We start from the raw sequence: 121,896 nt of genomic DNA, 5'->3' as shown, positions 1-121,896 counted from the left end.
TCACCAGGCGGCCCGGCTGCAAGTACATCTTCCCTTCGGCCTCCTAGGCCTGAGATGTGGCCCTCCGTGGCGTTCTCCCTGTGAGGGAGACACTGAAGCAGATCTGCGGCTGGCCCCGCCCCCTAGGCATGCGTTCTTGCGCTGGGGCTGCTTATTTAAAAGGGCCAGCGCGGGAAACGGTGGACAGCTCCTTGCTGACGTCAGACGCTGCCGGGTTATTTAAACCTGGCAGCTGCACCAATACATATGCAAAAACATATTTTGGTTTTGTCTGCATGTTTCTGTTTCCAATTTGTAGTCCCTTATTTCTATATTAGGTAAGGGTCGGTCTCTGTTTTGACTGAGTGTGACTGAGGTGCAGTATTTTTGCTAGTTTGTAGTTTCTCCTTAGGAATTTGTAGTAGTCCAGTGTGTTTTGTTACCCCAGTAGGGGGCATATTAATGTTCTAGGACCTTGTTTAGTAATTGCATTGCTACTTTTTCTTAAAGTTGCTGCTGTGTGCTTTTTGAGTCCTGAGAGTCAGTGCTGTGACTATATGGCATGGTTCTAGATGTCTTTTTTTTTTTTTTTGCAGCATTTTGTTACTATACAAAATGTTTATCAGTGGAGGGATATTTTTTGTTGAGGTGACACTAGAAATTGAATATTTTTTTCATGTTAGTTACAATGTGAATTGTCCTAGCTCTGCACCTGTTCTGATGATTGTTATTTTATTGTAGGTATGATGAATTCTGGCTTTCTGCAAAGAGGATTCATGAAAGAATACATTGATTTTTGTTTTACTACATGATTGTTTTCTTCGCTTTTTACATGATATACCTGTGCATTTAGAAAACCGCACTAAATATAAATTAATACAGATTAATAAGGAATTTTTAAGGCTGGTAAGTTGCTGAAATAAATTGAGGTAAAAAAATTTAAAGTTTCATGCATGATGCATTATTGCTGTTGCAAACTATTTAGAAAGCCATTCTAAGGTGCAGTATATGGTATTATCAATCACTAAGAATACAACTACCAGGTCTCAAGCCTGCATACCTACAGCCTGCTTGTGTTAACCTTGTACTCGCCCGAAAAATCAGTTCTGGCTACACTACTGCCTGTGCTGCTGCTGATGATGGTGGGGGAGGAAGCAGTGTGCAGCCTTGGGAAAAGTAGTTCTTTGGCTGCTGGTAGGTTGAGTTCTGCTGGTGGCCTGTAGCCTCTCTCCTTCTTCAGCCATGGGTGGGGTGGACTGTGCTGGCAGTCCCACTGTCTCTCCTGTTGCCGGCCACCTCAGGTGTGCCTCTCACTGCAAATGCACCCTAAGCACAACTGCTTGCACCAGGTCTTTATGAAAACCTACATAGGCTGGGGACAGTGCCAAATTTAAGAGTTTTGTGCTCAAAGGCAGGGTTGAAGAATGAAGGGTGGGAGATTCTGGAGATTGGAAAGGTAGGGGGCAGTCTGTTCTCTCCCCCCCCCCAAAGACCACATTTTTTAGTCCTAGCGTGCTATAACAGCACCCTTTTGCTGTAGATTACTGGTGCAGGTTCTTCTTTGGCACAAGTGTATTCCTTTTTGGCCTGGGTATTTGGTGTCTTCAACAATTTGGTGCCCTAGGCAATTGCCTATTCCTAAATCCAGCGTGGGGTAGGGTGAGGTTTTGGCAGTATTCCCCCCTGTTAACGGTGTGTATCACTACCCCTACAGTTTGGGGTGGATCCCTGTCATGTAAGATGCAACCTCAATCCCCTTTTTTTTAAAATAATCTATTTTAACATTCACAAAAGTTTATCTTTGAAGGGCACTGGTGCACTTTGCTAACTTGATCCTATTGTTCTTTGAAACAAATTATCATTCACTCTCCCAAAGCCTTATATAAGAGCACGACAATTTTAAAGGTGTGTTGGAATCCTGTTTCGATGACAGGTGCAACAATCCCTTAACATTGGTTTAGAAAGAAAACAGGAAGCACATGCTCTCTCGACGCAGGGAGGGTTGGCATGCGGTGGTAGCTGCCTGCACGTTACAGGAGCCTTTAATTATCCAGTACGCAAACGGATGCCAAGACCGCAGGATGCACATGTAGTGCAGCCATGGTCTATGTCCCAGAAGGAACGGGCAAGACTCGCTGCGTGGAAGACACGCCCCTCGCTCTTCCCTCCGCCTATCAGAACGTGTTAACCCTCCCTCGCCCTTCCAGTGAGCGCGAGGGAGGTGGTCCCGGCCCTGGCTGAGGGACTGGAAGCCTGGGCGCGTTGACACCCTCCTGCCAGCCTGGGGCGATGGAGCCGCCCCTAGCGCGCCTGCAGAGGGCTGGCCCCCCGCATCCAAGCCAGTGTTTCCGAGAAGGCGGGTCCGCCTGGAGGGGCGGGCCTTGAAGAAAGCCCTTTCCCGGCCGCCGGGCGGCTGCGGCTGTAGGAATTTTGAGGCGTGAGGTGAATGGTGCGTCGCATAAGCAGCCGTTATACAGCGCCGCAGCAGCAGCACTAGCGGCAGAGGACAAACAAGAGGGAAATGATAAAGGCCGACAGCTTGGCCCGGTAAACGAGTCTCTTGCCTTCGAGTTCTGTGCGCGCGCGCGCTCTCTTGTTCGCTCGCGACGGCCTCTCCTGTTCCATCCGGCCGCTGCCAGGATGATGAATTCGCTGCTCTTCGGGGAGATGGCGCGCGCCTTCACGCTGCCGCCGGGCCCCGGCGCGAGCTCCGCCGCGGGCGCCGGCTCGGCCGTCACCCTGGCGCTGCGCAACGACCTGGGCTCCAACATTAACCTGCTGAAGACGCTGAACGTGCGCTTCCGCTGCTTCCTGGCCAAGGTGCACGAGCTGGAGCGCCGCAACCGGCTGCTGGAGAAGCAGCTGCAGCAGCAGTACTCGCAGCAGAACCGCCGCAGCCGCTTCAAGACCTATTACCGCGAGCAGGCGGTGCAGACCGACCTGGAGCCGCCGGCCCCCGGCGCCAACGCCAACCAGCCTTACAACAGGATGCCCGGCACCATCTGGAGCTACACCCACGTGCGGCGCACGGGGGATGGCCTGGAGACCATGCAGGGCCCCGGAGTGACCTGGACCCATCCGGACGGGGTCGGGGTGCAGATCGACACCATCACCCCGGAGATCCGCGCGCTGTACAACGTGCTGGCCAAAGTGAAGCGGGAGCGAGACGAGTACAAGAAGAAGTGAGTGTCGCCGGCGCCCGTGCCCCTTTCTTTCCTCCTCTTCACGTTTTATTTATTTATTTATTTGGGGGGTGGATGCTCAAAAGTGGTGCAGAGCTATACTGCTGAAACATCCTTAAGATCTATAATGAGCGTATTTTGCTGACTTCATCTGTACGACTGTGTTAATGTACCTTGGTTCAGGGGTAGAGAGCGAATTCACATATATATGTGTGTGTGTAAGGAGAGATGCTGTATGGAGACTATAAAACTTGGTAGTATGAAGAAGACAAGGATCTGAATGTTGAATTAAATGTTGGACTGTAAGCAAAGAACAATATGACAAAGCCTGGAATAGCCTGCTGGTAAGTTGATGGAGACAACACTTAGAACAGAATCTGGATATGCTTGCTTCTGGTATCAAAGGCAGTGACAGGAACAGTAAATTTAGTGACTCAACTGAGCATAGGGGATACTCTGTTGTTGCCAACAGGCTACATCTCCCCAGAAACTGGCAGGCTGATTGATAGTGGCTAGGTTCTAGCAAGGTCATGAAAACCTAGGAAGCTGCTGGTTCATTCAGCAGGCTTCCTAGTTTTGGTAGCTGCTTGGATTATTTCAGGGCTTGCAGGAAAGATGGTGGAAGAGGTGCATGGGGTTGATGAGTGTTTGGTTGTAGGAACTTGTATATTTATCTGCCTGGAATGGTAAAGACCTAGAAATACAACAGAAAGTGACATGGATAAGAAGCAATATTCATGAGGTTAAATGTCTATGGGTGGCATTGTGGAATTGGGCAGACTGGATGGAGCAGTAGGTCGTTTTCTGTTGTCATCAATATTGTCAGTATGCAAATACTGTAGTTGTGCTTGTTGACTATCCATCTTCTACTCTTCAACAGCCTGTCCCCAGTGATGCTACTCTCCTTTTTTTTTTTCCTTTTCCTGTAACCCTCTTACTTCATCTACCAGCCTGCTCAGGCCACCTGCCTCTACTAGTACTGAATTCCCTAACAATAATGCTTGGTGATATTTTATTTATTTTAAAACATTTGTATTCTGCACACTACATTCTTGCATGAGGTGGCTTACAAAGTTTAAACATTCATAATAAAATATCAAAAAACAATTTGACAAGGAGCATGTAAAAGACAAATTGTAAAAAAAAAAATAAAAATACACTAAGCAGGTGCAGGCCCTCCATGATGACCTCATGGACCAATAGAGGTGCACAGATCCTTATCTATGCACTGTGCTGAAAGGATGTGGCTTTTTGTAGAAATATTCATTTTATGGAATGATGTATTGTCCAAGAGCAAATGCAAATGCCAACTGAACTTGTAAACGAGTGTGCAGTATTTTTGATTATTCTTAATTTTGGTCCAGTATAAGATATTGCCAACAAAAAAAACCTAACTTTCTCTAAGAATTTACTAGAATTATATACTTTTAGGGTTACAGAAAAACATTCAGGTCTTAGGTGTTTCTGTACACTGGTTGATGATGATTCTTCTCAACTAGTAAAAAGCCTTTGAGATTCACAGAAACACAATTGTGTGGATTTCTTGATGTATTCTCAGTATGTGTACATTTAGTATTAAGTATTTGTCCTTTACATATACATTTCATCACTTTTTTGTTTTGACTTGATTCTCAGTGTTACTACCCTTAACAGAAGGCTTGGGGTATCCTGCATAGAGCAGCAGTTACAACCATAAGCAGCTTGCCGGGCAGAGTGTATGGACCATTTGGTCATTACTATGTTGTTATGTTTTGTTTTGTTTTTTTACAGATAGTCTAGAGAATTAATGACTAAAGAGACCATTTTATGCATGAATGAAAAGCTATGATCTGAATATGCATAAAAAGGTCTCTTTAGTCATTAATTCTCTAGACTATCTGTAAAAAAACAAAACAAAACATAACAACATAGTAATGACCAAATGGTCCATACACTCTGCCCGGCAAGCTGCTTATGGTTGTAACTGCTGCGCTATGCAGGATACCCCAAGCCTTCTGTTAAGGGTAGTAACACTGAGAATCAAGTCAAAACAAAAAAGTGATGAAATTTATATGTAAAGGTCAAATACTAAATGTAGACATACTGAGAATACATCAAGAATACATCAGTTGTGTTTCTGTGAATCTTGGTTATAAAGTATTTGCTGTCACATATACTAATGTGTATGTACATATACACTAGCAGACCATGCAAAATGTTTGTGGAGGGCCCAGTATTCATGTCCCGAGCCCAACATTACTGGTGCCAAAGTGTCCTATGCATCCTGTGCTGCTGTCTCCCTCTCCTGACCTGTGCGGGCCAATGGAATTATCTTAACCATTTGCTCCATCAAGTGGTCTCTGTCCTATGTTAATGGAATCCATCTTAGTGAGGTGAGCTAATGTGTGCATATGCACCCTGCTTGTCACTAACATACTCCACTGTACTGGTTTAAATACATTTTATTTGTTTTTTTAAGAGAAATATAATTTCAGCCCTAAATATGATTAGATTTAAATATTTTGAGACAGCATGGCAACAGGAAGGAAACTGAGTAGACTAGATAGACTTTTCCAGTCTTTGCTGTAATATACTGTTAAATGGTGTTTTCTTGGGTGGGGAAAAATGAAGACCAGTAATATGCCTTGTGCATCAAATAATTTTCCAGTTTTATGTATATGAAAACCTGCTTGGTATGTATAGTTGTGCGACTCATAAAGCTCTTTATTAATTAGTGCATCCCTTGTATGCAGTGACCTGCACTTTACATTTTATTTTGATTTCGCTGCCAAGGGAAACTATTTAAAAAAAACAAACAACCCCCCCCCCCCCCAAAAAAAACATTCTAACTAAAACGCGAGGCATAAAATTAAGCTTTTTTTCCTTTTTGAATTGCTCAGCTTTCATACGTGTTAAGAGGCTTATTATGTCCCTTATTTAAATTCCTGTGCGGGCAGAGAGCATTAAAAATAGCATTAATATTGCAGTATACTTCAACATGAATTATGTTTGCCAGTTTTAATTTGATTGAAAATATTTCTTCCTTCAGACAAAATGTAAAAGGCTTAATGCATTGGACTTGACTTACTCAGAGAATACTGCTCAATACCTGTCTGTCTGTAAATAGTATATGGTCGGATAATTTTTATGTTGTATAATTTTTTTCTGCCAAGAATGTATGCAGCAGTCTTTTATTATGATATTCCAATGTGGATGTGAGCCCGCAAAAGTGTTTTTTCTCCAGAAACAACACAATTCAATATTCAAATGGCTTCAAAAGTTTTGACTTTCCCACCTCCCTCAGTGGTTAAATTTTAGCCAGGTAAAAATCACAGGCCTAAAATTAGCCTGTCTTGTTGAATATTGTCTTCAGTTTTAAAAATATTAACACGGGGAGGCTTGAGAGCTACAGCAGAAATCTCCCCCTCCTTTCTGCCCACCTTGCTAATGTTAGAGAAAAACCTTTTGCCCCAGTTCTTCCTCTCTCCCCTTAATCCCTGTGTAAGTAATAGACCCTGTGGCTCTGGGGCCTCTCCCCACTCACCTGAAATTCCCCAAAATTCCCAAGGCTGGGAGTTGGATGAGACTTACCGTGCATCCAACATTGCTTTGATAGCAACAGTGGTAGTGCAAGCTTCTAGGGTTCCTGTCAGAGAAAAATCTGATGCTGGGAGCACAATAAAGGGCCTGGCGTCAGTCTGTATATATGTCTGGGCAGAGTGGGGTCAAGGACAGATAATTTTTGTTTTAACATTTGTGGGGTGATTGTGTAGGGGTGTGGTCAGAGTAGTACCCTATGTATTCATATATCTTTTGGCTGAAAAGGAAGAGGGGTTGCTACTGGGAACAGTTGGGGACTCTTCCACGTTACTTACATTAAGTAATATTGAGTAAGCGGGTGAGCAGCAGGAACCCAAATAACTTTAACCGGATATTCAGCAGAACTTAGCTGGGTAACTTTGCTGTTCACCAGCTTACTCTGAAATAGGATCTGTCAGTTATTAAAACTCTGTACTTCTAAAAGAAGAAATAGCTTTCCTTCATGTTTTTGCATATGTGGACAGTCGTTTCAGTCTTTACAGTCTGTCATCTGTGGGAAGAAATTACTGTATCTATCTGTAGGCTTCTTTTGTAAGTAATGTGCATGTCTGAATTGTGGTTTTGGGGTTTGATAAAGTATTTCAGATTTTAAAAGTAGTTGTTCAGCAAGTTGCTGGATGCTTACTGGTATTTGAATCAGTTAATTTCAAAGCCTTTTTTTTCGCAGATTGAGGTTTGAGAGAGAGATACTTTATCGCACAGTAATTCACATCAACAGGAAATCTTAGAGATTCTTTTTAAGTGACACTTGGACATTTACTTCATTTCATTCTGTGATGCATTTAGTTTTAAAAAAAAATTTTTTTGCTGGAAAGGCACACAGTTCACTGATTCCCAAACTACATATTTAAGCATCACTCGTATAAGTAAAGCTTGGATGTAGCTAATGAAAAATCCTCCACTGTGAAGAAGCACATAGATTAAAAAAGAAGAGCTACTTGTTTTTTTTATTTTTTTCCTTAGATTGTCTGATTACATTGCATTCAACCAATACTTTCATTCCAACTTCTCAGTCCATAATTAGCAGCATTATGTCAGAAATGTGCAGCATACGAGTTATTTTAGTGGTGTATTGATTGTACTTATTGTGTTCTGACCCGGGGGTGGGAGGAGATTCTCACAGTTGTGCACACTTTCTTCAGAGCTGAGGCATTTCCTTTCATTGCAGCTCTGACCACAAGAAGCAGTGCTGTACCAAAACATCTGAGATGTCTCTCTCTGTCAATAAGCAGGCTGAATTAGCCACTGCATGTGGGTGACTTCATCCGGTGGCACCAAATGGACTTCTCTCTCCTAGCTAGTTGATCTTTGAGCTCTACTAAGCATGTGTGGGAGTTCCTGTGCATGAGCCACTTCCGTCCTGTTTTTGTCCAAGCACAGCATGATGTGTACTCAGCATCTCCAGATATTTTATTTTCACAATCCTTTTAACATTTTATTTTTTTCATTATTCTCTTCAGTTTTCCTACTTCTAGTTGCCTTGCTGCACTGCAGCACCATGGAACATTTTTGTGTGATTTAAAAAAAAAAAAAATCTTTTGACTTCTCAAAATGGCCTGCAACAAAATCCATGGTGAGCGGGTTCAGAACTTCATCTATGGTAAAATGATTCTGAAAAATCACATTGTTGCCTGAGTCTGGACCATGCAAACGTTCTACCTGTGGACCAATGCCTCATCTTCTCAAATCTCCAGGGTGCACCACATAGATGAACTGTGTAATTCTTTCAGAAGCCACAGTAGATCCTCCTCCTGCAGTGCAGTGTTGCCTGTCTAGCCAGGACATGAGTTGAGCAGGAGCTCCTCAGAGATCCCCACATCAGTCCAGATCAAAGGCGTGGGATGATACAATTCGCCTTGCATCAAAGGAGAAAGTGACATAATTTACTGGCGTCAGAACCTGGGTGCAAAAATTATCAGCTCTTGATGCTTTGAGGCACTCAATCTGCCATTTTAAAGGCCCATCAGTGCTCAGTGCAAAAGAAGTGTGGTTACCCATTTGAAGCTGATTATTTTGATGCAACTGTGATGCATGCATTGGCAAAACATCTTCTCAATGCACCATTGAAGCACTGAGCCCCAAACCAGAATCATCAAGCTGTAAGCAAGCCACTCTAGGGCAGTTGCTGAAGGGATCTTCTTACCTCGTCCCTCTCCTATTGCCACAGTCCTCATTCCTATAGCAGAGGGCTTTTGATTAGAAATTCCAGTTTCAGAATGCATCATACTGTTGCCTTCTAAAAAAATAAATAAAAGAAACCACCTATTGCCTTGCAGGAACCTATCCTTGTCCCTGAAGAGGATGTTCCACTGCCACCAGGTCAGAGGACATATCAGTTGCTCGACCAGATTGCAGATTTAATGAAAAATTTCTTTACCATTTTATCTAAAGAGACAGAAGGAATAATCCAGCTGCTGCTCGCCAGTTTTGCTGCAGTGATACCTTGGACCAGAGCCCTAATATCGCCCATTGGGGTGAACACTTCATCTGAAACTTTGATACAGGGCTCTTCCTCTTTCCAGTCAATGGCAGCAGAGTTGGGTCACTTGGAAGTGGTTGACCGGAGGGGAAAAGCTCCGAGGGAACCGGAGGAACCCTTCTCACTCTGTTCACTTTTATTGTCATTGGGGTCCTGGGTTCAAAAGAAGAGTCTACAGATATACCTTCTAACCCATTTCCAGATACGTCTGACCATATATTGCCCCGGGACACGTGTCGTATTCAAAGTTTGTGGAAAAGATGGGGACTACGCTTAGTGTCAAACACCCCCACTTGTAAGCCTTTGGGCCCCTCCATATATTGGACATCCCATCAGATTCAACAGCTCTCCTAATCCACAAAATTCTAAACTGGTTGCAGATGAAAAAGGTGGCTATGCCTATATCTGACTAGGCTATGGCTAGGAAGCTGGCTCTCCAATACAGTCCAAAAATCCTCCGGGATTCGGTGTTGTGCTGCATCAGTCAGTCGTCATTGAGTCCGACCTGAAAATCTGCTAGACAATTTTGGCAAGAGTCTTTCAAAGCTCCATGTTTATTGCCCATTTCACTATGCACCAGTTCTATATGGTGCAATATCCTCATGACTGTGCAACAAATCTGTAGGCTTTTTAACTACTTTTGGAAGGAGGGTTTTATTACCCACACCCGCTTTTAAAGGCAGAAGACTTCATTTGCCACCTTCTCTATTCTAAGAATTTTTTTACTCCATTTCACGCAGCGCCTCTAGCTTCAGTTAAAGCTCGGAGTGTGGCGTGGCACAGGGCACTAGTTTCTCAGATAATGTCCATGATGATTCACAAGACTGACCTGGTCTGTGACACAAATTAAGAACATAAGAATATGATAATTTGCCATGCTGTGTCAGACTGAAGGTCCATCAAGCCTGGTGTCCTGTTTCCAACAATGACCAATCCAGGTCACAAATACCAGGCAAGATCCCTTGCTACTAATGTGTAGTGATAAGTAATGGCTATTCCTTAAGCCTACTTGGTTAATAAGTTTGTGGACTTCTCCTTCTGGAACTTGTCCAAAGCTTTTTTAAACCTGACTATGCCAACTGCCTTAACTATATCCTTTGGCAATGAATTCCAGAGCTTAATTGTGCATAGAGTGAGAGGTTTTTGTACGATTTGTTTTGAATGTGCTACTTACTAACTTCATGACGTGTCTCCTAGTCTTTGTATTTTTTTTTTTGAAAGCATAAATAACTGATTGACATTTACCTGCTCTGTTCCACTCATGATTATAAACTTCTATCATATCCTCCCTCAGCAATCTCTTCTCCAAGCTGAACAGCCCTAATCTCTTTAGCCTTTCCTCATAAAGGAACCATTCCTTTCCCTTTATCATTTGTCTCCCTTCTCTGTACCTTTTCTGATGTAACTATATCTTCTTTTTTTAATTTTTTTGAGGTGCAACATCCAGAACTGCACATAGTACTGTAGGAGCGATGCAGAGGCATTATAACATTTGCCATTCCATTCTCCCTTCCTTTCGTAATAATTCTAAACATTGATTTTTTGACAGTCTCCACCCATTGAATCGAAGATGTTATCCAGGCCTTTCTCCTGGGTGGTAACTCCTAAAATAGAACCTAACATCATGGATTACGTTTCCCCATGTGCATCACTTTGCACTTGTCTTCTTTACATTTAATCTGCTATTTAAATGCCCAGTCCTCCAGTCTCGCAAGGTCCTCCTGCAATTTTTCACAATCTGCTTGCGATTTAACAACTTGGAATAATTTTGTGTTTGGAAATTTGATCACCTCATTTGTATCCAGATCTTTTATAAATATTTTAAAAAGCACTGGTCCCAGTACAGATCCTTGAGGATCCTTGAGATCTTCTCCACTGAGAAAACTGACCATGTAGTCTTAGCCTGTTTGTTTTCTTTTAACCAGTTTTCAATCCACAATAGGACATCGCCTCCTATCCCACAACTTTTTTAATTTTCTCAGGAGTCTCTCATGGGACACTTTATCAAACACCTTCTGAAAATCCAAATACCGTATTTTTCGCTCCATAAGACGCACCTGACCATAAGACGTCTAGGATTCAGAGCGGGAAAATAAAAAAAGAAAAACAATTGTGTGCTAAACCGGCTCTGTTCCCCGGGCGTCTGTGCATCTTATGGAGCAAATTAGGGTAGGGCATAAAATGTTTTTATTTTTGTTCCCATTCCCCATTCCAACCCTTTAAATTTAATTAACTACAACCCCTACCATTCTGCCCCCCCCCCCCAGGACTTGCCAAAAGTCCCTGGTGTTCCAGCAGGGGTCTGGAGCCATCTCCTGCACTTGGGCTGTCGGCTGCCAGTATTCAAAATGGCGCCGATAGCCTTTGCCCTTACTATGTCACAGGGGCTACCGGCGCCATCTTGTGCTTCTACCATGTGACAGGGGCCAACCAATGGCACCAGTAGCCCCTGTGACATAGTAAGGGCAAAGGCTATCGGCGCCATTTTGAATAGCATCTGACGGCCCAAGTGCAGGCAAGTCTTGAGGGGGGGGGTGGTCAGGAGGGTGGGGGTTGTAGTTAAATTTAAAGGGTTACAATGGGGACAAAAAAAAAACATTGGTTGTAGTTAGTTTTTTGTTTTTTTAATATTCGCTCCATAAGACGCACAGACATTTCCCCTGCACTTTTGGGGAAAAAAGTGCGTCTTATGGAGCAAAAAATACGGTACATTACATCCACTGGCTTACCATTATCCACAAGATTATTAACCCCTTCAAAAAATGTTGCAGATCGGTGAGGTAAGATTTCCCTTGTGTAAATACACGCTAGCTGGGTCCCATAAACCATGTCTTTCTATATGTTCTGTGATTTTGTTCTTTAGAATAGTTTCCACAAATTGAGAGAATCTAGTGTGCTAACCCTCTCAAATGGTCCCTGAGCACTACTTTCACTTACAAATGGTCATACTATCATAGGCATCAATTCCAGACTTTTCAGCAGAATTTCCTACTGCCTCTTCTGGCCTAATGTCAGCAACCCAGTCAGACCCAGGCAGTTTGAGCACCATTAGCTTAAGACTACACAGTAGGCCCAGCATAAACCGTTCCAGTAGAGAACAAGATCCAACTCTTGGAAGCATGGCGTCAGGTAACAAAGGACCTTTAGGACCTCCGAATTGTGGAGTTGAATGCTGTTTGTGTTTCTCAAAGCTACCATCCCTTCCATGCTGCTCGAATCTTGATCCGCATCCATCTCACTTGATGCACCTTCACTAGGAAGTGCAATCACTTCTTCACCAGTGAATAATAGAACCAGTCCTTGCATCCTGGCATGGACAGGGTTTCTACTCCCAGTATTTCCTCATTCCCACTCATTCAGAATTTCTACCAAAGATTCTCTGCTTTCCATATCAATCAATCCATCGTGTTATCTGCCTTTTTTGTGACACCACATGGCCACGAAGAAGGAAGAGACCTTCATACCTTAAATTATAAATAGCCTTTCTCTAGCATGAGAAAAGAACTCAACTGGATCGCCAGGCTTTGTAATTATTCATCGTATATGAATTTAACAGAGTTGGAATTAGTCGCTAAAACATACATTGTCTACCTGGATAGTGGAATGCATTTCGGCTCTCCTACACTTTACCAGGCTTGCAGATCACAGACTCTGCTGAAGCTCATCAAGTTAGAGATATAGCTTCTGCTGTTGCTCATCTTAGAAAAATGCCCCTCGAAGATATTTGCAAAGCCGTATCTTGGTCTCATTACTATCTGGACAACCTTTCAAGCACTGACAGTAAATTTGGACAAGCAGTTTTGCATAACCTGTTCTTGCAGTAGTCTACTCTCCACAATGGGGTCTGGGTTGCTTGTTCAGTAATCACTTAGCTGCACCCCTCACCTTTAGGACTCCTTACATGTAATGGCTATTAAGTTTGCTCACCATAAATAATTTCCATAAATAGCAGGATGAATTAGTTATGGAATATCTGTCTGCCTCTCAGGAATGGTCAACTCCGGTTCTCAAGAACCACAAACAGGCCAGATTTTCATTATATTGACAATGAATATGGGAGATTTGCATGCACTGCCTCCATTGTTTGCAAATCTGTTGCATGCATATTCATTGAGGATATCTTAAAAATATGGTGTATTTGTGGCTTATGAGGACTGGAATTGACTACTCCTGAAGAGGCTCATGAGGCAACACTTGCATGAGAACTCCTCGCACATGCTGAGTAGAGCTCAAAGTGCTATTAGGAGAGACTATCTGGTGCTGCCAGATAACGCCACCTGCATATAAGGCTTACTCATCCTGCTCTCTATGGAAAACACTGTTTATGGTGAGCAAACTTGCTTTATCCACCTTGGAAGAAATTGTTTACATTTTTTTTTGAGTGGTTTTATTTTCTTTTTAGTTCTGATTTGGGATTGAGGCTGCCTTGCTAAATTCTGGGGTCTTTTCTTTTGTATTATATTGAATTGGATAAGAACATAAATGTCATGCTGGGTGAGATCAATGCCCTGAGCCAGCATCCTGTCTCCAGCAGCGTCAGTCTGGATTGCCTGAAAGTACCCAGCAGATCCAAATGGGGAGATCAGTTTTCTGTTGCTATCTCTAACTGGCTAATAATCGTTAATAGGCTTGTTCTCCAGACTCTTGTTCAAGCCATTTTTAGACTTTGATATGTTTCTAGGTTTAGCCATATTCTCTGACAAATTCCACGGTTTATGTTGAACGGAAAAAAAAAAACAATTTAAGAACACGTTTTCATGGAGTGTCCCCCTAATTCTAATAGTATTGGAAAGATTAAGTAACCATTTCCTATTTATTTGTGATTTTATAAGTTTTTTGGTCATTTCTTTCTCGAGCTCTAACTTGTTTAACCTTTCTTCCTAAGGGAGCCATTTTATCCCCTTTATCATTTTTAATGCGCTTTTCTTATATTTCTTCTGTCATATTTTTGAGATATGGTGAGCAGTACAGCACATATTACACAAGGTGTAGTTGCACTTTGGATTGATTCTGAAGCATTATGATATTTCCAGTTTTTTTTTCTATTCCTTTCCTAATGCCTAACATATTGTTTGCTTTTTTTTGGCTGCAGGAACACACTGGCTGAGGATTTCTATGTATTATTCATAATGATTCCAAGATCCTTTTCCTGAATGGTAATTCCTAATATGAAACTCAGCATTGCATATGTATGATTAAGATTATTTTCATCTGCCGTTATATCCCCAGCTCCCTAATCTTACAGGATACTGCAGCAGTTTCTCATAGTCAGCTTGTTTTAAATATTTGAATAACTGTCATCCTGTAAATTTGATGACCTTGCCCATTGCTCTTTTGTCTAGTTCATTAATGGGATACGTTAAATTATAGTGGTCTCAGTGAGGTACTCACTGTTCACCGTTCTCCATTGGGGAAATCTGACCATTTAGTACTGCTTTGTTTCTTATCTTCTAATCAATTAGCAATCTACAGTAAACCGCAGCTTTCTATTCCATGACTTGTTAATTTCCCGAGGAGCCTCTCATGAATGACTTTAGCACACGCCTACCGAAAATCCAGATACACTAGATCGATAGTCTTGCCCTTATCCACATGTTTATGTATACCTTTAAATAATTCTAACAGATTAGAAAGGCATGATGCCCCTTTGCTAAATCCACATTAGCTCGACCTCATTAAACCACATCTGTCTGTGTTCTGGAGTTCTGTCCTTAACAATAGCTTCCATCATTTTGCCTGGCACGGACATCAGGCTCATTAGTTTGTACTCTTCTAGGTCTCTCCTGGAACCCTTTTTTTTTAAAAAATGGCATTACACTTGCCATCCTTCAGCGGTGTTTCCTGTAAGCTGTTGATACATGTGCGTGCAAGAAAAGGAACATATGGTGCTTCAAAGAACATTGCACACACATTTGTTCACTGTGTTGCACATGAAAACGTTTGGGCACGTAGCCCACAAAAAATGAGGTAACATTGCCCTCCAATCCCCGAGTACAGTGGCAGACTCTAAGGGTAGGTTACATGTAACCATCAGCAGGTCTGTAGTTTCATATTTAAGGTCTTTCAGAAGTCTGGGATAAATATTTGGGTTCTGGTATCTTGCTACTATTTAACTTGTCAGTTTGGTCTAGGGGAAAACCTTTAAAGGTAAATTTTAAAAGCCCGGCGAATGCTTTAATTAGGGGATGCACAAATAAGTCGAGCTAGTGTTCCCGGATATGCGCCTGAGTGCTGCGGTGCGCTCATCTCAGAACTATTCAAAAAGGGGCGTGGTCTGAGCAGGACCAAGAGATGTGTGCGTCAGTACTCACACGCCCCGGTGCGTGCAGAGGTCCCTTCTACCGGGTAACTTTACTACTTCTATGTGTCATTGTAAGTTATAAAAGAAAAAGATCAAGCCATTTTGGAGGGGTTTAAAGGGTCTGGGGTAACTGGGGGGGACGTACAGGCTATCAAGTGAGGGGGTCCGGAGCTTGCCCACTTAAAATTTGGTGCACGTTTGTGCATTGCCAAGCTATATTATAACACACGTGCAAATTATGAAATAGCTGTGTCCCTGGGTGCGGGCTGATGCCTGTGTGCAAATGTGTGCCCATGCTCCGGTTTGAAAGTTTCCATCCTTGTAAATAACCTCATTAGATTGAAAGCTACTTGGGGGGGGGGGAATGAAATACCTACAGTACCTAAATGTAGTCCACTTTGAAGTGCCTGGAACAGCAGAATATATTCAAATAATAAAATACTTTTACTTTCGTTCATTTTATCTTAGTCTGTTTTAAGTGTCCTTTTGACCATACCTTATGCTGCACCATGTGATCCCGAGCGACCGCTTTTCCCAAAGATCCAGTTTAAAAGCTGCTCTGTCTTTTTTTTTTTTTTTTTTGTAATTTCCGTTATTCGTGACGGCCGTGGGGCTCCATTCTGGTTAAGGCTGAGATCATTGTATTGGAATAGGCTTGCTCCTTCTCAGCTTCTAACAAATTTGAAGCCCTCCTTCCTGCACCACCGTCTCCTCCACATGTTGCGATGCTGGAGTGCAACCTGTTTCTGGGGGTCTGTTGTAACTATTTTCAAGTTCACGGCAGCTCTAAAGAATGCCCCTCTTAATCTCTGGATGCTCCTGGGAGTAGATCACCTCTTTATAACCAACATTCGTGAGCTATTTTCTGTTTCCTTTAGTTTATTAGCTACTTTCTGCTGTTTACCTTTTTGTTCTCTGAATTTTCACCATGAGGAGAGCAGAAGATGACGACGAGACTTGAAAATCTCCCCTGTGATAAGAGGCTGTGCACTTTATGGCTATTCAGCTTGAAAGAGATGGCTGAGAAGGGGACATGATAGACGTTGATAAAATTGAGTGGGATAGAATGGATAAATAGGGGGCAGTTTTTTTCCCCTTTCAAAAATACTAAAACCAGGGGACGTTCTATGAAGCTAACAGACAGATTTAAAGCAAATCGCAGAAAGTACTGTTTCACTCTGTGCGCAATCAAGCTGTGGAGTCTGTTGCCAGAGGATGTGATCAAAGCAAGTAACATAAGGTTTAAAAGAAGTTTGCAGAAGTTCCACGAGGAAAAGTCCATCAAACATTATTAGCCAGGTAGAATAAAGAAAGCTATTGCTATCCATGGGAGTGAGTAACAGATCTGCTTTATGGGACCTGTCAGGTACCTGCAACCCAGACTGGTCACTGTCTGAGACAGATGGACCTTGGTCTGACACATGTTCTAGGGGACCACCTTGTTGGCTAGGTGTAAGCACAAGGAAGATCAGTACACATGGAAGAAATAGTAGATTATTCTAAGAATTAAGTCAGACCTGTGAATTGTCTCTTGTTACATGTCACCCCTGATGTGTGCTGTGAGGACTCTCGTTACTTTATGTTCAAGACCAATTTATAAATTGTTCTTACCTGAAAATGTGCAAGTTCATACGAACTTGTTATAGTTTCGGTTTAGATAAAATTGTAACAATGTGCATAAACTATACATGAACGGTATACCCTGTACTGGTATCAAATCTTTCCCCCTGCCCAAAGAATTTTCTTTTCCCAGAATTACACAAAATAATGTGGAATAGTTTAGGTAGAGAAAGTAGTAACATTTGTTAGTGTTAGGAAAATGTTGCAGTAATATTATGATAAAAGTTCAATGTATGCCGTTATAACTCCCATTCTAATATTATGAAATCTTTTCTAGGTCTCCTAAAATGTCATGTCAGACACACACAGACACAAATATACTGATCCATAAGGGAAACAGCGCTACAAAAAATTGTTGTAAAAACAAAACTTTATTGAATAAATATTTAGAATCGTGTATGACTGAGACTGTAGTATTAACAGTATATATTTTTTATACAAAATTTGAATTTAATACATACAATCAAAACTTCTTAGAAACATTAAAAAAAATTTGAAAATACAAAAATACACAAAACGTTTATATAAAATATGCATACATACTGCACTCATACTCCAACAATATTGGAATTAATATATGTTCATTGAACAAGTTAACTGAAGCTCTAAGAAAGCCAAGTAAACTTGATTACATTTCGGTGGTTTTAATCATAAAACCCAATGTTGAAATTCAAACTTGAAGAACCCTGACAGGGATCTTCATTTCACTTGAAAGGCTTCCTCAAGGGGAATTTTAACATGGACCAATATAAACAAATCAGTAGAACTTGGAAAAATATTATGTGTGGAAAAACGACACTGACTTGAAATTCCTTGAAGCTATGAATGGTGAGAGTCTTTCTTCCAATGATGTGCAATATATGTGCTTGTTCTGAAAAGAAATCTTCATCTGCCAAAAGCAGCTTCAATATGTATGACTCAAAGACAAATAGATCTTAATATCTACCCGAACAACACTAAGTTTGATGTGACAAGAGCTCAGCTAATAGTTGTCTCAGCTTGTATATAGTCATCCCGCCATTTTAGCAAATCCTTCTCAGTATGTCAGTTTCTTATGTTCTTATGACTTCCTGGAATGTGAGGGCGAGAGTGAATTCTGGCAGTTTTCACGTGCTTCCTCCAGTGTTTGTTGGTAGGCAGAATTAAGCAAGCGGACACATTGATTCCTGCAGTAGTTTGAGGAATCCAGCCCTTTTCAAACAAGGTTTCGTTAAAATATTCCAGTTGCTAATTTGGGGTCCTGTCTAGTAAGCATTTTCTCCATAAAACGCAAAATGGGGGGGAAAAATTAGTACATCAAGGCCCTACCTAAAGAAACTGTTTCTCCTTCTTAAATTGCCCTTATTCATTTTGACAAGTTATTCACACTGCTTTATGTGTAGTGTAAGATCATTCTTGGAAAGTGATAACCCATGGTGTTTGGGAATTATTCAATATGACTGGGAACATTTCAAGGAATTGTTAATAAAAAAAAAAATGTAAATTATAACACCCCCCCCCAAAAAAAACCAAAAAAAACAAATCCATATTCTGGATCTGTGTTAATGTGAAACAAACATAAGAGGAGGGTAGGGTAGTGATTCTTAGACTTATTGATCCCACAGTGAATTGGGATCTCAGCAGTGAATGTGCATGAAATAAACTTGCATACACTGAATCTCTAATATAAAATTTTGCTGTGGGGTGGTCAGTAGGACAGGTTTGAGAGGTGCTGAATTAGGGCCCTCTGTCACTTCCGCATCCTGCTGGTTAAGCAGACGGTTCAGTTCCGAGAGCCTAGCATCCTTGCTTTAAAAACGGTGCTTCATCCATGCATGGATTCTGGTGAGTTTGGCGTATTTCCTGCCCTGCTGCAACAAGAACCTTTTTTTTTTAATTTATCGGAAAAACTCCACAAAGGATATATTTCAAAAGTGTGTGAAATTCTAAGGTTCCAAAGTGATATGTTGTGATTTAGGATAAGAAAGTATGGAATCTTCAGTAGTGAGAAAAAGTATTTATATACCACATGCATAAATGTGTTGTATGGGGATGACTTCCACACACTTCTAGGGACAGATTCTCTGTGGCCATTGTAGAGCTGTTCATAAATAAACTCTCCAGTTGTATTGGAAGACGATAGTTATATGGAGGTCCAAGATGATGTTTCCTTGTGTGCCTAGTTTGCGCTTTCTGTGCTTGCCTTGCTGGATTACAACTGCAGTGAAACACTTGCACGCTTCTTTTAAAATGCACCAGGAACCTTTTTTCTTTTTATTTCCATGAATTTGTAACAGTGTTCAGCTCAGATGAAATGTTCGTCATACGTCTTTTCCCATTCATAAGGGATTGTCTAAGTTTCCCTTTACTGTGCTGTGTGGCTTTTCCTGTTTTGAAGCCTTTTGTCCAACTAAGCTTGGATTGAAAAGACTGACTCAGTCCTTGCTGATGTTGTAATTGTCTATGCTTCTAAAGAAAAAGGAATGAGATCACTGTCTCAGCTACTACTTCTCCTCCATAAAATCTGTGTGCCAAAAATACATGGATCACAGGCCCCTACTGTCTGTGCCTCTCCTGGCTCAACAGTAAAGAAGCCTGTCTGTTAGAGAACACAACTACAATCCAGCAAAAGCTTGCCCTTTGATAATTATACAGTAGTGACTACAGTACTTTTGGGGCCCATTTCTTTAAAGTCTTTCAAAGTAAATTTACATTTTATTATAGATTTGGCATAGTCCAATTGACTTGCTTATATTACTCTGTTGGGAAGGTATCCTGAGAGCAGAAACTGAAGTCATGACTGTAATGAGTCATTACTGTTCTATCATGAATTCATAAAGACTAATATTTGGAAATAAAGCCTTTATTTTGTGTTTGAAATTTATATATGGGGACAATTTTCAGACTGTCTACATTGAGACAAAATATCTGCAGACTTTTATACTTCTTGGTGCAAGTAATTTTTTTTTCATGAAAATTGTATACGTACAGTTGAAAATGACCTAAACATTCCTTCAGGGTATGCTGCCCCTAAATACAACTAAAAATATATATAGTGGAACTTGCATAATTTTAGCTGCATTGAAGGAGGGCAATTTATCCATATAAATGGCTTTGGAAACTACCCTCATAGAAGATGAGTTATAAACATTTTCTTAGAGCACAAGTATAATCAGAGTATATCGCTATTACAAAGAAAATCTGTTAGATCTAAGAAAATAAGACCCCCAAACGCATTCCCATCATCAGTCTAAAAGTTAAATGTAAAAAGACACTATACCCTATAGAGAAAACCCTATAAATAGAATCCCATACAGTTTGCAGACAGTCACAAAATGCCTATCGTAAAGCAATGGAGGATAGCGACTATTTCTTCATGTGTAAGAATCCATAGCAGCCTGGCCTGTTCTGTTGAGATGGTTCAGTATTAGCACTCAAGAAAGTGAGGATCCTAGACGTCAGGAAAACTAACTTTCTCAAAGTGTGAGAGTATGTCAGAGTCATTAGGTGGATAAGAAAATCCAGGGGAAATAGAAGGGCAGTGGGCAAAACTGAAAAGATATAAGGGCAGCAAATCTTTTTTGTGAGGAAAGTAAATAAAGTGTTATATTTTTCTAAAGTTGCTGGAAAGGTTAGCATTCATAAACTACACGAGATCACCAAAGGATAGGAGACAATATATGGAAAAATTAAGAAGCTGGGATTGTAATCAGGAATGCAAAAATTCAAATAGAAGAAAAAATAGCAAATACTGTAAAATGGGCAGGAACAACTTTTTTTTGTTGTTTTTTAAAGATAAATTAGTGATAGAAGTGCATAAGTGGCATTGTGAGATTCAGAGGTGAAGGGGAGGAGCATGTAGAGGCTGAGGAGGAAAAAACAATTACTTAAATATTTCTGTTCCATGGCCTGGAGCAGGAGCGCTTAAAACAAACACAAATAAGATTGTGAGGTAAACCTCAATCAATTTTCAGAACAGTTTGTTAAAGAGGAGTTAACTAAACTTAAAGTAGATAAGGCGATGGAGCCGGATAGGATACATCAGAGGGTACTAAGGGAACTTATAGATGTTCTGGCAGCTCAGCTGGCTGACCTTTTCAGTGCTTTTTTTAGAGTCTGGGGTAGTCCCGGATGACTGGAAAAGGGTGGATGTGGTTTCTGTGCATAAAAGTGGGAAGTAAGGAGGAGGCTGGGAATTACAGGCCAGTTAGTCTGACCTCTGTGCTGAGCAAAGTTATGGAATTGCTGCTAAAACAGAGGTTAGTGCAATTTTTGGATTGCAAGATTTGAGGCAGCACTGGTTTACCAGAGGTAAATCTTGTCAGACAAATCTGATCAATTTCTTTCATTGGATGATGGTTGTAGTGCATTTGGAGTTCAGCAAGGCCTTTGACAGTGTTCCACACAGAAGACTTATAAATAAATCGGGCGCCCTTGGTATGGATCCGAGAGTGACTGGCTGAGTGGGAGGCGACAAAAGGTAATGTTAAATGTTTTCTCTGAGGAGGGGGGTGTTCCTAGTGGTGTGCTTTAGGGGAATGATCCTTAGACCAGTTCTTTTCAACATTTTTGTGATATAACAGATGGATTGCTGGGAAAGGTTTGTCTTTTTGCCAATGATACCAAAATCTGAAACAGGGCGGACAGCCAGGAAGGTGTGGAAAACATGAGGCATCTAGTGAAGCTCTAGGAATGGTCTAAAGTCTGGAAGCTAAGATTTAATGCTAAAAAAAAATGCAGAGAATACAAAAACCCTAGAGAAAGGTACAGTATTGGAGGTGACATTCTTTTAAGTACAAAGGAAGAGCGGGATCTGGGGGTAATTGTATCTGATGATTTTAAGATGGCCAAATAAGTGGATAAAGCAACTGTAAAATCCAGAAAGATGCTTGGCTGCATAAGAAGAGGAATGGTTAGCAGATAAAGGGAGGTGATATTGCCCCTGTATAGGTCCCTGGTGAGACTGTGCATTGAATGCAGTGTGCAATTTTGGAGATCGCACCTTCAAAAAGATCTAAACAGGATGGAGTCGGTCCAGAGGGCGGCTACTATAAAATGGTCAGGGGTCTTGGTTCTAAAGCATATGGGGATAGAGTTAAAGATCTAAACATGTATACCTTAGCTTAGAGGAAAGTTAAGATAGGGGGAGCTATGATAGAGACACTCAAATATCCCAAAGGTTTCCATGCCCAGGAGTTGATCCTTTTTCAGTGGAAAGGAGGCTCTAGAATGAGGAGTCATGCGATGAGGCTGAAATCGGGGTAGACTCAGGAAATATTTCTTTACAGAGAGGGTGGAGGATGCATGTAACAGTCTCCCAGTAGAAGTGATGAAGTCAAAGTCAGTATCTGAATTCAAGAAAGCCTGGGACAATTACAGCAGGTTTCTAAGGAAGTGATAATTATAATGCTAAATTAATTGGATAGCTGGGCAGACTGGATGGGGCCGTAAGTTCTTTTTCTGCCATCATTTTTCTGTGTTTCTGGGGGGGGGCGGGGGCAAGGTAGTGAGAAACATTTTCCTCTGCTCCCGTAAATTTTTTTTCATGATGAAACCTTAACATTTTCAGTTATATTTGTACATATCTTCTGAAATATTAAAATTAATGTTGTGAGAGAATAGTCTTGCATTACAGAGTGCTGACCAGCTTGTGACACTCAAGGACCAGAGTTACCTACCCCCGATTTAAACCTTGGCACATCACTTCAAAATGCTTGCCTACCCCCGCTCTAGCAGGTACTGTTCCAGTGTTAATCACCAAGTTTTAATTATCTAAAGAGCTACCATAGTGCGGCTGTTGCTCAATCATCTGGCTGCCAGCCCCGTAGCACTGCTGGGACAGTACCTTGAACCTGCCAGCATCAACCCAGCTGATTTCGTGACATTGTGAGAAGGGTAACTGCATCTTAAACTACTATCTCTGTATTGTCTGTATGTTGACAGCTTTGTGAAACCCCAGAAAACTATATGCTAGCTAGCAGAATACGTCACCTCTGTTACACTTGCAGAACCTCACCAAATACATAATAAAGTGACCATAAAAAAGTAACATGCAGACAAAGGCTGAACTGGAAACTGCAACAAGCCAATACATCTGTGTAAAAAACAGAAACATCACCATGCCTCAGAATATATTAAACAACAAAATTAAGAAATATAAAACATTCATCAAAGTAAAATATTTCAAAACAGCTGATGAATAGAATAGCATCTGATAATTAGAAGCTCACCAATTTTTACAAATTTTCCAACATATATATAAATTCAAAACAGCAGCCACATCAAATAACGCTCAGAACTTAAGGAAAAAAAATCTGCTCTCCATACCTGGGAGCTTTTGGTTTCCAGTCACCCTGAGATTGTCATAACTTAGTTGTGGTGGGGAAGGGTACACACACTTTTTCCTCTCTCACATGCACACACTCTCCAACATACACACACGCTCTCCCAATCATGCAGTCGCGCACACATGTAATCACATGCATTCTTGCTGCCATGCATGCAATCACACACACGTGCTCTTCCCGTACACATAATCATGCGCACGTACTCTCTCCCACTTGCAGTCACACGCACATGCTTTCTCCCCCCATGTGCAGTCGCATACTCTCCCAGAAATGCAGTCACTCACACATGCTCTGTCCTCACATTGTCATGCACCCATGCTCTTTCTGTCTTGGATGCAGTCACACACATGCGGTCATACACACGTGTTCTCTACCTGCAGGCAGACTGGTATGGTGGCAGTAATTGGCTGTTGGCTGAACTGGTCACATGTTAGTGCAGGTTGGACTTTAGATTGAGATGCCAAGGGACCCTCCCTTTCCTCCCTCCCCCATGGCAATCTCCAGTTCATTTGCTCCCCCCATGTCCTCCTTTCCACAGTGATCCCCAGTTCATACACTCCCTTTTCTCCCTCCCTGCCCCCATATGAACATAAGAAATTGCCATGCTGGGTCAGACCAAGCCCAGCATCCTAGCTTCATTTATTCCTCTCACTTCCCCCTTCCCCACAGTGATCTCCAGTTTCTCTCCCTTCCTGCCTACATCTATTTTGATCCCCGGTCCATTTCCTCCTCCTCCTTCCCCCTGCATCCATGGTAATGTCTAGTTCATTTTCTCCCTCTTTCTATGCCCCCCACCCCCTTCCACAGAGGTCTCCAGTTTAACGCCTTCCTCCCCTCTCCTGTGACGATCCACCCCCCCTCCAATGGAGATATCCAGTTCATTAACTGCGCCAGCAAATTCCAGTTTAACATCCTCCCACCATGGTGATCGCTGGTTGATTAATTCACCACCTCTCTGGTCCAAATCTCCTCAACTGTGCCCTATCCTTAAAACAGGAGGAGGATAATATCAGCCTTGCAGCACCTGGGATGCTTCCTCTTCCTCCCCGGCAGGAGACCCTGTGTTGTGGTTTTAAACAGCACAAAAGGTGTGGAGAAAATGCAAAACACACCAAATGATATAAAAAATGTGTTGCAAGTAATTTAATGGTCTGAGTCATATAGTGACCAAAAAAACGTGATTATAATGTCAAAAATTTTATCAGTAAGAATTGTAAGTAAATCAAAACAAAATCTCTGGCCTCTTACAATTGTGGTTTTAAGCATGCCATTCAGGCCCAGCTAGAGGAAGAGGAAGGAAGCGCCTGAGGAGCTGTAAGGCTGCCGTCCTCCTCCTGTTTTGGGATAGTCGTGGAATTAAGGGACCCTGAGGGGAGCAGAGGGGAGAGAATTTTGCTGTCCCACCACTACCAGTATTTTTCCGTGAAGGAAAAGGGATTGTGGGCAAAAATAATTCTTATGTTGTGTAGGTCCCGGATCTGTGTTGCTTCACTGCAATTGTTTCTTCAGCCCAGCTACAGCATGCCAGTAAAAACGACCCCTGTGCTAGATGTTTAAGTACAGGAACTTACCGTTTATGCTTATGTACCCAGGATGGTAGCAAACAAACCAAAACTGACTTGGGTAAGGCACAGTGTCCTAAAAATAGTCAAAACGTTTTCTACAGCTGGAATATAACCTTAGCAGTGTAGACTAGAACTGGGCAGACTGGATGGACCAAATGGGCTTTTTCTTCCATCATCAACTGTTATGTAATTGCTTGATTGAAAATACTATTTTACTGAGGGTGGTAAATACATGGATTAATCTACCAACATACTGTGACAGAATTCAGTCTTGCTTGGGGCAGATGCAGAGGATATCTATGGGAACAGGGTTGGGAGATTGCAGTATTGTAAACAGCCAACCTGTTCAAATAGTGTACCTGCTATAGATTTTTATATCATCTGCAAACAAGCCTGTTATAGTTGTGGCATTGCTTGGTATTTGATCTGACTGACCAATCTGACTGATCAATAACTGAACATTTTCATGTTGAAGTAATACCAGTTGGTGTATTGTGGCTGCTGAAATATTAGCGTTTGTATTCAATTAGTGGGTCCTGATCATCCACACTGGTTTCTCTTATATCTTTACTTTGAATATGAAATTATAACTAGTTTGAGGAAATTACTCATTTTCCCCCTCCCTCTCCCCATATGGAAAACTATGTCAGTATTGTTTGGGTATGTTTATTTTGTTTCCCTAAAACCTTTTCCTTTGTGCTGGACTGGACTAACTAATGGTTTAGAAAGATCAAAGCAACCCTGGGAGCTTTCATTGGAAGGTATTTAGTTATATCTGTATGGCATGCTGTACTTTCTCAGAAAGTCAGCATTTTTCTTCAGGATTCTGCTTGTTTCTGCCATTTGCAGTGCTTCAAAAATGAAGTATGTAGTAGCCAGCAAGTTGTTCTAGTTGCCAGCTATATTAGGGTGCCAAATGTCATTTAATCTGCAGGGTAAGGCACTAGTCAGCAATTACACATACAATTTTTAAACAAAAACTGTAAAAATATGTAATAACACAATTTTTATGCATTTAAATATTTTCATTTTAAGTTTTTGGTTCAAACTGATTTATAATAGTAAAAAGCATTTTATCCATGTTCATTGCCTGCCTGAAAATTGCCCTAACATGGCTAAAAGTTTTTTCATTGTTCCACATAGAGGTAGAGCTTTAAAAAGTACGCACGCGCGTACTTTTGTTCGCACAACTGACGCAAACAAAAGTACGCCGGATTTTATAAGATATGTGCATAGCCGCGCATATCTTATAAAATCCGGGGTCGGTGTGCGCAAGGCTGCGCCTGGCAGTCTACGCACGCCGAGCCGCGCAGCCTGCCTCCGTTCCCTCCGCATCCCCCCCCCCTACCTTTGCTGTACAAGTTACTCCTGCTTGAGGCAGGCGTAACTTGCGCACGACGCCTCGGCATCCCCCGGCACAGGCCGCAGTGCCGGGGGACTCGGGACCGCACCCCCGGACCCGCCCCGGACACACCCCCAGCCAGCCGACACGCCCCCCCTCCCTCCCCTTTTACGAAGCCCCGGGACTTACGCGCGTCCTGGGTCTTTGCGCGCGCCGGCGCAGAACTTTTAAGATCTACCCCATTGTGTACTTTTTTTTTAGCTGCATTGAAAGGAAGTGTGCTTGGGAGCATATTTTAGGTAAAAGAGGAGAAGTTTGCATGTAAATTATATGCAAAAATTTGAAAATGCACTTTCTAGCAAAGTGGTACCTGCAGAAAAGCAGGTGTAAGAGACCATACTTTGCATCTGCTATAATTTTCAAAGGAAAAGCATTTTAATTTTTTTATTTACAAAATTTCTATACCACAACCTTAGCACTCTAGTGTTTGCAGTGGTTTATATCATTTTATGTAATTTTTCTTAGAGAACATAATAGCGTAACACATTTAAAAATAATGTACAGTTAAAACTTTAAGAATATTTTTATATGAAATGTTCAGACTCTTTCTAAAATATTTATAATCCAACGGAAGCTTATTCCATAAAATAGGAGTAAATTGTGAAAAAAGCATGGTTTGAAATAACTTTTAGTTGATTCTTTTGCACCTGCAATCTTTAACTGTTGATAAGATGAACAAAGATTCCGGGCCGGACGGTATTTACACTAAATCTAGCAAATATGGAGGACACTTGCCGATGTACCAACATCAACATTTTAAATTGGACCAGAAACCAATGCAGATGCTTCAGTACCAGAATGATGTGGGCTGCAGGTAACACTTGGGGAGGCTCACATAAAGCCCATTGCAATAGTCTAGGCATGATAACACAAACGTCTGAATTACTGTTCTAAAATCACTCTTGTTCAATATGTAGCTCAATCTGATTTTCCTTAATTTGAAAAATCCTTTCCAGTTTGTACTTGTAAGGGAAATTCTGAATGTAACAGACTCTTAAATCATGGACAGAATCTGATGCCTTCACGCTATCCCTACCTACCTGCAATGACAGTTGCGTTATTTTTATTCCTCATGCGGATATTTCTTTTTTTACATTTACTACCAGATTATTCTGATCCATCCGCATAATTTTATTAATAGCCTTCTTATATCTCGCATAGCTTCATCCACATCTCCGGAGATCGCAAACAGATGAAATATTGTTCGTAGTCTGTAAATAGCGAACACAATGGAAGCAGATACGTTTTAAAAAGTGTAGCTGGCAGACATGGCTACTGGGGATCGCCCCACCGAAATGGTTTCCTGTCGGACAAATCTTGATCTTTTCTTACTGGAAAGAGAACCATTTGCTTTAAGAGTTAATGGAAAGCCTGAAGTAAAAATGAGATGCGGTCTTTGTTTCCCAGCTGTGGACGGTTTGAAAATGTCTCCCTAAAACTATGCTTTATGCATATCTCTTTAGCATATTCATTAAAGATATCCTGAAAACTGCCCACCCATGATTTAACGAATCTTTGGGCCTAATGTACATTTCTGTATATCTTAACCTGGAAAAGGAGGTAAAAGGTATCTATACCCACATCCTTAAGTTGTTTTTTCTCTTTTGTGAGGTCTTAAGGATTATAGCAGTTTAACAAAAGAGCTTACATAGAGAGAAATATCAGATACTGAAGAATTGTGCAGTGCTCAGGTATTGCAGAGATTGCACAGAGCAGGTCGAGAGCTTTGAACGGGGTTTTGGCAAACAGTGGAAGAGCATAGAAAAGTCTCTGCTTAATAAAACTGATGGCCTTACTGTTTTAAGGGAAGATGGAAGACATTCACTGCCTACTTCATCTCTTGAATTTCTGTAATTCGATTTTTTTAAAATTTATTATAACTGACTCTGGCTCTTCCTTGCGTTTGCTTTATCCTCAGTTGCTCAAAGGAAGAGGAAGGCCTAGAACAAAAAAAAACCCAGCATCTCTTCAAACACATTAGTAATCCAGTCAGGCATCTTTTGCCAAGAGCTTGCTGTTGACTCAGGAGGTAGGTAGTTAAGACAAAAGCGTCTTTTAGTTCCCAGTCCTTCAGTTGTTTGAAGCTGTGTTTGCCTTCTAGACGAGGGCCTCTGTTGGGGATGCTATCGGGAATCCAAATGGAATTGCCAGTCCAGAGCCATTGACTGTTAAATACCATTTGATATTTAGTGCAGAAAACTCCTCAGTACTCAATAGCACTTTAAAATAACATTACTGTCAAAACAATTATATTTAGATAATGCAGTCCAACAGAACTAAATCAGTACCTCCATTTGATTTTAAGTTTCTCAAGATGAAATAAATGTTCAGTGTTTTAAAAATCTCCTCCTACCATTGGCATCCTAAATAAATCTTTGTGCTGCTGCTCATTTTCATTAGTACTGCTTTCTTGTCTAGATTATTTCCGTACCATAAACAACTAAAGTTTAACTTCTTGAGAAAAGATCATAAGTGACTGAGTAAGTGATTGCAGATAAAGACCAAAATAGTCCATCGGGTCAGCACATATGGAACCAGAGGCCCACTCTTCCCCATGTCCCTTATCCAGACAGTTGTGACGCTTCATTTTAGGATTGTAACTGCTGTTCTGTGCGGGTTACCATAATTCTTTTTTGTGGCATCGTAAACATAGTAACATAGTAATAATGATAGCAGAAAAAGATCAAATGGTCTATCCAGTCTGCCCAGCAAGTTTCTTATGGTAGTAACTGCTGCTTCATGCGGGTTACTCCTCGTATTTCTATAAAGGGTAGTAACTGCCTGTCCGTGCAGGTTACCCCCAAGTCTTATGTTAAAGGTAAGACATGTTTAACATTCATAGTATGTTGCTTCAAATATTATCTAGTTTTATACATTAGTTCATATATTCTCTAGTTTTAACCCCTCCCACAGTTACCTTGTAATCCGCAGGCCCGTTCTTATAAACCTATGTTTTCTAATTGGTTTTCGGAGTGAAGGCCTGCGCCACCTCCCACATTTATGAATGTAAACCGTTGGTCTTTTATGTAAACTGTTATACCTGTAAACCGGAGTGAAGGCCATCGCTAAACTTCGGTATATAAAAACATACAAGCAAAAAAAAATATTCATATTCAGAACCAAGCAGCTGTGAAATAGATAACAAAATTACTGGTAGCAACGTTTTTTATGGGGGTGAGCCGCCTTGATAATTCAGACAATGCTGCATGAACATGCTTTGCTTTTGGGCTTGACTGTAGAAGCAGTCCTGCACTTTTTCCCTAATGTCTGCATATCAGGACGAAGAAAAAAAGAGACCCTCCTATTTGCAATTTATGTTAAGGTAAAAAGCACCATATCTCAAAATAGTACAGAGAGATGGCAAATCACAATACATAGTGCATCTTTTTATAGAAAATTGTGTAAAATCATTTCATTGGGAGAATAGCAAGGAACTAGAAATAAGACTATCAAAGGGAAGACTAGTCTAAAATAGTCTAATTTATATTTTGAGAATATAGAAGGTACAGCTTTTAAATATAATCCCAAATAGGTTAAAACATTTAAATTGTCTAGCTGTGCCACTGTTGTGGGTCAGGCTAGCTGTTAAAACACACTATTTGATTGTGAAACATAGCATTTATGCAAGTTTAGTTTGACTTATCACAATTCATTGAAACATGAATGCGATTAGCATAAAAATATAAACTACAACTAATGTAGTGTAATCAAAACATTCATAAAACAATAGCAAGAATAATTAAACAGTGAATAAACCACAAAACAAAGTAACAAATGCAATTACTTGGAAATTCATAATCAGAGAGGTCATAGATTGAAAACTGGTTAAAAGACAACAGGATTAAAATGGTTAGTTTTATCAGTGGAAAAAGATACAGTGGAGTGCTTCAGGATCTGTACTTGAACCGGTGCTTTTTAACATATGTATATAAATAATCTGGAAAGGAATACCATGAGTGAGGTGATCAAATTTGCAGATGACACACAGTTATTCAGAGAAGTTAAATCACAAGCGGATAGTGATAAATTGCAGGAGGACCTTGTGAGACTGGAAGATAGGGTGTCCAGATGACAAATAAAATGTAATGTGGACAAGTGCAAGGTGATGCATATAGGGAAAAATAACCCATGATGTTAGGTTCCATATTAGGAGATACCACCCAGGAAAAAGAACTAGGCATCATAGTGAACAATTCATTAAAATTGGCTCAGTGTACTGTGTTGGTCAAAAAAAGCAAACAATGTTAGGAATTATTAGGAAGGGAATGGTGAATAAAACGGAGAATGTCTTAATGCCTCTGTACCACTCCATGGTGAAACTGTACCTTGATTACTGTGTGCAGTTCTGGTCGCTGCATTTAAACAAAAAAAAAAGTATAGTACTGGAGAAGGTACAGAGAAGGGCGACCAAAATGATAAATGGGATGGAAAGGCTAAAGAGGATAGGGTTGTTCAGCTTGGAGAAGATGGCTGAGGAGGGATATGATAGAAGTCTATAAAATCATGAAAGGACTTGAATGGATAAATATGAATCTGTTATTTATTCTTTAAGATAATACAAGGATTAGGGAGCACTTCATGAAGTTAGCAAGTAGCACATTTAAAACAAATCAGAGAAATTCTTTCACTCAGAGGATGTGGTTAAGGCAGTTAGTGCTGCTGGATTTTAAAAAGGTTTGGATAAGTTCCTGGAGAAGAAGTCCATAAATTACAATTAAGTAGACTTAAGGAATAGCCAGTTAATTACTGGCTTTTAGTAGCATGGGATCTATTTAATGATTGGGTACTTGGCAGTTATGGAAACAGGGTGCTGGTCTGATCCAGTAAGGCAGCATCTTATGGTCAATATTAACAGAGATCATAGTTAAATAATTATTTGAAAATCAATATGAGAAACCAATAAAATACTCTTAACACCCCCTGCTAAGACTGATAGAAAATATAAAAAAGATTGGCATATAACAGAATTGTAGGGATGCACAAGCTAAGATACAATTAATTCATAATAGTCCTCATCCTGATGAGTGATGAAAGTCAGTAAAATCAATGTAGAATAAGATCATAAAATATATAAGCTAAAATCAAACATCCTCCCCCCCCCCCCCCCCAACCACAGTGGTGCATGATAAAAGCATAAATAGGAATCTGCCAGCGATCAGCAAAAATCATAAAATGCATGTATTAAGGTCCAAAATAAACATAAATATTCACAACCCCCTATGCTGCCAAAAAGAAATGCAAAATCAAGGGCTCCACCCCCCCCCCCCCCATGCTAGCAAACAATAAGACGGAAACTTTCAAACCTGCGCGTGGGCGTCCATGTGCGCGGCAATTTTATAACATGCGCTACCTGCGTGAAGGAGATTATATCTGTGTGTGCGCCAGTGCCGAATCAAACGCGTAAGTGGGGGGATTTTACAACCTGCGCACGGCGACGCGAGCGAACTTCCTAACCTGCCTCCCTTTTCCTCACTTGCCCTAACCCCTACCCTGCTGCCTACCTAAGTCTTTTTTTTTTTTTTCTTTCTTTTAATGGTTCTGTCCCGGCCTGCCCCTTTCTTCTGCGCGTAAGGGCAGATACGCACGTGGCTTCAGGCGTTTTAAAATCCCCGCGGCGCGCACGCATCCCATCCACACGCGTATCTGCCTGTTTTGGCGCACATAGGTCTTTTAAAATTCCTCCTTAAGAGCATAAATAAGGATCAGCATAAAACAAGAGGCATAAAAATGCATCTGTGAAGATCCAGAAATAAAATATGCTCCCCCTCCTTTGCATACCGTTGAAAGAGAAAGAAAACAGATTTTTAAATTCACCAGTGTTGTAAATACCAGATCAGAGGCTCTTGATCTTGAGACATAGGAAGGGCAGATGTTGTGCAGTTGTGCCTTCTCTTTTTTTTGTAACTATACAAAGTGTGTGAAATCTGGGTGGCAGTTATAACTTCAGTTATGAAATGTTTGGTATTGGAAGTACTGTTTGCATAGGTTTGATAATATTGTGCCTTTTACCATAAAACAAACTGAAAACATGGTGTCTCTTATTCCTGGTTTTTTTTCCTTTTTATAAAGTTATTTTGTCTAGCTGTAGGATCAACCTGCTTGCATTCTCTCCGATGGTGCCAAGGTATCTCCCATCCTGATACAGGGCCATTTTTTTTTTCTGCAGCCTGAAAGTTGCAGTGTTCATCAGTGTTACCACAACTTTCATATGCTGCCTTTGTTCTTCATACCCTCCCAGATTCAACTGCCTCTGCTCCTCAGTGGCCCTTCCTATCTTCAGTCTACACCTCCCCGCCAGCTCCGCTCCATAGAAGACATACTAAAATGTTGCTGCTGAATTATTCCTCTGAATTGGCCTTGGCTGCCCAGTGCATGCGTACCCTGGTCCCCTTTTTCCTGTAGGGGATTTTCCCCCAATAGAACCAAAGCATGTGTGTGTGTGTGTGTCTGTGTCTGAAATCTCACATCATTGAATTTGTTTTTGCTCAGTTAAAGGAAACGCAAAGAAAAAAAAAGGCAGTTAACAGGAAAAACAGGAAATTACTCCAAATGCATATTTCCTGGCTAGACACCAGTAAATAAAAAATAAAATCCTTATTTTTTTTTAAAAAGGAAGATTTTCAGGTAAGCCAACAAGGTACTTAAATCTTGAAATTTTTTTGTAATTGTACTTCCTGTTTTAGTTGGATCCAGACTTTGAACGTGCATATGTGTCATTCTTCAAATGCCACTATAAGGGTTGAATCATTAATGGTGATGTATTGTCATTCATTACATATTTGTGTGACTATAAATAAGCTTAAATATTTACACCAATACCATTTGTAATGGTTTCTCATTGCTGTAATAATTCTATCTAAGAAATACACAGAACGCAGAGGATAGACTTTTTTTTTTTTATTCCAAGCTCTGCAACCCTTGGACAGTTCTGTGTGGAGTTCCTCAGGCTTCACCACTCTTCTCATAACTTTTCAGTGTCTTTATTCAGCTGCTTGGAGCAATTAGTTATAATCTTGACCTGAAGACATATATATGCAGACATTTGGATCCTGCTGCCTGTTGGAATCTCACTTGATATTCATACATTTGGGAAAATGTTTCCTATGGCAAAGAATGGCTGATGCAAAAAAAAAATTGAAACTCAACCTTGGCAAAAGGCTGCTGCTGTAAATAAGCAACTCTGCCATGCTCACATTTGTCAGAAATTGACCTGTGGATGGATCCCTTTGGTCCCTGCCAACAAGTTAAACTTTTTAAACCATTTTCTTGCTTTATGAAATACCAAAAGTTCTTTCTTTGTGTTTGTCTTTGTGTATCGTCAAAAAATCGTAAATCGGGGGAGGGTGGGAAAACCGGCACACCAAAACAGCCCTAAAACCCACCCTGACCCTTTAAAACAAATCCCCCACCCTCCCGACCCCCCCCCCCCAAAATGTTTTAAATTACCTGGGGTCCAGTGGGGGGGGGGGGGGTCCCGGCGCAATCTCCCGCTCTCGGGCCAGGGCTGCATTAATAGAAATGGCGCCGGTGGCCCTTTGCCCTTACCATGTGACAGGGCAAAGGTAGCGCCGGCTCCATTTTGGTTCCTGGCACCCAACGTCACGAGTGCAGGAGATCGCTCCCGGACCCCCAGGGACTTTTGGCCAGCTTGCGGGGGCCTCCTGACCCCCCACAAGACTTGCCAAAAGTCCAGCGGGGGTCCGGGAGCGACCTCCTGCATGCGGGCCGTATTGCCAATATTCAAAATGGCGCCGGCGCTACCTTTGCCCTCACTATTTCATACGGGCGACGATTATTGCTTGCAGAACTGTTCTGTAATCATGAAAGTGAAAGAGTGGTTTTATTCTTTTTAGGACATGTAGTTTATGAAAACAGTCCTTAGTTGTTTGGTTAATAAATGATTTTAGGTTTAGCCAATTATCAATAATAACTCCGAAGTCTCTTGCTTGGGAAATGTGAAGGTTGGCTGGTGGATTCGTAGTGACATTACTGTTTTCCGGGGATATGAGAAGGAGTTCGCTTTTTGAAGAATTTAGTATTAAGTTTAAGCTGGTGAGGAGGCAGTTGATTTTAAACACCTCTATCATATACCCCCTCAGCCGTCTCTTCTCCAAGCTGAAAAGTCCTAACCTCTTTAGCCTTTCCTCATAGGGGAGCTATTCCATTCCCCTTATCATTTTGGTTGCCCTTCTCTGTACCTTCTCCATCGCAATTATATCTTTTTTGAGATGCGGTGACCAGAATTGTACACAGTACTCAAGGTGCGGTCTCACCATGGAGTGATACAGAGGCATTATGACGTTTTCCATTTTATTCACCATTCCCTTTCTAATAATTCCCAACATTCTGTTTGCTTTTTTGACTGCTGCAGCACACTGAACCGCAATTTCAATGTGTTATCCACTATGACGCCTAGATCTCTTTCTTGGGTGGTAACACCTAATATGGAACCTAACATTGTGTAACTATAGCATGGGTTATTTTTCCCTTTATGCATCACCTTGCACTTATCCACATTAAATTTCATCTGCCATTTGGATGCCCAATTTTCCAGACTCACAAGGTCTTCCTGCAGTTCATTACAATCTGCTTGTGATTTAACTACTCTGAACAATTTTGTATCATCTGCAAATTTGATTACCTCACTCGTCGTATTTCTTTCCAGATCATTCATAAATATATTGAAAAGTAAGGGTCCCAATACAGATCCCTGAGGCACTCCACTGCCCCACTCCCTTCCACTGAGAAAATTGTCCATTTAATCCTACTCTTTGTCGATCTGGTGACCTGCAAGGTGATCTCTTTGTTGCAGGAGCTTGGCTGGGTAGTGAACCTAGCCAAGAACAGTCTTCAGCCTTCTCAGTCATTGGAGTACCTGGGTGTTTGGTTTGACACGAGGCAGGGCAACGTTTTCCTGCCAGAAGCTCGGATTCAAAAGATGTCGCAGGTGCGCCTTTTGGTGAACACTATAAGCCCGACAGTGTGGTCCTATCTTCAGGTACTCTGTTTGATGGTACCCTGGAAGTGGTACCGTGAGCAAGAGTGCATGTGCATCCTCTACAGTGCTCCCTGCTGTCTAGCTGGAACACAGTCGCAGGACTATTTGGTTTGTCTCCACTTGCCGATGGAAATCTGCTCTCACCTACAGTGGTGGTTACAGAAGGGATTATCTGAGAAAGGGAGTTTTCCTGACGTCGCCAGCCTGGTTGATACGACAGATGCGAGTCTCCAGGGTTGGGGAGCCCACTGTCAGGAACTAACGGCACAAGGGCGTGGGAACACAGACGAATATCTGTGGAACATCAGTCGCCAGGAAATCCAAGTGGTCTGGTTGGTGTGCTTGCAGTTCAGTGACAGACTGCAGGGTCAAGCAATCCGAATAATGTCTGACAATACAGTGACAGTGGCTTACATCAGTTGGCAGGGAGGAACCAAGAGCCCACAAGAGTCGCTAGAAATAAACCAACTTATGGAATGGTTAGAAGGGCATTTCCAGGGGATCTTGGCCTCTCGCATTGCAGGAAAAGACAATGCAAGAGCAGACTTTCTCAGCCAGGAGAGTCTGGACCCTGGAAAATTGGTGTTGTCAGACGAAGCGTTTCAGTTGATAATGGATCGCTGGTGCCTTCCGTCCCTAGACCTGTTGGTGACTTCTTGCAGTGTGAAGGTTCCTCACTTTTTCAGTTGTAGGAGAGATTTGAAGTCTTTGGGTATCGATGCTCTCGTATACGTGTGGCTGGAAGACAAGCTGCTGTATGTCTTTCCCCTATGTTCCCTGTTGGGCACAATAGTTTGGATCGAAGGCCACAGTGGGGATGGTGCTCCTGGTGGTACCAGATTGGCCCAAAGACCATGGTATGCGTATCTGTGAAGACTCATGGTAGAGTCTCCCCTTCGTCTTCCACTGCACAAGAATCTGTTGCAGTAGGAGCCTATCCTTCACGAAGATCCGACTCAATTTTGTCTTACGATATGGCCCTTGAAAGGGCTAACTTGTTGAAGCATGGTTATTCTTCTGCAGTGATTGCCGCCTTGCTACGAACTCTAAAGTTCTCCACTTCCTTAACCTATGTGTGGGTTTGGCGAGTGTTTGAGGTTCAGTGTGAGGATCAAGTAATTAGGATCCTGCTCGTTTTGGATTTTTTGCAGGATGGGTTAAATAAGGGGTTGGCCCTTAATTCCTTGAAGATGCAGGTTGTGGCTGATGTCTGTTTCAGAGGCCAGGTCAATTGTAAATCCTGATGTGGCCTGTTTCTTGAAAGGAGTAGTAAATCTTCATCCTCCCTTGCGGTTACCGGTTCCCTTGTGGAGTCTTAATCTGATGTTGGATTTCTTGGCGGGTCCTGTGTTTCGACTGCTGCACAGCCTTTCCTTGTGACTATTGACCTTGAAAACAGTGTTTCTGGTGGTGATATGTTGTGTGCACTGAATTTCCGAGCTGCAGGCCGTTTCTCCAGGAGCGATAAAGCTGCATACTCTTCCCTATTTCTTGCCTAAAGTAGTCTCAGATTTTCACTTGAATCAGTCCATTTCCTTGCTGTCATTGGCTAAGGGAAAAGATGTGGCAGAGTATCACTTGTTGCGACCTTTGGATGTCAAGAGACATGTTGTGCAGTATCTGGAGGTTTCTAAACCTTTCCAAAAAACACATCGCTTGTTATCCTTCATGGTGGAACGAAGCAGGGCGAACCAGGTTCGCGGGCTACAATAGCTTGTGGAAGGTAGTCACGGCTGCATATGTGAAGGCTGAAAAGCTGTTGCCTGCTCAATGTAGGCCTCATTCCACTAGGGTTCAGGCAGTGTCATGAGTGGAGGTTAGATTGTCTCCTCTCTACATTTGTCAGACTGTGTCGTAGTCCTCCTTATACACTTTTTTTCTAGGTAGTATCATCTGGATGTGCAGGCCCGGGAGGATACAACCTTTGCACATGCGGTGTTGACTGGGACCACAGGCAGCCTCCCACCCCAGTCAGGAGTAGCTTTAGTACATCCCACTTGACTTGAGTCCATCTGTCTACATGCTAGCAAAAGAGAAATTACTACTTACCTGATAATTTGTTTTCCTTGGTGTACACAGATGGACTCAGCTTCCCGCCTTTGGCTGCTGCATGGTTTTAATGGTTCTCCTGTGGGGCTATGTGTTCCAGGGGTTGACTGGTAAGTGTTCATCCAGTCCCTAGATGGGAGTACATACATTCATTACCTGAGTTCAGTGTTTCCTGTTGATTGAGTACAGTAATGGTTGATTGTTTTTAATCAAGTTTTTGCTAGTCTGTTCACAGTTGCTTTTGAAGAGAATACTGGCGGGCTAATGTCGCTGCAGGAGTATATATACTGTGATGTCAGCTTGCTCCATCTCCATCTGCTGGCAGAGGTGTATAATCCACGGGTTCATAGTTCATCAGGTAAGTAGTAATTTCTCCTTTTTTTCATGAAGGTGACTAATATGTGGTAATGCCAATAAGGTATTGCACTATTGATGTATTGTGGGCACTGGATGACTCGAGGGAATTGTTATAGAACATTTCGCCAGTAGGTCACCATTTCAAATACAACTTAGGTTGATAGGGCCTTACAAGGTGATCTATTTTAAATAAGTCATTAAGTGCTATAACCAGGTCGGGTTCCTATGAATCTGAATTGTGCTACACACATTGTTACTGATTCGTGCCAAGGGCATAAAAGGGGAGATTGATTATGGATATATGAGGAGTGATTCAAATCTAAGATCTTCAGCTTGGAAGAGACTGAGGAAATGTTAATAAGGCTGTAAAAGAGGTATAAAAAATGTGACACAATTGAATACAACTATCAATCATTGTCTCATAATAGAAGAACTAGGGGCCATCCAATGAAACGTACTAGGTTGCAGGTTTAAAACCGGGCATACATTACATCCAAAAGCAGTTAATTTGTGGAACACACTTTCCCAGGACGTGGTGGAGGTAAAAAGTAAGTAGACAGATGGAAGCTAGATCAGTAACAGGCTATTTAACATTACTGTCGGGGTTGTCAGTCTTGTCCGTGCAGCCGTAAGCCGTGACTGTTAGGAAACAGAAAGGTGTAACATGGTTAGTGCCACGAGTACCTTACTTGAAATATACTTGTTCTCTAAGAATACGTCACCAAACCCACAGTACTGGATAGTCTTTGACATTCAGATTTACATATTTCTTGGTGCCCCTTCTTTTAGGACTACTTCCTAAACTACCTTTTTTTTTTTACTCTAAATTCACACTTTTAAAAATCATACACAGTATGTTCCTTGTTGCTGTGACTCTGCCTCCTGTTTAATCCGGCCCTCCACCCCCCAAAGAGCACCTTCACTAAATGTACTATTGCATGTTAAAGGTTGATATTTTCTCTCTAAGTAGCTTGTTACTGGCTTATCTAGAAGTTTCCTTATTTGGTTTTGAATATTTGGTTTTGCTCGTGTTTGACAAGGACACGTGCACTTGGAGTCATTTCCTATTTTCAATGTGCTGTGCTGTCTTGGTTTCTTTGTGTTTCCTGTTGGGTAAAAGTGATGTTACAAAGTAAACAAAAACCAAATTATTCTAACAACAAAAATCAATATTATTATAGAATGGTGCAGGTATCTCAAAAGAATTTTACAAAACAAAAGTTACAGGTGCCTCATAAATACTCAATGCACTGCATCACTTGGACCTGTTAGGGAAATGATTTGTAGTTTTCAGGAATAATAACCTAATCATTTTAATACCGAATGGTCCTTTTTTTTTTTCATTTTATAATTTGCCACAGTGAATTACTTACCAAAACATTTTTTGTAGCTAAACCTCCAATTTAAAAAAATGTAAATCAATATACCATAAAAAAAAAATCTTGTATGTTTATAAACGTAAAAAATAATTATATTATATTTTTCTTAACTTCCAGTACAGTCCTATAAAGCAAAAACTCAAGGTGTATATCCAAATTTTAGTTTCACTTTCTGAAAAATATAAGCAATCACCTTTTGCAATCTTTCTTGTATCTCCATCATAAAACTGACCTGCGGATTCCAACATAGCTGGCAACAAAGGAACAAAATGAATTGAGCCTTTTTGGACCATCCTGAAAAGAATCACATGCTCTGAGCCAGTCGCAAATAACCACAAAATTATGGAGTAAAAAGATTTAATTCACAAAACCAAAATCATACGTCCTTAGTAGGCCAATGGGAATAGCATCTTCAATCCTAAAGTAGTCATTCAAAAACACACATGCAAGAGTTCCCTAGAGCAGTGTTTGGGGTGACAATCTCGGGGGCACCCCTAGCAGGTCAAGTTTTCAGGAAATCCCCAGTGAACATGCTTGAGAGAGATTATCATACAGCAGAGGCAGCGCTTACAAATCTCTCATGCATATTCACTGTGGATATCCTGAAAACTGGACCTGCTAGGTGCGCCCCAGGACTGGGGTGAGAAGTACTGTCCTAGAGCATTGTCTGTTGGCTTCTTTTTGGGGAAGCTACCTGCAGGAAGAAGAGACGGTTTGTAAGAGAAGCAGCAGGATCTGACTCGAGGAAAAGATGTGCACTTTGTGAGGATGCCTGCCTGCATGGTTATGTAGGGTTGCGAGGAAGAAAAAGCTTACCACATGCCATTTTTGCTTTCTAGCCTTGTTTCTTCACTCTCCCCAGCATTCGCTGCCACCTTCCCCCCCACCTGTCTTTTTTTGTGCAGTGTGGAGTCCTGTCCTTGGAGCACAGAAGAGCTGCTGCTGCATTGCTTGTAGCCCCTCGTATCCCTGCAGTACCCGTGGAGGCGGTGAGGGAAGGAGAGGGCACTGGCACTGGCCTTTGTTGCCTCTGATCTTGGCTGCTGCAGTCCAGCTCCCTGTCCACATGTATGATCTTTAATATGCAGCCAATAATTACAGAGAGACAGTCCAAAACTGGCTTTTATGTTGCTGGTTTTGAACTTGTCAGCAGTCAGCCTGACCAGAAAAATGTGAGTTGGCAACCCTAGTGCCCTGTCTCATTTCCTCAGTGGCAGGAGAATAGGGGGAAAGAAGCATGGGCTTGAGGACGAGCAACTAGAATTGGGTAGGTGGCGCAAAGAGCCCCATGAAGGTGTCTCTGATGGCTGGGTCTCGGGTGGAGCAGAGGTGTGGGACTGAGTAGATAGCAGTAGCAACTTGGTGTTTAGAAGAAGAGGCCCGGAACAGCATCAGAGATGCACGAGGAGTGATGTAATGAACTTTTTTTTTTTTTTAATTCAAAAGATTTATAGCTCTTGCCTGCCTTCATTTGGGGATGATATCCTTTGACTGGCAGAGAAAAGGCGAGATTTCTTCCAAGCATATTGATTCTGAAGCTTAAATGGCTTTTTTTTTTTTTACTGGGCAGCTTTTTTTTTTATTTGCATCTTCTGCTATGATACACTCCCTGGCTGGTGGAATAGCATGTCTGACATAAACAACTATGCTGATACTAAGGTGAGGAGCACAATATGTAAAATCGGTAGCCAGTACATCCCCTTGAAGTTGTTTGTGCATATTTAAACTTTAAATGCGTTGGAGAGATAACTAAATGGAGTCTAAGGATCTGCCCAGCAATGCTATGTTTTAATTTACTAATACTGAAGATTTAAAATCATCCGAGGTAAAATAAAAATCTGAAAACAATTAAAGGGAGTTTAATGATTATTTTAGCTGTTTTATGAGGATCCTTAGTTGTGAAGGTAAAGTCAGAGATGAGCTAGGTGCTATGGCCTTTTACCAGGAAATAAATTGTGCAGGTTAGATGTCTTGTTTCATATCTGCTATCATATCCTGTAATTTCAAACCTATTTGTTAATTCTCTTTTCTCTCTAAAGATTGGTTTCATCCCTTAGATCATACGGTTTAATTTAAATATTTGTATGGATAAGGAGTCACCCTACCTAATGAACAAAAAACCAGTTAAGTGTTTTAACTAGATTTGGGTTGGGTTGCTTTTCTTATGTGCATTAACAGATCTGAGCTTGTTTTCTGTGTATATTAGAGCAAATGGAATTTCTGAAAATCATTCTGACAGCTCTGTGCAGGCCTAATCTGCTGTATAGCAGAGAAAACAAGCGTTCTATAAAGACAAAGAGAACGAGAAAAACAGATGAGGAATAAAGGCACACCAAAGTCAGAAGCTGTTATCTTAAACTAACAATGCATTGTAATGGTAAAACCAAACCGCCTAAATGTTCCCAATAATCAAGCTTAACATTCACACTTAGTTTATAATTATGAATTGTTACCGTACAATGATGGCACTTAACCAAGTTGTAATCTATACCACCCGTATGTTCATTGTTGTGCCCTTATGTAACCCGTTGTGATGGTTAGCCAACTTAACGACGGTACAGAAAAGTTTTTAAATAAATAAATAAAATATGCAAATGATGCAGAACTTTTAATAATTTGCATTCTAAACCATAGGCCTATCAAGTTTTCCAGGCTACTAAGTTCTGGCTATGCCAGTTTTATTATACAAAGCTAGTCTGAAGTACCAGGCACCATTAAAAGGGAGAATGCTATTGGTACAAGCTACTTTTATGTTATGGGAACCAGTAGCCTGTTCCAGATAAGCTAAAATGATTAATTTGATTGCTTTGGTTTTTTTCATATTTTATCTAAAGTTGGTTTTAAAGTCTGTCTTTATTTTATTTTTTTTTAATTTATATTTTATTAAATTTCTTAAACATTTTACAATGAATAAAGAAAAAGTCTGTCTTTTTAGGTGCATTAAATATTCAGCTTTGAAGAAAGGAGGAAAAGCTTTCTCTTAATGGATGTGCATCCACCCCACTTCCTGCTTTTCTTATATGTCCCTGATGTAATAGTGTGCTAGGCTGTGCATACAAGTGCATAGTTCTGCATATTTTTTTGTGAGTAGAATTGTACTTCAATGTAGCAAAGAGTTTTACGCATAAAATGTGAACACAGTCCTGAGTAAAAATCTGTGCGCAGTTTAGAATTTTCATGCAAGTCCCATGTTAAGTTATTGGCTATTACTTCCCAATGTAGAGAGCTGCATAGGCTTTACTCATGTTTTCTTATTGTTGGAAATTTAACTCTAGATCAGAGGTGGAGTTATTCTGAGACTGAACCTAAAGCTTCTGGTGTTGGCAACTTGTACTCTGCATTTATGCTTGGAAAACATGTTTTGTGTTCACAACTTAATAATAATGTACCTAACTCAAGTTGTGTGTTCACAACTTATAGATTTAACATGAGTTAGAAGTACACCTTTTCAGGCCGATGCAATGTAATGTGCTTGGCCGAACCCACAGCTTGATGCGTATTTTGCGTCCAAAACCCCTCATGCAATAAGGGGATTAGTGCATCTGAAATGCGCATCCAGACCAGTGCGTAGCTAACAGCCCTCATCAGGTAAATTCATGCTGGTGAGGCTATTAGCTATTACCCCCAATCCAAAAAATCGCCACGGCACCCGTTTTAATGCTGCAAATTTAACGCCTGCTCAGGAACAGGCGTTAAAGTATGCAGCACTCGAGCTGACAAAATACTGCTTTCTGTGATTCCTCCTATTATTATCCTAGCGATACTAAATAGGGGGAACCACAGAAAGCAACATCCACAAGGTCTGACCCAATTGAAACCTCTGCTGGCAGTGAGTGAAGGAACGAATACTTTAATATTAATATTGAGCACTTGATATTAAATTATTCACTCCTTTACTTCCTGCCAATTGGTTCATTCACTGTCCTATGTCTGTGAAAAGACCAATCCCCTTTCAGAAGGCTGTCCTGAAAGGGGATTGGCCCTTTCACTGACAGATGTCCTTGAATAGGACCAATCAGGAACAGTCTTGCTGGTGGTGGGGAGGGAACTCTGGCTAGGCTATTCTGGACACACAGCCACTTCTCCTGAGCACCTGATGCAGAGCAATAGGGACTCACAAATTACCCATTGCGCATCCCTTTTAGTGTGGTTGCTCGTTTGCCTATTGCATCAAGCACCCAGTACAAGTGGATTTGTACGCATTCAAAAAACGTGCGCCCAGTTTGGACGCACGTTTTCCATACGCTGATATTACATTGGCCTGATTATGCTCCTAGCTCATGCTCCGTATACATAATTTTTATATGCAGAAATCATGATTTTTGCTTCTAAATCGTTTTCTGCACAGTAACACTGATCTATTAATCATTTGAGAAGCCCTGTGCACGCTAAAACTGGAAGATAGGCTCACAAGTCGGGCCAGCGCACGCTGAATGATTTTTTTTATAAGCTGTCCATGTACGTACGTATCTCCCAGTAGACGCACATGTCAAAGTTTAGAAAAAGGGGACAGGGCATGGGCGGGTCTGGGCATGTCAAAGGAAGACCAAGAGAGATGCTTGTAAATACTTTATGCACACAAGCACGCACTGGGCTTCCATGTTGCATAACTTTACTTCTCCTATGGAAGGCATGTAAGTAATACAATTAATTAAAAAAAACAACCCAACAAAACTAGGCATGTCAGCAGGGTTTTAGGGGTCGGTGCTAATGGGAAAAGAGAAATTATTTAACTACTGGGGTCAAGAAGTCCTATCCCTTACCTGGGTGAACTGGAAAATGGCCAATTGCATTGGCGGGTGTGGCTTTTAAAATCTCCCCACTTATGCAGTAGAAGTGGCTTTTGCATGTATATGCGCGGATCCACTTAATTGCACACATGTGCATGCGCTCAGCCCTTTTTATACCTTGCGCGCGTATACATGGGGTTGTCGTAAAATGACTGTGTCCCTGGGTGCAAGCCGGAAAACGCATGTACATGTGCGCTGACATGGCTATTTAAGTTACCATCCCTGCGCATAAAATATACTTTCAGATCATGCTTTGTGCGCACACAATGCTTTCTGTGCATAAATTATATTTTATGCATACAAAGTGTGTCTGCACACATTTTTTGGGTTAGTGCACTTTTTAACTCCCGATGTTAGTTTGCTGCATCCAGAGTTAAATTATTTTTTAGCACAAACGTGAAGAAACTTTGCACTGAAATTCAGTGCACAGTTTTAACGTACAGTTTTATTATATTCTCCCCATAGTTTTTTAGGGGGCAGAGGCCTGATTTCTTGCTTCTTTACCCAGTTAGACAAGTGATTTATAGAGACCAGCTTTAAATCTCTACCCTGTCTTTTACCAAACACTCTAATTTGTCTTGTCTTGATTAGATTGAGAGCTTTATGCAAAAGGTAAGCTCTTATGTGTATCTGTACAATGCTGTGCATCAGTAGTGCTATAGAAATGACTAGTTTTTAACTATTGGCTTTTTGCTCAAATACCTTAATGCAAGTGAACCTGTTTCAGTTGTGAATTCAACTGTAGCACATTAGAAAGCACTGACATAACTTGTTTGTCAGACTAGCTGGATGTGTTGATTACTAACTAGACTATTCTACTTCTGTGCTCTGTTTAACATTTAATGGTTACTCGAAAAGTAAGCGTGAACATGAATTGCCTGTAATCGTATTCCGTAATGAAGGTTACACGTCTCCTGATGCTTTTTTTTTTTTAACCTGAAAATAACCTCGTCCTCTTCAGAGTTAGTTCTTCTTTGTTGACCAGTTTAGTTTTCAGCATGCTTATGCTTACGACCAACAGTGAGGTTGTTTATTCTAATGGGAATTAATTGGAACATGGGCATTGTAGGGCGATTCTGCACAGGCATTCAAAATAAAAACTACTTTATGATGCTGTGGAGCCAGCTCTTCTCCACGTATGACACTCTTAACTGAACGTGAAGAGATCTAACATGGATAAACAGAGCAGTAACTTAGAATAAAACCAACTTAAAATTGCTCAGTTGAATTTTTCTCTTATTTTTCTTTAAAAAGAAAACATTTTGGTATACTTTGGAGAGAGTTTGAAAGTTTGTTGTGTGTGTAGCATGCAGTGGCGTAATGCTAGAACTTGAATGGTGTAATGGAGAATAATCATTTTGCACCCTCAAGCTGCAGTCAATACCTTAATCTCCTGTTCAAATAAGAGATTACTTAATATCCATCTGTTTCAAAGTAAGCCAAAAGAAATGTACATTCATGCTTCAGCTATGATTATAGGGTTACTGCCTTTTGTAGAGCTAAGTAGAGTCAGGAATCACAAATTGACAGGCACATCATACTGGGTATAATTATTTGTGCAAAGTGTCTGGTGTAAACTTGTAATTGTTTATTCTACATCTTAATTACAGTAATCTTTTCTGACGAGTAGAGTCGATCACTGAAATGTTGCTTTTTTTTTTCTGAAGATGAACAGATCAGCAGTCAAACACGTAGATATGTAACCATATGTGCTCAGCAGATCTTTCCTGTTAATTCTGAAATGTTTTTCTGGGCATGTGGGATTTCCCATATATCCTTACCCCCCTGCAACTGCCTCAATATACAAATAGTTTTGTTTTTTTTGTTAAATTTCCATAGTATAGTTCTACAGCTGACCCCAAACTTTCTCCTTTTTACAACTTTTTTTTGCCTCAGTTCTTTAATTCTTTAGTTTCTCTGGTCAAAATCTTGGCACTTAAACCTGACTATTTTGCCTTTCCTACTTATTGCTGGCAAAGTGCAGGTTTTTCTTTTTTATTCTTGACAGTGGCACATACTTGGTTATTTTTTTTTTCTCCTCGATACATCTTGATCTTTAAGAAGAATGTCTTCCTCTTTTCATTTTACACTGTTGATTTTCCTGACAGTGGCATAGAAACTGGCTAGAGCGGTGGCCAAGATGTGCATTAAGATGCCTTTATGGACTACCTTGGAGTTCTTAAGTGTTTGCGACCCACGTCGTCTTTGGCTCAGGATATGCTCAGTGATGTTGGCAAAAGCAGTTTGGGCCTGGCAGGAGAGGCTCCTGACATATCTGTCCAGTAAGAATAAGCTCAGATGTACTGATGACCAAGTCTCCCTGTAGAAATTCTTTTCTTTTTCAGTACCTCACCATGAGAATAGATCAAAGAATTGAGCCAAGTTTGTCTCATTGCTAAAGTATCAAAAAGGGCTTAAAATACTTAAGCCAAAAAAAAGTGAAAACTGAGCCTTCAGTGCAGGTGTTGCTGCGGCTTCGTGTTGCTTTGCTCTGAGAACTGGAACTACATTAATTGTGTACTCCACGTTTGAGCCTTGTCAGTTGTCAAAGGGACTCGAGACATCTTTGAAAAAACCATAGTGTCTGGTCACCTAGGTTCTCAGTCGCCAAGAAGGGCTGAATTAGCCATGACGCATGGTGGTGTTATCCGACCAGCACTAAACAGTCCCTTCCATCTTAGCTCATAGAGCTTTTGCTTTACTGAGAATGTGTGGGAGTTCCCATGCAGGCACTGCCTTGTGAGCCCCTCTTTTTTTTTTTTTAATTATCTGAGTTCCTATTTGGACATATGTACCCTCTCTCCCTCTGTTGTGTGTTTTTTAATATTTCTAGATTTTTTATCTCACCTCTTATTGGGTTGCCTTGCTGCCTTGGCAGCCCCTCAACAGCACTTTTCAGTGCTACCAAAAAAAAATAATATATATATATATATATATATAGTTGTAATGTCCGGCTCTAAGAAAGCTGCACTCAGTGGCTTCAAAGACTGCGTTCGTAGTTGGAAAATGTCCATAACTGACGACCACGAAATTTGTTACCTGTGTCTAAGGCCGGATCACAATACAGCTAATTATGATTGTGGCCAGATATCACTGAGTACTGAAAGGAACCAAGGCCTAGAATATGAAAAAACTTCACAAGTCGCTAAAAAGCTGGAGGAATTCCTCTTGGAGTGGGGCCTCTTTAAACTCCCTTTTTGCTGCATTGAGCAGGAGCTTCTTGAGAAAAGAATCCGCCTCTGCCTCAGGTACCTGGATCTATTGCTCCATTGGGGTCCAGCAAAGCAAGGACACACTCTAAGCAAGGGTCTGTAGGCCTTGTAGGCTTGATGCCTAAGAAGTGCCATGCATTGGAGCCAGTGGTGCAATTTGTACCGCCAAAACTGGTCTGGTTTCATTCCATTGACACACCTGGTCTCATTCATCCACTTGGTGCCATCGGCGCACCAGTTCTCAGTGCACATACCCTCAGCACCATCAGTGCAGTTCGTGCAGCTGTTTGCTCCCCATTGGATACTTTCAGATTCCGAGTCCAGGTGCAATTGGAGCATTAATCCTTGGCTCTGTCAGTGCACTCTACATATTCGAGATTGGAACAATCAAGAGGCCCTGATGGAATTGACTGCACATACCTCCTGCCATCTTGAAAACCATATTTCCATCTAGTCTTCTTGAGCAAGGACTTAGCTTGGAGATGCCAGATCCAATATGCTTCATGTGTCTTTGGTCTTCTTGTATTCAATAGTTATTCTTAGCCAAGAGAGGGGGCTCCCTCTGGAGTCCAGTAGGAGCTTCTCAAGAAGATGAACCTATACTGGCCACAGAAAACGATGTCTCTCCTCCAACTTTGGTGAAAAGGCACAGCAACCCATAAACCATGTATTGGAATTGGTGAAGATTTTCTTTGCCTAGCTGGCAGCTAGTGACAAGGGCACTTTTCAATGTCACCTGCGCAAAGTGTTGAATTTGTTCCCTCAAGGGGAAGTCCCTCTTGCCTCCACCTAACAGGAGCTGCCATCAGAAATCCCAGGGCCGAGATATAGTTCTTGACTGATCCTTACTGCAGAGAATCTAGCCAGTCTGAGGCGGGAGCTTGGGACACCACCGTCTGGAGCATGTCCTAGGAATATTCCTGTCCTCCATTGAGGCTCTTGATTAATATTCCTTTATCTTTTGGATCCGAAGAAAGGTCTCTGGGGTTTCCCTCCAGCCCCCCCCTACTTGCTCCACCAGAGCCATTCATTGCCACCTGAAGACCTCTTGGATGTTGGAAAAGGTATTGGGAGCCAAAGTCTAGTCACTGGGGTTCATTATAAACTTTGTGATATCGAACCTTGTCCCTAGACAAAGAATGAGGTTCATAACACGGATAGACTGTGGACGAGCATGTTCCTTCCGTCGGAGCAAGCATGCTGCCTTCAAGCCTTGATCTGGAGCCTTCTACTGCAAGATAAAGTTGGGTCACATAGCGGTAGTATATGTGGTCCTCATGACATACCTCAATATGCAGGTTCTTCAGTTGAGTCTCCATTCCTGGTGAGGGTCACAGCTGAAATGAAGGGATCTCTCCAGTGGTGGCTAGACACAGACGTGCTGAAGATGGGAGCTCCCCTTTGGCATGTATCTCATCAGGTAACACTAGCAACGGAGCGTCCACCAGAGGATGGGGCATTCAAATGGGTCCTTTTTGAACCCAAGGAACTTTCAAGAATTCTCCTTGGACATATCCTGGATTGAGGGTTGGCAGATGCTCCCTTGTGTAATAGTCCAGGGCAGAGGGTTTCCAGTCTTCTGCTGCAATAGGAAATCAGAAAATGGGCTTTCAGCAGACACCTCCATTCATTGGGTTTTCAAATGGAGGATATTTGCCATCTGGTATGAGGGGAAAGGCCTTAGAGCTTTGCTTCTGTCCCACATATCTGTTTTAAATACCTTCTACAACTTTGCCTTGTCTCATAACCATCTTGGGGTTTAATTAGTGTTTGCAGCTGCTTTGTAGATAGGGACCCTTTTCCTGTACAGTGTCTAGAGTTGTTCAGTCGATGCAGGGCATGATCCAGTTCACTATCCTCTGTTTTTGCAACGATTCCATTAATTTACTTACCAAACTAGCTGATGTGTTCTCAGCCTCCTCCTTAATTCCACTTTCATGAAGTGGAACCACATCTGCCTTTCTCCAGTCCTCTGGAACTATTCCCGACCCTAAAGCATTGAAATTGTTAGCCAGGGGAGCTGCCAGAATTTCTGAAGTGTGGTATTTATTTAGTATTCATTAAAATTTATTGTCTGCACATTTCATAAATAGTTTATGGCGGATAACAAAATATTAAATATGTACACAATAATAGTAGACAAAAAACCAGGATAAATATAAAACAACTAAAAACTAACCAAGATAAACACCTATAAAATTTATATCAAGAGAGCCTGAGCATATCAGGACAATAAGCCTGCTTGAATAAAAAAGTTTTCAATGCTTTCTTAAAGGAAGCGTGCAAGTCTGCCAGCCTAATTTGGATAGTCATGGAGTTGCACAACAGCAAATACTGCCCAGACACAGGCAATAAAACCCTGTCTTCAAGGGAATATGCCTTTCCTTTAAAACCCTCTGATGATTACCATCTTGCTCCATTGCTTTATCTAATTTTAGTTTTAGCTACCTCCTCGCAAACATACTTTTCTGAAAATTATTTGAGATTTACCTTACCTTGAATTTTTTTGTCCATTTTCTGCAGTCTTATTCCTGGTGATGAACATTAAATAGAAAAATTTAAGCAATTCTGCTTTTTCCTTGTCGGCCTCTACATATTCCTCCCTTTCTCAGTCTCCCAATGCCACTTTTGCACTTCCTTCTAACATATCTAACATATCTTCTAACCTGATTTATGGTTCACAGTTACATTTAATTGAGTTTATGAAAGTTCTCTTTTAATAGTTTTCCTGTATACTTGTGTTAATGTATTCTGCCTTGAGGCGACTGTTTTAATGTATTTCCGCCCTGGAGGCGTCTGTTCAGTTCCTTGTAAACCGGTGCGATATGTATTCTTTACAGGAACATCGGTATATAAAAATTAAAAATAAATAAATAAATAAATATCTAAAGTCTTGTCCCCTCTTTTACCTATTTGCTGGTTTTTCTTTCATTTGCATCTTTGCTTTCCTGACTTCTTTCCCAGCTTTTCTTCGCTTTTCCAGATATTGTTGCCTGTCTTCCTTTTCTGCGATCTTTAGTAATTTATGAGCACTAAACCTTTTTTCCTTACCCTTTTCAGCTACTTTAGAAAACCAAAATGGCTCTCTCCCTTATTTACCTTTCTAACAGATTAGTTTCCTTTACAGTATCTGCTTTTAGTTTTGCCCTTAGCTCATCTACTTTTAGATTTTCCCAATCAGCTAATGACTGCTTCTCCATTTTGTTTTCCTGAAGTCTAGGACCTTTGCCTTTAAACTATCACCACCTGTGCTCTAAAACTGAACCACACCATCTGCTGATTATCTACCTTGACATCAGAAACATTTCAAGTGGCGTACAAAACATAGGGGTCGATTTTAAGACCCATGTGCACATGGACACATCAATTTTATAACATGCACGCTCACATGTTATAAAATCCAATGGCCGCACTCACACGGATTTTAAAATTTGTGCGGGCAGCCCACGACTCACGCGCTTAGGGGGCGAGATTTACAAAGCAGTGGCAGCAATGCAAGTAGGGCTTCCCCAGTTCTCTCCCACTCCGCTCCAATTAAGGAGGGGACTGGGAGGTAACTTCCCTATACCCCTATCTAACCTTCCTACCTTTTCCCCTCTCCTCCCCAATCCCTACCCCCTATCTGTCTATTAGGTTGTTTTTTGTTTTTTTTCCTACTTCCTTCAACTTCGGAGTTGAAGTGACCTCCGCGTGCCAGCACACTTACCCTGCACAGCGGCTAATGGCGCTGTCCCGCCCCGCCCCTTTGGAGAAGTCCAGCACTTCAGCGTGTTACAGGCATTTTCGCGCGTGGCCAGGACCATTGTAAAATGCACGCAAGGCCTGGCCACACAGGTAAATCCCAAAATAAGTGTAAAAAGCCTAAAAGCACTATTATATGACCCACTATAAATTCTATAGGATAACTTGCATACATTCACATCCTGTTACTTTCTGCAAACAAGTTTCTTTTGCGAGTTACACTTGAACTGCCTGAGTTCAACACTTTTATGAGAGGGCCCACTTTTATGATTTTAGGTTGTCTTCCCTGTTTATAAAAGGACAAAACAGAATTCATATAGTTATAGTTCGGATACAAATACATGTATATGCATAAAACCTTTAAAAAATAAATGATGACAGTAGAATTAATATTTTTTTAAATCCACATTATAGGTTTCTCTAATAGATCAGAGTACTATGGCATTTTGAGGCAAAGTCCCTGTAGACATCCACATTACTGTTGCTAAGACATTCATGAAGCAGACTGGTTTCTACATTACTTTATCTCTGCTAGCACATAAGTAATGTTGGGTCTAATGTAACACTATTTGTATTTTTTCCTTTGAATTGAGTATAAATGTACAATATTTGGATGATGGAGTATTGGAAGCAAGTTTTGCTGGTATTTTTTTGGTTTTTTTGTGAAACATGAAAGAGAAGAAAAACTGAGAAGGCCCTGTAGGTTCCCCATGGGGTTTCTTTTCTCTTCAATGGTAATAATGTGGTTGCTGTGTGACTCCACTTAGGTACATAGAAATTGTATGTATTTGATCAGTAATGGATTGTAATCGTTGTTCTTTGCCATTGTAAAATTTTATTTTCCTGTTTGTTCATTGCTTGGGGCTTATGGATAGGCAATTCAATGTCTAAATAAAAAGAAATGAAGGTTAACAAAAAAAATTGCTGGCGATACTTTACTTTATTGGACCAGCTAGGCTTGAATGTATAATGTTCAGGGAAAAGGTATTGTCTACAGCTTCTTTGTTGACCTTTTATCTGTACTTAAATGTAAATGGGTCTCATTTAAAACAGCTTTACTCAAGTCTACCTAGTTAATAACAATTTATGAACTTTCCTCCAAGAACATACTTGAACCTTTTTTAAACCCAGCTATGTTAACTGCCTTTACCACCACCTCTGGCAATGAATTCCAGAGCTTAATTGTGCATTGCATGAAAGTGTGTTCTTAGATTTGTTTTAAATATGCTACTTTGTAACTTCATGGAATTTTCCCTGAAGTCTCCAAGCTGAAGAGCCTTAATCTCTTTAGCTTTTTCTCATAGGGGAACTGCTCTATTCTCTTTATTTTTGGTCTCCCTTATTTATTTATTTATTTATTTATTTTTGGTTTTTATATACCGGAAGTTCCTGTATACAATACATATCACTCCGGTTCACAATTAACAGAGATAACTATCGCCGGGAAGGCGGTTTACATGGAACGAACATGGAACATATCGAATAAAGTGAACGGATAATCTATAATAAAGTACAATCTAATTTCTCTGAACCTTTTCAATTCCACTATAATTTTATTTATTTATTTTTTTTTATTTATTTTATTCTCTGAACCTTTTCAATTCCACTATAATTTTATTTATTTATTTTTTTTAGATATGTTAGCAGAATTGCACACAGTATTCTAGATGTTGTCCCACCCTGGAGTAATACTATTCCTTTCCTAATAATTTCTAACATCATTTGTTTTTTTGACTGCACACTGAGCTGAGAATTTCAGTGTATTGTTCACATTGACGCCTAGATCCTTTTCCTGGATGGTGACTTCTATTATAGAACTTAACATTATGTAATTATACTATTTAGATTACTTTTCCCAGTGTGTATCACTTTGCATTTGTCTAGATTAAATTTCATTTGCCCTTTGAATGCCCAGTCTCGAAAAATTGCCCTGCAATTTCTCGCAATTCGCTTGTGATTTAACAACTTAGAATAATTTTGTGTCTGCAAATTTGATCATCTCACTATGCTTTCCCTTTTCCAGATCATGTATAAATATATTAAAAAGCACCAGTCCCAGTGCAGATCCTGGGGGTGCACTCCACTATGTATCTTCCTCCATTGAGAAAACTGACCATTTAGTCCTACTCTCCATTTCCTGTCTTATGTAGTTCGCAATCCACAATAGGACATTGCCAGGCTTTAAGTAAGTGTATGAAAATAGTGAGCTGCTTTTGTGCTTGCTAAAAAGTGCTGATGAAATTTTAATCAAAATGTTTGCATTGCTTGCATCACCTTTACAAGTTTTTAAATAATTTATGTTCGTATTGATGAAGCAAAGAAATTAGTAATAGAATTGGCTGGTTTGGCTGATCTTGTAGCTTAGTTTTCTTAAGATCTGCCACTTGCACAGTTCAAAAAGGCAGTACAGAATTCTTCAGAGTATTTGCTCATGTTTTTTTCAGATATGTTTGTTTTACTTGTCAGGGAAGGACGTTCTTGTTTTACATACTTTGGAAAGGAGTATCTGGTATGTATGGCAACATTCCTGCTTGCAAAATACATAGAAATGGCAGCATCTTATGTTCTCAAGCCAAGTGTTTAAATACGTAAATGGATTATACCTTGCTTAGGCTGCAGACTTCAGTGAGTGGAAATCTATTGCTGAATTACTAAACATTTTCTCTGTCAACAAACAGGATTAACTTGGCCATAATCAGTGGGTGACATCATGGACCCTGTTCTCAAGTATTTCTGAGTGTGTGGGTAAGTTCCCACGCTCAGTCCCTGCCATGTGAGCCCTCTGTCTTTCTTTGTCTGACCTCCTGCATGGATAATTTCCCAGTCTCTCTCCAATTTTTACTACTTTTTTATTTTTGGTGAACTTGGTAATTGTAAATATCTGTGTTTGTTTTTTTGGGGGTTTTTTTAATTGCTGCCTCAGCAGCCCCTCTAAATTTCTTTAAAAAAAAAGTTTATACATTTCTATGGAGAAGTCCAAGGTAAGAAAATCAGTGGTTAGTAAGTTCAAGACCTGTGGATGTAAGTGCTGTTTGTCCATCATGGTCACCCACCTAGACTATTGCTGCTTAGGCCCACACAGAGATGCTCCAAATTGTCCCTTTAGTGCTAGGATGTATATGTGAACTCTTCAGACTTGCACCTAGAAGCTAGATCTGTAGAAGGTGGTTCTGGGTAAGACCTTGAAGTCTTGGAAGGGCTAACAGTGCGGTTTCTCTACTTACTGAAGTGAGGCTACTTCAGGTTTTTGGTGCTATAAGAAGCATTGGTCATGCAGGGAGTTGGCATCCCCCTTCTTCCTGCAAATCTAAGAAGACTCCCCTCATATTGGCACAATTTTTGAATCCTGTCAAACGTCAGTCTGAGTATGGCGCAGAAGTCCAAGGTGTTAGAAGAGGTATCAAGAAAAGCATCTACTTTGTGTAAAGGAATCCCCTCCGTGGCCATCTCCCTCTATGCTGAAGAAGATAGTGCCTGCGCAGAGTTCTGCTGGGATGGGCCACAACTTGATCAGAGTGCCTTTGGTCTCCTCGATGAGGGAGTTTCCATGGTGCCGGACAGCCTTTACTTCCTAGATATTTTGGCTTCCATGCCATCAGTAGTGCCTTAGTTGCAGCAAATGTGTTGGTGACAGCAAAGAAGCAGTTCCCTCCGTGTGGGCCAAGGTGCCATCAGTTGTAGCAGATAACCATCAATGATGGAAGATAGAGCACTGGCATGAAAAAATTAGTACCGGTTCAGAGCATGTTGGCACAGTGTCTCCTAGACCCCGGTGCCTGCTCCTCTTCCACCTGTTATGGCGCCCAGCGATGACGAACCCTTCTGAGTATCAGGATGTGTCCCCGCCTCCTCCAGCAGAGAGTATCCCTCTGCAGACTGCGTCCCAGCTATTTGAGCTAGTAAGGAATTTCTTTGCCTTCTTGCTCTCTGAAGACCAGATAGGAAGAGACGCAAGTGTATTGGATACCTTTTGGAAAGAAGGTCTTCCAAGATTCGATGCTTAGTGCTTCTTTTAGTTCCATAAAACCTTGGTTCACTATATTACGAGAGGATTCTGAAACAGTGATCTCATTGTGAATCATTTTGTGAAGGAGAGGTTGTGCAGATGATTTCGTCGCTGAATGCCTTTTTGTCCTCTGAAACCATGTGGTAATAAGGTTTTGAATTCTTTGACATCCTTTCACCATTCTTGACATCTTGAATTAAATTGTCATTTGAACAAGGTAATGTTCCTGATGTGTTAAAACAGGCCTCTGTGAGACCTGGTCTTGATTCATTCGCTTTCAATAATTATCAACCCATTTCTTCACTTTGATTTGTTGCAAAAATTCTTGAAACTTTATCCTTGAAAAACGGAATAATTATGTGCAGGATTTTCAGGTACTGGATCAATTTTAATTCAGTTTTTGAAAGCCACTCAGCACCAAGTCATTGCTAGTTTCTAGTCTGCTTGTCGTCAGGTGAGGACTTGATGGGGGGGCAGAGATTTATTTTGGTTATGTTGGATATATCAGCTGCCTAGGACACTGACCATCAGGTCCTCCTTTATCAACTCAGATAATGTGTTATTTCAGGCTTGGTGCTGAACTGATTTCGGTCTTATCTTTCTGGCTGATCACAACAGGTTTGCATTGGTGATAACTGTTCTTCATTGCATATGGTTCATGCTTGCGCCCCACAGGGTTCAGCCCTGTCAGCCGTTCTTTTCAATATCTGTTACCCTTATGTAAGCTGCTGGCTGGGCTCTCTGTGGGATACTGGCTATATGCTAATTCAAGCACTTATAGTCCACTGCCTCCAGTCAACAGACTGTTCGGTCTGGATTACAACAATCCTAAAAAAAACAAAACAAAAAAACATCAATCATATTTTAATTTACAATCACACACAATAAAACAAATCATTGATTAAAAGCTTCCCTGAACAAAATTGATTTTAACTGCTTTCTGAACTCCTTTACATCAGTCCATGTTTGCTTTGTTCTATTAAACTATGCCTATATATATATATATATATATATATATATATATATATATATGTTCAGCCATTTTGTTCTTTATGATAGTGCCTACCGTTTTGCCTGGCACAGACATCCGATTCACCGGTCTATAGTCTTCTGGATCAACCCCTTTAAAAAAAATTTGTTACACTGACAACCCTCCAGCCTTCAGGTACCATAGATGATTTTATATCAGTAATTTTTAAACTAATAGCAGGTCCGCAGTTTCAAATTTCTGTTCTCTCAACACTCTGGAATATATACTATCTGGTCCAGGTGATTTGCTATTCTTTGGTTTGTCAATTTGCCTAGTACATTTTCCAAGTTCACTGAGATTTGTTTCAGTTATGCAGAATATTTCAATATTTCTGGCATGGGTATCTCTTACATCTTCCTCAGTAAAGACCGAAGCAAAGAATTAATTTAGTCTCTCTGCTATGGTTTTGTCATCAGGAAGTGCTCCTTTTACCACTTGATCATCTAATGGTCCAGCCCACTCCCTCATAGGCTTTTTACTTCAAATGTATCTGAAAGAATTTGAGTTTTTGCTTCCACAGCAAGCTTTTCAAATTCTTTCTTTGCCTTTCTTATCAATGCTTTGCATCTGAGTTCTCAGTGCTTATACTATTTCTTGTTTTCTTCATTCAGATCCCTTTTCCATTTCTTGAAAGATGTTCTTTTAGCTATTATAGCTTCTCGCACCTCACCTTTTAATCTTGCCGGTAGTCATTTAGCTTTCCTTCCACTTTTTTTTAATGCGTGGAATACATTTGTTCTGGGCTTCCAAGATGGTATTTTTAAACAAAGTCCATGCCTGATGTAAACCCTTAACCTTTGCAGCTACTACTTTTAGGTTTTTCCTATTTTCTTCATTTTATCAGTCATCTTTTTGAAAGTTAAATGCTGTTGCAGTAGATTTCTTTAGTGTCCGCCCTCCAGTTAAGTCAAATTTGATCATGTAATCACCATTGCTAAATGGCTGCAACACTGTTACCTCTTGCGCCAAATCCTGTGTTCCACTAAGTACTAAATCTAAAATATTTTCCCCTCTTTGTGTACCAACTGCTCCATGAAGCAGTCATTTATTTCATCTAGGAACTTTCCCTCTCTAGCATGTCCTGATGTAACATTCACCCAGTCAATACTAATTGAAATCATCCATTATTACTGTACTTTGATTTTGTTAGCTTCTCTAATTTCTTTTAGCAATTCACTGTCTGTTTATTCTGGCCAGGTAGACAGTAGTATACCCTCACTATTTTATTCCCCTTTTCACCTGGAATTTCTATCCATAAAGATTCAACATTGCATTTTGATTCCTGCAGAATGTTTATCCTGTTTTGACTCAATACCCTAGTTAATATATAGAACCACCCCTCCACCAATTTGATCTATCCTATCATTTTCATATAATTTGTATCCTGGTATCTCATATGCTAATGATATTGCTTTTTTAATCCCTGTTTACCTTTCATGGGCTAGACTACTAGCTGCTTTGCTGTCATCCTATCAGCAGTGTGACAGTTTCTCGGTCATAACAAATTGTCTCAAAACTTTCAAAAACAGAATTGTTGTTCAGGGTTCCTCTGGGGAATTTATTCCATCTTCCCTAAATGTAGAAAATATCAATCTACCAAGTGTCACCCAAGTAAAGATGTTTGGGTGTATTAGTTGATGGTAATTTGTCCTTTTTATCATAGATCAAAGCAGTGGTGAAGAATTTTTTTTTTTTTAATTCTGCTTGTTGTGCAGCCTGAAGCAGTTACTGACCAGCTCTGATTTTTGAATGGTAATGCAGACTCTTGTAATTCTGTTTACTGAGGGTTGCCAGTTTGCTCAATGTGAGGCCTTCAGATCCGCTGCAGCTTGGCTAATTTCTGAATGATTCATGAAAGATCACATAACTCCTGTGTTTGAATTGCACTGGCTGCCAATTCAACAGCCTTATTATATTTAAAGTTGCAATGCTGATGCACAAATGCTTGGCTATGTTCTTTGCCCTGGGCTAATGCCATTTTACATGTATGCAATCCTTCAAGAACACTTCGTTCTTCTCGGCATGGTTTGCTTGAGGTCCCTTCATTATGCTTTGCACTTCTCGCAGAGATGAGGAAGAGAGCTTTTTCTGTGGTCTCTTCGACATTTAGAGCTCACTGGTGGAGAATCTGTACCTTACCTCATGCACAAAGATCTTGAAGTCACTCTTGAAGATATATATATTTTGTAAGTTAATGCAATGGTATTAATGTGAGCAAATCTATTTTGATTGGATGCTTGAAGTGTTTTTATTTGTTCTTTCTGTGATTTTTTTTTTGAGTGTATATTGCCTAGGGCTTGTTTATAGGGCTACTAATACTCCCAAGAAGTTAAAGAAATATTGGCTAAATCTAGAAAACACTGACTCACCTAGATATGATATAACAAGAATCAGGGAAAGTGTCCATAAAACATGGGGATATCAAAACTCAAACTAAAAATATAAAACCCACAATAAAGAAATGATACAAATATTTCAGGAATTTTTTTTTTAATTTTTCAAATAATAAACCTACAATATTGCAGTGTGTTCTTTGAAGTTTGCATGCAGGCAATTCTAAACTCCTCTTTGGGGGGTTTTCCTTAAGGTACAGGCACGCTGGAGATAGTCCATTATCCTGGGGTCTTTGTGCTTGGAAGGGACAGTACACGAAAGAACCAATTTGGTGTCATTTTTCTGGGTTAGTGCGACCTGACCCTCTGCTGTGTCAAAATGTGCTCCTAAAACCTCCATGGATTGGGAGGGATTGAGACTGCTATTCATGAAGTTGCTGCGGGAGCTGAGCCATTGTTTGCTGCTTCCTGGCTTTTCTGGAGCTACCACCATTACCTTGGTAAAAGTCCTTTTGTACTGTTTGGTACCTGAATGGAAGAGCCCTGAACTGGAAATGCTTTCCTGACACGGAAAAATAGGGAAGAGACTGTTGGTTCTGAATTAGGGATTTAGAAATAGACTTCAGCTAGATCCGGGGATAAGAGAAATTCCCCTTTTTCTTACTGCCATCGTGACTAGTCGAAGGGTTTTTATCCTGAAATGGGGAACCTGGGGATAATTATTTACTACCTTTGGGTCTAAAACTGGGTAGCAGGATCCACCCTTTATTGGGACTGCAAAGTAGAGTATATCCCTCAGCCCTGAGCCTGGTACAGGAGCTACTGCCTCTGAAGCCTTTCCAAGGTGACCTCTGTGGCTTTCTGGCAGGGGATGTGCAAGAGGAAGCCATAAAGGCCTCGGGAATAGGGACTGCTAGCTCCAGGGCATATCCTTTTGTGCACTTTAAGACCCACTGGTCCGATATCTGTCCACTCCCTAAAGAATAGCAAAAGTCTCAGTTTCTCTGAGGTGAATTCTATGAAAAATTCTATGTAAAGGGTAAATCTGCAGCAAAATGTACAATGTGAATTTACTAATATTGAAAACGTATATTGCTGCAGTTGCTTTGACATTTTTTAAGTAAAATAATTAAACATGCTATCCCTGTTTTAGTTGGGGGCACTGAAGAGGAGAAACATTACTTAATATGCTGACTAAATGCAAATAGCCTGGAAGAGCAGACTGTCTTGACTTGTTCACATTCATTTGGTGTTAAATCATAAATAGTACTTAAGAACACATTAAGTAATGTGCCATTTTAAATCCTGTAAAGTTTGTATTTATGTTATGCCTGAAGCATAAAATGGTAAGGAGATTAATAAGTTTGAGAACCAAGCTACTGTACATTGTCCTCTCCCTCCTTAATCTGCTTAGTGCTACGAATGGCACTCAAGTAGGGTCCCAGGTATAGAAGGGGCAGAAGGGCTGAAGCCAATATTTTCTCTTATATTCTGGTTATAGCTTACATAATATAATTTTATTGAATACACATCCTTCCACTCAAGTGCTCAGTAACATGCCAGTAAACTTCCAGAATCCAACCAGGTTGATTGAGACCGGCTGCTGCCCAGTAAGGCCACAGAAACCCAGGTGGCTAGATGGTAGGACTACAGCCTAGCTAGTTCTAATAGCGGTCTAGATTATTACAAAGGTTGATGGTGGAACATGGGAAGTGAAAAGGCCCGAGTGATGGATTTAGCATGAACACTTGATTATGTATGCTAAATGGTAGACAACTAAATTGGAAAATAACTGATATGGATAAAAAGCAATACCTTACAAGCAGTCAAACCTCTGCAGCTGGCACAATTCCCTTCATGAGCGATGGAACCTTGTACCTCTAATTTAATTAAGCACTAGCCCGCTTACCCTATTGTATTATATTACTAGTTTTCTGTCATCTTAGGCCTCTCTTTCCAGCTGATTAAGCCTCCAAGTTCACCCTCCTTGTTGAATGTAACTTTGCCGCCTCCGTTCATATGTTTATTTCTGTTTCAGTTTTTTACCCTGTTCGATGTAAACCGATCTGATATGGTTATTACCATGAAGGTCGGTATAGAAAAGTGTTAAATAAATCTCTGATAATAGATGGATTGCTGAGAACTGGGCAGGGTGAATAGGCCAATTTATAACTCAATCACTGTTTTCCTTTACCTTTGGTAGTGCCAGAAATCATACTTTCCTTCAGGTTGGTGCCACCAATAATATGGCTCTCTTTTTGCTTAATTAGTGGCATCTACTTGCTGGAAGGGTACTTATGTACACAGTAGCTATTTCTAGCAGCACAGAGAAGTGAAAGGTAAGGAAGTTGAGAAACCCTGATAGGCACTCTTGGGTGTGTAGCCAACACCTGTCTGTACTCGGCTCCCTAAATAAAGCGCCTGAGCCAAGGGTGGGGCATGCACTCAGAATGTAGATACGCTGGAAAAAAATGCATGTCCAGGGCCAAACCCTATTCATTGGGTGTGAACCCCAAAAGAGATTTGTTTTGTAGTCCTTGGTTACGAACACGTTTTTACACTCCTGTTCCCTGTGGCACTTTTGTAGTTTAAGATCTCCTGACAGCCTTAAGCTGTCTTTCTGAACTGTGAATGCAAGGGCACACCCAAAATTTGTCACTACTAGTATGAGTTTCAGGATAATGTTTAGTATGTTCGTGCAAATATGTTATACATGGTAATATTTCAAATGCTACTTTTCATTGTAGTTTTGTTTTATAGGGCCATTAATATACCAAGCAGCTTGACAGTTTAATCAATTTTAAAGCTGCCGGCACTAACAGGTAAGAGAGGAAGCATGCAGCATTACATAATTGTGGCAACTGCTTCCCTTGCCCAGCTGTTTATTATTAAAATAAATTCTTTGCACATTTTCTTGCAATAAAATCCTGCAAAGCAACATCTAAAGATTAGTTTTTATCGCAGCATTGCACTGGAAACATTTTAGAACAGGAGTTCTAAAATGTTTCCAGTGTAATGCTGTGATACTACAGCACTGGCTCTCAATCCAATTCAGAATTACGTTCAAAGTCTTATCTATCATCCACAAAGCCATACACAACATCACCCCTCTGGACCTCTTGATCCCGTTTCAGCCTCGTACTTCCTCCAAACCGGTGAGACAAGCATCTGGAGGCACTCTACAGGCCCACCCTATCAAAACGGCATTAAGAAAAAGAGCTCTCTCTACCGCCGGACCAAAGCAATGGAACTCGCTCCCTCCTGACCTCAGGCTCATACAATGTCCAATCACCTTTAAAAAAAAGACTCAAGACCTGGTGGTTCAACCAAGCCTTCTCTTAACTCTTCTACCTCATCATATTTCCCACTAGTAGACTTTGTCCTAGGCATCTCCTTAATGGTACTCTCGCTTTAATAAACCCGAGGTAGATGCACTTAATACCTTTGCCCTTTACCTAGTCAGCGAACATTACACCAGCAAACATTAGGCTTGTCGGTTAATCCACCTTGCTTATATACTGTGTTAAACCCAGTTCTTTTGCATCCAAGTTTGATAACCCTGGTTTAATGTAAGACATCCTCATGTCATGGTTATTGTTGGAATGTAAACCGACGTGATTGGTAACTATGTTACTTGAATATCGGTATATAAAAATGCTAAATAAATAAGGAGTCTTTGAACTGAAAAAGCGACTTCTAAACAAATAATCTCTCACCACCATGGAGCCTGCAAAGGAGCACCATTTCATTTCTACATGTGGGAACTTTATGGTGCTCTCCTTTACCCTTTGGAGCAGGGAATTGCATAGTAAAACAGACAGGTGCCATTTTATCCCAGCTATAACCCTGTCAGAGAGGCTACATTCTGTAAGTAGGTGCTGTTTGCCCTCCGGATTGTGGCAGAATTCATACTTCATTTTCTGTTTCCTGTGGGCCCTATTAGAATTGTTTTTCTCCTTGTGAACATGGGAGTTCCATGAGCCATGGGACCTTTCAGTGGATTGCATCCATATCACAGAGCTGGACTATTCAAGGTGAATTCTTCTGTAGAGGACTGGGGTTGAGTTGGTGTTTCTGGTAAGTGCCATCACAAAGGAAAATGTGTGTACTGCAGAACTAGTCATGCCCTATTTTAATCCTGATGAAGTTCAACACATCTTGTGTGACATTTCAATATATCTCAGCTTTCTGATTCAGGCAATCATATGCTCTGTACCTGTGATGCGGCTACCTGCACTTTCTTCTAGCAAAGAACTCAGGTGTGTAATATTGGCTTTGGAGGAGCAGTATTTCCTGTACAGGGTGCTTCCATTAAGCTTTGCAGCAGTTCCAAGAATACAGTACAAAACCGTACTGACTCATTGCAAGGCTCAAAACACAAGGAGGCCAATATTCAGCTGCTGAATGGCTCAGCTAGTTACCAGATAAATATATCCAGATAACTAGCAGGGTATATTAAGCGGCGTGGTTGTGCCACTGAATATACTTAGCTATCTTAAAGTTAGCCGTGTATGTTTATGTGGCTAACTTTAGGATAGCCCTATGATGTGACCAAAGTTAATTGCATAAGTTAAGCAGCTAACTCAGACTATTGGTTAGCCATTTAGATGGATAACTTTTCGGTTATCTCTCTAAATGGCTTTTGAATATCGACCTCAGGGTCTGTGTTCTGATATGCAAATGTAATTCTCATCAGGATGGAGTGTTATTGGGACTTGCCTCACAAATCTGCTTCATTTTTTTTTGAAGGGGTTAATAAATGTGAACCGGTAGATGTAGTGTATTTGATTTTCAGAAAGCATTTGACAAAGTCCCACTTGAGAGGCTTACAACTGGTCAAAAGACAGGAAACTGAGGATTACAAACTGGTTAAAAGAGAGGAAACTGAGAGTAGGATTAGTCAATTTTCTCAGTGGAAAAGGGTAAACAGTGGAGTGCCTCAGGGATCTGTACTTGGACTGGTGTTTTTCAATATATTTATAAATGATCTGGAAAGGAGTATGAGTGAGGTAATCAAATTTGCAGATCATACAAAATTATTTAGAGTAGTTAAATCACAAGTGGATTGTGATAAATTGCAGGAGGATCTTGCGAGTCTGGAAGATTGGACATCCAAATGGCAGATGTAGTTTAATGTGGACAAGTGCAAGGTGTTGCATATAGGGAAAAATAACCCTTGCTGTAGTTACACAATGTTAGGTTCCATATTAGGAGCTACCATCCAGGAAAAAGATCTAGGCATCATAGTGGATAATACATTGAAATTGTCTGCTCAGTGTGCTGTGGCAGTCCAAAAAAAAAAAAGCAAACAATGTTAGGAATTATTAGGAAGAGAATGGTAAATAAAACGGAAAATGTCATGCCTATCGCTCCATAGTGAGACCGTACCTTGAGTACTGTGTACAGTTCTGGTCGCCGCATCTGAAAAAGATATAGTTGCATTGGAGAAGGTACAGAGAAGGGCAACCAAAATGGTAAAGGGAGTAGAATGGCTTCCCTATGAGGAAAGGCTGAAGAGGTTAGGGCTGTTCAGCTTGGAGAAGAGACAGGTGAGGGGGGATATGATAGAGGTCTTTAAGATCATGAGAGGTCTTGAACGAGTAGATGTGAATCTGTTATTTACACTTTCGGTAATCAGACTAGGGGGCACTCCATGAAGTTAGCATGTGGCACATTTAAAACTAATCAGAGAAAATTCTTTATCACTCAGTGCACAATTAAGCTCTGGAATTTGTTGCCAGAGGATGTGGTTGTTGCAGTTAGTGTAGCTGGGTTTAAAAAAGTTTGGATACATTTTTGGAGGATAAGTCCATTGACTGCTATTAATCAAGTTGACCTAGAGAATAGCCACTGCTATTACTGGCATCAGAAGCATGGGATCTACTTAGTTTTTGGGTACTTGCCTGGATTGGCCACTGTCGGAAACAGGATGCTGGGCTTGATGGACCCTTGGTCTTGACCCAGTATAGTAATTTCTTATACTTTTTTTGTGTTATCTGTTTTTGGCATGTTTTACTTATGTGAAATGTATTATATTTAGTGTAATATGCATATTGTAGTTTAATGTGATAATTTGTGACCTGTTAGGAGCAAACTTGTTAGGACTAGTGGGATACAAATGTTTGCTGAATAAAATAAATAGCAACCGTAACTGTCGTTCTGTGTTGTGGATCTGCAACATAATAGGGCAGTTTACATGTGAGAGACTAAACGTTTGTGGTTCAGTGATTTTTGTATAGTGTTTTTTATTAGTGCAAGCACTCTCGATTGATCCTAAATGAGCACATGAGAAAGTTTGTGAGCTTCCTTTTGTTGAAGTTTTTTAAACAAAAAACCCCCGTACCTTCTATTACCTTCACCAATCTGTTCTTATGTTAAGCACAGTAGTACATCATAAAGTGACCACAGTTTAGAGAACATCTCCCTAACCTGCAGTGTGTTTCTCACAAGGATGCAGAGTATGAAATGACACTAAGACTTTACAAACCAAGCATCAGTAATGAAGTTCCACCAATAAGCATAATAGGAATTCAGCTTGCATACAGTTTTGTTTGTATTAATTCTTACAACAGTCAGGACCATCTCACCCATAATCTTTCCTAGTCACTGATTTTGTTTGATATAAGAGAGAATGTCAAGTATATGCTTACTTAAATGATTTGGTGAAAATCTCAATGCTATCTGACTGATTTATCCCATCCTTTCAGAAATGACCAGGTTGGGTTATAGTCTGTGTCCAGATTGCTGGGGAAGGACCCTGGGCAGCAGAAGGTGTTGAATTTACAGGAAGTCAAGTTTTAGACTTTTGTAGGTGCTGGTCTATTACGTTCCCTGAAATGTGTAGTACCTTTGGTTCCTGACGATTGGAATTAATGGAAAGAAAATTCAGTAGGTTAAAAGGCCTATTTTCCTGTGATCTGAAGATGATTATTCATAGGGGAATTCTGTGCACAAAAATTGAAAATTCTGCATATTTTTTTATTGTTCAGAGTAATACATCATAGACTCTGAGTAATTAATTTAAAATGTAATACTGGAAAGTTATTACTGCAAAGATGCAGAGTTTCAAATATTTTGAGCAGAATTCCCCTAGAACAGGGGTGGCCAACCTTTCACACATTGAGATCCACAAAACCACAAAACTCCCCCCCTCTTCTTTTGAGCAAGAGAGCTGTCCTATATCCCCCCCCCCCTCCAAAACAAGGTTTTGGAGGGGGGGGGGGAGAAGGACAGCTCTCTTGCTCAAAAGAAGAGGCCAACTTTTCTTTCTCTCTATATCCCTCACCACTCTCTCTCTTTCAGGCACAAAGATAGGCATGCACAAACACACTTTCTCTCTGGTGCCAGCAGAATACCACACACATGCAAAGCACAGACAGACCCTCACCAAATAGAATAAAAAACCACAAAGTATAAATAAAAATGGGCAGACAAAATCTGAAGTGGAAATCACAAGTAGCCAAACTATTATGCAGTGCAAAATGAAAAGACAGAAGCATTACTGTTCCTCATAAAACAAAATCAAGAAATATAAAACCTCACTCATAATAGTAAAACCATACTAATAAAAAGAATAAATATTTCAGAATAGCTGACTAATATAAACATCTAATAATTAAAAACTCAGATACATTTTTTTAAATATTTCCCAAACACCAATATTTCAAAACACCAGAGACATCAAATACCACCAAGTAATTAAAACTAATAATAATTTTAAAAATTCCTCACTGTCTATACCTGGGAACTTTTGACTTCCAGTCTCACCCTGAGATTGTCTGAATTAGTGGAGGGATGGGCATACAAATTTTCTCCTCTCTCATATACATACATTTAAAATACATATATTCATTTTCACATACACTCACATATTCACACAATTGCACACTGATTTTTATGCTCACACTCTCTCATGCTCATGTCATCACTGGCACTCACAATTTCACCTGTTGACTTAGAAGAAACTGTCATAACATATACGGACTCCTGTTCTTACAAAGACATTTCTGAAGATGTTCTTAGAATATGAAAGAATAAATGAAGGAGCAAGATAGGGTGCTGAGAGAAGAAAAACAAAAGCAGAGATAGAATCAGCATTTTAATTTCTCTAAGCCTATCTGAGATCGCCATATCTTTCCACTTGTTTAGGCCTATCTTTATTTGCTTCAGCAACTTACCATAATTCTCATGCTCGCATGCATGCTCTCACTTACCTCCACTCTGCCACTTGTATGGACTCGCACACTCACATTCATATACATACGGACTTGCACACACTCGCACACTCTCTCACACATGCTCATTGACTCACACACTGAACTCTTCCCTCCCTCTAAAATACACAAGTGGCAGCAGCCTGCAATGAATAAGTAAAAGAATTTTTTTTTACTTATGTTGGTGGTCAAGACCCAATGCGAGCGTCCCAATGAGAGTCCAGTCAGGACCCCATGAGAGCAGGGTTTGGGTGGGCTGTTGAGGCTACAGGAGGCAGGAGCAGGTATATCTAGTTTTGGGAAAAGATGGGTTGAAAAGACCAATGTTTTTGTTTAATGTACTTTTTGCTGTGGCTAAGCATGGGGGGAGGGGATTGGGACTAGAAGAAAGCAGTAAGAGGCATTCAGCTGGCAGTTGTGGAGTAGTAGTAGTGCCCGCAGTGTCTCCCAAGTCTGATGGCTTCCTTTGTATCCCTCTTTTGACCGCACATTGGGTGGGGAGGCAAGATGGCCTTCCAGATCAGCTCACTTTGCTGCTCGAGGGTTGAGATTTCAGGGTAGCCCCTCTTCAGTCAGGCTCAGTTGTCCTGGTCTCCCCTTACACCAATCAGGACTCTCTCTTTCCTCCTCCCTGTGCATGTCCCAGTGTTGCTTTTTCTTTCTCTCCCTTGCCCTCCCCATTTCCCCAGATTTTCTCCATTTCCCTCTTTTCACCCCCTTCCCTCCTCCCCAGCTGGCTGAATTTGCTCGTCTACCTAAGGAACTCCAGTGGAGTAGCAGATGAGTCCGAGCATAGGCAGTTCCTCCTTCGCTTGCACTGGAAACAACAAGATTAAGACAGCTGCAGGAGCACAGGAAACAAGTACAAGACAGCTGTGAGAGTGCAGAAAAGGCACGGCTAAGACAGCTGCAACATCGAGAGACTGGTGCTGCAAAAACAAAAAAAAAATCGGAGCAGCAGCAGTGGAGGAATTGGCCATCAAGGCAGCTCCTGCTTCTGCACAGGGCAATCCTCTCCCTTCACAGCAGCCAACTTGCAGGGCAGAAGTTGCAAGTCCTAACTTCTGCTGTGGACAGGCTTCTGAGAAGGGGGAGGATCTTTGCGCAGACACACAAGCTCTGTAAGAATCCTATGCCAGCCACTATCAGTGGTGAAGGATTGAAAAGGCGGTTTTGGTCCAGCTGCAAGAGCCACACAGTCCTTAAAACAGCCGTATGCAGCTCGCAAGACGCCAGATGGCCATCCCTGCCCTAGAAGTCAGTATAAATGTCTGTTCCGTCTTCTCAGGCCCAACTCCTTTGCTCACCACTCTATCTCCTCCCCCTTTAGGCTCAACCCCTTCCACTCTGACTCAACTCTTCAGCTGTCACTCTTAGAGTTTGACCCCTCTCTCATACAGACTCCTACACATTCTCTCTCTCGCATTCCCCCCACAAAGGCTCCTTCTTGTGCACACCCTCCTCACACACCTCTCCCTCCCATCCCTTCACAGTCTCCCTATTTTATACACATACACACTCCCTCACACAGGCTCCTTCTCTCTCTCTCTCTCTCTCTCTCTCACACACACCCTCACACACTTCCTCTCATGTGCTCTCATTCTGGGGTCTCCATCTTCAGCTGCAGACAGGATGGACTCTGCCTGTAGTTATCTGGGTCTGTTGACCATGAGTGAGATGGGTTCCATTCGCGGCTCACCACTTGCGACCTACAAGGCCTGTCCAAATTCTGCATAAATTATAAGGATTCTGAACAGGTGAGTAATCTAAATGCCTTTTGGAATTTAGCATTGTCACATCTGGAAGAAGAAAAGAAAAGTTTCTTCGTTGTGCAGGCTGTTGCTTCATTTTAATTTTAACTGGAGTGCAAGAATTGGACAAGTTGCTGGAGCTTGTATAGATACCACTGATTCAGAGCAAAGGCACGGTTGGAACTGTCCCAGAAGCTTCTCGAGTGTAGTGCTTAGTTTAGCAGTCTGTTGTACGTAGGATTAATGCAGACTATCAGGCAGCAGCATTTTTCTTTCCTGCCTACCAAACTTGCTGGTGCCTTGGCTAGAAACAATAATCGTAGGAACTGATGCTGAGCCAAGAAATAGCTGAACCCACATCAGCAGAGCAGCAGCTGTCTGAATATCCTAAATTAGAAATGTGAGGAATGGTTCTATCCCAGAATGTACATCTAGGCCATTTCCTACGAATGCCTTCTGAGCCAAGGAATTCTTGGAATCGGTTTCTCTTCTGTGTCCTTATTACTAATGGTGAAAGACTGACCAAAATGATGCTTTAGTTAAAACCTCAATTTGCCAGTTTTTAAGAAGAAATACTGGAGAAAACATTCATCTGCAAGTTTTTAAATATAAAAATCCCCTAGAAAAAATGGATGTAAATGATAGAATGCATGTTTGAAAACAAGCATAACACATAGAAGATAGAAAAAGACTAGCTAGCCCAGTTACAACAAGACTCCTAAACTTAACAGTAGAGGCAGGTTTTCAGTCTGTCTGAACTTTTTACTATGGAGAAATGTACTTCCTAGGCAGTTGGAATAAATACCCTGATTAAGCATCTGTCTGGTGGTCTCTTCTGCTGTACTCAAAGGGCCACATGAGAAAGTTGTGTGTAAACCAAGGGCCTTGAGTACGTTTGTCATTTAAAAGAAGATTCTCTCTAGTGCAGGAGTTTTCAACCCAGTCTGTGGGACCTACCTAGCCAGTTCGGTTTTCAAGATATCCACAATGACTGTGCATGAGAGATTTACATGCATTGCCTCATTTTTATGTAAATCTGAGACACTGCATGCAGATCTATCTCATGCACATTCATTGTGAATATCCTGAAAACTTGATGTGTCAAGACTGGGTTGAGAGCACCTAGAGATTTGTGTGTGTGTATATATATATGTATATGTGTGTGTATATATATATATATATATCAAAAAAAACCCCAACGTGATACCGTTGGAGACAACTAGCACTTTTTACATATACTCAACCAACTTATAAAACCCCACAATATTTTTTTAAAAAATTATTAATTTTTTATTAGTGTATTAACACTCACTTTACATATATATTAATGCAAGATTACAAAATTATATCAAATACATTATTATTACACACATTAAAAAATCCTATGAGTCCAACAATTATTAACCCTCAATTTTCTCCTAACTACTAAACTCAATCTCACCCTCAGTGGACTTACATATACTCTGTGATGTTGTACTTGGTCTTCTGTAACAAATCAACCACTAAACTATTGCACATTTTATCTGCGTAGCTCAATTGCTATGCCCATCAATCTTAACACAATTTAGTGGTATGTTCTATTTTGAAGATTCCATCTTCCATCCCGACAAGGGCCTTGTTTCGCCAATGTTGGCTTCTTCAGGGGACTACTTGTATAGAAACCAAACATCAACAAAACCAATGTCTTCTATTTCATATATCTGAAAATCACACAACTATGTTAAAACAAATCTATTACCCACAATAATCCTCCCACCCCTCCATAATCATATAATTACCCAATCCTCAACAATATTCAAACATCTTCTTTACCCCTATTTTGTCAACAATATTCAAAAATACTTCGTGATGTTTCATTAATAATTACAATAGAAACCATGATATTTGAAAATTCTAACCTGATACCCACTCCTGCCTAAACTGAAAGGAGTGGATTCAGACCAACACATCCAATTCACTCCGGCTGAATAGCTCCAGAATTTAATTATAAAACTCCCGAATATGAATGTGATCCTACAAAGTATTTTCAAAGGAATATTCTTTTATTCAATTAGATCCTCATCTTTAAAACCATCTTCTGGAGCTATTCAGCCGGAGTGAATTGGATGTGTTGGTCTGAATCCACTCCTTTCAGTTTAGGCAGGAGTGGGTATCAGGTTAGAATTTTCAAATATCATGGTTTCTATTGTAATTATTAATGAAACATCACGAAGTATTTTTGAATATTGTTGACAAAATAGGGGTAAAGAAGATGTTTGAATATTGTTGAGGATTGGGTAATTATATGATTATGGAGGGGTGGATTATTGTGGGTAATAGATTTGTTTTAACATAGTTGTGTGATTTTCAGATATATGAAATAGAAGACATTGGTTTTGTTGATGTTTGGTTTCTATACAAGTAGTCCCCTGAAGAAGCCAACATTGGCGAAACAAGGCCCTTGTCGGGATGGAAGATGGAATCTTCAAAATAGAACATACCACTAAATTGTGTTAAGATTGATGGGCATAGCAATTGAGCTACGCAGATAAAATGTGCAATAGTTTAGTGGTTGATTTGTTACAGAAGACCAAGTACAACATCACAGAGTATATGTAAGTCCACTGAGGGTGAGATTGAGTTTAGTAGTTAGGAGAAAATTGAGGGTTAATAATTGTTGGACTCATAGGATTTTTTAATGTGTGTAATAATAATGTATTTGATATAATTTTGTAATCTTGCATTAATATATATGTAAAGTGAGTGTTAATACACTAATAAAAAATTAATAATTTTTTAAAAAAATATTGTGGGGTTTTATAAGTTGGTTGAGTATATGTAAAAAGTGCTAGTTGTCTCCAACGGTATCACGTTGGGGTTTTTTTTGATAAATAGATAAGCAGATAGCACTGGAGGAGACGATAGTGCCAAAAATTTTTTTGTTTGCTATATATATATATATATATATATATATATGTGTGTATATGTATGTATATGTATGTATATTCCTGAGCAAATAAGTGTACTACATGAGCTATTGTATTTTTAAAAATGCAGTTTTCTGTCTGTTTATAATGTGTGCAATTTCTTCTTCATGAAAAACTAATCAAAATGGGGAGCAGAAGAAAAGAATATAACAAGCTCGTGGAAGCAAGTATTTTGGTTCCTGTGTGCAAATTATTTACATTCAAATAGCCAAAAGAAGGAAACAGAGTGCAGAAATTGCTGGTGCAAATAAGCACATAAATAACCATAAACCAGTATCTTAGATCACTGTCAGTTACTGGGTGCTGAAATACATATGAATTGCAGTATCTGAGAGATTCAGACATGTTAAAGTGCTTGGCCCCAGAAAAGTTACTACTGGCATTGCTGCTTCCTTTTTGAAGGAGAAGGCATAAATATACCTGAATGCAATACCACAGGGAGGGATTTTCATGGCTGCACAAATCCGTGCACTTACTGAGTTGTGCCACCATTGTGGTACTGTTGCTCCCTCGGAAGATCAGATTATAATAACTGAGGTGTGTGTTAGTCACTAGAACATATTGCTGTTTTAAACAGACAAGCCAGACTGGCCAGCTATAAAGAAATTGCTTTCCTTTGGAGGAATCGCTAGCATTATTTAAAAAGTAATTTGCCTGGAACTGTGCTTTTTTTTTGTAATAATAAAAGCTCACAGAAACCTGACTTAATGAGTCTATACATTTAGTATTAAACATTTTGGTAACTTCTTCTCAGCTCTAGCAAGGGTGATATTTTGGATTGTCTTCACTGATTAAAAAAAAGGTTTTTCCCTAACAAATATTTCCACCCATTGGCATTTCTAGTTGTGTCTTTTGTTGAAGACACTTAGCTGGAGTCCCATAAGTGCAACTCAGTGAAAGTGAAGTTGGCTGCCTATAAAAAGGTGCTCTCTGAAGACTTCATTTTGGCTACATGGATTTTTTTTTTTTTTTTCAGTGTGGCCAGGGTTGGTTGGTAGCTTGCTCTAATTGGAAACCAAGAATTTGTTTGTTTTTGTTTTCAGAACAAAAGAAACAAATGTTGTTGAGATTTAATTGCTTGCAGATAAAAGCACATCCCTAGTTATTACTGCGTTTGTAGGAACTGCAGGAAGCCATGCTTTCTTCAGAACAGTGAAAACATGTCTTGGGAGATTTCAGTATTAAGACTCTTAGGAAAATGAAAAAGTCTGATTAAGAAATGTCTGCACTGTGATTAATCACTGCCGAGACCACATGAGTGCAACCAGTCTGTCCTGAATTCTGCTACCTGGAGAGGACAGTGATCAGTGATGTATTGGAGCAGGGCAGTTATCAATTTAATACAACATCTGATCTGGATCCAGGAATCAATACTGATCAAAATTATAGTGACGTGTGGCAAGACTTGCATATTACTTTTCAAGGCTCAGTATTTTACTGGATAATAAATGTATTTAAAATACCCTATGTATGAGAATAATGGAAATGTTCATTTTCTAAGCTTTGTTAATTGGGTGGCAGAGTTAATTTTGTGTTTTGTGTGGATACATTTTGCGGCATGCTCCCTCCCTATTTATAACGGACAGTTTTCATTGCCATAGGATTAAAACTACAAAAACAAAAAAGCTTTTGTAGGAGTCAAAGTGGGAGAACTAGAGCTACTCAGGCAGTTCATAGAATTGAATTTTTTTTTTCAGTTCAAAATAGTTTCTGGGAACACTGTATGCCCCTCCTAGAGTTCAAAAATTAAAAAAAATGGTGGAGCTGTGCCAAAGTAAAATTACTGGCAGTTTTATAACGGAAGAGTCTGGAGGCTGTGCCAGTTTTTCTACAGGCCCTGTGAAATACATTAGGAATGAACTGGTATTGAACAGGGAACATTTCCTATCCCTGTGGCTGTCTTGACTGGTGCATATTTCCAGCATTGTCCTAAGATGGATATAATTCTAGCATCGCACCTCAGAGTATTTATATTAGAGATGTCAAAGGAATAAACAGTCGGAGGATTGTCTGTCTGCAAATAGACAACTACTGGAACATTTTTCAGAATAGTGTTCAAATAAAAATAAACACACACCATGGTAGGATTGGACAGCTGCTTTGAAAATTTCTGTTCTGATTGGCTAAATATTTGATATTTTATGCTAACTGAAAGCCATTTTAATTTACTGCAGTACTAACTAAACAGGCTACAATTTTTAAAACTTTCATTAGCTAATAACTGCATTCAATGTAAATAGATTCCATTTTGTGTATATTTATATGTGCATATATCTAGTGCAAACGTTCAAAGGGGTAGCCATTTTCTTTTTTTTTTAGCATACCTATAAGTTGTAACTAGAGATATTACTGGGAGGAGGGGAGGGTGTAAAATAAAATAGATCAGTGAGTATGTTGTATTGGCATTTCCTACCAGTACTTTTTGTGATAATATCCATGGTGCAGGATATATTTGATTATATGTTGTAGACCAGCTATTTGGTGGACTTATGTTCTGTAACTGAAATTTTGGATAATAAAAAATTACTAATTCAAAAAGAAATATGCACAGACTAAACTAGTACTGATTTCACCGCAGGTCTTATCACATCGGCCTCACTTTCTGGCACATACTATACACTTGTTCTCATGCAGGTTCAAAAGTACTTGTGTTCACGCTGGATTTTTTTCAAAAGTAAACTCAAGAGTTTTTTTTGTAAATTTGCTTGCAGTCCACAGTTTCAGAATTATTCTCATAACATACTATAAGCTAATTGTGACTAACATAAGAGGAAAATATGTGGTGAATCAAATGAATCTCACAATCCCTTCTGGGTTTTTTTTTTCTTAATTTGTTTGCAAAACACACCATCCCAGTGTCCTTTAACTCACCATCCCCCTTTAAGATTTTAAGATATTTCTTATTCATTCGGGATATCCTTAAGACCTGTCTGGCTGGAGGGGCCGGAAGGACTGGATTGAGCACTCCTGGTCTAGTTAGATGTAAAAGTAGGAGTAGGATTCACATATCTTTATATCAGTTGATGTGTATCTATTCTTTTTTTTTCTACAAAATTTTTCCCTTTTGCTTACTGAAGTTTAGTTAGAATTTCGTTTTTCTCTAGAAGTATTAGAACATCTGGGGATATTGACAGAATGGAACTTGGATGGATATTTTGCTCTTCATGCAGGAAAGCACCAGCTTATTTTCCTTCAGAAAGTACTTAAGGGATTTGTGTGTGTGTGTGTGTGTTTGTCAGGGCTGTAGCTAGGCCTTTAAATTCCCAGTCTCTGCCAAAGCAGCTTGGAGCTGTGATTGAATGCTTGCCAAAGATTTACTTAAATGAAACTGTCGGATGGTTTACTTTACTTCAGCAAACCTTCCTGCTTTAAGGAAATTACCCACTTTAATTAAACTGAGAGTAAATGTTTGAAAATCCCCACTGGAAGAATGTTTCAGTATTTTAGTAAGCTGATTTTGATAAGCATTTTTTTTTTTCAGTACTGTGGTCTGATTGCCCTGTGGCCTATTTCCATCCCTGTGCCGCTGTCCTCGTCCTCTTTCTGCTGTTTCAGCAGTAAGAAGCTCCTTGCCATCTGCTCGTAATTACATTTCCATGTGTGTGTTTAAGCTAAGCCAAATGTGATGTGTGGTCAGTCACTGAGCGCCAGTCCAGCATATGTAATATGGAACTGTAGAACTGAATTAAAGATAGCAAGCTGGACTGCTAAAAATATTATGAACCACATCTATCTAAAGCGTTCTGAGGCGATACTTATTCTGTATTGGTTTCAAGCTATTCCAGTTGTATCTGCTACCACCATTATGAATTTAGTGTGATATTGTGCATTTTTTTTTAATGTGTGAATTGCTAACAGAATGAGCAGTTGAAGCATAACATCAAGAACATTCCAGCAAAGTATAAAGACGAACTATTTTAAAGGAAGCCTAGGAAGGAAGAGCAGAAGAAGTAGGGAAGTTGCAATATAAGTAATTCTAGATATTACTGCTGCTTGAAGTATCATAGCTAATCCCCCACAAAGACTTTTCATGAGGAAAAAGCCTTTTACAGAGCTATACGGTTTGTTTGCAATCTGTAGTGCAGCAGGGTCAGGTATAGCTCAGAATTGAGGCGCACAGTCTCTGTGACTGGCAGAAATGGGTGCAGGGAGAGAAGACTGTTGTAAACTAATGGAAGCATAATTTGCTGAATCTTTTATTGCTTTTGCATTTTTGACTCTGGTTTTGTGGTTCTGTATATTGCCTTCTTGAGTGGGTTACTGGGAGACCAAATACCATATTTGGTAAAGTACTTTGCGTGCATAGTGATTTAAGAGTTTAAAGCTGCTATATTTTCTTTTTCCTGGATCAGTTCTCCTCTAAGCATTCTGCAAATGTCTTTTCCAGATGGGACGAAGAGCTAGCAAAGAGAATCAAGATGGAATCCATGGTGGAAACGCTACAGGAGGTAAGAAAACAGAACAAAAAATTACCATTCTTTGATTTTATATTCTGCTTTTCAGCCACTTTCTGCGTTGGATGAAGTTTGACAGTGGCTGAAGAATAGGCCTGTGTGTGGCAGGGGTGAGAGACTGTGAGCCTCCCTGTGCGTGTTTCTGGGCGGTGGAAGGAGGGAACCTGCCTGTGTGTGCATGGGAGCCTGCATGTTTGTTTGGGGGAGCCTGTGAGTGTGTGTGTTGGTGTGGGAAGGGAGCCTGAATGCATGTGTGTATGCATGTGTGTGGGAGGGGGTGTGTGTGTGTGTAGGGGGAAACCTGTATGTGTGTCTGTATAAGTTTTTAAAACACCAATAAGCCCTATCTACTTTTCTATCCCCATGCTAGACCACAACCCATCCAAAACAAACCAATTCAGTTTCATCTACATTTTTTATTATCCTGTCCTCACACTAGACCACAAACTGTCTAGGACTAAACCTTTTAATATAGCTTCTAAGACGATAGCCTCACTAATGGTATCTAATGCACTAAACCCCTAAGGGAACTATCTCAACAGATCAAATATAATCCTAGAACTACTCACTGTGCAACTGACTGAATAGCCAGGTTTTTATGTTATGGCAAAACTGCGTGTAATTTTCATTTTTTTTCCAATTCACTAGGGAGTATATTCCAAATACTAGGAGCCTTTCCTGAAAAATCCTTTATCCTGGACTTTCGTAGGTGAAAAGTTTAGACAGGACAGCAAGATTTACAGTTAGGATAGAGCTATGCCAATCAATTCAATCTGAATTGGCAGAGACCATGTCATTGAGGTTAAGGTAGGGGTCACAGGACTGCTTCTATGGCCAAATCCATAAGCAAACCATATCAAGCAAAACAGACCTTCATATCAGGCAGACAGTTGTCTGTCTCCCCCATTGAAAGTGTTTTCCTCTCATCCCTTCTGACTGCTCCTTTCATTCAGCATAACTTTATATAATTATTTAAACATATTTATAGTCCACTGATCTCAAGATCTTATTCTCAGCAGAGTATAGCAGATATATAAAAAACAGCAACATCAAATCACCAGTAATCATAAGTAGAAGCATAATTCATATATAAGTAATAGCAGAAAATACTTCTGTGGAAAGGAAGACTTTAACTTTCTTACGAAAGGGCGGGTAGCATTCTAATGGAAGTTGATTCCATAATCTGAAGGCAACTATTCTAAATGATGGTGATCGTTTCCATGACACCGGCATTTTAATTTGTGGCAACCTTCAATAACATCGTCCTTTGATACCTCAAAGCTCTACTAGAAGTATATAAAGACAGGAAGTACAGTATGATAACAGGAATCTTAAAATGAGTGCACCAGGTAATTGGAAACCAATAGAAATTGATTAACTTAAGAGTAATATGCTCATATTAATATGCTCTGGTAACTCACAATTACATCTAAACATACACGATGAAGAATTAAAAAAAAAAATCATCATGACATTAATAAAATACAGTTGATCTCTTTTGCATTTTTTTTGGTTCTGTGAAGGAGGCACAAGAGGCTGATGCTTTACAGGATGAGCTGAATGAGACAATAGAAAGACTGAAAGCAGAGCTGGTCGTGTTTAAAGGCCTTATGAGTGATGTAAGTAGTTTGAAGAGCGATTCGTCTGCTCCTAGTCATGTTCTCAGAAATGTATGTGCTGTCTAAATTAATCCATGCTACAGAGGTTTAGATTACTAAGCATTGCTTTGTAATGTTACTACTGCTGCACTGATAAGCATCCTCTGTGTGATAATGCATCAGACAGATTGCTCTTCCTTTGCTTGCTCTGAAGCCTGGTTAAAATTAATTTGCTGCTTACATAATACCCAGACCCTCTGCCACTATTCCCAAAATTCACATGCCTTGGCAGCTTTAGGGAGAATGCATCTGAACTCAACAGGCCTTTAATTGCTTCTCTTATCATGTAAGCCTTCCATTTTTGTTTTACCTTTGTAAAGTAATAAAAAGTACCTATAGCGCCTGAATGGAATCCGCTTTGAAGTGCGGAAAAGCGGAAAATAAGTAAATTAATAATAATAATAATAATGTACGCGTTAAGTGTTAAGTGTAGAGAAGAAATCATTCTGAGGTACTTTTGTAGCTCATAAGTAAGGAACCTTGCAGGATCCTGTAAAAGCCAACAATGGTTTATGGTGCATTCTGAACCAGATAAATTTTCTGTATAGTCAGAATAAGGGTATGTGAAAAGAGAGATTCTGTGATTATTCTGCAGAAATAACTATTTTGGGAAAATCTGAACATACTCTGTATATTCAGGCCTCAGTCTCTTTCTGGACAGTCAAATTAAGAATGCTCTGGTGTCTGCTGGTAATACCTAAACAGTCTGGGAATAGGCCAGCTGCACGCGTACAGAGCCTGGGCCAGGCTACCATCTCTATTGTAGAGACCACAAGCCCTAGTACCCTCAAGCAGGATCTTGCAGACACCATTGCCTGCCTGCTGGACTTATCTCTGCTAATAAGGGAGATTTGGTCCAGATGTAAATCGGTAAAGAATCGCACACCCAGGAAAAACCCATCAGATAAGACTAAGTTTTTTTTAAGTCCATGGCCTTTCTGTGTGCCTCCCACCCCCATTTCAAGTTTTGCAGCAGTTGCAATAACCCTCTGGCCTGGCAAGAATACCATCTGTATATGGGACACAGAGCCTTGCAATGAGCCAGTGCAGTTTTGTACAATATTCTTGGAATTGCTGCAAGGCTGAATGAAAGCACCCTGTACTGGAAATACTGCTCCTCCAGAGCAAATATTGCAGACCTTGATAGTACTTTGCTATGTGAAAGCGCAGGTAGCCACACCACGGGTACAGAGCATACGATTGCCTGAATCAGAAAGCTGAGAGATACTGAAATTCACATCAAGGTTTGTTGAACTTCCTCAGGGGATGTTGGATACAGCTTTGGTGAAATGAGGGGTATTATGTGTCAGGCCTCGATGATTGGTGCATGAGAGCCAAATCATTTCAGGAAACTTCCCTAGGGAAGAATACATGCTAGACTGGGCATAGAGCAGCCTGATCCCTCCCAGCCCTTGGAATATTCTGAGGTGTTTTGTGATACTAAAGCAGTTCACGTACATCTGATGCAGCCATCAGCCAGGGGCAGCCTTTCTCTCTCACGGAGTTTCCAGAGGGTGGACTCCTGTAGCTTCCGGTTTCCATATAGCGGCCGTCTAGTATTGTTTCCATGAACCCAGGCTCATTTTGCACCCCTACAAAATGAATGTATCCAACACACATTGAATATAGAATAGCTACTAAAGTGCACGCCCTTATTATTTAATTGTAGGGAAAGATTGGTTTCTAACTTACAGATGGTGAGCTAAATTCAGGGCGTTTTAGTCCTTTTTTTTTCTGTACAGTACCCTTAGAATCTGTAACAGTGCAGAAAAAATCAGGGCAGTTGGCAACCCTACGGATCATATAATAGGAAGACTAATAGCTCCACCTGGAAACAGGGTGCCCCAGCACTCATGGGAATGTGATTTAAGGTTGGCCTGTGTCTGGCATGGAGCAAGAAGCCTCATGGTCCATCAGGATAGCGCACAGGGCTGTCAGGCTAGCTCTGCTCTTTTTTGCCTGTAGCCTTGCTCGTTTTGCCCTTAGTGAAGGGGGTGGTGGCTGTGCTAGTGCTCAGATATTACTATAGAAGTATGTGATCAAGCAAAGAGTACCCCCAATTGCCTTACAGGTAAATGTTAAAAGGAACACGCGTATTGCAGTGCGAGCAAAAATGCGCCTCATCTTATAAAGTACCTGCTTAGCATTTAAAATACTGTTTCTGCATATGCTCATACAGCCTTTACCCTTATATCTTGCGCGCAGAGAGAGCGCACCTCTATATAGAGTCAGACACTCTATATGTAGGAAACTCTCTAGGGGAGCACTTTGAATCGAGGTGGGTTTTCGGGAGGTGGGTTGGAGTTAGGGGGCTGTTACAGGCATTCAGAGGTATTCATAGTAAAATTGACATCAGTAAAGAATTATAGCCCTTATGAGTGATGAAAAGGAGTAGATTTGTACAATGCAGCTAGCACTGCAGTGAACAGATTAACTCCTTGTTAGACTTTTCATCCACCGTTTTATTCACCATTCCCTTCCTAAATTCCTAACTTCGTGTTTTTTGATTGCTGCAGTACACTGAGCTGACAATTTCAATGTGTTATCCACTATGATGCCTAGATCTCTTTCCTGGGTGGTAGCTCCTAAGATAGAACCTAACATCGTGTAACTACAGCAAGGGTTATTTTTCCCTATATTTCATCTGCCATTTGGATGTGTGGAGGGTTAATTTTTCAAATTGTTGTTCCTGCACTCCAAAACTTCGGTTTGCCTGGTTCAGGGCTTTATTTTACTCCTAGTTAAATGATTTTCAGACTTCTGTTCCAAACACATTGTAAGAGAGTCCGAAGACTTACCTCAAAAGAAATGAACTTGAGGCAATTTTTATACTCCCCATGGACTTTTCTTTTGAAAATTGGGCTGGCAAGGGAATGCGGGGTACCTTGTACCCAGGTACTTCGCACTCCTTTGAAGTAGGTGCAGTGTTTGTGGGGATTTCCAAATGAAGTCCCTGTGTGCACCTCACTCTCAACTTAACCCTGTACCTTTTTTTTCCTGTGGTTAAAAGTTTGTAACACTGGGGTAGATTTTAATAGGTGCACACATGTTATAAAATCATTGGGCCGCGCACACCAATTAAGGAGCGGACTGGGTGGGAACTTCCCTACCCCTTACTCTGAACTCCCTTCCCCTCTCCTCCCAAACCCCTAAAGCCAATTTTTTTTTTTAATTTACAATTATTGAGCAACCCAGCCACGCACATAACCCCCGGATTTTATGCACAGGGTGTGTGTGTGTGTGTGTGTGTGTTTAAAATCGACCTGACTGAGAACAGCATGTGCGCTTCTTACCAGCACTGAGGGTTTGCGGTGAGGAGGCAGTTTTCAAACAGGCTTTTTGCACTGGTAAACTATTTCCCCATGCAAAAAGTCCTAAAAACTTACCTTCCCAATTATCAAAATGTTTCACAATTGTGAAAAAAAACCCGAAACAAAACTCAACGAATTGCTGTTCTGTTTGTTCAGATTATTCTGCAAGAGTGATACAACGTACCTTCCTGTCTTATAACCCAAGTTTTGGAGCATCTGCTCATAGTTAATCAGCTGACAGGATGAAACCACTTGTGGTGGAAAGCAGAAGCACAGGTTACAAAGTGGATCTTCGTAGAGCATCTGTATTTCTGCCTGTTCTACAGTCCTTGTCCTCTGATGTTACTCTCATAATACCTGAAGCTGGGGGTAGTGTAAAACTTATAAATGAGATGTTCAGAGATACTACGCTGGATCTCTCTTCTGAGTTTTGTCATAACAAGAAGATAATCCCATACTGTCGTCCCCCCCAACCCCTCCCTGCAGCCAATGACAGACCTCGACACAAAGATCCAGGAAAAAGCCATGAAGGTGGATATGGATATCTGCAGGCGAATCGATATCACGGCTAAGCTGTGTGATGTGGCACAGCAGCGCAACTCTGAAGACGTTTCCAAGATATTCCAGGTGACTGGGCTCAGTCTTTGTACTAATGCAGTGTAGCGTAACAGTAGCAAGAGAGAATGTGTGAGGGAGAGAAAAATGTATCCCCCATCTGTTTAACTTCCTCCTCTTCTCCCTTTCAAAAACAACACTTGAATTTCCTGTTCTGTGATTTTTGAATGATGTCCGAATCACTCAGCATCCATATGCTTTTATAAAGGGAAGGTACTGCAGGTTTAGAGAGGGAAATGCAGCAATGGGTAGTGAGGACTTGAGCATCTTTGAGAATTAATATTATTCTTACATGGGTGGAGGTAGATTCCTTGGCATGCTACTAAATCAGGGGATGTACATTCAGTGTTCTCTCTTATGACTGTGAAAAAGCAAACTTCTATTAAAGTCCACTTTGCCATCTGTCAAGGAACTCGTTTCTGTGATTGCCTGTGAGTTAGAGATCTTAGGGAAGCAGGAAAGGGTGAGACAGTATAAATCTGGGTGTCCAGTTTCAATTAGATTGAACAGTCCCTTCTGCATTTGTTTAAAGTATCTTTTCTCTTCAGATGCTGATCAGTTCTTGTTCATTCAAACTAGTGGCTAGCATTTTTTGTCTGATTCATTTCCGAATGAGAAAAGTTAAGGACTTAATGGCTTTCTGAATACTTTGCTCTTGTAAAGGGCACAAGCGAGAAGAAAACATCAGATACATTACTGACATAACCCTGGCTGCGACCCTTTCCTCCGTGTGTGCTGCTTTATCTTGCATCATCATATGCATGCTCTTCTATCACTGTCAATGAGCATACCTTGTAGATAATGACTGGGTTGTGTATGGCTTGTTTTGCTCTGTGCCAGCTTAGCATGCTTATGCTCTACATTTGCCTTCAGTGGTCATGGAAAGCTTTGTCTCTGCGCTTCTCTTAAATTCTAACATCTGGTGACTGGTTTGCTGTTCATTAAGGTGGGACCTGTCTCTAGAAAAAGAGAGCGAAAGCTGGCATCTGAAGAAGATAACTCTGAGCACGATGGCGAGACTGGCAAGTTCTCGGACGACGAGGTCAACTGTTCACTGAATATCACCGATGAGATGAAGCGTATGTTTAATCAGCTGTGAGTAAAGGTTCCTTGGTTTCCCCCTACCCCTTTGATTATTCCCCCATGTGATAAAGGCTGCTATGCTTTGTTGCCATCCTCATGTAGTTTCACCTTCACGTACCTAAACCAGCATGTATTTCACACTGGCTACTGTCTCACTGAGAATACCTGCTCCTGGAGTGACATTAGCTTTTGTTCCATAACGTACTGCTATATACCCAAGGCACACTCTGTACGTCAGCATCTATCATGCCTGTTATGTAATTGGTCCCAAGTAAGGTGCAGTCTTGTTTGGAACAGAGCTGCAGCCAAGCTATGAAAATGATCATTTCTTCTAAATCACAAAACAAGTTTAACTTGCATTCCAGTTTGCAGTATTCAGTATTTTAACTTTTTAACAGTCAGTTTGACTAAGATTGGTTGTATTTCTATGATTCACAGATTATATATGGTCATTTACTTAGGTAGGATCATTAATTTCATATTCTGGTATTGTGCAGTGAGAGTGAATCTAGAGAGAGACATGGAGTAAAGGAGGAGTGGGGTAAGAGTGATGGCCAAAAAGTTAAACAAGGGAAAGGGAAAAGAATGTAAAGACAATATAATGCTGTTCGCAGTTCAAATGACAAAGACCAAAAACAATTTCACTTTAGATGAGCAAGAAATTACAAAACAGGAGACACGAAAATATCTCTGAAGGGCAAATGTTAAGAAAATACTGCAGTAACATTTAATTTAACTATAAAAAGATTGACTATGGTAAAATGATGAAATTTGTTAGGGGAAAAACTGAAAGGAGCACGTGTGGGGACAGTTTAAAATGACTAATTTTTGAGGCCCAGGGAAAAAGTATTCCATGCATTAAAAAAGGTAGAAGGAAAACCAAATGCATTTGCTGAGGAGGATGTTGGGCTCATATTCACATCAGAAACATTTTTTGATGGTGATGACTGAGCAACTAAACAAAATCACTGAGAAACTGGAGAATATAATAAATCAGCTTGACAGACTGAAGAATAACAAATCACAGGGAGCAGATGATATTCACTTCAGAGTTCCGAAGAGACTCAAACATGAAATTGCAGACCTGTTTCTGGTGATCTGCAACTTCTTATTTAAAACAGCCACACCACCTAAAGAGAGGAGGGTGGCCAATCTGACACCAGTTTTTAGAAAGAGATCCAAGGGTGATCTGGGAAACGATAGATCAGTGAACCTAATGTCTGTGCTGGGCAAAATGATAGAAGCTATCCTTAAAAATCCACATAGACATGGTTTAATGGGGGAGAGTCAACATGAGTTTTGCAAAGGGAAGTCTTGCCTTACTAGTTTACTAGATTTTTTTGAAGGTGTAAGTAAGACATGGAGATAAAAGTGAGCTGGTTGATATAGTGTATTTGGATTTTCAGAGGGTATTTTCAGAGGAAATTGAGAGGTCATGGTATAGGAGGCAGTGTCCTGTTGTGGTTTGGTAACTGGATAAAATACAGGACAGAGAGGGTAGGACTAAATGGTCAGTTTTACAAATGGAGAAAAATCATTAATGGAGTGCCCCCAGGGTATATGTGCTGGTTCTTGTGCTATTTAGCATATTCATAAATCATCTGGAAAAGGGAACAGCAAGTGAGGGACCACATTTTGTAGATGACACACAAATGTTTCAAGTTGTTAAAACAGCAGCAGCTTGTGAGGAACTGCAAAAAGCACCTTGTGAGACTAGGAGACGGAGCATCTAAATGACCTCAAACTATTTTTTTATTTTTTTACTATATTCTGCTTTTCGGCACTTCAAAGCAGATTTATATTCAAATGTGAATGGCAGATGCAATTTAATGTGGAAAAGTGCAAAATAATTCAAGAAGAGAAAAATAAGCCCAACTCCAGGTACACGATACTGGGTTCTGTGTTAGGTGTCAGCACCCAGGAAAAGGACCTCTGAGTCCTTGTGGACAATATCTTGACACCGTTGACTCAATGTGCGGAGGTGGTCAAGAAGGAAAATAGACTATTAGGAATTATTTGAAAAGGAATAGAGAACAACATTGAGAATATATCATAATGCCTTTGTATAAGTTCATGGTGAACCACACCTTGCGTATTGTGTGTGGTTCTGGTCGCCCCATCTCAAAAAAGATACAGTGATCATTGAAACGGTAAAGAGCAGCGACAAAAATGATAAAGAGAATGGAGAGAGGATAAACAGATTAGGCTCTTTAGGTTGGAAAAGAGGTGACTAAGAAGGAGATATGATTGAAATTTGTAAAATCATGAGTGGAGTGCCATGGGTGATTAGGGAATGGTTATTTAGCTTTTCAAACACTAGGACTAGAGAAAACTTATGAAGCGAGCACCTGGCAGATTTAAAACTGGAAGTATTTTTCATTCAGCACAAGATTAAGCCCATGGAATGTGTTGCCAGTGTCATAGTCAAGGCAACTAGCATAGTGGGATTCAAAAAGAGGGTTGGACAAGTTGTTGAAAGAAAAGTCCATAAATAGTTATTAGCCAAGGAGGCTTGGGAAAAATATTTATTCCTGGAAGTAAAATAGATCAAATGTTTGGGATCTTCTAGGTACATGTGACCAGGACTGGCCACTGCCAGAGACAGGATGCTGGGCTGATGAACCCTGGTTTAACGCAATATGGCTGTGCTTATATTTTGTACCTTCACCATTTAAAATTTGCTGGACAGTTTTCAATTAATGCTACACAACTTCATAATGTGATCTAATTGGCTTTGAGATCTATGCTGAGAAGTCAATCAGAACAGTCCAGGCCTGGAAGGATAGCCTATGAGCCTTACTTGCCTCTGAGCTTGTCTAGTTCCTTGAAGCAGGCTTTGAAGGCCCAATATATGGTCCATATAGCAGAACACTGCCTTGGCCAGGTGTCATCAAAGAGTTAGTCAACCTCTTTGGCTCCTTGGCCTGAGGATTGGCCCAAAAATCAAAGTCCATTTTGATTCATCTTGTTGTGTAATTGTAGCTGGCATTGGCCTTCACCTAAACTTGCCTCAGGGACCCACTGGTATGCTTATTGTTCATACCTGCCTCACTACTGCTACTGTTTCAGTTCACATACTTCAGATTCTTGTCACCACTCTTCAGGTCTCTGTCAGTTTCCTTCCTGCCACTACTATAGCTTATCCCACAGCAGCTGCTGCTTTCTTCTGGCAGCATCCAGCAATTGGCATGGCTTAGTTGACAGTAAACAGAGCCACACAGCACCAACAACAGATTAGAAGCAGCAGTGGGTAGCCGTGGCAGGTTTAGGCAGTTCCAGTCCTAGAGTGTCTCAAACAGGTTTTGCTTTTCAGGATATCCACAATGAATATGCATGAGGTATATTTGCATGCACTGCCTCCATTATATACAAATATATTTTGTGCATATTTATTGTGGATGTCCTGAAAACCAGACCTATTTGTAGAACTCCAGGACTATAGAATACCTTACCCCTGGAGTGGGGAGTACATAGAGGGAAATGGTAATACTGACGTAGGCAGAAGATGTGGGGTGGAACACTGGAGAGGAGGGATTGAAGAAGGGCGAGACTTAGATGGAAGGGGAAGATGGGGGAACATTGCAGAAAGAAAGGAAAAGAGAATACAATGGGAAGCATAGGGACCTTTTTGGAGTGGAGGAATATAGGAATGAAAAATTGTAGCAGTGGTGCCAGGGGGTAAGGGAGGCAGAATATAGAAAGTGGAAAGGAATTGAATGAACGGTAATCAGATAGAAGGAACTGAAATAGAGAGGAAATAAAGCAATAATGAAGAAAAATGTTTAGACATCCAAATTGGAAAAATGTTCTTTTTATTGAAGCCTGGAAAAGTGCCACAGAATTTTCAATCCTTGCTGCAGAAAAATGAGACTTTGATTATAAGCATGTTAAAAAAAAATATGCCATAATGTCAAGGAATACAAAGATTTGCAAGTTTGCAGTTTGGGGGCAAAGGCTCATTCAAACTGTCTCAGTATCACTTGTGTGAGAACGGAGAAATCTGGGATGGGTTTTGGAGCAATGGATGTCTGCCACAGGTTTCTCTTGCCTCTTTACTGACATTTTTGGCCACTGACTGAAATCAGTGATACGTTTACAGGGGAAAATGAGATCGTGTCCCTCCAAATTCAAACAGAACACATTTCTGAAGATGGCTAACGAAGAAGAAGAATAATAAAAAGGGTTTTGTGATCTTTTGTGTACTTCACCATCTGCTGCCAATATAGTGGTGAGCCACTGCATGCAGATGCTAGCATTCCTGGGAGCACAAAGTTAGCCTTTGACTCCCCGTGCACGTTTTCTTCACATATTTAACTTCAAGTAGTTTTTTTTTAATACCGTAGAGAGGACAAACTATCAGTCACATACTGAATCTGCCACCCTCTGTGCAAAAAAGCAAGACAGTCTTAAAGCAGAGTGCCATCATGAGTTTAGAGAGCCATCGTGAGGTTAAGATTGGAATTACGTATGTTATGTGACACACTGGCATGGAAAAATGCTCAGTCAAATCTTATACATAGCCAAAGACTTCATGTGAGTCACATATTTTTTTTTATGTACACAAAATACTTTTAAGGGAGACTGTGTCCATCCATCTGGACTTATGTGTGCAAGCCTCAGCACAGTGGACTTGTATGCCTGAGTTAGTCTATCCGAATGTTTTTGTTGTGCACATAAGTCCTTCACAGTACCAACAAAGAGAGAGGAACTGTGCATACAGATGAACAGTGCCACAAATGACCAGCTTTCACCAGGGGAAATACAGCACCCCCAAAAAATGGGGTTGGAACTCCATTGTACTCCTAAAAGGTTCTGTGCACCTGTCCAGACTCTCTTCCTTCTTCATAGTATTAACATTTGCTCATGGCAGCTCCATCCCCAAAGTTGTTTACGCTTTCTAGCAGGACTGATCACTTTCTTGCTCTTTTGACAGGCGAGAAACAATTGATTTTGATGATGATTGTGACAGTTTAACATGGGAAGAGAATGAGGACACTTTATTACTTTGGGAAGATTTCACCAATTGCAATCCATCTGTTGATAATCAGGGCGAGGTATGTGACATTTTTTTTTCCTCCTGATTCTGTGTTTCACTCAGTGTGAATTGTGCTAAATTTTCCTTGGATGATGCTGGTCCTTGACGTATTGCTGGGAGACGTTTGGAAGGTTCTGCTTGTCATCCGCCCCAGCTCAAAAACATTTCTGACATGGGGGAGAGATTTAGGGAAGCCTTTATTTAGTAGAAAATCACAATAAATGGAATAAATTGAGAGAGCCGAGAATAAAATATTTTCATGTGCAGATAAGCAACTGGTAAAGTATATTTAAAAACCTCTGTCCCCCAAACCTGTTTCCCTCTTCCACCTAGTTATCCCTAATCACTATGCTAATATATACTTCTCGGATAAATGTTTACCATTTGGAACTGCCGTATATACTTGTGTATAAGTCGATCTCGTGTATAAGTTGAGGGTATTTTTTGGGCCCCAAAATCAAGATTTATCTGTTACCTGTGGGTAAAACCTAGGGGGCTCAATCAATTTAGACTGGGTCTGAAAATCTTGCCACTTAAAATCCCTCCTACCTACCTACCTGACTGCTTTCCTTAAATATTCTTCCTAGGCAAAGAACCAATATTATTTTTAAGTGTCAAAAGTATTTTTAAATCAAAGCCCCCCCACCCCCCCCCCCCCCCATGGCTGGCCTTTCTGTTAAATCACTCCCCCCCCCCCCCCCAATGGCTGCCCTCCCTGTTCAATCACTCTCTCCCTGTTCAGTCACTGCCCCCCTCCTTCCCTGTTCAATCACTCACACTCCCTCCCTCCATGGTTCCCCTCCCAGGCTCACCGATCCCTGCTTTCCAGCAGGGGCCCAGACATGATCTCCTGCGCCCAGGCCTTCAGCTGCCAGTATTCAAAATGGTGCCAGCAGCCCTTTGCCCTTACCATGTGACAGGGGCTACCGGTGCCTTTGGCTGGCCCCTGTCACATGGTAGGAGCAATGGACGGCCCCTACCATGTGACAAGGGCCAGCCAACAGCCCTGGGTCCCCCACTGGACCACCAAGGACTTCGGTGAGCCTGGGGAAGTCAGGAGGGGGGGGGGGAGGATTGAACATGGAGGGCAGCCATTGGAGGGGAGAAGGATTTATGGGCAGCCAACGGCCTGGGAACAGGAGATCACTCCCAGCCTTGTGTGACAGTAAACAAACTACCTGGGGGCTTGGCATCTTCTCCGGTAGTGTTTACCAGAAGCATTGCAGTAGTTACATATTTGTGCAGGCTGGGAATGTGTGTTTCTCTGCGTGGATGATTGACTGATCAAGGTCATAAAGGTCATTTCTTGGGCAGGGAAGTCACTAGGGTTTATCTGTTTGTTAAAAGTGGTATAGAAGAAATTTAAAAATAATCAAAGCAGTTCACAAAATAACATTCATAAAATAATGGCAAATTTCATAAACATAAATCAGTATTGGTGTTCTTTTGCTAAAATCCTTTGATTTGAATTTGTTGGTTCTGTGCTAGATATGACTTGGGCACAGATTTGTCCATCAGCTACAGGTTCCACAACAGCATGACCTCAATGGGAGAGATATTGGTGTGCTCCATGTTGAGAATACTAGGCCTAATGGGAGCAAAAACATGTTATCAAGATTTGTTTTGCATGAAGCAGGTCCAACAGAAATCCTGGAGGTTCCGGTCCACATAGAAACTACAAGACTATGAGGTCAATATTCACAATGTATTCAGCACTATTTAGCCGCATAAGTATAGCTTATGTGATTAAGTCGTGGCCGCTGAATATGTGCTTATGTTCAGCAGCTGCTGCTTAGACACAAGTTGTGGACGTGTAGTGGGCATATCAGGGCAGAGCGAGTTAGCCAAATAAGTTATGTGGCTAACTAGCAATATTCAGTCTTGGCCGTTTAAATTATATGCTGTAGAACAGGTCTAGTTTAGCCGGTTATAACTTGTACAGCTAAACGCAGATATATATATGCATATATTCAGTGGCTTAGCCATGCCGCTGAAGATCGCATCTGTTAGCCACATATGTCTGTCTGGCTAATGTAATGAGATCTCTGACCTGGTGTGTTTGGTTGCTGTTTGAATCTAATTCCCCATTACGCCTTGCAGTTGAAGTAGAGAGCAATGTTGGAGTTGCATCAAAGTATCAGGCTTATTGGTTAAGGGTAGTAACCGCTGCATCAGCAAGTCACCCCCATGCTTATTAGTTTCTCTACCCAGACCATAAAAGTCGGGGGCCTCGTTGGTTGCTGTTTGAATCCAGTTCCCCTCTTCCCCCTGCCGTTAGAGAGCCATGATGGAGTTGCATCAATAGTATGAAAGCTTATTGGTTAAGAATAGTAACTGCCGCATCTGCAAATTACCCCCATGCATTCTTTTCTTGGAACAACAGTATATAAAATGGCTAAATAAATAAATTCTCTAGCCTTTAGGGATCCACAGTGTTCATCCCATGCCCCTTTGAATTCTTTCACTGTTTTCGTCTTCACCAACTCCTCCGGAAGGGCATTCCAGGCCTCCACCACACTCTCCATGAAGAAATATTTCCTGATGTTGGTTCTGAGTCGTCCCCCCTGGAGTTTCATTTTGTGACCCCTGGTTCTACTGATTTCTTTCCAGTGAAAGAGTTTTTGAATATGCATCATTAAAACCTTTCAGGTATCTGAAGATCTGTATCATATTTCCCCTGCGCCTCCTCTCTTCATCTTCAGATCCTTCAGCCTCTCCTCGTAGGTCTTCTCATACAGACCCCACACCATTTTTGTTGCTCTTCTCTGGACCACTTCCATCCTGTCTTTGTCCCTTTTGAGGTATGGACTCCAGACCTGAATACAGTTCTCTAGGTGATCCCTCACCAAGGACTTGTACAAGGGCATTATCACCTCCTTTTTCTTACTGGCTATTCCTCTCTCTATGCAGCCCAGCATTCTTCTGGCTTTAGTTATCACCTTGTCATATTGCTTTGCCATCTTCTGATCTCCAAACACTTATTACTCCAAAATCCCTCTCTTGGTCTGTGCACATCAGTCTTTATCCCCCCATTACATTCAGCTGTTTTGGATTACCACATCCCAGATGCATGACCCTGTATTTTGCTGGCATTGAATCCCAGCTGCCAAATCTTCAACCACTCTACCAGGATTCTTAAATATCTTTTCATTCTCTCTACTCTTTCAGGCACGCCCACTCTATTGCAGATCTTAGTATCTTCTGCAAATAGACAAATTTTATCTTCTATCCCTTCCACAACGTCGCTCACAAAAATGTTGAACAGAACTGGTCCCAAAACCGAACCTTGTGACACACCACTTAACACAGTTTTCTCTTCAGAGTAGGTTCCGTATACCATTACACTCTCTTCTATCAGTCAGCCAGTTTGTAATCCACGCCACCACCTTGGCGCTCACTTCAAAGCTTCTCATTTTATTCACAAGCCTCCTATGCGGGACCGTATCAAAAGCTTTGCTGAAATCTAAGTAGATCACATTGAGTGCTTTTCCTTGATCCAGTTCTCGAGTCACCCAATCAAAGAAAATCAAGTAGATGTCTGAATCCATGATGCCTCGGGTCCATCAACCCACCAGATTGTAGATAGTTCATATCCTTTCCTTCAGCAGAGTCTCCATTAATTTTACCACCTCCAAGATGAGGCTAACCGGCCTGTAGTTTCCGGCCTCCTCTCTGCTACCACTCTTATGAAGCAGGCCCACCATCGCTCTTCTCCAGTCCCACGGCACCACTCCCGTTTCCAGGGATCTATTGAACAGGTGCTTCAGCGAACCCACCAGCACATCTCTGAGCTCTCTCAGTATCCTGTGGTGTATCTCATCTGGCCCCATGGCCTTGTCCACTTTGTTTGCCTAGTTCCTCCCATATATTATCTTTTGTAAATGGAGTTTCGTCTACTCCATCCCCATCTACAGTCTTGTTAACCAGCAACAGTCCTTCTCCATGGTCGTCTTTAGTGAATACCGAACTGAAGTATTTATTTCTGCAATTTTTGTTCCTTTCTATATATTGCTGTTTGTCACCTTTCAATTTCACTATGCCACTTCTGACGCCTCTGCGCCACACTAAACGAGGCATTTCCTGGGGGTGTTTAGGATAAGGGGGGAAATAAGAAGTATGCACATAGATGGCATTTTCAAATCTTTGCATGAACTCTTCAGGAAAAATCTACCTGCAGAAAAAAAGCAGGTTCAAGTATATGCATATATTTGCTTTGAAAATAGGTGCAAAACCTGCAGGGAAAAGTACACACTGTCTTTATCCCAATGTAGAAAGTTGCACCCCGAATGAATTTATCCTCCACAGTTCAATGCCCAAATCCCACAGTAAAGTCTTGGTAGACATTACTGAAAATGAAATCTCCATTTAAAGTGTTTTAGCCCCCTCTCTCCCTCTCTAGACAAACTGCCTTGTGTGCATCTTGGCCAGGTGGATGGTAGTCTACTCCTATCACTATAGTCTTCCCCAACACACAAGGGATTTATACCCACAAAGATTTGATTGTGCATTTAGTCTCATGCAAGATGTTTATCCTGTTGGAGTCTTTGCCATCTCAGACATAAAGCGCCACACCGCCTCCTGGGTGCTCCTCTGTCATTGCGATATAATTTGTACCCCGGTATAGCACTGTCCCATTGGTTATCCTCCTTCCACCATGTCTCTGGTCTATGTTATCATTCACTGCTATACATTCTAATTCTCCCATCTTACTTCTTAGACTTCTGGCATTAGCATACAAACATTTCACAAGAGCGTATGTTCTCTACAGCTGGCCCTACACTTGGGAACTCTCTGCCTGAGTCTCTGCGTCTGACCACTGAAACAAAGAAATTCAGACGTGACCTCAAAACGTGGTATTTCCAAAATGCCTACAATCAAACTTAACCTTCTGAAATCATTACTTGCTCCCTCTTGGACAAACTCAATATGAACCTATAACTAAAGAACTCATCACCTCTTTCTTTCCAACCCAGCCCAAATACATCCCTCCAGCACCTTTTGTTATAATTGCTCCCTCACCCCTGCTACCCCCATCCCTTTATATCTCTCCTTCACCTGGCTGCCTAAAATGTATGCAATATGAATACATCAAGTGAATGTAATTGGTACCTATAATATTCATGTCATGATGTAAACCATTGTGATCTTCACTTGGAATGGCTAAATAAATACTTCCTTCTTGATGGTGGTGGCTGCTTATCTGAAGTTTCTGTGACCTGTTTTCTTATCTTATACCTTTTCGGCAGCATGTTTAACAGTTGAGTATGATGTCATCCATGTCAATCATGGGTTGTATTGCATGCACTCTGGACAGAATCACACTAATTTGCCACCCAGAATGTGTTTTGACCTCACGAAGAGAGTTCTCCCATTGTGTTTTTTGGGACGACAAGTGTGTGGACTTGCAATGTCTATACGCACATACAGTAGTTTATAGAGAATTCTCAGCAGTATCAGCAAATATGTTAATCGACATTTTTCACTAGCATCAGCATTTTTGTAGTATTCTAGCTTAGTTAATGGAAATTGAGTTGTCTTCAGCCTATAGACCTGGTTCTGAAACCATTTCTTGTATTACATGCAAAACCATTATTAATGAACCAAGCTAACTGTAACAGCAAGAATGAACTAAAGCTCACCCAGCTTTTTTTCTTCTAATACCAACAGAGCTGCAGTTCCTGTGGGAAAACATGCCATCTCTAATTGACTAGCAGATTGCATTTCTCATTGTTACTTCTTTGGTGTGTATCAGATTACAAAATAATATTGCAGAAATTGAGAGTGCTGACTACGGAGTACAGCATTTTTACAAGCTCTTTTTTTTTTTTTTTTTATTGAGCCAGAGTTGCAGCTGGATATAGTGAAACAGGAGGTGGAATACCTGTGCACATACAGAAGCAGACTGCACACAAGGCAGTTTGTCTAGAGAGGGAGAGAAGGGCCTAAACACTTTAAATGGAGACTTCATTTTCAGTAATGTCTACCAAGACTTTACTTAGGGACATTGGACTGTGGAGGATAAATTCATTCGGGGTGCAACTTTCAAACTGTCTACATTGGGATAAAGACAGTGTGTACTTTTCCCCGCAGGTTTTGCACCTATTTTCAAAGCAAAAATATGCATATACTTGAACCTGCTTTTTTTCTGCAGGTAGATTTTTCCTGGAAGAGTTCATGCAAAGATTTGAAAATGCCATCTATGTGCATTCTTCTTATTTCCCCCCCCCCCCCCCTTAACCTAAACACCCCCAGAAAATGCCTCTTTCAGTGTGGCGCAGAGGCTAGCATTGGGGAAAAATGTGCAGATTTTTTGCTGCATTGAGGGAGGGAAATTTTCATCTAACCAGTTAACACAAGTAGAATGCTTTTTACTCTCATAATGGCTTTGAAAATTATCCTCTCATTGTTTTGAGGGGGGTTAAGAAATTAAGAGTATTCTTATTTTTTAATGGGTGTCTTGTGGGGAGCAGTATTAATTTCATTATCCTCTGCATTGTGCAATGTAATCTTTTTGTGGGCACACAACTTTCAGATCTGTTGTACTTGGCCTTGTGGGCCTCAATCAGAGCCAACATTTTTGGATGCCATGTTAGCTTCATCTTAAATCGGCTGTATTAGCTTTACATTTTTAAATCGTTTTGTTTTTCAAAATTATTTTCTAACCTTTAGTTTTGTATTTCTTCTTTCTTTTACTAGTAGTTTGTCCCTATTTACGCCTGTCACATGTCCAAGTTTCTGGCATTTTGCTGTAGTCTGCTTTTAGTATATTCAGTCCTATTCTTTCCTTTAACTTTTTTCTATTTTTCTTTGCTTTGTACTCTTTCATGGGATGTTATGTTCCTTTAGGATTACATAATTTCAGTGTATTGTATATTTGTGTGTTACAATTTAATATTTATCCTGCATGAATCATTGTCCTTGTGTCCTTTTAATGAAGGTAAGCACAAGGTCTTGACCAGTTGATAAGTACCCCTCTTCCTCTGCCTATCCCCCCAGGTTGGCATCCTTTCTCCTATTTTTCCCTCACCTCTTCCTCCATTTTGCTTCATTGCTTATCTGAGATCCCTTCTTTTGCTCTTCCATCCCCACCGAAAGGAAATCTTGGCTCCACTTCTCCTTTTCTTTTCCTCTCAACCTCGTCCCTCTCCTTCAGCTTCTTCTTTCTCTGAAATTCTTTCTCTCTCTCCTGCACTAATTCCTAAGATCTCGTTCTTTTCCCGAGACCTCCCCATTCCCCACAAAAAAAACACTAGAAGAAAATAACCACATGAGGTCAGAAAGAACTTTATTTTTATTAAAATCGATTTGATATGCAAATAGATGCAAATATGCTGCAGTTTACTCCTGAGTTGCTACAGAAAAATGGGAGCTGCTCTATCTATTGTTTGGATATTACTAGAGTCTTGACACTTAATTATCCTTCCATAGATTAGTGTATAAGAAAAAGCCTTCCTGGATGTAGTTTAGTAATATTTTATTTATTTAAAATCTTTTATATACCGCCTATACAATTTAGGTAGTCTACGTTGGTTTACATAAGCAACATACATAGTGAAAATGTAAATGAGGAACATAAGTAAAGACAAAACAAAGCGGCACATCAGATAAATCTAAAATATGTAATAAAGGATTTGTAGAAATACACAATAAAAGAAGATTAAAGAAATAAGCGAGTGATAGATCAGACTGCCTGGAGCTTGTTAAATGCAGCAAAGCATAAATATGTTTTTAACGCCTTTTTCAACACCTTTGAGTTTGATAGGAGTCAAAGTGAGGCTGGAATCGAATTCCATAAAGTTGGTCTCCCACAGAAAAAGCACTTTGTCTTATTAAATCTAGCCTTGCTGTGTTAATAGTAGGAACTTGTAGATAGTTTTTGTCAATGGATTGTAGATGATATGGGGGCTGGTATAATTGTACTGAAGAGCAAACCAACTACTTCAAGATACTGCAGCCAGAATACTGACGGGAAAAAAGAGGAGGGACCAGATAACTGAAACTCTAGCAAACTTACATTGGTTGCCCATCGAATACAGGATAAAATTCAAGGCCTTGTACCATACACAAACTAATATATGATAAGGAAGCAGACTGGCTAAATACAGCCTTACGAGTACACGTTCCACAAAGAAACCTCCGCTCAGCAAAGAAAGCACTACTAACAATCCCTTCAGTAAAGTCAGCAAAATTAACCCAAGTGAGAGAAAGGGCTTTATTATTGGCTGGGCCCATACTATGGAACAGGATGCCCCCTGAACTCAGATTACAGAGTGATCTCAAATCTTTTAAGAAAAATCTAAAAACGTGGCTCTTTAAAAAAAAAAAAAAAAAAGCCTTCACTAAAGAGTCTGGAGGGTAGAGAATGAAAGTACAGGGAAACGCAGATGAGAATGAATTTATTCAATCCTACATATAATAAGTAATACCTCAAAGAGATAGTAACTCAATAATACACCTGGACTAGACCAACATTACTCAAATATTGATTTTATTGATGAAACTGTAACCGAACTTTATTGGCACCTGTTAGAATGTACGATAACCTACATTTACATACCTTAGTCTATGTGCCTATTTGTAAACCGTTGCGATGGTATATAACTTAGCGACGGTATAGAAAAGTTTTTAAATAAAATAAATTATGAATTAGATTGTGAATGATTGAAAGAACTTTATTTTGGATGTGTTGACATATCGGGAGCCAGTGAAGTGACTGAAGGACTGGAATGATGTGATGTCTATGGTTTGTATTAGTAACAAGATGGGTGGCAGCATTGTGAACAGCATTCTGTTTTTCTTTAGCAGGAGGAAAGCTTAGGAAATTTAATCCATCAAACAGAATCTTTCTTCAAAACAAGAGACAAAGAATACCAGGAAACAATAGATCAGATTGAGGTAAGAAATGGGAATGTATCAGATAAAGAATTTTAAATAGTCCTCTGGAGAGAGAAATTGTTTTGTGTAAAAAAAAAAATAAAAATAAAGTCATGTTGCCTATGCAAAGCTGTTACGAGATATATCTTCTCAACTTACTGGTTAAAACTTATAAGAGTCAAATGTAAGTTGATATTCTGGGCAATGTGAAAAACATTACTGTATTAAGAATAACATTCTTACATAATATCTGTACCATGAATTTTTTGTTCTGATTTGTTGTGCCCATTGATATGGTATAAACAGGGAAACAAACCTGTCAAGTGGCAGAGTAGCATTCACAAACAATGCAATGACTAACCAGCACACATGGTGAACAGAATTCTGCTTCATATGTTGTCCTGTCAAGCACATACCATGCAACAAGTGAACTCATTAATGCAGAATGATGTACATTTCAGTGGTAAATATGCTTTAGATGAATAGCATGGTTTCCAGTATCATTATTTGTTTTTGTTTGTAATTATGTATTGATTTATGATTGTTTTAATTGGTGTATTTTAGATTACGGTACCTATGCAATTATTGTATTTTTATGTATTTGATTAATTTGTAAATTGCCTTGGGTTGAATTTTATTTTAAGGAAGTAGTATATAAATAACATATTTTCAAAAGACAAGCAAAGATATTCAGCTTTCAGATAGGTGACATCATAGGACGGAGCCCAGATTGGAGTATTGACTCTAAAGCATCCACAGCTTTCTGATGGGCTGTGCTGTCTATGTGGAGAATATTGCATATCACAGCAGTTGCATCGGTTCCCATTAGTCTTTTTCCTCATGGCCAGCGGTCACATTTTCGTTTTATGTTGCTGCTTTCAATAGAAGTATGTGTTTAAAAAAAAAAATTGTCTGCTGTGGCCTCTGTTCTCTTAAAGTTTTCTTTTTATTTCACTTAGGTTTTTCATAAAGAGTTTTAAGTTTTTTTACATTTTTCGTAGCTGCATATTTGCATTAGTATCTTGCATCTGTCGCATCAGTCAGCCTGGTTTTTCCAAAACGTACGTATTGATTTCACTTTGGCCATATTTTCGGCACTGTCCCAGTGAGAAAAGACCAATAGCTTTAATAATTGCACCCGATATAGTTGCGTAATGTCTGTGTCAGACCCCCCACAATTTATTATTGCTGTGCACAATATCGCTAGGCATAATATATCTGGTTACAGCACCTGTCAGAAACTGTTTCCCGGAAATCTTAGTAACAGACAAAAGTGAATGGAGAAGCCCTTTTGTTTGAAGAAATCGGATGCACCCTTGAGTTGCACCAGATGCTGGTGGTGCATTAATATTGAAGAAGCATCACGTCTCTTTGAAGTCAAGCACTAATAGAGACCAGGGAGAGAGTCCATCTTCTAGCTCCTCCCATCCGATGAAAGCAAAGGATTCTGTTTTATTAGCATTGGGGGACATGGATGCGGAGCATTCATGAGGAAGCATAGGCATCTGACCCATCAGTGTAGAGAGATTCTGGTAGCAGTCATACCACCCTTTAAGCATCTCTGCAGAGTGGACTGCTCACACTTCAAGGAATATGGTAGAATGTGCCAGTCTCCATGGAACCCAATCTCTGTCACAGATATTCCTTGAGTGACTCGGGAGGAGGATTTCTCCTTCTACATTCCATGCTCCTTTAGCAATGGCGCTATTTGAAGAAGAGTTGGAGAGAAGGATCCAGAAGATCCAGAGCATCCCCTCCTCACAAGCATTGGCAGGGGCACTGATATCAACAGTATTGAAAGCAATGCAGGTAAAGTACATCCAATTCTGGAAACTCTGCAATGCCAGGTGATATCGTATTAATTTTGAAGCCCAGAAGTGCATAGGTATTTCTTACCAGCCTCACTTGTGTGAATTTCCTTTACATCAGAGGAGGAAGCTTCACTGAGGCATCAACTTACATCTGTGTCTAGATTCCAACGTCTAAGAACTCCTCTCCCTAAGGTCTTGGCTGCTAGACAGGTTTTTTATTACGAATCAGTTTGCGCGCTCCTGGGGTTAGGTTTATGGATCTGAAGATTACGCTGATCAGGAGTTGTTGTCATCTCCCCTCAGAACCCATTCTTCCACACAAAAGAAGGAATTCTTTGCCAGAAGACTTAACCTTTGCCAACTTTATAAAGGAAGTGATTGAAACCATTCCATTTACTTTGGAAGAGCAGGCTGAGCCTAGAGCATATTATGGGACATTCTCTACTTAATTCCTTCCCAAAAGGCTGTCATGTCCGAGCTGATCTGTGATGTCCTTCAGGAGGTGCAGATGAGATTGTGGGGAATTTTCCCTCTGCATGTATACCCTGTGACTAAGAAGGCAAACACCATATATCGTGTCCAAAAGCCTCCCAGATTCAAGAAACAGCAGCTGCTTCATCATTTTATGGTAATCAGATCAGCTCTGAAGAAGGCCAGGAAGTAAAAAAAAAAAACTCCTTGGTGCCTCCAGCAAGAGATTGGTGTATGCTTGACCTTGTTGAGTGGAAGATTTATCAAAATGCTATGCTCACTTCCAGCTTTTCATGGCCCAAAACAAGCGAGATATGTTGCAAAGGTAGCAGGTCTGTCTAGTAGAAATATGACCTAAAAAGAGAAGCTTGTGGAAAGCACTTAGGTTGACCTATAATGTTTTCAAGATAGCAGAGAGCTTCTGAAATTAGCATCCACAGACTCTCTTGATTGTGGACCACAGGATGTACAGGATAAACTCACTCTTATGCCATGCAAGGGAGATCATCTTTTCAGAGGTCAGGTCAAAGAAGCAGTAGATTCAATAAAGGACCACTTTGCCACACTTTAGACCCTCTCTGCAGCCACTGCTGATTCATTCTCCACATCTAGGAGGTATTCAGTTGGGATGCCAAGGAAGCACTTCTATCCTCAGAAGAGGAGTTATCCTCTGCCCCCTTGCTCCTACCAACAGTAATTGGGACTTTGCTCTCATCCCAGATACAGGGTCTTGAAGCCAAAGACAACTCCCCAGACAAATCCTGGAATGGGGTTTTGCCTGGATCGAGGAGGAGATGGTTAGAGTGGGTGTGTGGGAGGGAGGAAAGGAAGTTGAGGTTTTATGTAAACTGTTGATCCAGTGTAACTTCAGACAGCAGGGTTCCCAGTATAATACAGCAACGATACTAACTTCATCCATTGGAAAGCCCACCAAATTGCGCACTGAAATGTTTTGTGTTATATATATTTTTCCTGTAATCCGCACTGATCAAATGTTTATTTTTGGATGTTGTGGAAAATAAGTGCAGTAAATAAATGAATCATGGTCTGCCTATCAGCATCAGGAGCTGCTCCTCAAGGAACTCTCGTTCCCCTTAGAGACCAAAACAATCAAACCTGTTCCATCAGGGAAAAAGAGTATTTCTTGATCCCAAAAAATAATAGGATCTCGCGTCCCGTCCTAGACGTAAGGGCCTAGAACAAGTATCCATTCAGAAGAGTAGTCTAGTGGTTACAGCAGAACAAAGGATCCTGAACCAGGGAAGCCAGGGTTCACTTCCCACTTATGGACAAATCACCTCTTCCTCTAGAACAAGAAATGCAGTAATAATCTTTATCTCTGGAGAGTCTAGAGGCTGGAAATGAAGAAAAGGGTGCATGGGGTAATCTGCATGAAGCAGCAGTTATTACCCTTCATAGAAGGCATGGGAGTTACTATCCCTAATAGTAGGCATGGGATAATCTGCATGGAGCGCTAGTCACTACTCTTAATAGTAGGCTTGGGGTAACCTGCACAGAGCAACAGTTACAACCATAAGCAGCTTTCTGAGCAGATTGGATGGATCATTTGGACTTTTATCTGCCATCATTACTAAATTGATTTCCCTAGGCACCTTTATTCTTTCTCTCCATTTAAAGGAATGCTTAAACCACCTATGTGGAGATACTTTCTATGACTTGGATGTATTTCAGATTTTTAATAGGGAAACATCACTTCCAATATCACATACTGCCATTCAGCCTAGTGTCAGCACCACATGTATTCACAAAATGTCTAGTGGTTGCAGGGTATTTATGCAGATAGGGATGCATGTGCATCACCAGTCTGGACAATTGACTAGTCAAGAGCATATCTAAGGAAGATGCAAAAAGAATCAATGTACAAAACCAAGCGCCACCTAAGACTGTCATCTCAATTGGAATTTATAAGAGTTCTGCTAGATGTGACTAGCCAAAGAAAAGCCTTTTTTTTCCACAAGAAAGGATAATCACCTTGATGATCATAGTGGAAGAAACGAGTCAGCAGACATCAGCATGTTGAGAATGTTGGGCCTTTATGGCATCAACAAGTTTATTTGAGGAGAGGCTAACAAGCAGAATAGCTTTAGATGCCTTCTCCTTGGATTGGGGATTGCATATCCTCTGATTTTTCTAGTGGCACAGACTTTACCAAAGCTCAGAAAACACCAGAGGACTATGATCCCCAGAGCACCCTACTGGCCAAGACATTTGTATCCCACTCTTTTTGGAGTTATCCATCAGGGCAACAGAAATGTACTGTCCCGAAGCAGTGTTTTCTTGTTTATTCCCTTTTTTTGTTGATGGCAGCTTGTACCTACAGGTTTCCATCTGTGAAGACTGAATATCCTTATCCTTGGAGAAAGCAAAGTGGTTTATCTATAACAGGGGTTATCAGAGGACAGCCGAATATCAGTCTTTGCGAGACCCATCCACCTCCCTAAGGAGATTTTCTGTAGTTTATAGCTATATACAGAACTGGTGGGAGGGGGCATCCATGTGATAGGTGGGAAACAGGATGTCCTGCATATGCTTAGCAGAGTAAGTCAGAGTCATTACTCTGACCTGGGCTCCATCCAGTCACATTAACCATTTGTGAGGGCTGATACCCTCTGCTCCTTGGAGAACACCTGTTCAGCAATTCTGCTTATAGTGCCTGCTTTGGGGGGGATGTAAACATTGTCACATCAGTATTTCTCTAAGTATAGTTTGAGTATAGAGAGTGGCATTATCTAGCATCTCCGTGACACCTGTTAATTTTCTCATGTCTTGTTTGCACAGTTGGAATTGGCCACAGCTAAAAGTGATATGAATCGCCACTTGCACGAGTACATGGAGATGTGCAGTATGAAAAGAGGCCTTGATGTGCAAATGGAAACTTGTCGGAGATTAATCAAAGGGTCTGCTGGAAGGTAAGCAGAGATTTTGCCTCTGTAGGACACCGAGGGAGTTTGTGTTCAGTTACTAGGGGAATTTATATACTCATCTACCCAAAACGGATAGGCCCGGTTGGTCTTTACCCAGTGTCATTTTACTACATTAGATGACGAGGCCTGAGGTGGCCTGCAAGTGGGAGTGATGTAGGCCAGTACTGTGGCAGATTTTGGACATATTTGGGAAAGAGGTGGGTTGGTGATGGTTTATGGTGTGTGGGAATTTGTATACTCATCAGCCCAGGATGGTAGAAAACCAGAGTTTGAATCTCTCAAATGCTGGACGAGCCAATGATCTTTATCAGCTGTCGTTTACTATCTTTACTATGAAACAAAAGGTTAGAGTCACTCGGTCTTTAAATGCTCATGATAGTAAAAAAACAAAAATGTATTCTCCTGATACAGAGCAATACATTTGCAAGGAAGCACTTATCCCCAAAGCCTGCTCCTTGGTCTTACAGGGTAATGATATTGTATATACTGGACCATTGATCTAATTACAGGATTTAATTTTCTGTTTGGTCTGGTCAGTAATATCCTTTCCTCCCCCCAGTCTCCTATTTTGGATTTGTCCTGGAAATATTGCCTTTCAAGATTTCCTGATAAATCATTTAGTTCTGTATATTTATTTATTTATTTAGGTTTTTTATATACCGGCATTCATGAACAAATCACATCATGCCGGTTTACATTAGAACAAGGGGTGCACAGAACAATAAACTATAACTAGTGCATCAAGGTTGCAGTTACAATGAAACAAAGGTAATAGAACTGGGAGAAAGAGAAAAGAGCAGTATAGGATTAACATATATGATGTAATATTACATATTTATACTATAAATTACATATAATTTATAATAAATTATAATATAATTTATAATATTATTTAATATTACATATGTAAAATTACATATGTAATATTTCCTATAAGATTTGTCTGTTAAAAATTGCTAATAAAAAAGCAGCACAGGTAAAAGAAGGCGTGAAAAGTTTATGCTTCTTTTTAAGCTTGTAGGGCAGTGCTTCCCAATTTTTTTCAAGCCCAAGGCACATCTACATTAACAACAATGTGTGGCATACCATCCTCCACAGAATAGCCAGTTTGGAGGTGGAGAGGACTTGTATGGCTAAAAGAAGAGCTAGGAAATCTCTGAAAGCCCTACCAGTCTCTCTCAAATTTTAAAACAAAGGGGGAGAGAGGAAAGAGACGTGTGTGGACCAGCTCTCTCTACATACAAGTGCAGGAGACGGGAGAAGTCAGTGTGGTGTAGTTACCTCGGCTGCTGCACGTGACTGCCAGATCTCCTCCTCTGCTGCTGCTTCTTCCAACACTCAATCACAGGCAGTGCTCAGTAAACCCTCTCCCTGTCTGTGTATAAGACAGGAGGCTCAGAAGGGTGCTGTATGCGCTGCACAAAGTGTGCTCTGCATGCCGCCCATTAATTACCCCAAGGCTCATGCTGTAGGTAGGAAGAAGAGGCATGTATGATTACACATGTCCTTAGAAAAGAGTTCCTACGTGTTCAGGAGCCACCCCTGGTGAGAGCAGAGCCCTGCTAACTGGCCTGGATCTGAGCGTCAGGCAGTGGTGGTCTTTTCTCTGTGGCACACCTGTTCAAGACTGAAGGCACACTACTTGGGAAACACTGTTGTAGGGAATTTCTGTGGTTCATGGCAGTGTAACATGTTTACCAGTACTATGTAGTATTGGTTTTTTTGGGGGGGTTTTTTTATACAGTGCAGCCCACCAAGTGAAATGTTTTGGCTTGGTTATCTGAATACAAGCACGATTTTTTACACCCCTTAATTAACTAGAACAATGAAGTTATCCTAAGTCATTTGCTTTAGCTCTTTGATCTCTCCTGGGAGAGCTGCCACTTCCTAACACAGATTTCAGTAATGTATTTGATAAGCAACTTGAAAATGTTTGCATGATTTCTGTAAGGCTAAGGTCTTGATTTATAGTCTGCATGTTCTGAAATAAACTCTTATGCAGTATTTACTCTCTTCACTGCCATTTGTAAAAGCGGGCTGCTTTAACTGCTACCAAGGTTTATATTTAGCTGAAATTACTTGAAGTTGGGTTTTTCAGTTTACTTGCCTTTCCTAATCAGAGCTCAAGGTGAGCTACAATCAGGTACAGTACTTAGATTGAAAGTCTCCTGGGGCAGAGCTTAAGGACCTCATTTACTAAGCATTTTCCCAGCAACAGGATCAGAGAAAATCTTTAGTAAATCCAGCCCTAAGTTTGTACCCGAGGCAGTGCAAGATGAAGTGACTTGCACGAGAGAAGCGGGATTTCAACCATGACTTCACTGGTTTGCAGGCTACTCCGCTCTACTTCTAACCCGGTAATTGGGTTCCTTATTCAAAGTAACCCGGGAAATGAGATTATATCCCTGTGATCCTACTCAGATGTAAACAATCAAGAAAATATTGAAATGTTTCTCAAATTATGGAATAAGCCTCAGGTCCTTTACCAAACGGTCAATACGAGCTGTGGTCATACTGTAAAATCTTTTAGCACACCTTTGATGGGTTATTCACTGAAATTCCAAGGGTTTGAGTACTCTTCCTTTCTTTTCCCTGTAGGAATTCTCCCTCTACCAGTTCCGTAGCAAGCAGTGACTCTGGGAACACGGACGACATTCAAGATGAGTTTGAAAAGGACAGTGAGACAGAGGGTTCTGTCAGCTGATAGCCACCACCTTCTGGAGATTAGGAGGAAAAAAGAAAAAAAAAAAGTAGTAAACAAAAAAACCATGGACTTGTAAAATTCTGATACAGGGCTCAGGGGGCTTCTTCCTAAAGGATCCCCGTCACCCTAGAACTGGTGCTGTAAATTTCTATTCTTGTATAAAAAAAAAAGAAAATGCTGATTGGTGTTGAAATTGTGCCTTTGCTCCAGGCTGAAATTTTGAGTGCAGGTAACACATCACTTAACATTTCTAATGAAAACAAAACAGCAAAACACGGAAAACAGCAATGCATGGTGCTGGCATTGGGGGAGATGGGCTTCCTTTGTATTAAATTACTGACTTGATTGACGAGATGCTTTGCTTTAGGAGACCAAAAAAATAAAATGTCATAACTTGTTTTCGGGTTTGTATAGGTGACTGCAGATGGCCATCTTGTGTCATGGATTGAGGGTTATTACCAAAAAACTGTAAATAGTTTTTCACGCAGAAGTGTGGGGCACGTTTTAGGGTTTTTTTGTTTAAAGTGGGTAGATATTTTACGCTCTTCTTTTGTTCGCTGTAGTAGCTGAAGAGATATTTAGTACAAGTGAAGTCTTAGCAAAGCTTTAAAGCAGCCGGACTAGCTAGGTTCTTCCTTATGAGCTACTGCTGCACGGCTCAGTTGCTGCTTTACCTCATTCTTGGGTCTATTTTCTTTTCTGTCCAAATTTGATGTTGTATATTTATATGCTTTTGAAATGGTGTGCATCTTTTATTACAAAGACAACCTTGTTTTTAAAGATCTTCCCCGTGGAGTCCATGCACTATGATCTTATGCTTGATTTTTGTAAGTCCGTAACCTACATGGGGTTCTTATAAAGACCAGCACAGCAGTATCCTGTTCTCCTTTGCATCCCTAGTGGTGGGAGTGACTAAATAGGAGAAAAACTTCAAAACGTTCAACCCAAATTAAAAGAAGAATCTTAACTGTATCTAATGTAGATTTCCAGTATTGCTGCTTTAAATAGGTGTACTGTCTCAGGATGGTGCTGTCTCACGTCAGTGACAGGACAGAAGGCAAAGAATAAGGGCACAGCAGGGTGACCAAGCACCTTGTTAATTCACTATGCAAAAAGCTTGCCTTACTCATGCCGAATGTTGCGCCCTGCTAGCCTGTCCTTTCTGTGAAAAGAAAGCAAAAAAAGTGTAATTGGACAGACAGACCTCCGGATTACCTTACTGACATACAGAGCTTTCTTTTTGAACAGTCTCATACCTCACTAGAAGAAATTCCCATGCATGGATATTTTGAGGAAATTCACCGAAAAAGGTATATTCCTGCAGGGTTTGGTTAACATCAAATGCCTGGCAATATTGTAAACTGTGTTGCATGCCTCTTATAGAAATGGGAGTTTTATTCCCACAGCTGTCAGTGGGTAAACACTTAAGCTGAAGAAACAAAATATGTAGTCCTGTTAATTAGTCCCACCTTGGTATGTGGTTAGTGCTCCTTCATTTGTTTTGGACTTTTTTTTTTCTTTTTTAAACATGGGTGAATAATGAAATTCAAATCTAGATTTCACTCTGATCCTTGGTTTTGCTAACAAAGGGGTTTAGAGGATCCAGGAAGAGGAGGAGGTTTAAACGACAGTACGTAGAGGAGGGATTTTATGGCATGGTTGGGAGAAACCCCCATTCCCCGCTGTCCTGCTTTCTGTAGATGAGTCCAAAATATGCATCATTTCAGTCCAGAAACTGAAGTTTGTAGTAGTATTGGATCCAAGTTGGGGATGTAGTGTTTTCCTCTTTGGAATATTATTTGGTCTCACAGCTCTGAGGTGTTGCACATCGTATACCGGCTGGATGCAAGCAGAGTGGGCTGTACGGGCATGTTGCGCATTGATACTCATTTGCAAGTGCCATACTTAAGAACTTCAGACGTTTAGCAAATTCTGGCTGACTGGGTTGATTTTGTGGTCTTCATTTGTTCTGAAGTGTTTTTTTGTTTTGAAGAAAATGTTAGAAGTTCCATAAAACATTTGTATATTCATACTATTTTAATACAATTGAGTGTAACCATGTGGACTAGCTTAATAGTAGATACCTTTTATAAGACTAATGGGAGAGTGGGAGCTGGTATTGAGTTGAGAGGGGGAATTTATATGTTCATCTTCCCAAAGTGGAAGATTCTCAACTGAGCAGAATGGATGAACTAATTTTGGTCCTTTTCTGCCATCATTTACTGTGTTACTATGTAATGAATGTTTTTAAGCTACAAGCTTTTATACTTATTAGTTGGCAATGTAGAAAGAAGTCTGGAAAATGTATATCTTAAAGCATTATTTGCCTTGTAAAGATCCCTCTACATAGTTACCATTGTTGGCTTTCTTTTAACTAAATCTATTTCAGGTTTTTCTGTTAGTAAACTAGTAATTGATTATATAGCAAGTCAGGGATCATGTTTCTTTTCATCAGTGAATGTTAACACTGGTTAAAGAACGGTCAGGTTTTCTCCATTAAATAGCTGCATTGTGGGGCAGAAGAAGGGAATGCATCATTGACTTGCCCATTATAAATAAGAATTCTGGTAGCATATGCATATCACTGCTCAGATGCACACACCCACTTACACCAGAAGTATTCATGCAATTACTATAAGCTGTTTTCTCCTTGTTGAGAGACCACCCAGGTGTAGGTTGATCCACCATTTCTCTTCACTGAGAGTAACTTCTTAGACCCCAGCCTTTGCTCACCGGGTTAGGAGATGGTGGGGAAGGTCATGGATGGCAAAGTTGGACATGGAATAAACCTTCATGCTGCTGTTGGTGTATCTAAGTAGTTTTTAATCTGTTAAATTTGAAGCTCAGAGACAATGGTTTGCTTCTGGCTGACTCTAGCTGGTCTAGGTTGCTATCTGAATTATGACCTCAAACTGACTGTACTATTTCCTGATGCATGTCATGCTGTTACCAGATTAACAGTATATTCAAGTGTTTGAAAATCATTAATACCAGAGGCACACTATTCCTTTCATTATTTTCTCTAAACTCTTAAAGCCATTTGTTTATATGCATCTACTGCATATATGTATTTAACGAAAACTTATTTTTAATTTATCGTACCTTGATGGCCTTTCTAAAAACAAGTTTCTGTGAATACATAATTTTATTTGTTTAAGAAATTCCAAAGGTTTCATTCTAATTGGCTTGAGTCTGTGGTATAGCCAAAGCTCGAAATATAAAATTGTGTGAGGGGGCTAGGGACTTCAAGGGAGCAGGACTCGACATGGTCACAGAAGTGTCTCCAGTTGTAACTCATGTAGACAAGGCGGTGGAAATACACAACTAAATATTTACTTCTGTAATGTCAGACTGTACCTGCTGCCAGTCAGTAGCATTGGACTTGGAAGGGATGAAAAACGTAATTACTTATAACTTAGCAACAATTCTTTCTAATCCAGTATGGCAGTTTACAGCTGCTTAAAATGTCATTCTTATTTCCATCCCTGGTATGAGATTTAATGTGAAAGTTAAGGGGGTTTTCTGATACAAGTGGTTTATTTTTTAAACTGGGAATGGCATAGCAGTTGTAAAATACCATTCCTGCCCATTGTTCAGTTTTGATTGATCTCCATTTTAACATGTTTAAAAGGGACCCCCCCAACTCATACAGCTACAACTGAAAAGGATCCAGATCCTAGCATTAGAGAAGAAGGTGCAGTTATATATTATGATCACAGTGGAGTGAGGAAGCAGAAACAAATAGTCTGGACTTGGTACATGACTAGCCATGGTTTGAAAAAAAAGTCAATGCCTGCCTGATCTGAGGGGTGAAACTTACTTTTCTACAGGCAGAGGTGGTGTAGCCTCAGCCTGGCAGACAGAGAGGGCTGCAACAGTTTGAGGTAGAGAGGACTTGGAGAGTGGTGGGGGAGGGATGGGGGGTGTTGGGGGCATTCACTTACCAGAGAAGAAACTCATTCACTGTGTACTACTGCTGTCCACCTTCTGGGGGGAGGGCACGGCAAGCACATTTTGGCCCTGGCGAGCGAGCCCTGGAGGGAATTTTCCAATCCCTGTGAACCGGCAATTTCAAGAATATTAGAAAATCCAAGTAAATGTGACTAGAAGGGACGGCAGAACAGTGTACAGATTTTATTCTGTGACTGAGATCTCCTTACAGCTTACTGTCCTAATCCGTATATGTATGTTTTGGGTTTTTTTGAAACCATATAGGGCTTGCTGCTAGCAGGCCAGCCTGCTGTTATTTTTGTTATTAGAGACTTTATAAATTCTTGTGAACGATGCTGCTGGTATAGCTGATAATTCCATGTATTCAAGCACTTCCTCAGCAACTAGACTAAGTTACATGCTGGAAACCTTTGCATTAATGTCTTTATAGACTTGTATATACTTGATTTGTAGACTTAAGGCAGTGTCATATTGACACTTTGTTTTTACAATAATCAGAGGTCTTTTTTCTTATATATTTTTAAAATGTTGGTTAAAAGAAAAAAAATGTTTCTTTTGCTTGTTATAAATATTTACCCATAATGTTGTTTGTATAGAAATACAAGAGCAGTTGATGAATCCTTCCTTTTTTTTTTTGTGGTTTGCATGCTTTTATAAAATGTCCAAAGATTTGTGGGTTTTATGCTCTTTCCCCCTAGGATTTAGTGTTGCAAGATTAGCTCAGAAAATGGCAAATAACCGAACAAGTAAAGGCAAATGAAATTATTCTAAAGTTATTGTGAACTATTAAAAGCTAAATGTATTGTCTCTTTATATATTTGTAAGTAAAAAAAAATTTTCAAGAGCAAAAGTAAATATTCAGTGTTTTGGGGGGTTTTTTCCCCAAGTGATCCCTGCTTTGATCAGATGACCAAATTCCCACACTTTTAAGTTGATAACTAGGATGAATTGGGATAAACCTAGATGATGGAATTAGCATCAAAGCAATAACAAAATTACATTTAATTTGTCTGCTTTAGTATTATTTTAACTTTTTGCACAAATAAATGCAGTATTTAAAAGAATGTGGATTTCTAGTCTCCAAATGTATAATCTTAACTATTTTTAAATTATTTTAAATGCCATTTACTAATTAAAGCATGGCGGATTTATGGGTAACAGACAATACATCATCATGTACATTAAATGATGACGCAATACAAATTGTACTACAGTTCAAGTGAATTATTACATCCAAAAAATATTCCAAGGAGCTCAGTTTATGCTTCCTGCTCCTGAAAAAAAGGAATATATTTAAAACTCTTCAGTTAGGAGTTAGTGTATACCTTTTCATGTGCAATGTCACTAGTAGATATTGTTGCACATATGGTCATGCCATATTTTCTATTGGCTGTCATTCTTCTGAGCCATTTGTCTTATTTCAACAGACTACTGATAAATTATTGTACATTCATTTTTCCTTTTAAAAGGAATTATTTGTAGTACACACTAATTGGTCTCAGGTAGGGGAAAGCGATCTGTGGAAGAATTTGCATCAGATTTGTTCAGAATATCCAGAGTCTTGACTTTTTTTTTTTAAGGTCACAGACCAAGAATGTAGTGAAAAATCTTCCATCTGATCATCTTAGCTCATGTAAAAACAAATGTTGTATATGTTAATAGAAATGTTTTGAAAAAGTGTAATTCATTGTCTGCATAATAGATGTTTTTGTGCAAGTTTTTATTGGCATGTTGGGAGTAAGGCGCAGTTAAGACCAGCAGGATTTATATTTCTGTTGAGAATGTTAGCTTAATGATTAACTGAATTGTAATTCATTGTTTAAATTCTTGTTGTAAAATAATAATCTTTGAGGGTAATTTTCAAACAGCCCGATATAGGCTAAAGTCTGCAAGTACATTTTACTTATAGATTCTAGTCTGAATATTTAAAGCAGATCTATGCTCATAAATTTGCTTTAGAAATTCATGGGTGTGCATGGAACCTGGTTTGACATACACACACAGCTACATCTGCAGGGTCGAGAGCAGTTTAACTTTGTGCATGTGAATGTACACACATTTTAAGAAATGAAAAGCGGGCATATAAATCTCGATCCTACAGACAGTTCCATCCCCTGGAATGGCTATTCGGTGGGTACATAAAAAGGCCGTGCAAAATTCTATTCCACATGCAGTTTTACACAAACTTGCTGGGGCTATTTTCAAAGAAACATGTATATGCATAAATCTAGTTCAATGTGCATAAGTGCTTTTGAAAATCACTCTCTTTATGTTCTGTCAAGTTTTAATTTTTAAAAGAGCAAGTGGAAAGACAAGGTACTGATTAGGGTCTTCCATGTCTTCGGATACTTTCACATTTGCTGTTAAAAACACTTGATGTTGATCCATCCTGCTATAAACTTAACTATGAATATTTCATTTAAATTGTGTAGTAAAAGGCTTGTCTGTGAAATTGTTACAAAGCTTGTTAAAAGGGGTTATGGTATTTCTCTGGTTACAGGAATAAAATTCTTTAAATAAATTTTTTTGCTTAGACTTTATTTCATCACTATCCAGCATGAGATGATAGAGCTGTTTAACAGTAACAGGTTTCAGACACAAAGGTTTTTTAATTCATAACTTACCACTTGGGTTGCACTATTATACAACAGTTGTGCTTGACCTCCTATCATTGACATCCCAGTTATGTGAAATAATTGTTTATTTTCCATATAGTAATCTGTCAGGGGATTTCTTAACGAGCTCTGCCTTTAAATTAGTTGTGCTTTTTCACTCTGTTTTGCTTTTCTGTGCTGAATTTTCTATTTAGAAATTGAAGCTTGGCACTGCTGCGAGGGTTCCTTTCTGAGGGATTATCAGGCCATTACATTCAGATTGCTTTCAACCAATAGAAATGAGTTTCTAAAACTCATTTGGTCCGCTGTCTCACGCAGAAGGCACTTAGCTCTGCAGTGTATAAAATGTTTCTGGATTTTTTTTTTGAAAGTCTCTTGCTACTCTGCTCTTCCTTTAAATTTGAGCTGGGTTTTTTTCCCCACTCTGCTTGGCTTTTCTACATTGAATCTGCTGCTAGGGCTTCAGTCTAGCTACCTGGGCTCTGGGCCTGTTTTGGCTGGCAAACAAATTAATTCTGGGTCGGAAAAGCTTTTGCCTTTTTAAATACCTCCCTTCTTGCCCCTTTCCCAGCCACCCTAATACATATTTTTCTTAAGTTGTGGCCCAAGAGCACAGAAGAGAAATTAAATTAAAGTGGTAATAAAAAGGAGTTTTAGGAATCTTTAACATAATACTGGTGTTGCATATATAAAAACTGACACAATGACTGTTCAGTGTAATAACTATGGTGGTTTAGTCCTAAGGCAGACTGTCTGAAGGCTTAAAAACTGCAGGTCTCCAGCTCTCTGTAAGGAATTAGGTACAATTTAAAACAGCCTCCTCCATTGTACAGCATACAGAAAACAGCCTCCCTACTCCTACAAAGGATCCAGAAGCCCAGGAAATATATAACACAGACATTTAGCAAGAAAAAGGATTGTACTAATGGAGCCACAAAAAAAGAAAATTTAATTAAAGGGTTTACTGAATTTTATTTTTTTTTTAAACAAAATGACGTTGGGCTGGATAAAAATTCTTAAACTTACCAGGCCATGCATGTGTGTTTTGATCTGCCCTCTGAGTAGGTAAAGAAAAGGGGATTGGGTCTATTGACATATTTGATGTCAGCTTTGAGCAAGGCATCCTCTCATCTTCAAACAAAACAGATTCCAGTGATGGGAATCAGTATTGCCTTATCTCAATGGGGGGTTTTTCCTCTCTAAAGTGAACTAGAGATATACTATCAAGTTCAAGATGATTTAGTGCAAAGAGAGAGGCTTTTCACATTTGAAATTGGCATAGTACCAAAACTTATCCCTGGTCAATTAAAACAAATGGTAGCAGATCTGAATTATCCATCCCTTTCAATTACATGGACCATGAGCCCTTGAGAGAACTGGATTTTTCCGGTACAGAGTTGCAGTGGTTTGACCCTTATCAGATTGCATGTATCATGTATTTAGGGATTCAAGTTACTTATCAGGCAGACTGCCGCAATGTGGTGTTCCACAGTGATTAGTCCTCTGATCTTATTCAAAGTATACTTGGCTTCATTTGCTACTCTTATTCAGAATTTTCGAATTGGTTGTTACCCATTTGCAGATGATGTGTAACTAGTGGCAAATATAGGCTCAAACCAAGGAATAACGAAACTAGATACATGTCTAGAAGCAATGGCTGCCTGGCTTGCATTACACGGGCCTAAGCTTAACCCCTCAAAATCTCTGGTACTGTGTGAGCAGAAAAGGAAGACCACCTTCTGATGTTTTCCATTTATAGCTGGAACTCCTCTAAAACTGAAAGTGTTTGCAGTCTGGGATCTAATCTAGGTACAAACATGAATGAGAATGAAATCCCTAACCGAAAATAGGAAAGCTAACAAATTAGACAACACGATGATAATGAGAGGTTTAAATTATCCCAATACCAATCGGGATATGCCAGGGAGTTAAAATTTCGAGATGCCATAAATGACTGCTTTATGGTTCAGCTGATCCTGGAACTGACTAGATAGGGGACTAACCTAGACATCCTCACTGCAAAACAGGAGCTGTAACAAAGTTTGCATGTGGCATGTATGCTGTTAAAAAAAAAAAAAAAAAAAAAAAAAACCACCTTCTTGGAAGACGAAGACTAAAGGTATTCCACGCATTAAAGGTAGAAAAAAGACCAAACAGTGAGGTAAAACACAGGCTATTAAAACCAGAGGACATGTTTCAAAAACTGGAAGGTGGATCCAAGTGAAGAAAATAGGGAGAAGAATAAGCACTGGCAAGTTAGAGGTAAAATGTTAAGGCAGACAAAAAGTTAGAAAAAAGCAAACTTGCCACAGATACTAAAACTCAAACTTCAACCACTAGTTGGACCACTAGATGACAGAGAGGGGGAAAAGGGGCACTTGGGAGAAAGGCAAGGCCATAGCAGAAAAACTAAATTATTTGCTTTGGTCTTTTCTGAGGAGAGTGTTGGGGAGATATCTAATCCAGAGACATTTTTTATTTAAACAACCATCACAGTCGATGCATGTTGACAGAAAAACAGCTGTATCAGCAAATCTCTAAGAATAGGTGAGCATCAAAACACACATCACTACAAAAAAAAAAGTGAAGAGGCATCCAATAATACCCCACCTCAACCCAAAGTATTACAGGGTATCCTTTGTATCGCCCATAGAAGCCCAGTATTTTCCCCATATCTTATCTTATATTTATCAGCTTTCCCCCTCAAGGAATATGCTAGTTTTTCAATCAAAGCAAGTTCAAACAACTTTTTTCTATTGCTTTATACATGGAGTACTCTTCCAGCGTGGAAGAACTGTGTGACTAGCAGTATGAATGTATTGCTTAGTCAGTCCTATCTCAAACAGGGATGTCCATACAGTCTCCCTGCCATAAAACCAATGAATACAAGAGTCAGTGTGAGGGAATTAGTTCCATAAAAAAGGTTAATCTCTTCCTGTGCCTGTACCTTGGGGCAGAATCACCACATATGTTTACAGGTCCCATCCAGTCCACACCCCCTTCCAAAACTGTGCTGAACGGAAAATATTGTATAAAAGGTAGGATTATCTGTATGTGTGGCGAAGAAGTCTCGCCATCAAGTTCATTGTTTTCAAGCACATAGACTGAATGAGCCTCTCGCCCAGGGGCGGATTGGCCTATCGGGGGATCGGGCATCCCCCAGTGGGCCAATCGCGGCCACGACAGAGCCATGCTCTGTAGACCACATGATGTGTCCTGGGCCGGTCTGACATCGAGAGTCCGCCGCTGCTCTCCCCAAATACTCTAGTCATCTTTACCCCGGGAAATCTGCAGTTCTTTGTTCCACCAAGTAATAAGAGACTGAGCCCTGCAGGGCGCCTCATCTGTATTGATGAGATGTTGATACAACTGAGAGATTTTTCCCCTGAATAGAAGAATCACAGAGAAATCTTTCCACCAGATTTGGAAGATGAGGACTCCACCCTTGCTCACCAACTTCTCTAAGGCAGTTCTAACAAGGATGCAGATACAAGGAATGCCTCTTAGAGTCCAAATGGTATTTATCTCTTAACGAAAGGAGAACACCACATCACTATTCCAAAATTGTCACACACACCATAGCCCATGTTGTTTCCATAACCCCATATCCATAGAAAAGGTACAATGAGAAATCTTAGTTAAAAACCCTAAGGGTGAGATGGGATACAATACTTTCTCAAGTTTCCCTAAAGATTATCAAATTGCTTTCCACACTTGAACCGTATGCACCAAAATAAAACTACCTCGACGAATATGACATACTGTAGGGGGAGTTACCTGGTATAGTCAACAGTAAGGCTAAATCTACTTCTGCTTGTGCCCTTTCCAATCGAAGCCATGCCAAAGATTGAGTAGCAAAATCAGCCTTGAACACACACAATCTGAGCAGTCCACTAATATCTAAATAAGTCCAGAAGGTGCATAACCCTTAGATCAATATAGTGTTGCCTCACGAAACCCACCCGCCACCCCACAGAGTTGGGTTTTCCTGGTTGGTTGGTTTTATTTTCGTAACTAGGTGCACAACTGAAGAGAGATACCCTGTTGGGCTCCATCTGATGATGTCACCCACATGTGAGGACTAACATCCTGCTGTCCTAGGAGAATACCTGTTACAGGTAAGCAACTTTGCTTTACTAGCAAAGGTGTCCATAATGCCCTTGATTGCTGCACTCAGTTCATTAGAGATATTTGGATCTAAGGCAGGGCACTCCGTATCCAAGGCCTCCGATTCTTGAGCATTCTCTGGCATTCCCTTCTTCCCTCTATGATTAGCAGAGGCTCCCTTGTCTGCCCACATCTCCGGGAAGGAGCGTTTAGCAGCATCAGGGTTCATCATTCAGCCAGAAAAGTAATCAAATTAATAATAGAAAAAGGATAAATATAGCATGGCTGTGGGAGCACAAAGAAAGCACATCTATTCACTTAGAACATCTCCAGTGCCTCCTAGAGACATTTTTTGAGGAAGAGATTCAGAGGAATTGAATCAAATGGTGAATTGGAAGGCTGTAGCAGAGCAAATTGAATGAAAGAACTAAGAAATGGAATTGTACACTTATTTCTAGTAATCTTTAAAATCTCATTCAAACCAGCTTCAGTACCTGAAGATTAGAGGGTGGCCAATGTAACTCATTTTTAAAAAGGGCTTCAGGGGTGATCTTGGAAACTATAGCCCGATGAGCCTGACATCTATGCCAGGCAAAATGGTAGAAGCTATTCTGAAGAATAAAATTTGATTATTTAAATAGACACAAACTAATGGGGCAGTCTTTCTTTAAGAACATAAGAAATTGCCATGCTGGGTCAGACCAAGAGTCCATCAAGCCCAGCATCCTGTTTCCAACAGAGGCAAAACCAGGCCACAAGAACTTGGCAAATTCCCAAACACTAAGAAGATCCCATACTACTGATGCAATTAATAGCAGTGGCTATTCCCTAAGTAAACTTGATTAATAGCAGTTAATGGACTTCTCCTCCAAGAACTTATACAAACCTTTTTTGAACCCAGCTACACTAACTGCACTAACCTTAGATTTATTGAAGGGGTTTACAAATGCGGGCAAGGGTGAGTCACCTGATACTGGATGTCTGAATTTTCAGAAGGCATTTGTTAAAGGCCCTCATGAGACTCAGCAGGGAAGCAAAAAATCATATGATAGGAGGCAGTATCTTATTGTGGATTGGTAACTAGGTAAAGGATACAAAACAGAGTAGGACTGAATGGTCATTTCTCCCAATGATCAAAGATAAATAGTGGAATATCATGTTGAGGGCGCTAGTAAACACAACCAACAGCCAATAAGAGAAAAATCTTTAGACTTTTAGTATATGTTATAATAGAAGGGCAGCTTACCAAATAAAGTAGAGTAAACATGAGCTCAAGTCTTCTGAGCACTTAAACTAACCCATTGGTGTGGAAGTTTAGAGGCTGTGATGTATTTAAAAGAGTGTGTTTCATAACATTTTCCAAGTGGTTGATATTATAATTTTAACTCATATATGCAAATAAGACTGGATTATTGTAAGTCAAATTACTTTTTGTAAATCATGCCTACATGGCAGAAGCAAAACTCAGTGCTGACCTTTAACATACTAGTTAGCCTTTAACATAATTTAGCATTTTGACAGCCTTGCCTATTTTTACAAGTTTGATCAGTACAATCTCATTATGCTGCAATTATGCTGTTATCTTTCTATTTCTTCACCACCACCAAACTAGTCTGGTTTCATAGAGAATTCTTTGAAAGCATCCTTACGTAAGAACATAGGAATTGCCATGTTGGGTCAGACCAAAGGTTCATCAGGCCCAGTATTCTATTTCCAACAGTGGCCATTCCAAGTCATCAGTACCTGGCAAGATTCCAAACAGTAAATATATCCCATGTTGTTAAATATTGGCAATAAGTAGTGGCTTTCCCCAAGTTTATCTGGTCAATAACAGTTTATGGACCTTCTCCAGGAAGCGAGATGCCACTGATCAGATTGGGCAGGGTTTTGATTTATCCCTGTCCAATCTGATGTATTAAAGAGGCATGGCACTTGGCACCCCATAGTGACACCTCTGGGCTGGGGATTCACTGAATCCCTTGAAGGCCACTGTTAAAGGGTATGTGCCTGGCCTGATCTACCCTCCCAACCCCTTCCCCCCCACCTCTGAGTCCCAGTCCCTGATTCCCCTCTTGGTCCATTACTTTTATAGCCCTAATGGAGTCCGGAGCACGCCCTAAGGGAAATGTGCTGGGGAGAGGGTAATTTTTAGGGCTACAAGGGGATGGAGTTTAGGAGAAGGAGGTAGGGCCAGACACAGAGCCTTTAAACTTTTATTAATCTTACTACTTTGGCCACTCCAAGGAGCAGGCAGGAGATCTCAATAGACTGCAAGGGTTTTACCGGGGCGGGCGGTGCACTATGCAGGTTGGTCAGGCCTTTCGAAAGATGGCAGACCTGGTCTTTGGGGCTCTCGTCATGTGGTGGTCCCTAGGGGCACTTCACTGTGAGACTTGCAAAGCTCAGGTACCAGTTAACCCAGTTTAGCGAATCCTGTGGCCAAGTCAATGGACCCCTTCGATTGCAAACTCTCTGGGAACAGGTAAAGGAAGGAATTCCAGTTTGGTTAACCATTTCATTCATAAAAAGGCAGAATATAAACAAAATATTAAATTAAAACTTAAACCATCCACTTTGGGCTTGTTAATTACTGGTGCCAAAGGGAACAAGGGTTTCAGATTTGCCCACCAAAAGTCGTATAATTCATGAAACAAGCCCTTCTGTAAATACCCCTTTAAAGTTACCGTGTTGAACGCTGGCTTGGTAACATCTCTTGCAACAGCATGGTGGGTGGTGTTCACCAACTGCGTGATTTATTCACCTCAGCAGGGGCAGATTGACCTATTGGGGGGATCAGGCATCCCCTGGTGGGCCGATTCCACTGGTCACACAATAATCTCAGCTCTCGCTGAGAGGGGCTGCTGCGGAAGAAGGTCTTGGCGGGGCCGCAATATAGTGCAACTCAACATGGCTCGATGAAGGTTTCGGCAGGGTTGCGACAGCCCCCCCCCCCCCCACACACCTGCTGTGATTCAAAAAGGGGCCTAAAGGGCTGGAAGAAAGACACATCTGGCAGTTGCAGGGCCACCTGATGCATTGACCACCTCCCACCTACCCTCCGGCAGTAAATAAAAAGCAGCGCGGGCCTGGCCAAGGCCCACCAGAAAGCAGGCGGCCTCAGGTATGTATATATGAGAGAACGCAGCTGCATGATGTGTGTATGAAAGAGCCCGTGTGTGTGCATATGAGAGAGCCTACATGTGTGCATGTATGAGAGACAGGGCAGATGCAACCCATTGTGCACTTGCACAGGGTGGGGGCTCTGAGGGGGTTGGTGGACTGGATCACACGCAGCCAAAATGGAACGGAGGCTGCAAGGTTGCCTGGTGCGTTCCACCCTGCTGGCGGCTGAAGTAAAGAAAAAAAGGCTGGCAGACTGCCCGCGGCATAGGAGCCGCTGAAGAAGGCTTACCAGCTCAGATTTAGTTATCGGATTGGGCAGAGGTCACCCAAACCCCTGCCCAATCCGGTGCATAGGGAGTGGGCAGGAAGAAAGTCGGGGACGCATAGGAAGGGGTGAGAAGAGGGGAGGACAACACCTATAGAGTAAGAGAGAGGGGATGTGTTATGCGCCAAACACCCTTATGGCGCTTCTCCATGGTCACAAGAACCACTGTACTTAGAATTCTGTAGAAAGTATAATTTTTTATTGAGCAATATAAGTATTCTTGGGAGATGCTGGGTGTCATTTCTCAGACAAACTGACCAACCAGCATCTCATCTGTATACATTAACTGATCCTTCTTTTATAGGTAAAATACAATACAGTACTAGGTCAGAAATTCTTAAGTTGCGTGACCACCTGGAGTATCATTTACAGAGGTTACCCTGACCAGTTCACCAAGTTGGGGCCCATTTACCATCACTCTTTAGATAATCCTTTGTTCTGTTAAAATCTTGCTGCTCAGGGAAATATTTATATCTTAGGCTTTGTTTACAGATGCCCCTGTAACTGACATTCTAGCCTGAGGTTCTAACTGATCTTGTGACCCTATAATTAGGCATCACAAATTGTCGCCAGCTTCAACTGCTGTCCAGGTGTCCTTGGAATTCCTCCAGGTCAGGCTCAGTTGGGCATTTAAAGTTCACATAGCCAGAAAGGCTAAGAGAGAGGATTCTGGGTCAGTTGCTGTTTCCATATTGATCTGAAGCTTAGGCACACATATCAGATGAAGGGCAAAAAAAGCTGAGTGTGTGATTCACTAAGGGGGGAGAAGAATCTCTGGAAGAACAGGGTTGGGGGAAGAACTGAGGGAGTATGAGAAGAGGGGAATATCTAGAGGCAGGGAGGGAAGGGGCTGAAAAGTGGGAGAAAGAGCAAGATAATGAGGGGAAAGGGGAGGAACAGCTGAGGTAGTGGGGTCATCCGGTAGACCCCATCCCATCCACTGGTAGCCTATGCAGAGAAGAAGCTGCGGGCTGCCACGGACACCATCTCTCCAGCAGCCAAAGTGGAATGGAGGCCAACGTGAAGAGGTGGGCCCAAGGCTGCTGGGAGAGCAAGTGGAAGAAAAGAAGGTGTAAAGCACCTGTATTTGAGAGAACGTATGCATGTTTGAGAAGGAGCACATATGTGTGTATGTATGAGAAAAGGGAAGTGTGTGTGTGTGAGAGAGGTAGTATGCGTGGGAGTGTGTGAGCGAGAGAGCATCTGTCTGTGTGTGAGAACCTATGTGTGAGTGCGCGCACCCATGGGAGAGAGGAGCTGTGTTCATCTGAGAGGAAGCATGAGTATGTATGAGAGAGAAAGTGTATGTGATTATATGAGAAAGAGAGAGGAGAAAATGTGTGTGCCTTCCTTCCCTCACTAATCCACAACAATCTCAAGGTGACTGGAAACCAAAAGTTCCTAGGTATGAAAGCGGGATATTTTATTTTTATCCTTATTAGTTTTAATTATTGGGTATTATTTGATGTCTGCTCTTTTGAAATATTTTACTGGTGTTCTTGAAATATTTATTTTCAATATTAATATGGTTTTACTAAAAGGATTGTTTTATATTTCTTGATTTTAGTTTTTTATGAAAAATGGTGATGTTTCTGTGGGAGCACTGAGAGGAGAGGATCACCTTGCTGGTGGCTGAAAGGAATCAGTAAGTTTTTGCCTGGAACATTTTACATTTTCTTTTATAAAAGTATTGGAGCGAAGTTAACTATTTGGGAATATTATTTTGTGTTTTTGTGCTTTTAATAGTAAGGCAGCAAATAAACAGAAGTTAGACTGTATTTTTAAATAGTAAGGCAGCTAGTAAGCACAAGTTTGTGTTTGGATATTAAAAACAAAAAAAAAGTAGACAGAAGCTAGAAGCAGTGTATACCTAAGTAAAAAGGTTAAAAAGTTCAGTTCGGTTACTCACCTTGGAAAGGTGTTGAGGTAGTGTGATTTGCTTTGATTATGTACCAACATTTGTTAGTGAAGAGAGCAGTGAGTCACTCTGGCTGACTAACTGAAGTTAGACTGTTTGTATTTCCCAACCCTCCCACCCCTCGCCCATCCATCTAGGTGATGCATTGTTCTTTCGCACGGAGGATATCTCCCCAAGGCCTACTGCCCAGGAGGGAAGGGTTAGGTTGGCCATCATAGTTGGTGATTCGATTATTAGGAAATTGGCTAAAGACAGGAATAAAAGTAGGATTAAATGGACAATTTTCTCAGTGGAAGGGAGTGGGCAGTGGAGTGCCTCAGGGATTGTATTGGGACCCTTACTTTTCAATATATTTATAAATGATCTGGAAAGAAATATGACTAGTGAGATAATCAAATTTGCAGATGACACAAAATTGTTCAGAGTAGTTAAATCACAAGCAGATTGTGATAAATTGCAGGAAGACCTTGTGAGAATGGAAATGTGGGCATCAAAATGGCAGATGAAATTTAATGTGGACAAGTGCAAAATGATGCATATAGGGAAAAATAACCCTTTCTGTAGTTACACAATGTTAGGTTCCATATTAGATGCTACTACCCATGAAAGAGATCTAGGCGTCATAGTGGATAACACATTGAAATCGTCGGTTCAGTGTGCTGTGGCAGTCAAAAAAGCAAACAATGTTGGGAATTATTAGGGAATGGTGAATAAAATGGAAAATGTCATAATGCCTCTGTATCGCTCCATGGTGAGACCACACCTTGAATACTGTGTACAATTCTGGTCGCCGCATCTCAAAAAAGATATAATTGCGATGGAGAAGGTACAGAGAAGGGCTACCAAAATGATAAGGGGAATGGAACAGCTCCCCTATGAGGAAAGACTAAAGAGGTTAGGACTTTTCAGCTTGGAGAAGAGACAGCTGAGGGGGGGATATAATAGAGGTGTTTAAAATCATGAGAGGTCTAGAACGGGTAGATGTGAATCGGTTATTTACACTTTCGAATAATAGAAGGACTAGGGGGCACTCCATGAAGTTAGCATGTGGCAAATTTAAAACTAATCAGAGAAAGTCCTTTTTCACTCAACGCACAATTAAACTCTGGAATTTGTTGCCAGAGGATGTGGTTAGTGCAGTTAGTTTAGCTGTGTTCTTGGAGGAGAAGTCCATTACCTACTATTAATTGACTTAGAAAATAGCCACTGCTAATACTAGCAATAGTAACATGGCATAGGTTTAGTTTTTGGGTACTTGCTAGGTTCTTATGGCCTGGATTGGCCACTGTTGGAAACAGGATGCTGAGCTTGATGGACCCTTGGTCTGACCCAGTATGGCATGTTCTTATGTTCTGTTGCACTGTATACAGAGTGTGCCTTGTTGCAGTTTCCCATTAATTTTTTGCCTGAAAATTTTTATTTATAATTTATGGTCTCTTTTTATTATGTGATAGACTTTTTATTTAGTGATGGATTGTCTGTGTTAAACATAGAAACATAGAAATGACAGCAGAAAAAGACCAATCGGCCCATCCAGTCTGCCCAGCAAGCTCCCACACTTATTTTCCTATTCTTATCTGTTTCATCAACCACATGTTCAGGGCCCTTGTTGGTAACAGTTTGATTCAAATTTCCTGC

The 121,896-nt window shown here is 40.5% G+C and overlaps 1 protein-coding gene across 3 annotated transcripts; it reads left to right on the top strand.

Annotated features, from left to right (window-relative positions):
• The first annotated feature begins 2,362 nt into the window (after positions 1–2,362).
• Positions 2,363–108,974, top strand: IFFO2 (intermediate filament family orphan 2). Of its 3 annotated transcripts, none has more exons than XM_029578228.1 (9): positions 2,365–3,161; positions 75,646–75,706; positions 77,236–77,331; positions 81,168–81,308; positions 82,243–82,391; positions 87,313–87,433; positions 96,220–96,309; positions 101,370–101,500; positions 104,114–104,246. In XM_029578228.1, exons 1-9 carry the CDS (start codon positions 2,620–2,622, stop codon positions 104,217–104,219), a joined length of 1,437 nt encoding a protein of 478 aa, XP_029434088.1. In that variant the 5' UTR covers positions 2,365–2,619; the 3' UTR covers positions 104,220–104,246. The 3 variants fall into 3 exon arrangements, with proteins under 3 accessions (XP_029434089.1, XP_029434088.1, XP_029434087.1); XM_029578227.1 differs by having other exon boundaries at positions 2,368–3,161; positions 96,217–96,309; positions 104,114–108,974; XM_029578229.1 differs by lacking the exon at positions 81,168–81,308 and having other exon boundaries at positions 2,363–3,161; positions 96,217–96,309.
• Positions 108,975–121,896: the final 12,922 nt, after the last annotated feature.

This window comes from Rhinatrema bivittatum, chromosome 15, assembly GCF_901001135.1.
Source record: "Rhinatrema bivittatum chromosome 15, aRhiBiv1.1, whole genome shotgun sequence".
NCBI lineage: Eukaryota > Metazoa > Chordata > Amphibia > Gymnophiona > Rhinatrematidae > Rhinatrema > Rhinatrema bivittatum.
The sequence above is the reverse complement of the archived record's forward strand: the minus strand, read 5'-3'. Positions and strand labels throughout refer to the sequence as shown.

Coding starts and splice junctions, on each gene's coding strand:
- IFFO2 (XM_029578227.1), top strand. CDS start 2,620: ATGATGAATTCGCTGCTCTTCGGGGAGATGGCGCGCGCCTTCACGCTG. Junction 3,162..75,645: donor CGAGACGAGTACAAGAAGAA/GTGAGTGTCGCC, acceptor TGTCTTTTCCAG/ATGGGACGAAGAGCTAGCAA. Junction 75,707..77,235: donor TGGTGGAAACGCTACAGGAG/GTAAGAAAACAG, acceptor GGTTCTGTGAAG/GAGGCACAAGAGGCTGATGC.